We start from the raw sequence: 144,179 nt of genomic DNA, 5'->3' as shown, positions 1-144,179 counted from the left end.
GTGTTTTCATAATATTTTACTATTTAAACAAAAAAAATATGGATGCAAAGGAATTTTCCAGAAGTTATTCGAACTATGCATTTTTAAGATTATTTTTTGGGGCTTTTCCCTTTATTATAGTGACAGTGGATAGACATGAAAGGGGGAGAGAGATGGGGGATGAGGCGCAGCAAAGGGCCGCAGGTCGGATTCGAACCCGGGCCGCTGCAAAGGACTCAGCCTACATGGGGAGCACGCTCTCACTGGGTGAGCTAGAGGTCGCCCCGGTTTTTTAGATTTGAGATATGGTCGTTTTTATGAGCAGAGTGTAAAGGTGTTTTGATAGTTTCATTTGCAATAGAAAATCGTTCCACCGAACCGAAGCCTCGGCTCTCTGCTGCAGAAGAACCAACGCTCGAGCTGTTGTGGTTTTTATTTTAGATCGGTTTATACCGGAACAGGTACACGACGATCTCCCGCGGACCGCCCTTCCTCCAGTGGTGGAATGTAACTAAGTACATTTACTTCAGTACTGTACTGAAGTCCAAATGTTGAGGTACTTTTACTTTACTTGAGTCTTTTCTTTTCATGCCACTTTATCCTTCTACTCAGCTATATTTCAGAGAGAAATATTGGACTTTTTACTCCACTACATTCATCTGCTACAGCTTTAGTAACTAGTTACTTTAGTTACTCCGCTACATTCATCTGTTCCAGCTTTAGTTACTAGTTACTTTAGTTACTCCGCTACATTCATCTGTTCCAGCTTTAGTTACTAGTTACTTTAGTTACTCCACTACATTCATCTGTTCCAGCTTTAGTTACTAGTTACTTTAGTTACTCCGCTACATTCATCTGTTCCAGCTTTAGTTACTAGTTACTTTAGTTACTCCGCTACATTCATCTGTTCCAGCTTTAGTTACTAGTTACTTTAGTTACTCCGCTACATTCATCTGTTACAGCTTTAGTTACTAGATACTTTAGTTACTCCACTACATTCATCGGTTACAGCTTTAGTTACTAGTTACTTTAGTTACTCCGCTACATTCATCGGTTACAGCTTTAGTTACTAGTTACTTTACACATTAAGATCTCTGCACACTAAACACATGTAGTTTATAACATCTGATGTCTGATTCTAAAGTAAACTAGCCGACAATATAACGGACTACAAGTCACGCTGAGATGATGAGACCTTTAACACACAGCTGGTTGGAGCCTTTACTCTTTCTACAATGGGAGGATTCTTACATTTTCCTGATGAGACTTACAGACTTTTACTGAAGTAACATTTCCAATGCAGGACTTTAACTTGTAACGGAGTATTTTTACAGTGTGGTATTAGTACTTTAACTGAAGTAAAGGATCTGAATACTTCTTCCACCACTGGATAGGTTGAATTCCCAGCTATATCCAGTGGTTCTTCTCTTCATCCTGAACTAATGTTTAAAGTCCTGCTGCAGTCCTGGATGAGAGCGTCTGGTCCGCTGTGACAGTCTTAGTGAACTTCTGCTTCTCACACATCTTGATCAGTGATGTTGTAACTTCCTGAATGATGTGGTCTGTTCTGACATGGAGTCAGCATGATGTACAGAACAGACGATAACAATATAACAGGACTTCTTCTGGATAGATTACACACTCTACATATTAATATGATTTACATTAAATGCTGAAGAAAAAAGTGATGCAATTCCTCCATTTTGGCTGACATGATTAGACCATTAAACACACAACTGTTTGGATCCTTTACACCACATGTGTCAAACTCGAGGCCCGAGGGCCAAATCCGGCCCCTCGCAGATTTTGATCCGGCCCGCGTATCAATTTAGGTTCACAATAACTTTTGGGCCGCCTAGTTTTTGTAGCTTTTTCAATGTTTTGGTCGCTTTCTTCCGACGTTTTTGGGGCCTTTTCTGGAGTTTTTTTCAATGTTTTTTTTTCCTTCTCTTTTTTCTTTGATGGCTAAGTTACTTTTTTGGGGCTTTATGTGGACCAAGCTGTAAGTGAGAAGGCTCTATGAGACACGCAATAATCCAGTAAAAGAACCTTGACTTTTTCGATGAAATAAAAGCATGTGAATAAACTAAACTTAGTTTCCAGTGTGGCCCTCTGGGAAATTGAGTTTGACACTTTACACTTTCTAAAACCAGGAGGATTTTTGACTTTTACATTTTTCCTGATGACACTGACATACTTTGACGTTTTTTTAAGTGAAGGATCTGAATGCTTCTTTCGCCACTGCCGTAGCGTTTAACTCCCAAACACACAGCTGTAGGAGTGAACTAACAAAAAGGGAACTCATTGCCCTCATCAAATGAGCCCTGTGCTCGCACTGTTTACAGTAATTAACTCGCTTGTCGCTGTGCATGAGAGCCAGAGTTTTTGGAGCTCATTTCCACTTGGACACGAACTCCCAGGAGTTCACAGAGGAATCCTTGTTTACACGCAACAGCGGGCCTGAGAGGCTGCCGAGTGCTGACTCAGCGCCTGCCAGCTGATCCGCTGCACACTTTATCCTCTAAAAACGCTCGCTGTCCGTGTCCATCAGCAGCTGATCTCTTCCTCCAGAGTCTGCAGGGAGGTTCAGGTGCGGGGATGTCAGCGGAACAACAGGTGTCCGCGGCAGCAGTGCGGTGGTGCCGTTAGCGAGGACCAACGGCGTTTTGGAGACATTGGCCCGCTGTTGTGTCGGGTTAGCGAGGTCAGGGTGTGTTATGAGCGAACCGGCTGACCTTCTACCAAACACGCAGGCTCAGCGTCTGCACGCGAGCAGCCGACTTCACCTCCAACCGGACTTCCCGGGCCCAGTCGGACTAGAAAAGGCGATCCTGCGATTCGCCGCAGGGTTGTGCGGCGGTGGGAGCGTCACTGAAACGGCCCATTTGTGCGACGCCCTGTTGGGTTCTTTAACCCCCCCAACGTAGCACGAGTTGACTTTATGTTTCACAATTACTGTCGTCCGTCAGATCGTTGATAGATCTCGACTAAAGTTGAATCGGTCGCTCTGCTGAGGCAGACCTTGCTCATATGTTTTGGTCTTGTCCTAGACTGCTGGATTACTGGACAGCTAGATTTAAAATGTTGTCTGTGGTACATGTTAAGGATATCAGGCCTAGTTTTGAGATGGCTGTCTTTGGAGTACCTGAACAAGATGTGGTCTTGTCCAAAAAAAATGTCAAGACGCATGTGCTTTTGCATGTCTTCTGGCTCGCAGAAGAATATTACTTGATTGGAAGTCAAGTAAACCACCCTTAGTTTCACTATGGCTTAGTGATGTGATGCTATTTTTTTTTAAAACTGGAGAAAATTAAATATTTTCTTAGAGGTTCCACCAAACGTTTTTATTCTGTATGGACCCCAATGGTTTCTTATTTTGAAAAGAATGCTACTCTTCCCCCAAACTAAAAATAATTAAAAATAATTATTGATCTCAAAAGACCTGTATACATTGGATCGGATGAGGTAATCCGACACATTTGGCTAACAATGTTGTCAATTATTTTCTCACTGTTTGCAACATAAGGACTTTGTTTTTTCTTTTTTTCCTCTTCTCTGTTCAGTGGGTGGGTTGTGGGAAAGTGGAAAAAAACTGTAAAAACTAGGAGTATTGTTAAACTTGCTCTGTATGTGATGCATCACTCTGTTCTTCCTTCAATAAAAATATATAAAAAAAAATATATATATAAAAAAAAGTTGAATCCACACACACAACTTTTTTATAGATGCTTTTGTTGGCATTTTTAGGCCTTTATTGTTGCTAGGACAGCTTAGTCTTAAAGGGGAGCGAGAGGGGAAATGACATGCAGCAAAGGGACGCAGGTTGGAACCCGCGGCGTCGAGGACTGAGCCTTTGCATATGGGCGCGCGCTCTCCCAGGGGAGCTACCCAGGTGCCTCCCCACTAACCCTATTTAAGATGAATGGAAAGCCCTGCGTTTCACGGCCAACGCAGCGTGTGCGAACGCAGCCGCAAATCAGCCGGTCCACCCAAATTGGCAGCATGCAAGCGGAGATTTCCAACATTAGATCATTTTACCTCAAGTCATTTTGACACTCTCGCAGTGTGCATGCAGTTTCTGTTGGCGGTCGACAAAGGCGGACACGTGTGCACGGTCATATTACTGCAAAATGGCTCAGTTTCCTTTTAAGGCTGGGTTGCATATTGCATTTTAGTGCCGACGCCTCAGTATGTTTCAGTACTGTTAAAAAAAAAAAAATCTAAATGTGTAATTTTCTTTTTTTTCTCTCCATTGAACAAAGAGGCCAAAGCTCTCAAATGTTAAGACTTGTCTGAACACACGCAGCCATACAAGAACTTTCGCAACATAAAATAGTCTATATTGGCAACGACAACAAATATTTAGACCATAAGCTATCATCAAAGAATAAAAACTTTTGTGGAAAAGAAAAGTCCAACTTCTCTGGTTCCAGCTTGTGAAATGTGAATATGGTTCTTTTTTCCTTCTCTCCTCTGGGACAGGGAACTGAATATCTTTGAGTTGTGGACAAAACGAGACATTTGAGGAGGTCATCTCGGGCTTTTTGGGAAACACCTACTCCATTCGTCCAGGAATCAACAGATTAAAAACGACAATGAAAACAATCGTTCGTTGCAGCCCTGATGCAGAGCTCAGCCAGACTTCATGAACAGTCTGTAACTTTATGATGCACCTGGGAGAAACCAGACCCTCTATCCAGGTGTGTGATGGAGTGGGTTTATTTGGGGGATGTTGAGAGCTGCTCTGTGCCCATACATGTCCACCTCCACAGGCCCCAGAATGGGAGCTCCAGCTCCAACAGGATCTATTTTTACCTCCTCTGGTTCCCCAGGAGCTTTTGTTTGGCGCGTTCACAGGTTGACTACCATATACTGCCCGATGCCACCCTGCCTGAGGCGGGCCAGCCGGCCTCTGCCTCCCCCCCCCGAAATATTCACACGGCCGGGGAATCTGAGACAAGTCAAGTCAAGTCAGGACGGCGACGGGTGAACCAAACCAAAAGCTGTCTGGAAGTCACTGCAGCGTGTCATGTATCTGTATACAGTGTGTGTGTGTGTGTGTGTGTGTGTCTCAGTACTGCTGTACCAATATCTAAAATGTAAAGACCAATATTTATCTAATGTACGGTATCACAAAATCAAAATAGGCACACATACATAGCTGTCTGGAAGTCACTGCAGCGTGTCATGTATCTGTATACAGTGTGAGTGTGTGTGTGTGTGTGTGTGTGTGTGTGTGTGTGTGTGTGTGTGTGTGTGTGTGTGTGTGTGTGTGTGTGTGTGTGTGTGTGTGTGTCAGTATGTTATGACTGGGATCTTTTTTTGATGTCAGACGGCTCAGGAAACTTGGCTGGACTTTGACCAGCCATTAAAACCAGGCTCAAGTTATACAGTATCTCTCTAATGGACCGGGAGCATGTCGGTTTATTTTCTCTCCGTGCAGAAACTGTCCTCCGCCTTAAGTTTGGGAAAGGCTAGTTGAAAAGCAGATGTTGAGTTTTTTAAGTTTTGCTCACTCTCCCTGAACTGAACAGATTCCATTTGGTTTCGGGGTTTTTTTGCACAAATTTGAGGTGGATTAATCGGTAGATTACTCTATCCAGCTAATTTAAATAGCTCACGTTACTGTATTGTGTGAACAATTAACTTCATGTAATATTGAATGTGGCGTTTTCTTTTGCGGGGTGCAAAAGTTCCACAAGAACAAGTTCTCTCCTATCCCAGAATGCATCTGTGGTGTAGCCAGACCTCACTCCACGGCGCTGTGAAGTTAGGTCTGGCTACGTCAGACCAATTCCGACTGGAACTGCAGATTTCTCTGGTTTTAACACAGCAGGTAAGCACGTGTGCGAGCGCGGCGATATTCTCACCCAGGTAGTTGACCAGGATCCAGTCTTCTTCGTCGTCGTCCTCCTCCTCCTCTTCCTCCCGGCCGTCTCCAGGTCCGCCGCATCGACTCAGCTCCTCCGCGTCGTCCCCGAACAGAGCGCTGGCGAACCTCTGGAACATCCCTGGACGTCCCGCGGGGGCGTGAGGCTGAGGGAGGGGCTGGGGGGAGGCGCGCGGCTCGGGGCGACGGCGGAGAGGCGTGGCACGCACTTTGGTCATCAGCTGCGGGGTTCACGGCTGGGGGAAGGCGTCGGAAAGGTGCTGAAGTGCATCAATGAGGTGTGGTCATGGATCATCTGCGGGACAGCAGACACTGGCTGGACATCGCTCAACGGGTCGCTGTGACGAGTGCAAAAAAAAGGGTACAAAACAAGCCCTGAGAGGACAAAAAGAAAGAGAGAGACTTAATCAATAACGCTAAAAGGTTTGACTTTTAAAACTGGACACATTTACTTTCCAAAAGCTGTTGATAATGTATTTTACAAAAGTACAGTGCTCAGCATAAGTGAATACACCCATGCTCAAGTTGACTAAAAGAGGAATAAAAAAAATAAAAAATAAATCCTCTTTTGGAAATTGATCTTAATGCCTTAATTAAAAAAAAAAAAAAAAATAATGAGGAAAAATCCAACCTTTAAGGACACTTATTTTCTTTTGTGAATGAATAATGTATCGTAAATAAATAAATAAATAAATGTTCTTCCTTAAAATACAGGGGGCATAAGTCAGTCCACCCCTATGTTAAATTCCCATAGAGGCAGGCAGATGTTTATTTTTAAAGACCAGTTATTTCATGGATCCAGGATACTATGCATCCTGATTAAGTTCCCTTGGCCTTTGGAATTAAAATAGCCCCCCACATCATCACATACCCTTCACCATACCTAGAGGTTGGTTTTATGTCGGTTAGCCTAATAGCTGGTTTGATTTGCATTGAGAGATGATTTTATGGAAAGTACCCCATGCCAATCTCTAGGTATGGTGAAGGCTATGTGATGATGTGGGGGGGGGGCTATTTTAATTCCAAAGGCCAAGGGAACTATCAGGATGCATAGTATCCTGGATCCATGAGTAGGGGTGTACTGACTTATGCCCCATGTATTTTAAAAAGGAAGAACATTTATTTATTTACGATACATTATTCATTCACAAAGAAAATTGGTGTCCTTAAAGGTTGGATTCTCCTCATTTTTTTAATTAATGCATTAAGATCAATTTCTAAAAGATGATTTTTGTATTCCTCTTTTTAGTCGACTTTAGCATGGGTGTATTCACTTATGCTGAGCACTGTATGTCTCAAATTTGAGTCTCAAGTCCTGCTTTTTGTGACTTTAAGCGGCATTAACTAAGATGTTGGCCACTTGTGGGCAGCAAAACAAGCTGAAAAATATGAATCTTTTTATGAAACAAGCTGATCTCGACTTTGTTGCGGTTCGCATCCTATCAGCTGCTGGCTGGACCTCTGGGAGTTGATTCTGAAAGCAGTTACGAGATCTCCAAAAAACAAAGTGTGAGTCGAAGCACAGTTCGGATCACAACGTTCTAAAAAGGTTAAGGAGACACGTTTACACTAACAATATTTTCTGACAATCGCTCCTTTCACTTCAATGACATGAGAGTAGAAAGATAAGATAAGAGAAGGGAGGATTGGTTCAAGGTGGGGCCACGCAGATAAATCTTCAGGATGGAAAACAGTGTTGCAGTTTATGATACAAATTAAAACAGATGAGAGAGGCTTTGCTCAGCATTTTTTTTTTTTTTTTAACAGAATAAACACAGATCAACAATCTCACAGATTTGCACCTTATGAAGTCTGTAAAATCCAGCAGTTACAGAGCAACATGATGATTCACAAGGAGCGAATGTGTCCACCTGACAGCTATCTTCGATCAGCAAGCACTCTGGTCTATATTAAACTGCACAAACCTCCCCCATCACAGAGGAACAGGAGTAAAAATAAAATTAAAAAAAACCTCCTTTGTTCCCTGTGCAATAACTCGGCTTATTAGAGATTGCACCCGATACTGGTATTGACACCCAGACCGAACATACATATCGGGTTGTAATCGCTGAGGCAGAATGAATTTCCTGTCAGGCCTGATGGAGGAGAGCAAGCAGCTGCAGTTTGGAGCAGAGAGAGAGAGAGGCCGTCCTGTCTGTGTTTGACTCCACAGTAAATAAAGAGATGTGCTGTGTGCAGACACAGCTGGCTGGCAGCCGCTCCGCTGCTCTCAGTTCACTCTTTCATGGCAGGAACGCGTTAGTGGACAGAATAAGAAGTGATCAGTGTCACTGTCTCCCTGCAGCTGCTGTATAAAAAGGGAAGGAGGCTCCCTTTGGCACAATATCACTGGGTTAAAGCCAAGGGTGCAGTGTCCCCCGGTGGCCTTTCACCCCCCCTCACACAGTGCATTAATAATACCAATTTAGATTAACTTAAAACAATACAAAATAAAAGCTTTTGCTTATTTTTGCAAGAAGACGTTTTAAATACACAGTATACAAAAGTAAGAATGTTCTGATGTCAGCTTGTTACATTTTATTTTTTTCTAGTTTCTTCTCTCTTCTGTGACAGCAAACTGAGTATCTTTTGAGTTGCTGACAAAACGAGACATTTGAGGATGTCTTCTTGGGAAACACTAATCCACATTTTTTAACCACTTTATGACAACTAATCCATTAAATAGAGAAAATTAACGATAGATTAATTGACAATTAAAAAAATCGTTAGTTACAGCCCGAGTAACTCGAAAGGCGCTTATAAGAAATGTTTACAATTTGGGGAATCTCAAAAGTCGGATTATTTCCACCAGCACCTGAACGCACACTATATTCGAAGAGACCTGGCTGTGGTGCGTTTTAACGCTCGCGTCCCAGCTCGTATTTCTCGGTTGCCATTTTCATTACACGTAGAGACTAGAGAGAGAGCGCGAGAGAGCGAGACTTCAGAAAGACACTACACTCTAAAAGGGATATATAAATTGTTTCACTGAAATAACTGATAATACTAAATAAAATAATGCTAGCTCAGAGTCGAAGGTAACAACTAGCTAGCTAGCTAGCTAACTAACTAACAAGTTAAGCCCTAACAACGGTTGCCAAGGAAGGAGTAGCAACAGCAGCAGCAGAGTTCCATGCAGAGCAGAGCGAGCAGAGACGGTTCCATGGCTTCGGCTTTATGGCTTCAACCCATAGACGGTAGCCCGTTACGTCACAGAGGCTTTTCCTCTTCTCCACCCTTTATCTTTCTCTCTAAAGAAATTTGAATTTGAGAGAGCGAGGGCGCTGTTCGTACTGCAGAACAAAAAGTGGAAACCCGCCTCTGTAAACATCGAGATACGGTTTAAACTGAAGGACTGTCACAGCCTCAACAGCAGCAGCAGGCGGATAATCTGCTGCACCTGTTCCTCCTCCACCCTACCAGGACACCTAAATACTAAAATATGAATGTATCATCATAATAATCACCGAACACAAAGGAAAGCTCCTCTGGGTGTGGGTTTATATGCGACTAATGCCGTTAAAGGGGTCACTGAGTCATAGATAGATGTGGCAATTAATGCATCCATTACATCAGCCTATTTAACCATCCAAGGGGAAAAAATACGCTTAACACCCCTTAAGTCTGCAGGATTACACACATTCATTAAGATAAAACCCACATTACACACTTTTTTTTTCTTTTGGAAAACAATAGCTAGCCTATACCTCTTTGTTTTAAGCCGAAACATGACAGTACATTTGAATGTGGTAAATTGGATTATGAGGGATTTTGTCAGTCAGCTATTATAAGTCTATACAATGTCAGTAATACATGTATGTTAAGTCTTTCCTCAAAAGACCATAATTAACTTACAATGCTATAAAACAGGGTTAATAAGCAGTAAACTGAAATATTTTAGGTTTTAGTCATTGTGGTGAGGGCTGCGCAACTGACGTTTATTCCAATGTTGTTTCTTATTTTGTTATTTAATCAATTATTATTTTTTTAACAGGACAACTTTGTGAAAAATGACAATCACAACAAGGTGAAATCTTCAAATGTATCGTTTTTGTTCGACCAACAGTCCAAGAAGCCGACATGAGAAAAAAAAAAAGACGCAAATCCTCACTTGGAAAAACCTCAAAATAGTGCACGTTTGACATTTTTACTTGATATATGACCAATTATCAAATTGGTTATCGATTGATTCTCCTGTCGAGGGACTAAGGAATCATTCGGCTAACTATCGTAGCCCTAATATGATTCACCAAGCTGTCCGAGAGACAAATAAAAACCAAACAGAGTCCAATTTAGGGCAGCAGCCTTGTCTGTCGGACGGTTTTGTTGGTTACAAAAGAGAAGGGGGGGAGGCTGTAACTCTACACCAGCTTGGCAGCTCGGACCGCAGCTTGTTAAACTTTTATCTCCTGTAACATACTGCCAAGTGCGAACATATTTACAGGAATACACAAATAACGTCCTCTAGTTTAGCTAGTCGTGGAAAATCACGGAGTTCTGCAGAGCGAAGAGTAGCGCGAGCTACAGCATTAAACAGGCTAGCATATGAAGCTAACGCTGCAGAGTAAGCCGAATAAAAATGCATCGCAAAAGGTTGAAAAACGCAACGTAACTTCTTCATATTAACTCTGTTTCGTAAAGTAGAAAGTGCCGTTACTGTAATGTGGGTGAAAAAGAGCATTAGCGTGAGAATAAGAGGCACCGGAGTCGTCAACGGTCGCCGAGAAGAAAACAAAGAACTCACCTGCAGGCAGAGAAAACGGTTGTAAACGCCAACGGTTGGTTAAAAAAATCCTTAAAACTGAGGTAGACGCGTTACTTTTCGAAAAATAGAAAAACTGGAGGTTTCTTCGCGGAAGAAATAAAATATAAAAAAAAACGTTAATCTTAAGGACTGCACATCGGGAGTCACAGTGCGGTTTTCTCTTTCTTTTTTCCCTTCAGTCCGTTTCTTCCCGACTGCTCCTTCTTTTGTTGTTGTTATGGAGCTCCAACAGCTGATCGCAGTGACGTCGCCGAGAGCAGCCTATCGGAGGGGCCGGGGCCTACAGCGGCTCGGCCAATCACAAGAGGCGTTACAGGCTGTGACTGCTACCCCCCTCCTCCTTCCCCTGAGAAAGGCATGATTGGGCAAAGCTCTCTCATGTTTGGGAGGAATAACAGGACATAATGTGGGTTTTTTTTTTTTCCTCCCAAAAAATAGACGCATATTACATAAGCAGAACATCCGGGTTGAGCTGAAGGGCTTCCTGTTTTCTGGCCATCCAGCAACTGATGTCAACATTTAGTGGAAAACTTATAAAGTTTGCATAATGGAGTCATAAAATAGAGCAAAAGTGTGTAAAAAAAAAAATGTTGCTTAATGTTTTTTAGATTTTTTTTTTCGTTTAACAGGACAACTTGTGTCCTGAAACCAAGCTGTGCCCTTGCAGCGATTGTTTTACACTTTTAATATGTTATTTTAAATGTTAATAAAAAATGACACAGTGATTACTGGTCATTTTCTCTCCCTGCCGAATAGCACAGGCACACAGAAACACTTTGCGTGATAACACCTAAATGTAGACTAACTGGTGGAAAAACACAGAGAAAGTATTCAGATCTTGTAGTCAAAGATAAGATCGAAGAGATGAAATCCATTTGACTCTGATGGATAAGATAAGATATGATAAGATAAGATATGATACAGCTTTATTAGTCCGGCATTGCCAGCTCTTATCTCCACAGCGCTGTGGAGTAAGGTCTGGCTACACCACAGATGCATTCTGGGATAGGAGAAGAAAGCTTTCTGGGTTGTTTGCATTTCTTTAAACCGATCAGAATCGTCTTGGGCGGCGCTACGCTCCAGACGCAGCAACGGTGGCTCTGCTGAATAGTCTCAGGAAGGAACTTGTTTTGGTGGAACATTTGAAACCTGCAGAAGAAAACTCCTCATCCAATATTAAATGAAGTTAACTGTTGACACAACACAGTAACGTGAGATATTTAAATGAACTGATACATGGTTAAACCTCATTGGCTCTTACCAGTGTATCTCCGTGTGTACTTGGTCCACAGCAATCCCACCAATCAGTCCTAAAACGTCCCAGTTAGAGAGGAAACGCCCTAAATATATTCTTTATAAATCTTTACAAAGAATATGGCTCTGGGAAGATCCAATAGTTTTAACACTTACACAATGGAGAGTGGCCAGACTCTCTGTACAAATGAGTCTGGTAGGACCAGGCTAGTGTACCAGAGTCTGGTAGGACCAGGCTAATGGACCAGGCTAGTGTACCAAAGTCTGGTAGGACCAGGCTAATGGACCAGAGTCTGGTAGGACCAGGCTAATGGACCAGGCTAGTGTACCAAAGTCTGGTAGGACCAGGCTAGTGTACCAGAGTCTGGTAGGACCAGGCTAATGGACCAGGCTAGTGTACCAGAATCTGGTAGGACCAGGCTAATGGACCAGAGTCTGGTAGGACCAGGCTAATGGACCAGGCTAGTGTACCAGAATCTGGTAGGACCAGGCTAATGGACCAGAGTCTGGTAGGACCAGGCTAGTGGACCAGAGTCTGGTAGGACCAGGCTAATGGACCAGGCTAATGGACCAGAGTCTGGTAGGACCAGGCTAGTGTACCAGAATATGGTAGGATCAGGCTAGTGTACCAGAGTCTGGTAGGACCAGGCTAATGGACCAGGCTAGTGTACCAGAATATGGTAGGACCAGGCTAATGGACCAGGCTAATGGACCAGAGTCTGGTAGGACCAGGCTAATGGACCAGAGTCTGGTAGGACCAGGCTAATGGACCAGGCTATTGTACCAGAATCTAGTAGGACCAGGCTAGTGTACCAGAGTCTGGTAGGACCAGGCTAATGGACCAGAGTCTGGTAGGACCAGGCTAATGGACCAGGCTAGTGTACCAGAGTCTGGTAGGACCAGGCTAATGGACCAGAGTCTGGTAGGACCAGGCTAGTGTACCAGAATATGGTAGGACCAGGCTAGTGTACCAGAGTCTGGTAGGACCAGGCTAATGGACCAGGCTAGTGTACCAGAATATGGTAGGACCAGGCTAATGGACCAGGCTAATGGACCAGAGTCTGGTAGGACCAGGCTAGTGTACCAGAATATGGTAGGACCAGGCTAGTGTACCAGAGTCTGGTAGGACCAGGCTAATGGACCAGAGTCTGGTAGGACCAGGCTAATGGACCAGGCTAGTGTACCAGAGTCTGGTAGGACCAGGCTAATGGACCAGGCTAATGAACCAGAGTCTGGTAGGACCAGGCTAATGGACCAGGCTAGTGTACCAGAATATGGTAGGACCAGGCTAATGGACCAGAGTCTGGTAGGACCAGGCTAATGGACCAGGCTAGTGTACCAGAATATGGTAGGACCAGGCTAATGGACCAGAGTCTGGTAGGACCAGGCTAGTGGACCAGAGTCTGGTAGGACCAGGCTAATGGACCAGAATATGGTAGGACCAGGCTAATGGACCAGAGTCTGGTAGGACCAGGCTATTCATTTCCTGCATTCTGGTGATTTTTTTTCTGGAATAATTTGTGCCTTTTCTGCATCAATATATGGTGCAAATGTCATTATTTATGTAAAGGAAATTATAATAATGTTTGTTTTTTTTGGGGGGGGGGGGTTGTCCCCCAAAAATCCCCCTGTAAATTACGCCTATGGGTTTGACCTCCTGTTTAAAGAAACGTCGTCTTGTTTATAGAGGATGAAGCTATGAGCAGATATCTGGGTCAGTGGTGGGTTGAAAAGGCCCCTTCACAATCAAGAGGGTGACTTTAGGGAACTCGGCCTTCAACCCCCATCACTTTACCCCTCCCCCTCCCACTGCCCTCCATTCAGTCCATAATCTGGAGCAAAGGCCATTGACTTCAGACAAAAGGCCTATAGGGAAATGCAGACTGCTGCAGATTTAAATCATGTCGGAGTGAATCTCAAAAAATACAAAAAAATCACAGCTGTCACATTCCATAAACCTCCATAAACAATTCACAGCTGTGTGTCATTACCTCGCACGTTACAATATTGCACTATGATGCTACTTGCACACTGTTTAGTACATATTTAATGTTATACATATTTTATTTTGTTATATATACACTATGTATGTAGGTTGTACATTTTATTCTACACTTGTGTGTGCGTGCGTGCGTGTGTGTGTATATATATATATATATATACATACAGTATAGGCCAAAAGTTTGGACACACCTCATTCAATGTATTTCTTTATTTTCATGACTATTTACATTGTAGATTCTCACTGAAGGCATCAAAACTATGAATGAACACATATGGAATTATGTACTTAACAAAAAAGTGTGAAATAACTGAAAACATGTCTTATATTTTAGATTCTTCAAAGTAGCCACCCTTTGCTTTTGTTGATAACTCTGCAAACCCTTGGTGTTCTCTCAGTGAGCTTCATGAGGTAGTCACCTGAAATGGTTTTACCTTCACAGGTGTGCTTTGTCAGGGTTAATTAGTGGAATTATTTCCCTTATTAATAAAAAAACAAAGGGTGGCTACTTTGAAGAATCTAAAATATAAGACAAAGTATTGTCAAACTAAACGGAGGCTAGCTCGCCCCTCCCCCTCCCTTCCATGCAATAACCCCCCCCCACCCCCAAATCCTTCTTGTCGGTTATTGGCTGGAACGCTGGATCACTGTTTGTTATGTTTGATGGTGCAGGTTGGCCAGCCTGGAAGCTTTTCCTCGCCACTGTTGCACTAAATGCTTGCTCTCGGGGGAACTGTTGGGTCTTTGTAAATTATAGAGTGTGATCTAGACCTACTCTATCTGTAAAGCGTCTTGAGATAACTCTTGTTATGACTTGATACTATAAATAATAAAGGGTAATTTTTTTATGTCTATACTTATCCCTAAAGGAAAGGGAGGGATTTTTAAGTTTAATGTGGACTGTCCCAAAAGTGTGAGTGTGAGCTTAATGTCCCAGATACTTTTGACATCTCACCCTCAGAGACAAACTGGGAATTGAACCCCTAACCCCCCGGCAGTGTGCCCACTCCTGGTGTGTGTGTGTGTCTGTGTGTGTACAGATCTGCTCGTCCTCCCTGAACTGCACAAAGTGTGTATCATTCCCGCTAACAAAACAGAAAAAAACATCCATGTGAAAAGCACACACGGAAGCAGGACACCAGGACAACATGTTACTCTGCATTTTTCCATTCCCACATAACAAGGTCACACCTGCACTGATCTGACACCGCAGCGCTGATAACAAGTCCTTTACGCTCCCTTCCTGTTTTCTTTCCACGCTGTGTGGCATCACAGCCGCTTCACCTCCGCTGTACTCTCACCTGCAGTCTCTCCGTACCTTTTTACGTTGGAATATTACACTAAACTTTACTTCCGGTTATGTACGTGACGCTGAAAGTGACGTAGCTCTGTTTGTTCCATAAAACAAAACTCACCGTTTACTTTTATTTTGATATACCAGGACATGAATCCCGCTCTTCTGGGTGGACGTCCTGTGTTTGTTTGACCCTGTCAGTACCATTGATATTATATAAAATGGACCAACAGAGCCCGTGTCTCTGGACGGAGACCAGTGAAGGTTATTAGAAGCACTTTTCCGGTGATCACTTGCTTTACTGCGCAGCCTCCAACTGACAGAGACAACGCAGATGTGACGTGAACAACGTGTCTGAAAGTGTGAAGTCTTCTGGTAGCTGTGCCGAGAGAAATCTCAATCATTCCCAATCTTACAGAGACAGAGAGCGTAGGTATATGTAAGGAGATAACATAGGCACAGGCTAATTATTGCTAACTAACATGCTAGTTAACATTAGTAATTAAACCTAAACAGCTAATGGAAGTCCAAACTGCCTGTGAGCTTCTCCTGTACTGTAATTCCTCTACTATACGACAGTAAGTCTCGTGGTTATGACCCAATCGTTAGCATATTGTTATAAAAGCGTCTGCTACGGAGCCATAACGTGAGGTACAAGGTAATGGAGCCTTTTATACATTGTCGTGTTTCTTTAGAAATAAACAATGGACAAATAGAGTCTTTAAACGCTTCAGATGTAAAGTTATTCGCTGTCAAAGTGACGTCAAAATGAATGGCATTCAGTGGAATCTCTTTGTAGCATCAAAATGGCGCCATAGGAGGTTCGAGTTCTGAAGCCAAGCTTACTCCCCTTGGTCACTACCCGATGTGAGTCGAGTGCAGATGTGAGTCGAGTGCAGATGTGAGTCAAGTGCAGATGTGAGTCAAGTGCAGATGTGAGTAGCGCATGCGTCACTTTCCTACAAGTAGCCTACACTACTGTCTATGGTTTTGAGCTAACGTTAGCAATCAAACAATCATAGATAGCTAAAACTAGTGCCCTATATTTAGAGCACTAGCAAAAACGTTTTTGAAATGACTGCTAGCTAAGATGCTAACGGCGTTTTGAGCTAGCGTTAGCAATCAAACAATCATAGATAGCTAAAACGTTTTTGAAACGACTGCTAGCTACAAGTTAGCAATCAAACACAACAAAGGCTGTCACTTGAATGGCGTTTTGAGCTAACGTTAGCAATCAAACAATCATAGATAGCTAAAACGTTTTGGAAATGATTTCCATCTTCTGTTATCGTATGTAAAGAGAAAAGTTTATTATTTTACGGATTTCACAAATTTCAGTAAGACACGTTATGCAGTAAACCGTTTAAATCTGAGCATGCGCGACTCACATCGGCACTCAACTCTCATCGGGTAGTGACAGACCCATCCACCCCCTGTCAATACACGATGTGAGTCGCGCAAGTGCAGAACGGCCGCCATCTTTGACAGCTAGCTACGGCAAAGCCACTCGGACGAAGTGCGGAAAATATCTTCACCTAGGAAATTTGTGTTTGTTTCCTCGGGAGTGTTTTAATCCAAACCACCACCTATTTTTCTAAACTTGTCGTTTCGTTGCCCAAACTTAACTGTCGTGGCCGAAAAACGCTGACTCACTTAGTGTAGGGACTCACATCGTGTAAGGACTCACATCGTGTAAGGACTCATATCGTGTAAGGACTCACATCGTGTAAGGACTCACTTAGTGTAAGGACTCACATCGTGTAAGGACTCACATCGTGTAGGGACTCACTTAGTGTAGGGACTCACTTAGTGTAAGGACTCACATCGTGTAAGGACTCACTTAGTGTAAGGACTCACTTAGTGTAAGGACTCACATCGTGGAAGGACTCAGTGTAGGGACTCACATCGTGTAAAGACTCACTTAGTTTAGGGACTCACATTGTGTAAGGATTCACATCGTGTAAAGACTCACTTAGTGTAGGGACTCACATCGTGTAGGGACTCACTTAGTGTAGGGACTCACTTAGTGTAAGGACTCACATCGTGTAAGGACTCACATCGTGTAGGGACTCACTTAGTGTAAGGACTCACATCGTAAGGACTCACATCGTGTAAGGACTCACTTAGTGTACGGACTCACATCATGTAAGGACTCACATCGTGTAAAGACTCACTTAGTGTACGGACTCACATCATGTAAGGACTCACATCATGTAAGGACTCACATCGTGTAAAGTCTCCCTTAGTGTAGGGACTCACATCGTGTAAGGACTCACTTAGTGTAGGGACTCACATCGTGTAAGGACTCACATCGTGTGAAGTCTCACTTAGTGGAGGGACTCACATCGTGTAAGGACTCACTTAGTGTAGGGACTCACTTAGTGTAGGGACTCACATCGTGTAAGGAAGCTTCTCTACGGACTCACATCATGTAAAGACTCACTTAGTGTACGGACTCACATCATGTAAGGACTCACATCGTGTAAAGTCTCACTTAGTGTAGGGACTCACATTGTGTAAGGACTCACATCGTGTAAGGACTCAGTGTAGGTACTCACATCATGTAAGGACTCACATCGTGTAAGGACTCAGTGTAGGTACTCACATTGTGTAAGGACTCATATCGTGTGAAGTCTCACTTAGTGGAGGGACTCACATCGTGTAAGGACTCACATCGTGTAAGGACTCACTTAGTGTAGGGACTCACTTAGTGTAGGGACTCACTTAGTGTAAGGACTCACATTGTGTAAGGACTCACATTGTGTAAGGACTCACTTAGTGTAAGGACTCACATTGTGTAAGGACTCACTTAGTGTACGGACTCACTTAGTGTAAGGACTCACATCGTGTAAAGACTCACATCGTGTAGGGACTCACATCGTGTAAGGACTCACTTAGTGTAGGGACTCACTTAGTGTAGGGACTCACTTAGTGTACGGACTCACATCGTGTAAGGACTCACATTGTGTAAGGACTCACTTAGTGTAGGGACTCACTTAGTGTAGGGACTCACTTAGTGTAAGGACTCACATCGTGTAAAGACTCACTTAGTGTAAGGACTCACATCGTGTAAGGACTCACATCGTGTAAGGACTCACATCGTGTAAGGACTCACATCGTGTAAGGACTCAAATCGTGTATTGACACCCTCCAACCAAGAGCGACAGATTCGCCTAAGGAATGTGTCGCTGATATACTTCGTCACCTTACTTCCTGCTTTTCTCCCGTCACAACTACTACGGCCGCTAGAGGACGCCGCCGCCGCCACAAACGTAAATATGAGTTGTAGTTGCTGCTTGAACAATCGACCTATGTGAGCGTTTTTTTTCAGGGGAGGACAGTCTCGTAATTTTCTGCCTCTCGGGGTCTCGTCAATCCAAACGATGACAAAAGACGCAGATTGGTGACGCGGAGAAGCAGCGTGGGATCATGGGAGTTGCAGTCTTCATTGCAGTCAGCTTCTCCTGGTTAGGATTCCTTCAGTGTTCATCTTTCAGGAGGCTTTTATCACACTGATTAAAACTGGTTTAAACAAAAAAATGCATTAAATGTTTGATTAACGTGTGTTTATTTATAGTGTGTGAGTTCTTTATTTTTAATTTTTTTAAAGCTCTGTAAAGTGTCTTTGAGCGTTCTAAAAAGCGTGATCTAGTTAGTTAGTTTTGGCCTGTCCCATATGGGATTACAAGACACCACCAGCCTATCTTAACAGACATCTTCCGGTCTCTCGCATATACAAATCATGTGGAGAAATACATCAATAACAGAAAACAAAAAAAATATGAAAAAAATAAAAAACAATATAAAAAAAAAACCAAATATGTATATATGTATGTACAAACAAATATCTACAAATCATCTCGGTAAAGAGCTTTTTTCCTCTTCTCCCAGGCTTTCTCAAGATATCTGGCTAATATAGATATAAATTAATATAATATAATATAATGTGGGTCATATCTGCTTCATTAGCTGAAGCAAACAAGGTGTTCAGTACTGTGTGTGTGTGTGTATATGAGTCTGTGTATATGTGTGTGTATGTGCCTGTGTGTGTGAGTGCCTGTGTGTGTGTGTGTGTGTGTGAGAGTCCTATGGACATAATGTCCTGTTTTGCCACCATAACAAGCGATCACTGTTACACATGACATTCATCCGTCACAACAATGCCCAGCCGCCTTCCTCCTGCCGCGTCTTTACATAATCTGGCTAATGTTCACTCTGTGTGGTGGCACGCTGCGTCCTGTGTGAGTGTCGGGTCAACGACCTTGTGTTGTTGTCACTGAACACTTATTGAGTAATATATGTATTCCGGATGTGTTTGTTCTCAATATCAGGCGTCTTTTCAGTGTTACTCTGGGCTCGAAATGGGTCTTAGAAAAGAAGTTTAGCAGCTTTTAATGTAGACTATTTCGGATTAGTGCGTTAGCGTTAACATTTGGGGTTTAGTCATGTTATTGTGCTATTCTTGGTTGTTTTTTTTTAGCTTTTTTTTAAATTATCCATTTATCTATTTTGCACTTTATATCTGTAATCTCACTTTATTTCCGTACAAATCGCTGTCATTTTGGAAATCTGCAAAGTTTACTGCCGCTATTGTGTACAACCTCTTTTTTGGAATAGAAAAGGATGATCAAATAAAAACAAAAAAAAGATTAGTGCGTTAGCATGCTGCAGTAACATTTGCTAAAGAGCGCGGCTGAAATTAACGATTATTTTCATTGTCGATTCATCTGTCGATTAGTTTGTGGATGAATGGATTTGTTTGGTCTCTAAAATGTCAGAAAATGGAGAAAAAGAAAATGGGGATCAGTGTTCCCAAAAAGACGTCCTCAAATGTCTTGTCTTGTTCACAGAAGTGAAAGAGGTACTCAGATCCACAGTGTAGAAAAACTCTGTTACAAGTAAAAGTGCTGCATTCAAACCTTTATTTGAGTGCAAATGTATTGGCATCGAAATGGCGTTTTCTTTTTAACGGAAGGGATCTCTTTTTTGCATGAATTAATCATAGGACTCTTTCTCTCAGATTATCTTTTATTTAAATTGTTTGAATTATAATTTCAGAGCTCGTTACTTTGTCTCCAGTGTCTCTGTCTCCAGTAAACACTCACGGTCTGTTTTCAGTATCTCCTCCAGCTGTTGACTGTTGCCGTGGTGATGAGAAGTGTGTGTGTGTGTTAATCACCGGCCACTTCGTCTCACCGTTCAGGACATAAACATGCAGAGAAGAATGTGGGCCGGCTGGGCGGTGGCGTGCAACACACACACACACACACACACACAGTCACACACACACACACACACACACACACACACACACACACACACACACACACACAAGTCACACACACACACACACACACAGTCACACACACACACACACACACACACACACACACACACACACAGTCACACACACACACACACACACACAGTCACACACACACACACACACAGTCACACACACACACACACACAGTCACACACACACACACACACACACACAGTCACACACACACACACACACACACACACACACACACACACACACACACACACACACACACACACACACACACACACACACACACACACACACACGCAGTCACACACACACACACACAGTCACACACACAGTCACGAATGGGAGCAAATCTGCAGCCGGCTTCAGAAAAATCTGTTGGAAAATCTGAAACTAGAAGAGTGGAGAATATTACAGTTTGTTTAAGTGTAATTTCGGTAATGTTTTTAACATGGACCCTGTATTTCCCATGCATTGGTATCTAACTAAAATCTAAAATCTAGGAAACTGGTCCAGTATGGAGCGAGAACGCTGTAACAGGCAGCCACCAACCTGGCTGTAATGTAACCCTATAGAGCAAAATCAGTTCAAGCTTCAGTTTTGCGGCCACTAAAAGTTCTGTTTTTGCTGCTGACAAGCTCAGATTATTATTCTAAGTGTCTGACAACGTTATGGAAAGGATCCCTACAGAGATAGAGCTTTTAGATAAAGGACTACGCCACCGCTTGTTGAAATAGGGCTTATCACGGTCTCCCCTAGCTGTAGATAGGTGGGCCAATGCATTTTTTGTGCATGCATCGTTTTAGTTGGCAGCTAGTTAGCTTAGCGTAGTGAATGGAATCCTATGTTGCCGGTTAGCATGTTGTGAGTAAAAGTGAGCCAACAAAAGACAAAAAAAACAACCTAATCACTTGCACTGAGACAAAAAATGCGTTGGCCCACCTATCTACAGCCAGGGGAGACCGTGATAAGAACTATTTCAACAAACGGTGGCGTATCTCTTTAAGAAAACAGAAACAGCTCAGAAATCACAATCACCAGACTCCATGTAAATAATCAGGACTTTTAGCGTGTATAGAGCCAGCATATCTCCCCCAGACTCCATGTAAATAATCAGGACTTTTAGCATATATAGAGCCAGCATATCTCCACCAGACTCCATGTAAATAATCAGGACTTTTAGCATGTATAGAGCCAGCATATCTCTACCAGACTCCATGTAAATAATCAGGACTTTTAGCGTGTATAGAGCCAGCATATCTCCACCAGACTCCATGTAAATAATCAGGACTTTTAGCGTGTATAGAGCCAGCATATCTCCACCAGACTCCATGTAAATAATCAGGACTTTTAGCATGTATAGAGCCAGCATATTTCCACCAGACTCCATGTAAATAATCAGGACTTTTAGCGTGTATAGAGCCAGCATATCTCCACCAGACTCCATGTAAATAATCAGGACTTTTAGTGTGTATAGAGCCAGCATATCTCCACCAGACTCCATGTAAATAATCAGGACTTTTAACGTGTATAGAGCCAGCATATCTCCACCAGACTTCATGTAAATAATCAGGACTTTTAACGTGTATAGAGCCAGCATATCTCCACCAGACTCCATGTAAATAATCAGGACTTTTAGCGTGTATAGAGCCAGCATATCTCCACCAGACTTCATGTAAATAATCAGGACTTTTAGCGTGTGTAGAGCCAGCATATCTCCACCAGACTCCATGTAAATAATCAGGACTTTTAGCGTGTATAGAGCCAGCATATCTCCACCAGACTCCATGTAAATAATCAGGACTTTTAGCGTGTATAGAGCCAGCATATCTCCACCAGACTCCATGTAAATAATCAGGACTTTTAGCGTGTATAGAGCCAGTATATCTCCACATGTAAATGGGTGAATTAAGGGTTTATTTCAACCAAACCAGAGTGGTGATTGTTGGAACAGTGGAAAGACGAACCGAGACGGCTTTTTAGCATTTTATTTAGTTTCTGTCGACTTGAATGAAGTGTGTTTTACGATAATAAAATTACTGTTGATTTAAATGGAGTCTGGGGGGTTTGGGGACACCCGATATCTTTAGAGATTATTGAGCCGTTTTCTGTTTTTCTTTTTTTAAATGATCTTGCTCTTTATCTAAAAAGGTCTATCTCTGTAGGGATCCTTTCCATAATGTTGTCAGACACTTAAAATAATAATCTGAGCCGGTCAGCGGCAAAAACAGGACTTTTAGTGGACGCAAACTGAGGTTGCGCAATTGCCCGTTAACATAACATTGCAGCTTGTTTCGTCTCGCTTTACACTGGACCAATTTCAAAAACTGTTGTTCCCATGAGTCACTTAGACAAATAAACATGGAAAACAGGGTCCAGCTTAAAAAAAAAAAAAAAAAAAAAAAAGAAGAAGTTCCCCTTTAATACCCCACGGTGTTGAGGTCACACATGGAGAAAAAACGTTCAGACAAAAAGGTACAAACAGACAGAGGATAACCTGACTTTACAAAACCTGTTTCAGTCGGCTCGGACTGAAATTCAAGCTGCTTCTTTCACCAATGAAGGAACTAAAAGTCTAACCAGGGGATAAATTTAAGGCGTGGTGACACTTTAACAACCGTGACCACAAACACGCGAGCGCGCCCAGTGTGACAGTGATGATCTGATATCAGCTGGGAGGAAACTGCGTTCACGAAAAACCAGACGTGTTCTAGATAAAAACACACACTGAAGTCCGCAGCAAAAAAACGAAAAAAAACTGGAGAGTGACATCCTCCGACTGAGTTGCATCAGCTGAGGCGGGAGGCAGGACAAACGGCAGAGAGCCGGCACGCCATTGGCTCTTTCCCTGTCCTCTCAGTCAGACTGTGTGAACTGCTTCTCAGCTGGCTGCCCTCCAGCCCTCATCTCATAAAGTCAGTTAATAATAGCAGTGAAGTCATAAAACACAGCATGTTTCCTTTCTCCATCAAAATAACTTGGAAATAAAACCGTCTGGTTGCATGTAATATAATCCCCCTCTTTCAATGCAATGGTTTTATATAATAATAATAATAATAATAATAATAATAATAATAATAATAATAATAATAATGATTAAATGAGAACCAAATGTCAGCATATAATGGCGCTTTTTGGCTCTTTTGTTTTCATGTCTTTAGGTGCGACACATGTTGGTATTTTCAGAAGAAGTTTGGCTGATCAGAGATTAATTTGCTTGTAAGTTTCTATGTTAGAAAAAAAAGGCTTGAGGTATCTGAAAAATGGGGGCACAGTTTTTAAGTTTAGCCAAGGTTTCTCAGACCTGTAAAACTGCTGTAAAGTTTGTAATGTAATGCAATGCTGCCAAAAAGTTTGATTGTGTCCAGTTAGATGGATGGATGAGAGGATTCCCTAAATGGCTCCGTCCAAAAGTTTAAAAACACACACCCGATTGTATATCCGCGTTTGGTGAATCGGTCTCCTGTGTAGCAGCAGAGTGGAGGTGACACACTAACTGTCTGTCTGTGTTCAGATCAGCTGAGAGCGCCGGATGCAACTGTAACAGCCTGTAGCAGTGAATGCATCCCGACAGGTTTTAAGTCGCACAGATGTCTGTCTGCGTTTCAAATGTGAAGAAATGACAGCTGACCTGATTCTTTCAAGCTGCGGGGATGATATATGCTCACAAGTCTGACCTGCAGGACGAACCAGGCGGCCGAATGCTTCACTGTGTATGTTTATGTGCCGCCTGTCAGTCAGTGTGCAGGGAAATATGCACGTAGAATCTGATGCATCCTACACACAGGGATGTTGTGAAGCCTGGAGGTTTGTTTTAAAGTGCTCATATTATGCTTTTTGGCTGTCAAGACACGCCCTCATACTCTGCTTCTGACTGGCTAGTAGTCCTTACCTAGGTACTGTCAGGGCACGCCCTCATACTCTGCTTCTGACTGGCTAGTAGTCTTCACCTAGGTACTGTCAGGGCACGCCCTCATACTATGCTTCTGATTGGCTAGTAGTCCTTACCTAGGTACTGTCAGGGCACGCCCTCATACTCTGCTTCTGACTGGCTAGTAGTCCTTACCTAGGTACTGTCAGGGCACGCCCTCATACTCTGCTTCTGACTGGCTAGTAGTCTTCACCTAGGTACTGTCAGGGCACGCCCTCATACTCTGCTTCTGATTGGCTAGTAGTCCTTACCTAGGTACTGTCAGGGCACGCCCTCATACTCTGCTTCTGACTGGCTAGTAGTCCTTACCTAGGTACTGTCAGGGCCGCGCCCTCATATCGGCTTCTGACTGGCTAGTAGTCCTTACCTAGGTACTATCAGGGCACGCCCTCATACTCTGCTTCTGACTGGCTAGTAGTCCTTACCTAGCTACTGTCAGGACACGCTCTCATACTCTGCTTCTGACTGGCTAGTAGTCCTTACCTAGCTACTGTCAGGACACGCTCTCATACTCTGCTTCTGACTGGCTAGTAGTCCTTACCTAGGTACTATCAGGGCACGCCCTCATACTCTGCTTCTGACTGGCTAGTAGTCCTTACCTAGCTACTGTCAGGACACGCCTCATACTCTGCTTCTGACTGGCTAGTAGTCCTTACTCTAGCTACTGTCAGGACACGCTCTCATACTCTGCTTCTGACTGGCTAGTAGTCTTCACCTAGGTACTGTCAGGGCGCAGCCTCATACTCTGCTTCTGATTGGCTAGTAGTCCTTACCTAGGTACTGTCAGGGCCGCCCTCATACTCTGCTTCTGACTGGCTAGTAGTCCTTACCTAGGTACTGTCAGGGCACCCTCATACTCTGCTTCTACTGGCTAGTAGTCTTCACCTAGGTACTGTCAGGGCAGCCCTCATACTCTGCTTCTGATTGGCTAGTAGTCCTTACCTAGGTACTGTCAGGGCACGCCCTCATACTCTGCTTCTGACTGGCTAGTAGTCCTTACCTAGGTACTGTCAGGGCACCCTCATACTCTGCTTCTGACTGGCTAGTAGTCCTTACCTAGGTACTGTCAGGGCGCCCTCATACTCTGCTTCTGACTGGCTAGTAGTCCTTACCTAGGTACTGTCAGGGCACGCGCCCTCAACTCTGCTTCTGACTGGCTAGTAGTCCTTACCTAGGTACTGTCAGGACACGCTCTCATACTCTGCTTCTGACTGGCTAGTAGTCCTTACCTAGCTACTGTCAGGGCACGCCTCTCATACTCTGCTTCTGACTGGCTAGTAGTCCCTACCTAGCTACTGCGTCAGGGCACCCCTCTCTGCTTCCAATTGGCTAGTAGTCCTTACCTAGGTACTGTCAGGGCAGCCCTCATACTCTGCTTCTGACTGGCTAGTAGTCTTACCTAGGTACTGTCAGGGCGCCCTCATACTCTGCTTCGATTGGCTAGTAGTCCTTACCTAGGTACTGTCAGGGCCACCCCTCATACTCTGCTTCTGACTGGCTAGTAGTCCTTACCTAGGTACTGTCGGCAGCGCTCTCCATACTCTGCTTCTGACTGGCTAGTAGTCCTTACCTAGGTACTGTCAGGGCGCACCTCATACTCTGCTTCTGACGGCTACGGTAGTCCTTACCTAGGTACTGTCAGGGACGCATGCCCTCATACTCTGCTTCTGACTGGCTAGTAGTCCTTACCTAGGTACTGTCAGGGCACACTCATACTCTGCTTCTGACTGGCTAGTAGTCCTTACCTAAGGTACTGTCAGGGCAGCCCTCATACTCTGCTTTGATTGGTTAGTAGTCCTTACCTAGCTACTGTCAGGGCAGCCCTCATACTCTGCTTCTGACTGGCTAGTAGTCTTCACCTAGGTACTGTCAGGCACACTCATACTCTGCTTCTAACTGGCTAGTAGTCCTTACCTAGCTACTGTCAGGGCGCCCTCATACTCTGCTTCTGACTGGCTAGTAGTCCTTACCTAGGTACTGTCAGGGCACGCCCTCATACTCCGCTTCTGACTGGCTAGTAGTCCTTACCTAGCTACTGAGCATGTGCGACTCCCAACAAAGATGGAACAGAAGTGAGATGTCTCACTCTGTAGCTAAAACAGAGAGCTCAACACACAGGGTGAAAAGAGGAGCTGCAGCAATGTGCAGTACAACAAAAATATGGTGTTTTTTGAAAATTAAATCATGTAAACCTATTCTGATATAACATCTAAATACAATTATGAACCTGAAAATTAGCATAATATGAGCACTTTAAAGTTTAGTTTCTGTTTTGTTTAAAAACATCCTCCGGATCGAAAACTTATATCTCTTGGACCCCACGGGAAATTATTTCGTAAAAAATATGTACGGTAGTCAACGGGGAGAGACAAATTAAATTAAATTAAAAGTATTGATCCTGTTTGAATTGGGCCAAGAATTACACATAGACGTTTTTCAATTAAAAAGATAATTTTGCAAGTCAAAGGAAGTCAGAGATGCCTTATGTCTTTGAGCTAGAGTCCACTCTTCTTTTGTTTGGACCTTGTTGTATGAAGTTTTTGAAGCCAAAACATTGCTTTATGCATTTCCATGTAATTACATTTCCTATCGACCCATTGGGAAACCACGGACCATGGGAGATTTCAAGTGAAAGTTCAGCTCGCGTTACACGGCATTCGTCGTCGACTGGTCGTGACTGTTTTCCCAAGATGGCGCCCGCCTGTATACGTGAACGGTACTGTCTTTCTAAACTATGTTTTTAATAAACTGTCTGTACACTTACACAGTTCTCAATGCTTCGGTTTACATGTAGGGACCCTCATTATGCTACCGTGGAAGTGTGGTGCTATTTTGAGCCTTGTTAGTGGTGTAGAAATAGAGATTTCTTTTTACCTTATCCGTCCCCGACGACTAGCGTTATAAGCTAATCAGCGGTTTGCGCTAAAACTGGTAACATTCGAATAGCATGAAAACACATCCCAGAGAACGGTCGACTCGCTACCCATGTCTTATTAACCCCTAGGTTCATTTGGCGCCGGATTTGTCCTTTAAAAGGTCCCATGGCATGACAATGTCACTTTATGAGGTTTTTTAACATTAATGTGAGTTCCCCCAGCCTGCCTGTGTTCCCCCAGTGGCTAGAAATGGTGATAGGTGTAAACCGAGCCCTGGGTATCCTGCTCTGCCTTTGAGAAAATGAAAGCTCAGATGGACCAATCAGGAATCTTCTCCTTATGAGGTCATAAGGAGAAATGTTACCTCCCCTTTCTCTGCTTCGCCCGCCCAGAGAACTTGGCCCGCCCATGAGAAAGAGACATCATGGCTTTCAAACGAGCGAAGTGGCAGTTGGTCAAGACCACCCCCCCCCTCCTCAATAGCTACAGACACAGAAATGGCACATCCTAAGGAAAGATCATTGTGGGACTGGCTCTAGTGGCTGTAATTCTGCACCAAGGCTGAATTTCGGGAAACAGACTTCAGATACAGTATTAGGGGACCACTAAGGTCTATATAAAAGAGACTTCAGATACAGTATTAGGGGACCACTAAGGTCTATATAAAAGAGACTTCAGATACAGTATTAGGGGACCACTAAGGTCTATATAAAAGAGACTTCAGATACAGTATTAGGGGACCACTAAGGTCTATATAAAAGAGACTTCAGATACAGTATTAGGGGACCACTAAGGTCTATATAAAAGAGACTTCAGATACAGTATTAGGGGACCACTAAGGTCTATATAAAAGAGACTTCAGATACAGTATTAGGGGACCACTAAGGTCTATATAAAAGAGACTTCAGATACAGTATTAGGGGACCACTAAGGTCTATATAAAAGAGACTTCAGATACAGTATTAGGGGACCACTAAGGTCTGTATAAAAGCATCCAAAGAGCACCATGTCATGGGACCTTTAAGCTGTCGGTGCGACGAGCGTGCAGCCCTAGTGGAGGTCAGAGGTCACGTGAACGCTCCAGTGACCCCATAGTCGACAGAAATGCCTCTAAAAAGGTGCAGTGACCTTCTGGTGAAAGCTCGGCCTCCACGCCGGGTTGACCCTGCACATAAACAGCTATGAAACAAGAGAAGGGTCAACCGATGGATTCTTAACGTTAGTGTTTTCTAGAATCACACAATGTCTTTTGTTTTGTTTCCAGCGTCAAGCATGGTTTGCTAACAACAGCATTGACGTGTTAACATGCTAGTGCTTTTGTTTGCATGTACAATAAAGTATGCTTACATGCTAAACATGTTAACATGCTGCCTGTACGCATGCTGACATGCTAAGTTAGCAACTCTGTCCCCTATAAGCGACGACGCTTTAAGGGTAGAAAAGCAATGGAAGAGAAAACGGTTTTGTTTTCTTAGGTTTTACATTTTAAATTCCCCTAAAAAGTGCCAATGCAGTTTATCAGATTGGATTCCCTCCGAATAGGGTTGGGTATCTTTTGGAGTTTTTTCCAATACCGGTGCTAAAAACAATACTTTTAAAACGGTGCCGGTGCCTAAAAGGTGCCTGAACCGATACTTTTAAAAAGATTTAAAAAAGAAACATTAAAGAACGGCTTGTTTATTGCTAAGGCCATGTGGTCAAAATTAAATGATTGATTAATAATGTAATAACAATAACTTATAACACCAGTAAATTGCTGAAAAAACCACCACTATATGGAAAAAGGGTATTTTACAATAACTCTGAATGCACCACAAGGCTGGCGAGTTTCAAGTGAACGCAACATCTGTGTTTTTTTTCCAACAACGTCCGGTGTTGGAATCCTCTCCAGTGAAATAAAGTCACTATATATATATATATATATATATATATATATATATACATACACACACTATTTACACTGTTTAACGTTAGCTGTCAGCATTGTAACCGTGTTTAATCCAGCTGCTAGCTAACGGTAGGCTAACGTTACCTGCTGCCAAGTGTATTATGTTAACTAGCGTCACGTGCAGCTTCTGTCGTCTCTAACGTCCGTTTCGGAGCATCAGAGAGAAGCGCTGGCGTTACAGTAGCACCGAAATCCACGTTACTATTCGGTCCGGTAGATACCGGTTGTTAAGGCATCGGTGCCGTATAAGCAACGAGTTTCGGTACCCAACCCTACCTCTGAATAAATACAATCTTTAAATTAAGGGGATCTAAGGGTTTGAACAGCAACAGAAGAAATTAAAAATGTTTTCCAGAGTTGCCTACATGGAAACAGACTTATTTTATTTTAAATTTCCCCGATGAGTGGAGTTAGCGAGCTCAGACAGGTGAATACAAAAAAACAATCAGAGATCTTTTCATCTTTTAGTTGTCAAAAGTGAATCCTGATATTCACATGTATTTATTTCAGAGTTTTGGTGACATTCACAAATGACATTATAAAGAATGTTTTTTCAGTGAGCAGTAAAAAAAAAAAAGCTTGATAAGATACGAACAGAGAGTTTCAACTGAGCAAATATACTGTACGTGGCGTCGTTTGGAGAAAATTGTGCTTCTTCGTGCACATTAACTTCGCAGTTATTTTACATTCAGATGGAGCTCAGTGCATTATGACAAAACATCTAAAAATGTCCCCATGTTGATAAGAAACTGCCTGGCCCCCCCCAAAAAAATTAAAAAACACCTTAGTAACAGTTTGTTTTAAAACGTCACGGTGAGAGTTCAAAGTTCATCCGTTTACGTGGCAACAAGTTGAAAATGTCTTCACACCAGGAGCCTGCGTCATGAAGTTCAACTTAGTCGCTGAGCGGAGCTTAAAGGAGACCTATTATCAACCGTTTTAGCTTCATACTTAGTTCGAATAGTCATGACTGCTTTCCCAAGATGGCGCCTGCCTGTATACGTGAACGGTACTTTATAAACTATGTTTTTAATAAACCGTCTGTACGCTTACAAAGTTCTCAATGCTTCGGTTTACATGTAGGGACCCTCATTATGCTACTGTGGAAGTGTGGTGCTATTTTGAGCCTTGTTAGTGGTGTAGAAATAGAGATTTCTTTTTACTTTACGCATGCCCTGACGACTAGCGCTACAAGCTAATTAGCGGTTTGCGCTAAAACTGGTCACATTGGATTAGCATGAAAACATATCCCAGAGAACGGTCGACTTGGTACCCATGTCTTATTAACCCCTAGGTTCATTTGGCGCTGGATTTGTCCTTTAAGCTCAAAGCTGGCTGGATAACTTTGTGATACAGGCCCCTGGATGTAGATCAAAGTTCATGATCAGTTTTCATGGCAGCAAGGTGGAAAGCTTCTCCTACCTGGAGCTGGGATTGAGACATTCCAGAAATAAAGCTTTGACCTCTGTCTTTTTGAGGATTTCCTTTCATCGTCAGATGAGAAGGCGTCGGCTGTAAACACAAACGTGAGCAAAGATCTCACCAGCTGCCAGCGGAGTGAAAAAGGATGTAACAAAACGGTTTGTGCTCGGTCCTATAGCTTCCTTTTTCATTCAGCAGGATCGTCCGGCTGAAATCTGACAAGATTAGAAGATTGAAGTAAGCAAGAGGAATGCTTCGTCTTTGTGCGCTAGCGCGGAGAGCGTCCTCGGCTCTCCCGTCCTTTCGCGACGCGGCTCATGACCTCCCCGATTGCGACGGGGACCAGATTTCATCCTGAGAGTCCGAGTCGTCCATTCCGAACCCGGATTTCCTGGACCGGGCTTCGGCACGCGAATCGGCTCCGTTGATGTCGGCCAGCGGGACGTAGGAGTAGTCTCGGCGCTCGGGGAAGTGAGCGGCGGCCGCGCCGCGACACGCCCGTACGAAGTGGAGCAGCAGGCTGGCTGACAGCAGGGAGGCCAGCGTGGAGGTGATCAGCAGCCAGGAACGCCTGAGGAGAGACGGTAGGGGTCGGACAAAAACACGGAGCAAAGAGTTTAGCTCTCTGAGGTCTGAGGGCATTTTTACATTTCTTTTTAAAAGTGACCTTTTAAGGGTATTTGCATATAACTGATCCCCGTGTGCTCTATATCAAAATGTTCAGAACAAACTCAGCTTTCTGTAAAGTGAGACCCAAATTTGTTCCAGAGCAACGTGTAAAGAGATAATTTGGCCCTCTGCGGCTTCCCAGATCCTCATTTGCTCCTTCCCCTTCTCACCCGATTCCCTTTCTAACCTCTGATTAGCGCGCACACACACACACACACACACACACACACACACACACACACACACACACACACACACACACACACACACACACACACACACACACACACACACACACACACACACCGTCTAGATTGGCTACAACATTGACTACTTACTGATGTGCGTACCATTTCTTTGATGAATACAGATTTTTTTTGTGCTTAAGCACAAACTAAATTTCATTAGTAAGACAGAAATTGGAACATTTTCTACGCATTGTTGATAAATGAGGCCCCTGGAGTTTGTTTCCTGAAAGTCTGCCTAACCCCAGCTTTAAGTTGCTGTGGGGTGCATTTAATAAAGCCGATTAGAAACACAGTGTATATATACTGTATGTATAGAACTGCTGTGCTCTTCTACTTGCCATTTAAGAAATCAGATTACTGCAGAAAGCCGGCTGTAATCTTATTATTACGCACTGTAAGTGCATGTTAACACAGAGCGTCTCACTTACAGATCATGCACTGCATCTCTGAAGCAGAAAACTCACTGTTGAGTGAATCTGAATTCCCATATTCATCATGAAATTAATATTTAATGATGCATATCATTAACATCGCACATTAACAGCATACCTAGTTTTCTTTGTCTGGAAGTAAGAGAGGAGGAGAGAGAGAGAGAGAGAGAGAGAGAGAGAGAGAGAGAGAGAGAGAGAGTTTTCCATTTGCTTATATACACGTTTCAGGAAATACAGACACAAGCTGTTATATATTATGAAAACCATAAACCCAATGCTATTAATCCACCTCAATGCGTTAACATTAGTTTATGCAAATCTTTGGTTATTATTTTCGTACATTTTCCTCATACTGTGAAAAATGTCTCATTCTTTAGTCATTACACAGCTCTTCCTATTTTAAAAACATTAATTTTTTACAGATTTTAATCGTAAATTTCCATTTTATATTTATGATTCTTGACTTCTGCAGTACTTTTTTTTTCTCTCTCTCTAACTGCTTTTATTGTAACGCGACGTCACGCGCCAAAACACCAAGTCAAACAAACTCCTTGTCTGTGGAAACATACTTGGAAATAAACCTGATTCTGAAAAACACAAAACAAATGTGGCCAAAATGACTCAAGCTGTCTCGGTTCATCTTTCCACCGTTCCAACAATCACCACTCTGGTTTGGTTGAAATAAACTCTTAATTCACCCATTTACATGTGGAGATATGCTGGCTCTATACACTCTAAAAGTCCTGATTATTTACATGGAGTCTGGTGGAGATATGCTGGCTCTATACACGCTAAAAGTCCTGATTATTTACATGGAGTCTGGTGGAGATATGCTGGCTCTATACACGCTAAAAGTCCTGATTATTTACTTGGAGTCTGGTGGAGATATGCTGGCTCTATACACTCTAAAAGTCCTGATTATTTACATGGAGTCTGGTGGAGATATGCTGGCTCTATACACGCTAAAAGTCCTGATTATTTACATGGAGTCTGGTGGAGATATGCTGGCTCTATACACGCTAAAAGTCCTGATTATTTACATGGAGTCTGGTGGAGTTTGGTGATGGTGAATTCGGGGCTGTTCCATGTTAAACTAAAAGGATCTTACTCTTTAACTAAAAGCTCTATCTCAGTAGAGATCCTTTCCATAATGTTGTCAGACACTTAGAATAATAATCTGAGTCTGTCAGCGGCAAAAACAGAACTTTTAGTGGACGCTAACTGACTTTGCACAAATGCCCAGAGTAATTACAATGCAGCGGTCTGGCTCAATTCTGAATACATTTTTCAAATGTTGTTCCCATCAGTCATAAAGGCTACGTTCAGACTGCAGGATAAAGTGGACCAAATCAGATTTTTTTTGGGGGGGGTCAAGTGTCAGACTTCTTCAGAAGTAGCGTGAACATTCAGATCTTGCCCAGATCAGATTTTTTCTAATCAGATTTAGACCACTTCCATATGTGGTCCTGAATCAGACCCAGGTCTGATATTTTCAATGCGGCCACAGTGTGAACAACCAAGGCGGATTTGATGCGACTTTCACGTCAATCTACATCAACATTTGTCACAATTATGCGTCTTGAGAGGCGCTGACAGAGATAATCGAAAGTTGCCCTCGACATTCGAAAATGTTTTGAATAAACTGAGTCTCTGTGAAGCTATTCACGAGGCAGTCCCACCACTCCTGGCTTCGCCTCGGCACCCACACAGACCTCTGTAGTGAATTTGGAGCAACGGTAGCCTAGAAATCTAGACGCACCCTAGCGGCAGCAAATGTAATTTGCAGCCAGGGTCAGTCTAGCAACTCTCCGTTGGCTTGCGAGCTGGAAAAACCAAAACTCTGGTCAGGCCAATCACATCGCGTATAGAGTCGGTGGGCGGGGCTTAACATAAGGACGGCAGAGTTGCGACGGTTCCGCGTGAATTCCCCGCTACTTGAAAACAAAGAAGATGGCTGCTGCTGCTGGCGAACAGCGGTGTTTGGAATCGGCTTTGGCCGCGACTCTGGAAGACTTGGAGTTCAGCTTTTCTTTGTGAAAACAACAAAGAACGGCACTGAAGTCATTCTTAAAAAAGGAAGATGTGTTCAGAGTTTAATCTATCAACTAGCGTTGCTCTGGTCGGCTATGAGTGCAGAGGGAATTTGAAAGACAACTGTTTATCCCGCCCCTCGGATTGAGCCCTGCCAATGGGGAGTTGGCAGAGTGGCTTGTCAGGCAACGCAAAAGGGCCAAAATAGCTTATAGCCAAAATAATTATGTTACGGCTGCCATTACACAAACATTTTGAAATAAAAGCCAAAATGCTGACTTCCTCCATGACCTCCCCTAACTGTAGTGCAACAGCGTGCTGCGTCTGTCACTGTTATTGGTCTTTTGCACATGTGGGTCAGTTCGTAACCACAAACAGTTCACACTGGAATCTGATATAGGCCACATTTTAAAAAAGGTCATGTCAAACAAAAGAAATCTGATCTGAGCAAATGATTCCATTTCATGGTTTAGAGGTTTAAAAAAAAAAAAAAAACACGGTCCCCTCCTCCATCTGTGAACACCAGGGTACCTCTTCACAAAGCACTCTCCAGAAACCATAGCAACAGCCCAATTCCTAACTTGCATGTGAAAGCTAAGGAGGCTAATTAATGCGTCCCGTCCTTAGTGTGTCGGCCTTGTTTACATTTAAAAAGAGAGACAAGAAGCCAAATGCAGGTCTGCGCTGCCTCGCTCTGTGTTTTTGCTGTAATTAGTTTAACTGGACTCCATCAATCAGAGCAGACGACTGAAGATGTGATTATTCCTTGTTAACTATCTCACGTCAAACTGTGAAATACAGCACCGCGGTTTGGGATTTCTCATCATCTCGCAAAAACCTCCGCTCAAAATCAGATTCAAAGCATCTGACACACTTTTATAAACGATTTGGTGGCTTTAGCTTTAAGCCACGGTGACAGAAAGCAGACTAACAACGTGTGTTAGAGCCTACATCGACACTAATACGTTTTCATTATTGAGACAAAAACGATCTCTGTCCATACAAGAGTTTTAGCTCGAGTAGCAGAACTAATCTCCGACCATATTAACGTGTCTGACAACACGGCATTCCTGTGGACAAGTGTGTGTGCGTGTGTGTGACATATATAGGGTAATACTAAAACCTAAAAACGTAGTAGTGTAGATGTAGCCTCAGAGGTTGGAAGATAAACCGACCAACATTTGGCTGGCAGATGGAACAATTTTACACCTCAGCTCACAACAGTATTTACATCTTTGCATCTGCCAAGTGTCCATCACATGAAGAAAATACTAAAGACACAAGAAATATACCTTTAAAGCAGTTTCTTTCAGTTCTGTTGTCATTTTCTCGCTCTATAGTTCACAGTCAGCAACACACGCAACAAACTGCGACCCTTTTCTGAAGGTGAAGGTTTATTGAACGGACGTGAAAGATGGACAGCTGAGGTGAAAAGGTCAGAGGTCACGCGACTTGACCTTTGACACTTACTCTGTCAGATGAGGCTGCTCTCGGTGAGCTTCTTTATCTCGTCTCCACGATGTAAACATCTGTTTGGCAAGACAGTGTCCAGCTGTGGAGAGAAGAAGAAGAAGAAGAAGAAGAGTTCAGTCATAGTCTTAAAATGTGCTTTTAGACTTTAAGTCGGACACGTGCCTGTTCTTGTGATTTTGAAAAGTTCGCTGCAATTTCGTTCCAATTTCATTTACACTTTGGGTCATAAATCTTTGACACAATAGAGACGGAGACAAAAACCTCAGAGCTTTAATGCAAGATCAATATTTATATGCAGCACTTTTGAGATATAAACATTTTAAATACAGTATATATGTGCCTTAAACGGGGCTCAGACTACAGGAGTTTTAAATCCTAACCAGCGAGAACTGGAGGTGATTTTAAAACTGTCAATTTTAATATCTGTTAATCCTCCTGTTGTCCTCGGGTCAAACAGGAGGATTGGGTCAAATATGTTTTGACCCATTTTCAAAAAGTTTCTATATCAGAAATTTGGGTTTCTTTTAACCAAATTCTCAAAAAAAAAAAAAGATATTAACGTGGATGGTTCCCTACAACACCTTCACAAGTAAAATAAGTGATCGGTTCACTACTTTCATTGAATTTGGGTGTTTTATTCAATTTTATAGCATTTGGAAAAAAAATTGATAAAAGAACGTTGAAAAAAGCATCAAAAAACGGTCGCAAAAGGTGACAAAAACATTGAGAAAAGCGACAGTAGTGTTGCAAAAACACCAAACATTGGAAAAAAAACACAAGGGTTAATGGGAGTATGCTATCTAACGTTAGCCTCAAGGGCTAAAAGTTTACTGTTGATTGACAAAACTGTCAGCTCGTCTCTCTCGTCAGCTATCCAGTCCCTCCAGAAAAACGCGATTATGTGATCGCATAAATCAAAGCATAATCAGCCAAAGTCCGCATATAAATATGCTGCACTTTCGCCGCATAAATTGCCGATTTCCGCGCAAAATGTGCGGGGCTTGCATGATTTCATAATCCCCGCATTTTTGTTGCAAAAAAGGTCCCATAATATATCTTAGCAGAAAGTTGAAAAATTTTGCGTTTACTTCACACAAGAGCAGCCATTTCCCCCTGTTGCCATGGGAACGTTATGAAGTGACGCAATTACGCGACGTGAACATCATCGAAAAGCAGGGTGTTGGGGGATCACTTTTTTTTCTCTTTATCATCAGTTTTTGCAAGTTCCCGCAATTTCATAGCATTAAATTGCATAAATATCATATATAGCATATTATTCCATCGCATTTTTTAAGAAAACCTGCCGCATAATCAAGGATTTTTGACCACAACAATCGCAAAAAAACATTTTTCTGGAAGGACTGGCTTTTACGTCCGTTTTGGTGAGCCCAGAGGGGAAAACATGGCATTTTAAAAGTAGCTCTACATTTAGCTAGCTAACGGTAGACTACAGAGAACGGGTGATATTTTTACATCTGTTTTGGTGAGCCCAGAGGGGAAAACATGGCATTTTAAAAGTAGCTCTACATTTAGCTAGCTAACGGTAGACTACAGAGAACGGGTGATATTTTTACATCTGTTTTGGTGAGCCCAGAGGGGAAAACATGGCATTTTAAAAGTAGCTCTACATTTAGCTATTTAACGGTAGACTACAGAGAACGGGTGATATTTTTACGTCTGTTTCGGAGCGACAGAGGGAAAATATTTCAGTCGACACTTGAAGTGGAACCGAAACGAGGAACCGAAATTTGCGTTCTGATCCGGTCCGATTCCTACCGGTTGCGTAGGAACCGGTTCCACAGGGTGACGCACGGCCGCCTTACGACGCCAGACGCTAACCACGCATCAGCTCGGGGGAATCACTTTTTTTTCTTTTTTCATGAAACCGCAGTTTTTCCAAGTTCCCGCAATTTCTTCGCATAAAATTGCATAAATATCACATAGCATATTCCATCAAATTTTTTAAGAAAACGTGCCGCATAATCAAGGATTTTTGCCCGCAACAATCACAAAAAAACTCTGCATTTTTCTGGAAGGACTGGCTATTGCAAAAGTAGTGACATGACCAAAACCATGTAGATTTGAACTCTAATCTACTAAACTAAATACTAAACATGCTTAAAATGAACACAGCAGCCTGATGAGTCTGCAAGCAGTTTGGGAAGTTTAAGACTGGATCTGTAACCCGCTCACACGACCAGACGATCTGGGCCAAACATCGGTACCGATAAAGGTCCCAGGCCAGATTTACCCTCCGATGGTCGGAAATAAATTGTAAACTCTCGTAGTCTGGCCGGGCTTTAGAGACCTAAAAGTTTAATAAATATAGCAATAATGAATACCTTTCTGCTTACAGACTTTCTAATAATTTATTTTTTCACTTTACATCCCATTCCATGTGTACTTGTCTTGATATTATGTCTTATTTGTATATTTGTATATTACGTTGACATGTGCCTATATGTATATTGTTGTCTATATTGTACAGTATGTGTCTATGTTACTATTTGTCTACTACATGTCTATTTGTTGAAGATATATTCCTTGTGTATGTAAGTATACTTGGCCAATAAAAGTGATTCTGATGAATCCATATTTTTCGGTAACTTTTCTGGGGTTAAATATTACTTATGCAAGATTATATATATATTATGAGCTTTCCCTTACGCACCCCTAACGACGCAACATATTTATATATAATATACTCGAAACAAAATGAGGAACTGAATCCAATTTAAGTGATCCTGAAATTAGTTTGAGGTGAAGTAATTTAGCCATTTGAGGGTTTGAAATACTAAATTAAGCAAACAAAATAATTAGTACACAAAAGAGTAATTTTAAGACAACAACAACTGATTTAACCCTTGTGTTGTCTTCCCGTCAACCTTGAAAAAAAACACACATTTTTCGACTTTTTTGTTTGTTTTTGCTTTTTCCAACGTTTGAAATTGTTACATTTTTCTTCTACACATTTTCAGCTCTTATTTCTACGTCCCATATTTTCTGATATAAAACAAAAATTGAAAACAGTTCAATTTGACCCGAAGTCAACACAAGGTTAAAGAAATAGTTTGACATTTTGGGAAGTGTGTGTCATGTCTGGAAGTACGTAGAGGGAGCTGGGAGGCGTTTAGTCGACATGTTAACTCTTGTGTTTTTCTGGGTCGAAATTTCAACACTTAGTTGTCCTTTTTCTACACTTTTCGACGTTTTTGTCGATTTCATTCAAATTTTATTGTCACAAGTTTTTGTCACCTTTGGTTATGTTTTTGATCGTTTTTTTTTGTTACTTTTTCCAATGTTTTGGGTCACTTTTTTGTAATTTTTTTTAAACAAGTTTTTGTCAACCTTTGGTGATGTTTTTGATCGGTTTTTTTTTTGTTACTTTTTCCAAATTTTTGGGTCACTTTTTTGTCATTTTTTTTTAACAAGTTTTTGTCAACCTTTGGTGATGTTTTTGATTGTTTGTTTTTTTTTGTTACTTTTTACAAATTTGTGGGTCATTTTTTCAGCGTTTTGAAAAGAAATGTTTTTGTCGATTTGTTTTCCTGCGTTTTTGAAGCTTTTTCCAACATTTGTCAACATTTGTCAACGATCTTTTGCCATAGTTCTGATATGGAAAGTTTTTGTTAACGGGAAGTTTGTTGGATTTGTTTTGCATGGTGCACTGTGCGTATCGACACTCTGAGTCTCTTTGTTGAATATAGAACAGAAAGGGATGAACAGTAGATGAGTAACATTTCCAGTCCTCCCAGCTGAGTCGATACAGTGGACAGACGCCAACAAAGAAGGAACTGTTTTTCCTTCTGCTCTGTGCAAACAATCAAACATTTGCTAAAACGTGAACACACGCGCACTTCCAACACTTTCTAAGACACACACACCGGCTGATACACACACGTTTGCAGGGCTGTCCTTAATTTAAGAAATTCTTAGATGACTAAACACTCATACTTTGTCGATTAGTTGATGTAAAACTCAGATCTGTAAAAGTGAGTTTCTCCACAAAGAATCACGCAAAAGCAGCACTTTAAATCTTGTGTTTATCAGAGATGTGGTCAATAGTTTCTTAGAAATGAGTCGTTCAGCATGACAAAGCATAAAACATGACTAATGGACTAAAGAAATCTTAGTCGACTGAGACCAAAAGCGCCGATTAGCTGACTGACGGACTAATCGACTAAGAGGGGGCAGCCCTACAAGTTAGAAACTATATTTAGCTCTCTGTGTTTTTATTCTAAGATGCTGTAACGGTAAGTCATCCACCCAACAAGTACATGATTGGAGGTTGATGGGAAAGCCTGTAGCGGACAATAACGTATTGAAATATCCAATATCAGATCAGTGCATCTATGGAAGGGAAGAGGAAGAGGAAGCAGTTGAGATACTGGAGGTATATAAAACACACCTTTCACTCAGCTGGATGAATGAATGAAGACAAAATATAGAGCTGCGTGTGTGCGTGTGCGTGTGTGTGTGCGTGTGCGTGTGTGCGTGTGTGTGTGTGTGTGTGTGTACCTCTGTGTAAGGTGTAGTTGGTCTCTCCTGGCAGCGTGGCGTTGCAGCTTCCTGTCTGCGGGTCACATGGACACTGGTCGTCACAGCGACACTCCTGAGCGCAGGACGGCCCGAAGAAACCCAGAGGACACGCTGACACAGAGACGCACATTGAAACGTGTGAGAAGGAAGTGAAGCGATATTTTATTTTTTATTTTATAACTGAATAAAATCCCCCAAAAAAATCTTCACAACCCTGGGAATGAATAACAAACATTTTTTTTCAATGAGGTCATTCAAACATAAACTCGTTTGGATAAAGGCCCGTTTGGTGGCGTAGCTGCTGATGTCATAGCACGACGCGGTTCTACCTTGTTCACAGGCGTCGCCGCGGAAACCAGGGGGGCAGGCGCAGCGTCCGTGGACGGGGTCGCAGGAACCGCCGTTAAAACAGGCACAGGTGTGATTGCAGCCGTCACCATAGAAACCCGGGAGGCACTCTGCAAGTAAGAGGGAGACATCGATGAGCGCTCACTCGTATCCTGGCTAGGATGAGGTGGTCCAGGAGCATCTGGGTTATCGGATGGTTTCCCCGTTCCCTCGGCGTTGAAATGACTCGCCACAAAAGGGCGATCCTGCGACTGAAAGCGGCCCATTCGTGCGACGTCCCGCTGGGTCCGTCAGATCTTTTTTTTTTTTTAGATCTCGACATTTCCGAGGCGCACTTGAAGGCAGCTTCTCTTTCTTTTCTCTCTTTCTCTCCTTCTCTCCGGGAAAATGAAGCTGCGTCTCTGAGACGGAGGGACTGAGGAAACGAAACAAAGTCTCGGGGCAGTTCGGAGCTTGCGTTTGGCGTTTTAAAACTTGTCTTGTGGCAGATAGATAGAGGAAGTGATGTTTCCTGTTTCCTGTTTGGGACTCTCAGCCCGCTTCAAAAACACACTGGCAGGTCTGATCGCCGGTTACATGACTGGCCGATGAGTGACACTGGGTTGCTACAGAAGTTATATCGGTCTGTGGCCGGGTTAGCTCAGTTGGTAGAGCAGGCGCACACGTACAGCGGCCGCGGGTTCGACTCCGGCCTGCGGACCTTTGCTGCATGTCTTCATCTGTCGTTCCCCCCTCTCTCTCCCCTGTCATGTCTTCATCTGTCGTTCCCCCCTCTCTCTCCCCTGTCATGTCTTCATCTGTCGTTCCCCCCTCTCTCTCCCCTGTCATGTCTTCATCTGTCGTTCCCCCCTCTCTCTCCCCTGTCATGTCTTCATCTGTCGTTCCCCCTCTCTCTCTCCCCCTGTCATGTCTTCATCTGTCGTTCCCCCTCTCTCTCCCCTGTCATGTCTTCATCTGTCGTTCCCCCTCTCTCCCCCTGTCATGTCTTCATCTGTCGTTCCCCCCTCTCTCTCCCCTGTCATGTCTTCATCTGTCGTTCCCCCCTCTCTCTCCCTGTCATGTCTTCATCTGTCATTCCCCCTCTCTCTCCCCTGTCATGTCTTCATCTTCGGTTTCCCCCTCTCTCTCCCCTGTCATGTCTTCATCTGTCGTTCCCCCCTCTCTCTCTCCCCTGTCATGTCTTCATCTGTCGTTCCCCCCCTCTCTCCCCTGTCTGTCTTCATCTGTCGTTCCCCCTCTCTCTCCCCTGTCATGTCTTCATCTGTCGTTCCCCCTCTCTCTCCCCCTGTCATGTCTTCATCTGTCGTTCCCCCCCTCTCTCTCCCCTGTCATGTCTTCATCTGTCGTTCCCCCCTCTCTCCCCTGTCATGTCTTCGTCTGTCGTTCCCCCCTCTCTCTCCCCTGTCATGTCTTCGTCTGTCGTTCCCCCCTCTCTCTCCCCTGTCATGTCTTCGTTGTCGTTCCCCCCTCTCTCCCCTGTCGTTCCCCCCTCTCTCTCCCCTGTCATGTCTTCATCTGTCGTTCCCCCCTCTCTCTCCCCTGTCATGTCTTCATCTGTCCTGTGGAAATAAAGGCCTAAAAATTCCCTAAAAGGTCTAAACTTTCAGCCTAAATGAACTAGGTGTGTGTGTGATTACCTTGGCTGCAGTTCTTTCCTCTCCATCCAGCATCACAGACACAACCGCCTGCAACACAAAAAGACGTGCAGATACACAATGAATCAACCTGACCCTGATAACATGACTAGAATCAACACCTTGCGGTTGTTTGCCTCCGCCAAACCGTCGTGTCTGTCCAGACTTGTAATTTACAGTCGTATGAAAAAATTAGGACACCCATGCTAAAGTTGACTAAAAAGATGAATAAAAAATAATGAATGCCTTAATTAAAAAAAATAGGAAAAATCCAACCTTTAAGGACACCAATTTTATTTGTGATTAAATAATGTATCGTAAATAAATAAATGTTCTTCCTTAAAATACAGGGGGCATAAGTCAGTCCACCCCTATGTTAAATTCCCATAGAGGCAGACAGATGTTTATTTTTAAAGGCCAGTTATTTCATGGATCCAGGATACTATGCATCCTGATAAAGTTCCCTTGGCCTATGGAATTAAAATACCCCCCCCCCCCACATCATCACATACCCTTCACCATACCTAGAGACTGGCATGGTTTTATTTCAGTTAGCCTCATAGCTGATTTTATGGAAAGTACCCCATGCCAATCTCTAGGTATGGTGAAGGGTATGTGATGAAGGCATTAAGATCAATTTGCAAAATATGATTTTTTTTTTTTATTCCTCTTTTTAGTCAACTTTAGCATGGGTGTCCTAATTTTGTCACATGACTGTATATGTAGTGAAGACTTTGAAGCAAATTAATATGAGATATTAAGTGCATCTTTTGGCGCAACACGGATGCTTGGCACACATCCTTAACCTGGCAGCACAGAAGAGCTAAACAATCACCACAGTTTTAAGATCAGTGTCACCAAATCAGCATCCGACCAAATGTCTTCTTCCCTTCTGTTCCTGAGTTACGGCGTTGACTGATGGCCAGGAAAGCGTTTTGGGATAAAAAATTGCCATTGCTTCATCATTTTATCCTAATAAGACATTCATTTGGGCGAAATGTTGTCATAATTAGCATATACATTCTGGAGTTATAGCCAAAAATTGCATTTAGTGAGGTCTAATCAGTCCATCCTCGACTCCAAGTGGACTTTCGTGCCAATTTTGAAGAAATTCCCTCCAGGGGGTCCTAAAATATAGCGTATAGAGTAGGATGGATGTATGGACAACCCAAAAACATATTGCCTCCGGCCCACGACCGTCCCATAAAACAATAACCCTGGTTTTCATCTACATGTACACTTACCGGCAGTGCAGACACCGTGAGGGCCGCAGGCCGGCGCCTGACACACCAGAGAGTCACATTCTTCACCCTGCCAGCCCTGATGACAGCGACAGCGTCCGTCCACACAGTCCCCGTGGTCGTTGCAGTCTGCCGGCTGGCAGCGCCGCTGGTGAACGCACAAGACGGTGGAGACGGGCCGAGCACAGCGCCACCTGTCGTCAGTAACGCTGGTAGGGGGAAGACGAGCGGTGGAGAGCATCAGGCGACAGAGCCAGAGCACCTGAGCTCCAAAAATCTATTAGATCTTTCTCTTAAATCGCATCAGTCATTGATTGATTGATTACGTGCAAATAAAATTCCTTATTTAACTTAATTATTCCTTATTCCGAAAAAGACAACATCCCTCTAAGCTGTTTACATGGCTAATGAAAGTGAATATTCCACTAAAAGGATTTTTTTTTCATTGTTCCAATGGTGGAGTGTGAACACATCTTCTAGAAAAGGTTGGCTCATATCCAAAAACCTGTTGATATCCAAGTCTCTGATAATGTTTAACTATAGCTGCGTTTCTCCTTCTTTTCCTTTGGCCGTGCATCTCGCTATACAGCCCTGCAAACTGACGGCTGGTTGGTTTGTGTAGAGTAACCATAGCAACGCACAGAGCTGACCATAAGCCGTAAACAGGCAAGAGGCTGATTGAGACACAGATTCTGAATGTGCTGTATACATGTCCAAAGAATGCTTCTAAAACCTGAATAATACCGACATATCCCACATCTTAATCGGGAATGCTTAATTTGGAAAAAGGCCAAACGGAATATGCTGTTTAAATGACCTGTATTACATTCAGAATGTCGTCATATTCGGAATAATAGTGGAATATAAGTGTGAATGTGACTGTACTCATTGTAACATTTCATGGTAGAGAATAAGAAGGCCTCGTATAAAGCACAGAGTGGAAGGGTTAATTGGCTAACCAGTGATCAGAGGGGTAGCTGGCCAATGAGCCGCCAGTCACATAGGTGGAAGACCCGCCTCCGTCCAGATTGATGGCATTGATGACCCCGTAGCTCTTCAGAGACTCAGCCACCTCCCACAGATTCATACTGAACAGACACGCAAAGTAACGAGACATGAAGTGCAGACTGAAATGGAAAAGCTGGCGACAAACAAGTGTGTTCAGAAATATGTTAAGTACTGCTAGTTCTTGGACAGACAAAAAGATACAAATAAAAACAAAGCTCTCTGCACTTTGGATTTCTTTATCACTGCAGTTATTGCTGTTGCAGGGCTCGACATTAAGGCTTGTCCGCTTGTCCGGGACAAGTGGATTTTTTGTAGGACAAGTGGAAGAGAAATTTACTTGCCCCACTGGACAAGTTAAAACTCAAACAAAACAAAATGCCATGTTAGTTCACGTTATGTGCCACTCATTTCGTCAATGTTACAGAATTGAAACAAATACATATTTTACACCACAATCCCGCGGCAGGGCGTCGGGGCGCGGCGAACGTTAGACCCAGCCCGCTGTTCAGCGCATTCTCAACGAAGCAGCATGAAAGCGCGAGCTAGCCGGTGTTAGTTTGCTAACTCCACCTTAACGTTACCTCCCGCCACATTGTTCACAGAAAACAAGCTGAAAACAGAAGTCACTCGTGGCGATAGCAATGAGCTTTGTGTGGATGAAGCATTATATACGTTATTTGTCACCATTACGTTTCCGTTATGTTACAGATTTTACTTTACCGATTTGAAACAAATACATTAACTAACGTTAGACCCAGCAGCAGCGGGAGAGAGAGCGGACCGCTGACGTTAGACCCAGCCCACTGTTCAGCTCCTTCTCTGTAAGCGATACAGCATGAAAGCACCGCGGAACCAACAAGCTAACGTTAGTATGCTAACTACGCTTTAACGTTACCCCGTCCCCACATCGTTCACAGAAAACGAGCCGAATAAAGCTGTCACTCGTGGCGATAGAAGTGTGCTTTGTGCGGATGAAGCATGAAGTTAATTTGACTCTTGACGGCTGGCTCTCTGCCTCGTAACGTTACTAGCTGCTCCGCTACTTGTTTGTAGCGGATTAAATATCAGGTAATAATCAACTGTAAAGTAGCTACACATTTTTAAAGGATCCCTTGGTAAGTGAAATTGTAGAAAGAAAAAAAAAACACGTTGACACCAACATTTAGTGGCAAAATCCATTGTTATGTCTACAAAATTATTTTAGATATAGTATAAGTTCAAGTCACCACTACCTCTGGTCAAAATATTGAATTAGTATCTCAATATATTGACTCAGTATCTCAGAATATAAACAAAGAATATCAAAGCAATGAGAAACTATAAAATATTGACTTAATCTCAATATATTGGCTTAGTATCGTAATATATTGACTTAGTAACTCAACATATTGGTTCAGTATCTCAATATATTGACTTAGTAACTCAGAATATTGACTAAGAATCTCAAAGCAATGAGAACATTCAAAATATTGACTTACAATCTCAATATATTGACTCAATATCTCAAAATATCTCAATATATTGACATAGTAACTTAGAATATTGACTAGGAATCTGAAAGTAATGAGAAACTTTAAAATATTCACTTAGAATCTCAATATATTAACTTCTGCACACCGGCGTGCAACATATTACTTTGTATTATGAGTCTGGAGATCCTTTTTTCTTGTTGAAGGGGAAATCTATTGTTGGGACACATTTGTTTCTACTGTTTAAACTGAATTGTATTAATGTTGATAGGGTTTGGATGCTTTCAATGGTTTCTTCAAATTCTGCATTAGCAAAACACAATTTTTTTTTATAAAATGATGAATCTTTACCCGGACAAGTGACTTTTGTTCATGGACAAGTGAAACGTAAATGTACTTGTCCGAAGGACAAGTGCCTCAAAAAGTTAATGTCAAGCCCTGACTGTTGCTGTTCGTAACAAACAGTCACCGCCGGTCGGACTGACTGCTAGTTTGGGTGTTGTCACTTTCTTTAGTCTGCGGCCCCTCCGAGCTAACGTTAATCAAAGTGTTGACATATGAAAGCGTCAAACATGCATATTAGATGAAGGAGATGAGAGTATATCCAGCTGTTCCTTCATCCCCGTTTGCTCAGCGCCGTTTAATCGAATGTACGGGATGCAGGAGTTCTCTACCCAGAAGATAATGTAAACTTACATTGGGATCGGGTCTAAACAGGGCTCGTTAGGGGTAATACAGCTTCGAAGAAGTGGCTCGGCAGAGTAAATGTGTTGTGTGATCCTTGAATAGATAGCAAGAGTGAGGCAGAGATGATGGACCGATGCTGAAGGAGAAACAGCAAAAGATGGAGGAGGCCAGAGAGGATAGAGCATAAAAACAACCAGTGTTTCCTCTATGCTGATTTTATAGTGGCGGCCCACCATGGCAAAATTTCTGCCGCCACGGTATCAGAAACAGGGCAGACGCACAATGTAGTCGCGGTTGCTTTTTTAAAATGATCCTGCCGACATAATGCACTGCCGCTCACACTGCAATTTAACGACAAGTAGAACTAGTCAGAGGTTATTGGGTCCAGTTTAACTCCACATACTGTTGTCTTGATGGAGTTTATTGTCAAAACGTTCGCTTTCTTCCTCGTCGACTATTGAAACAAAAAGCTCCACCGAAAGCGTCACCGCTTGTCAGTTCTGTCAGCTCATCGTCCTGATATCACACATCTGGAAACATTCAAACGGTAATAATTGGAAAAAGTCTATAGATGTAGTCATTTGGGTTTTGGTTTCCCTATGAAGAATTTCTTGTAAAATTCATTTTGTAGACCTGTTGGAGATGTTGAGCACCCTATATAGTTCCTCAAAAAAATAAAAAATACAGTTCAATCACAACTGAAAATATGCCTCATTGTGTGTGAATAGAGGTGAATAAATGTATTGGTTTGTGTTTAGGGATGGGCGATAGAGACTATATGCAATATAAACCTCTGACTCAAGATACTTAGACGTCGTTCTTCCCCGATGAACATACGGCCGCGCGTATGTGTGTGTGTGTGTGTATACAAGTGTGCTCATATGCATTACATTAGGCTGCAGGTAAGAAACTTTGTTTGAAATATGTTTTTATTTAAAGTATCTGCGCATCTTTGCCTAATACTGAAAGTATTTTCAGTACAGTGTCTGTTCCTTAACTAAAAAGATTCCAGTATTTCCTGTTCTCTGCATCTTGGGTGGCAATTAAGAACCAAGGACTTAAACTAAGTGTAGGGCCTTTTAGAATGGTCTGCACTAAAGGAAAGAAACCCAAGTTGGGGGTTGTTGTAGTTTGGACAGACCTGCCCCCACTGCTAAAAAAGAATCCTAAAGGAAACACTGATAAAGCATCAAAACAACCTGATTGTAACAGTGATAAATGGGGTGCAGGGAAAGGCATTTTAACCTCCGATAGGGTCCGTTAGTGAGAGCAACTAATACACTAACAGGCTCGAGTCGCCTCAACCCGCTAAGATCTCTCCACCGATCGAGTGTATTGATCCGCCTCTCCCTTTCACTCTCTGTGCAGCAGACCTGCAGGAGATTAATGTGTTTGTCTTTAACGACCTGGCCTCGAGAAGCACAATGAGCTCGACATGTCTGAACATGTCTGCCGCTGACCTCGGTATATCTCCACTCGATATCTCCTCCACCCGCTCAATAAAACATGTTAAAGTCAGCTCGGGCCGATCGACGACCTCCTGCTCAAGGACTTCTCCGCCTCTTCTGAGAAACGGCAGCGCGTACTCTTGGCTTTCAGCCCTTCCCATTCATTTTAAGGCTGCAATGAACGATTATTTTCATTGTCGATTCATCGGTCGATTATTTTCTGGATGTTGAGTTGTTCGGTCTATAAAAAGGTGAAAACTGTGGATAATTGTTTCCCAAAAAGCCCAACATGATGTCCTCAAATGTCTCGTTTTGTCCCCAACTCAAAGATATTCAGTTTACTGTCACAGAGGAGAGAAGACACTAGAACAATATTCACATTTAACAAGCTGACGTCAGAGATTTTTTTTCCACATGAAAAAGGACTCAAGCCGATTATCTAAATAGTTGGCGATTAATTTAAAAGTTGACAATCGATTCATCTTTGCAGCTCTACTCTCTGCACAAGACGAACCAATGCCTGGGCTGCTTTTCCTTTTGCAACAAAGAATGACTTTGGATTGGTTGGATGGAAGTCTGAAGGTTTAAATACAACGAAGACTTCTCTCTGGTCGACAACAAGTCAATCTAATGTAAGAAGTGACTTCTTTTCTTACTCAAACCGATTATAATCGATTATCAAAGTAGTTGCCGATTAATTTAACAGTTGACAACTAATCCAATTACCTTTGCAGCTCTACATTATTCATAAACCTTATTGACTAGCTTACAGCTTTCTGCTGAGGCCGAGTGGGCGTTTCCGTTTTGAAAAACACGGAAAAGAACGCAGATGATGGCCTTTAATAAAACACGGTTTGTAGGAAAACGTTTTATTGCTCTCACAGCCTGTTTTAATGTTCCTTCTGCAGTGATAAAGTGAACGGAGCTCGCTTTTTTGTCTCTTTTTGTCTCTATGTATGGCTCAGGCACGCAAAATCAAACCCTGCACATTTAAGACCTACTTCGGGGCACTTTGTGTTGACTGAAAGGCCTGTGAGTCACTTTATGTTAATGGGAGAAATTATCATATGTTTTCTCTCATCCACATCTGTGTCGGCTCTCTCTTTCCTGCCCAGAGGGAGACTGACTCTTTCATCGACTTACTGGGTGGTAAATACCCCAAACACAATATTACTTCCATTTTGTTTATTTCACTGGGTAGATGTTTAGAAGAGAACTTTTCTTACCCCCTGACTCCAGTCTGCCCATCGATGTGAAACAGGATCAGTTTGCCCTCGGCGTCGTGGCCCACCGCCGTCCTGGCCGACACCACGTCCACAAAAGTGCGGAATTTCCCTGTGAAAGTACAACAAAACAAGCTGGAATTAACAGGCTTTAAAACTTCACAATAGAAACCGAAGGTTAGTCTGAGGGTTAGCACTGTTGGGAGTATCAGCTGAACATACCACGGGCTGACAAATCACAGTTTAAACCTCTTCAATCTGACCACTGAGGAGACTGCAGAGGGCCCAAAGAAACACGCAACAACTCAATATTTAGAGCCACATTGCACCGTTGGGCTCCGACGTTGATCGAGGGTCACGGGCGCTTTTCTCGACTGTAATGGTGCGTTCATTTTGTCCACCGAAGTCGATCTACGAGTCGTTTTCCGGAGTTACGAACCGGAAGTTGCAAAAAGAACGCCACCGAGGTCGTATATATACGACTCGTCAAGTCGTCTGAACTCAGAGGACCCCGAGCTCACTTTCAAAGATGGCTACGTCGTGCATCACACGTAGTAAACATTGTGGTTTTCTACAATTTTAAGCACTTTTGTCGTTGTTGTAACCAAATGAAGAAGTCGTACACATAGCGCTGTATACTGCTACCTATAGGCATGTCTCTACAGTCTTATTAGGAGTTAAACATGGCACTGTATACTGCTACCTATAGGCATGTCTCTACAGTCTTATTAGGAGTTAAACATGGCACTGTATACTGCTACCTATAGACATGTCTCTACAGTCTTATTAGGAGTTATACATGGCGCTGTATACTGCTACCTATAGACATGTCTCTACAGTCTTATTAGGAGTTAAACATAGCGCTGTATACTGCTACCTATAGACATGTCTCTACAGTCTTATTAGGAGTTATACATGGCGCTGTATACTGCTACCTATAGACATGTCTCTACAGTCTTATTAGGAGTTAAACATAGCGCTGTATACTGCTACCTATAGGCATGTCTCTACAGTCTTATTAGGAGTTATACATAGTGCTGTATACTGCTACCTATAGGCATGTCTCTACAGTCTTATTAGGAGTTAAACATAGCGCTGTATACTGCTACCTATAGACATGTCTCTACAGTCTTATTAGGAGTTAAACATAGTGCTGTATACTGCTACCTAGAGGCATGTCTCTACAGTCTTATTAGGAGTTAAACACAGCTGTATACTGCTACCTATAGACATGTCTCTACAGTCTTATTAGGAGTTAAACATAGCGCTGTATACTGCTACCTATAGACATGTCTCTACAGTCTTATTAGGAGTTAAACATAGCGCTGTATACTGCTACCTATAGGCATGTCTCTACAGTCTTATTAGGAGTTAAACATAGCGCTGTATACTGCTACCTATAGGCATGTCTCTACAGTCTTATTAGGAGTTAAACACAGCCTGTATACTGCTACCTATAGACATGTCTCTACAGTCTTATTAGGAGTTAAACATAGCGCTGTATACTGCTACCTATAGACATGTCTCTACAGTCTTATTAGGGAGTTAAACATAGCGCTGTATAGTGCTACCTATAGGCATGTCTCTACAGTCTTATTAGGAGTTAAACATAGCTGTATAGTGCTACCTATAGGCATGTCTCTACAGTCTTATTAGGAGTTAAACATAGCGCTGTATACTGCTACCTATAGGCATGTCTCTACAGTCTTATTAGGAGTTAAACATAGCGCTATACTGCTACCTATAGGCATGTCTCTACAGTCTTATTAGGAGTTAAACATAGCGGTGATACTGCTACCTATAGGCATGTCTCTACAGTCTTATTAGGAGTTAAACATAGCGCTGTATACCGCTACCTATAGGCATGTCTCTACAGTCTTATTAGGAGTTAAACATGGCGCTGTATAGTGCTACCTATAGGCATGTCTCTACAGTCTTATTAGGAGTTAAACATAGCGCTGTATACTGCTACCTATAGGCATGTCTCTACAGTCTTATTAGGAGTTAAACATAGCGCTGTATAGTGCTACCTATAGACATGTCTCTACAGTCTTATTAGGAGTTAAACATAGCTGTATACTGCTACCTATAGACATGTCTCTACAGTCTTATTAGGAGTTAAACATGGCTGTATAGTGCTACCTATAGGCATGTCTCTACAGTCTTATTAGGAGTTAAACATAGCGCTGTATACTGCTACCTATAGGCATGTCTCTACAGTCTTATTAGGAGTTAAACATGGCTGTATACTGCTACCTATAGACATGTCTCTACAGTCTTATTAGGAGTTAAACATAGCGCTGTATACTGCTACCTATAGACATGTCTCTACAGTCTTATTAGGAGTTAAACATAGCGCTGTATACTGCTACCTATAGGCATGTCTCTACAGTCTTATTAGGTACAGTCTTATTATTAATAACCTATAGTTATTAATTTAGCGCCAGCGTATCGATTCTCGCATCACACGAAGGAGGACAACGGTATGTTGCCCTATCGATATTTTGTCCCACGCCTACTTAAAACAGTGAGGAAGGAAATATAACAGGCGATTCCAACAGGAGTGTACATCTAGTATAGAATATTATACTACATAAGCAATGTTTAGTTTTTTTTAACATTTAATTTTCAGGGGATCTTGTCTTTCCTGCTGCTAATGCTAATTTGAAGGAGTACTCGTTTTACATGTGTTCAAATAAAGAGACAATATAGAGACAATAAATGGGAAAGCGGGTGGGACATAATCAAAAAGTGCTTCCCCAAACAAAGAAGCAACAAATTAAAAACAGAAAATAAAAAAGGAAAAAAAATTGTTATGGACACATATATACATTTTTCTTCATTGAAATAAATGTCTTAATTTAGACCGTGATATAATGTTGTTGACCGACTGTCTTTAGTGGGCGGATGTCTTAAACCGCGGCCATGAGTCCATAAAGTTGATAAGTTGCAGCATTATGTAAACGATGATAGATCAGTTCTTGGAAAACTTGTTTTGTCTGTAACAATAAAGGCGTGTGCTGCTCTAAAGGTTGATGTGAACTTTGGTTTCACTCTTGTTCCTGTTAATCAAACATGGCAGCGTCGGGTCACAGACGAGTGTCTGTGTTATGCAAACATGGCGCATTAAGTTATTAAGTTACACTTGATAAGTGCTGAGCTGAAGCTGATCCAGTTGCTGTGCTGAGGTCTGGTTAACTGATCCTGGACAGGGGGAGAGAAGGATTGGGGAGTTATTGTAACTCTGTGTGTTGAACTGAAGTTCAGGGGAAACCTTGATTATCTGTGGGAAGATATTGTTCCATAAACCAGGCTTTATTGACAGTCTGTGTCTGTCGCTTTTGGCAACTTATGCCCTGAAACCAAGGGCGTAACTTTGGGATCAACATTGGGAGGGGGGGGAGGTGTGGGGGTGGGGGTTGAGATCTCCAACTATCTAGAGAGGTCCAGGGACATGTCTGCATGTATTGAAAAAACAAAAAGAGGCAAAAAAAAAAAAAAAAGGTGACAAAATTGTCCCAAAAAAAATTATTGCAAAAGGCGTAAACAATTCAGAAAAAACGTTTAAAAAAAACCTTGCAAAAGGCGACAAAAACGGCAAAAAAATTGTCCAAAAAACACTTAAACAAAACAACAAAAACGTTAAAAAAAAATACACAAAATACACAAAATTCGGAAAAAAAATCTGATTATTGGGGGGTCTGTAAATCCCCATCCCCGTAAAAAAACGGCTCAGTTTGACTCAATCTTAACCCCAGCTTTAGTTCTTTTGTCTGATTAATTCTTCCCTTCGTTTCAATACGTAGATTATTGGGGATTGTGCAATAGGTTAGTCGCGCAATACGTAGGCTAGTCGGTTGGGCGCTATGTCATTTGTCCAATATGGAAATTGTGCGATATGTAGGCTATTGGGGTGGGGCAATATGTCAGCTGTGCAATATTGTATTTCTATAATATCGTACTGTGCGAGGGCTGTGTCCCACTTTTTACGGAGACTACAGCCGATGGGTTGTTTAATGGGAAGTGCCAATGAAAGGAGTAGTTAATATGCTTATTATATGTATATGGGAGCATGTTCGTATTGCAAGAGAGTATGTGTTGAGATGTATTTATTTATTTATTTTTATTTTTTGTATTGTGCGTTGTCTTTGTGATGCTGCAGAATGGACAAAGTCCAAAACAAATTTCCCTTTGGGGACAATAAAGTATATCTTATCTTAAAGATGGTCGACTTCTGTCGGGTTTGATTGGCCAGAAACTTTGCGGACTCTTCCAGACTACAAACCGTGCTGGCCGACAGGAAGCGGTTTAGTTGTGAATGTGAACGTACAGTACCGTACCCGTCTCCTGCGTCTTGTCGCACTCGGCCTTCAGGCTTTGGTTGATGTAGACCTCGCCCTTCCTCAACAGCCACACCACGCCGCTGACCAGCTGGACGAACGGGTTGGACTGGTCCAGCACGTCCTCCTGGGACAGATACCTGGAGGGACGGAGGGGAGACAGGACGGCAGGATGGTATCGTCACCATTTGATGAAGATTTTATAACCGTGACATTCAGTAATAGGCTAGCACTGTGGCTCTATGGACGGAGATATCAGTCTGTCCAGTGTTTTCTTTTAGGAATCTTTTCAGCAGTGGGGGCAGGTCTGCCCGAAAAACATCGCTGCAAAGCAAACAAATGTATTTATTCGCCTCTACTCACACACAATGAGGCATATTTTCAGTTGTGATTGAACTGTATTTTTTGAGGAACTATATAGGGCGCTCAACATCTCCAACAGGTCTACTAAATTCATTTTACAAGAAATTCTTCATAGGGAAACCATGTGTGATATCAGGACGATGAGCTGACAGAACTGACAAGTTGAACGTTGCCCGATTAGAACGGACCCACCGCGGTGACGCTTTCGGTGGAGCTGTTCGTTTTAATAGTCGACGAGGAAGAAAGCGAACGTTTTGACAATAAACTCCATCAAGACAACAGTATGTGGAGTTAAACTGGATCCAATAACCTCTGAATAGTTCTACTTGTCGTTAAATTGCAGTGTGAGCGGCAGTGCATTATGTCGGCAGGATCATTTAAAAAAGCAACCGTGACTACATTGTGCGTCTGCCCTGTTTCTGATACCGTGGCGGCAGAAATTTTTGCCATGGCGTGCCGCCACTATAAAATCAGCATAGAGGGAACACTGCTGTCGGTCCAGAACTTTGGTCCAGACTGAAATATCTCAACAACTATCGGATGGATCGTGGGGATGTAACGATGCATCCTGAATCAGTTAAAAATGTATATAAATGTGTGAAGATCACAACCGGTTGAGATCCAATCCAATCCACCTTTATTTATAAAGCACTTTAAAAACAACACTGTTGACCAAAGTGCTGAACACAGTCTATGAATAAACAATAACATACAACAGAGGCACAACACAATATTAATAAAACAATAAAAAATAAATACAGCAATACAAAACTCAAAGTCAACCCTCAAACTGAGTTAAAAGCCAAAGAAAATAAATGAGTTTTAAGACAAGATTTAAAAACAGCAAGAGACTCAGTCAATCTGATGCGCAAAGGCAAGATAAAAAAAAATTAATCGCGATGCAATTTTTAAACGTCGTAGAGCGTAATCCACTGTAGATTTCACTTGTTTGACTTCAGACGTCACTACACCTTCTTAGTAGATTTATTTTGAAGAGATTTATTTCTCCTCCATTTATTTAGTTATTTTGATTTGGGATTTGTTTTAAAAATCTTTTATATCATTTTTGTTATTTGAGATAAAATACAATTTGAGTTGCACTTTTAATAAGAGCACAGTTTATATAAATAAAAGGAATATATATATATATATATATATATATATTTTTTTTTTTATATATATATATATATTTTTTTTTTTTTTAAATGCTGAGAAAATCGTAAATTGTCGAATGGTAAGTTGGGTGTATCATGACATCCCTAATGGATTGCCATGAGATTTAGTGCAGACACTTGTTTTCCCCTTAGGCAGTTAAACGATAAAAAAAAAATAATAATTAAACATTAAAGAGCAGTTAAAAATTATAAAAACAAAAACCAACAGGCAGGACCATATTTCTTTACCTATCTTATCTCATCCCCCACGGGCCCCGCAGGAACTTGTGACTTTGTACTCTCGTTACCTTTAACAAGAGTGGAAGTACTTCTCTTTACCTACAATACAGCCGTCGCTATAAGGCTTAGTTTAATCAGGGCAAACTTTGCAAAATCCTAAACAGATCCGACTGTTTTCCTTTTAGATTTTATCATAAAATCTATGTCACAGCCGCGTTGGAGAAATTCTCCGAAATATGTCCGTTATCTGTTCAAAAACACCACTAGATAAAAGACGAGAATCAAATCAACAGCGCAGTATAAGAAGTTAACAATTATTTAAAGAAAGGCAGCTGAGGGTTGCGGCGTGTTAAGAAGGATGAATGGTTATAACTTTGGTGATCTTCTGACTTTTTTTTTTATCTATCTTCATGATCAGGTCCAAACTTCACTTTGACACCCTCTGTCCATAGACCGTCGACTATTTAAACAGCATAAAAATAGCAACAAAGAGAGCTGCACTGCATGAACAGGGAACTCCTCCCTCCTCTCTCCCCCCTTTACTCAGCAGACGAAAACTCTCCAATTTCGTTAAAAAAATTACTCCTTCAGTTAGTTCACACCAGCAGTACACCGCAGCTCTGGGTCTATTATTTTGACAACTTTGAGCCAAATCCAGTTGTTCAAACTGATGCGTTGGCAGCTGCAGGAAGCCACAGGTGCAGTTACACAACTCGGAGCGCTCGCTGTGACCTCTCTGGTTATTTTTACTCCTATAATGTTACCTCCACTCAGGCTGAGGAATCACCTTACCTTACATGACCGAACCTTAAATTAGCAGCTGGGTCAAGCAGCCCAAAGGGTTTCTTTTTTTTTTTGGTTCATCCAAAACAAGTGACAATGAATTGTTAGTTAGAGCTATAGTGCGGAGATTCTGCCGCCCCCATGAGGATTTCTAAGTAATGACGACAACACTGTCGGCGTGTCCACATGATACAAGCCTTATCTGATCTCGCACCCCTCCTCCACCCAGCTGCTAGTAGCCAAGGAGGACACAGGGGATTAAAAAAAAACTTGACGGACTCTTCAGAAGAGGTCATTATCTTCACTCGAGTTTCTGCGCGCGAAAGTCGCCGGACGCCACAACCTTCTGAACATAGCCATACTGAGAAACACAGAGAGAGTTGTGTGGAGCTGATGGTCTTAATTAGCTTTGTAGCAACTCATTTGGCAATGGCTTGAATGTAACGGGCGTTTATTAATATCAAAAAGTTACGCACTAAAGCTTTAAAAGTACATCAAAAAGGATATACAGTACAAAATATACTTCAAAATATCAAACATATCTCATTTTTTAAAACATTGTTTAAGATTCAACATCCCATTTATAATAATCTACATCACCTACTTTCCAAAATGTATTAAGTTAAGGGAAAAAGATAAGCACCTAGTGATGTGCGTACAAATGCCCCTCTTTCAACTCCGAAATCTGATTTCTAACAGATTTATTTCCACAAATGTATACAAATAGGAGTATGTTTAGTTTAGTTAATGTAGGTCATTTGTAACTTAACTTTGTAACATTCAATACACTTGTAATAAACAATAAATGAACAGAACATTAAGGCTTTTTCTTGCAGTAAAACACAAATCAAAACATAAAAAGATATTAAAAGATATACAAGAAACAAAAGAGGACCGAAAAGATGTAGGCTGAAGCCTGAGCTTATTAAACCTACCCTTTAAAATGTATTAATTTTATTAGGACAATGCACATGAATCAATATTTCTGTAAATGCGCCAGTGTTAGCAAGACGGCTAATATCCAACATGAACTATTTTCATTCATAATCAAAGATGTGTGCACGCAGATCCAGATCCGAAGAGTGCAGGTCCTGAGCCAAAGGTAAGCAAATCATGAAGCTCAACAGTAAACACACACACTGCAGGCAAGGCTCCAACGTCCACTTATTATCATATACAAATTAATTCATATCTGATCTGTGTCGCTTTTACCAGGAAGTGAAAACAAAGCACAACTGTTATGGTTGCATAACACGTTGGCATTTTGTGGATGAAGCAATATTTTCTTTACTAAACTAGACTAGGGAAATTATTTAGTTGCAGTTGTTCACAGTCACATTCAAGGTAAAATAAGAGTAAGAAAAGAGCAAGTCAATAAGTGTATACAGTAAATAACATATCTACAATAAGACATAAATAAAAATGTTAAAGTGCTCATATTATGCTCATTTTCAGGTTCATAATTGTATTCAGAGGTTGTACCAGAATAGGTTTAATTTTCAAAAAACACCACTGCACTGCACTGCACATTGCTGCAGATCCTATTTTCACCCTGTGTGTTGAGCTCTCTGTTTTAGCTACAGAGTGAGACATCTCACTTCTGTAACATCTTTGATGGGAGTCGCACATGCGCAGTAACTAGGTAAGGACTACTAGCCAGTCAGAAGCAGAGTATGAGGGCGTGCCCTGACAGTACCTAGGTAAGGACTACTAGCCAGTCAGAAGCAGAGTATGAGGGCGTGCCCTGACAGTACCTAGGTAAGGACTACTAGCCAGTCAGAAGCAGAGTATGAGGGCGTGCCCTGACAGTACCTAGGTAAGGACTACTAGCCAGTCAGAAGCAGAGTATGAGGGGCGCCCTGACAGTACCTAGGTAAGGACTACTAGCCAGTCAGAAGCAGAGCATGAGGGCGGCCCCTGACAGTACCTAGGTAAGGACTACTAGCCAGTCAGAAGCAGAGTATGAGGGCGTGCCCTGACAGTACCTAGGTAAGGACTACTAGCCAGTCAGAAGCAGAGTATGAGGGCGTGCCCTGACAGTACCTAGGTAAGGACTACTAGCCAGTCAGAAGCAGAGTATGAGGGCGTGCCCTGACAGTAGCTAGGTAAGGACTACTAGCCAGTCAGAAGCAGAGTATGAGGGCGTGCCCTGACAGTACTGGACTACAGTAGAGATGTTTGGGGGGGCTTTTGGGCTTTTTCACTTCATAAACCTATAATGTACACAAAAAAAGATATAGAACACAATAAAGGAAAGGGGGAAAAAGCCCAAAAGCATAATGTGAGCACTTTAAGTATTTACAGACATAAATAAAAACGTTAAGTAGAAGTAAGTGAGATTAGGTTAAAAAGATGGTTTCAATGGATTACTATTGCAGGAATTATTGTACATAACTGTACAAGAACACTGCGATGTACAGACAGGTGCAGGACAACAAATGACAGGTTGTATCAAGTTTTCGGTTTGGTGTGTGTGTGTGTGTGTGTGTGTGTGTGTGTGTGTGTGTGTGTGTGTGTGTGTGTGTGTGTGTGTGTGTGTGTGTGTGTGTGGTGTATACATGTTGATTTTATCTGAGCTTCACTTTCTCTGGGTGTTTGACTGTTGCATCATGCAGGAATTCTAGACCGAGTTCACTGACCTCAGGCATCAAACAAACAGGTTAAATTTACTTTTTCATGGTTTACAGGGACAATGTGTCAGCATGTGTGTTTGTTTTGCGTTGGTGTGCAGGTGTTGACCTTGCTGTGGCATTATACATATCCAGTTCTATCCCTGTGGAGGATTCAAGGAATTACTTATTTCTCAAGATATTTCTCAAAATCTGCCTTTTTTTGTTATTTAAAGATGTTTTGGGGGGCATTTTAGGACTGTATTTATATAGGACAGCTTAGACTTGAAAAGGGAGAGAGAGAGAGAGAGAGAAGGGGATGACATACAGTAAAGGGCTGCAGGTCGGAGTCTAACCTGTGGCTGCTGCGTCGAGGAGTGACCAGGTGAGCTACCCAGGCGCCCAGCTGGCTTTTTTTAAATGTTGGGTGAATGTTTAGTGAGCAGTATTTCAGCACAAGCTTCATTTTGTGTTAATCAGTTCATCTGAAAGCAGGTAAACGTTTGGACTGGTGCAACAGTGAGTCATGTTGACATGAACACATCATCCGGGGGATTTTTTTTTCTTTTTTTTCCAGCGGTTCATTGAACAGAACTAGACGTTATAAGTTACTGGTCCGTGCAAAACAGGAAGTCACTGATTTGCAAATGTGGTTTTTACTTCAGACAAAAAGGACGGCAGCGCAGTCAAACGCGAGGAGACGATGATGGTTCAGAAAACGTGAGATCAGGTGCAGAGAGGCGGTGAGACGGAACTGGAAGGAGCTTGCGGTTATGCAAAATGTTTAAAGATGGGCGACGATAACGCTCCTGAGGAACATAGGCCGCTGGTGTGCCGACTGTCGTAATCTGGCAGCTTCTGCTCAGTGAAGAAATCTTGCTGTATTTCCAGGATTTCCTTTGTGCCTAATATGTGTAAACTAGCTTTTTGAAAGAAAAAAAAAAAAGCTTTTTAAAAGTCAACTTTGAGATTTATTGTATTTCCAATAATAAATTTCCATTTACCGGGCACGTCTACGGTGCGTTCCGACACGATGCAGCACTACCAGAAGTGTGCGAGAAGCGGCTCTCAGCTACAAACAGGCACCAGGTCTCAGTGGTGTAGTACTCGAGATCAGTCTTGGTCTTCAGACCGGTCTCAAGACCACTTTTTGAAGGTTTCGTCTCGGAATCAATCGCATTTTTTTTTTTACTCGGTCCTGTCTCGGATAAAGAGGACTCAGGATTTTATTTCAAGACCACAACTGCAGGGATATCACTAAATTGACTGTGCATTGTCTGATTTGGTGTGTCAACATTCTTACTGTGATCGGATGTAAAATGTCCTGCTTCAAATGCAACCAATAACTTGACTCATTTCTAATTTGAAATGTGTTACTGTTAACCCCCCTCTCCCCGCCCCCCCCTTAAAGGCCTCTTTACAGTCGTCGTTCCCAACCTGTCGCGCGACAATGTGACATCAAAATGACTCGCTGCTTGGGCGGAGCGATTTGCTCGCAGCACCTGAGAAGCCCCGTGGTGAGGAGCAGAGAGCTCGCCTGGAGTTCGCTCAGAGTTGGAGTAATAATCACTCCGCCCAAGTAGCAGAAGAAGCAGTGCTTCGCCTTTCTGAGAATATAGTTCCCAGTATGTATACGGTTAGAAGACGGCTGTGTGTCATGTGACCTGGTTATGTGTACACCCTGTGTCTATACAAATCACAACATGTAAACAGAAACATGTTGGCGTTATTTTGTCACTTATTGGGAGCAGTAGGCTAGATGGAGCCGGTTACCTCCAGGATCTGTGCTAAGCTAGGCTAGTTGGAGCCGGTTACCTCCAGGATCTTTGCTAAGCTAGATTAGATGGAGACGGTTACCTCCAGGATCTGTGCTAAGCTAGGCTAGATGGAGCCGGTTACCTCCAGGATCTGTGCTAAGCTAGGCTAGTTGGAGCCGGTTACCTCCAGGATCTGTGCTAAGCTAGATTAGATGGAGACGGTTACCTCCAGGATCTGTGCTAAGCTAGGCTAGATGGAGCCGGTTACCTCCAGGATCTGTGCTAAGTTAGGCTAGATGGAGCCGGTTACCTCCAGGATCTGGGCTAAGCTAGGCTAGATGGAGCTGGTTACCTCCAGGATCTGTGCTAAGCTAGGCTAGATGGAGCCGGTTACCTGCAGGATCTGTGCTAAGCTAGGCTAGATGGAGCCGGTTACCTCCAGGATCTGTGCTAAGCTAGGCTAGATGGAGCCGGTTACCTCCAGGATCTGTGCTAAGCTAGGCTAGATGGAGCCGGTTACCTCCAAGATCTGTGCTAAGCTAGGCTAGATGGAGCCGCTTACCTCCAGCATCTGTGCTAAGCTAGGCTAGCGGTGGGGGCATCAGAGTTACGACACACACGGAGATGAGAAGGGTATGTAACCGGTCCCGTCAGACCCCGCCTACCAAGAGCCTGGGTCTGTCCCAGGTTTCTTCCCAAGAGGGAGTTTTTCCTCGCCACTGTCTCTCTGCTTGCTCTTGAGGGACTTACTGTAATTGTTGGAATTGTTGGGGCTTTGTTAATCATAGAGTGTGGTCTAGACCTACTCAATCTGTAAAGTGTCTCGAGATAACTCGTGTTATGATTTGATACTATAAATAAAATGTAATTGAATTGAATTTTCTAACTCGGGGGGGATACGGTGAATAAGACAAAGTCCCAATAAGTCTGTGTGTTCCTTTAAACTTCGGGACCGTGATTGGAGTTGGAGTCCAATCATTTGTGCTTAAAAAAAAAAAAAGAAAGAAATCACTGTCAGAGTTTTGTCACAGTGTCACAGTTGGGTGCCTTACCCGAACACCAGGGTGCCGTCCTTCCTGATGCCGAACTGGGCGTTCTGCACCCCGCCGCTGTCCTGCACCACCCTGCCGTCGCTCACCACGTTGCCCAGACAGCGGCCTGTCGACGTGTTGAAGAAGCCGGCGTTCTGGGCGTACAGACACCCGGCAGCCTCGGCCGTTTCCTCCACCGAGGCCCTCTGTTTCATCCCGCAGCCGCCCGGCCCGCCCGGCTCCAACACCGACACCGTCCTCAGAGGGTCCTGGACCGCCGTTATGTGACCTGGGAACAAACGACACGGAAAGATGCTTCAGGGACAGAAAGCCAAAACTAACTAGAGCTGCAACGATTAGTCGATCTGCAGAAAAATCCCCCCCCCCCCAAAAAAACAATCAATCAACAAAAAAATAATTAGCCATTTGAGTCAGTTATCGAGCTTACTGTATACTGTATCTGAAGTCTCTTTTATATAGACCTTAGTGGTCCCCTAATACTGTATCTGAAGTCTCTTTTATATAGACCTTAGTGGTCCCCTAATACTGTATCTGAAGTCTCTTTTATATAGACCTTAGTGGTCCCCTAATACTGTATCTGAAGTCTCTTATATAGATAGCCTTAGTGGTCTCCTAATACTGTATCTGAAGTCTCTTTTATATAGACCTTAGTGGTCCCCTAATACTGTATCTGAAGTCTCTTTTATATAGACCTTAGTGGTCCCCTAATACTGTATCTGAAGTCTCTTTTATATGACCTTAGTGGTCCCCTAATACTGTATCTGAAGTCTCTTTTATATAGACCTTAGTGGTCTCCTAATACTGTATCTGAAGTCTCTTTTATATAGACCTTAGTGGTCCCCTAATACTGTATCTGAAGTCTCTTTTTATATAGACCTTAGTGGTCCCCTAATACTGTATCTGAAGTCTCTTTTATATAGACCTTAGTGGTCTCCCTAATACTGTATCTGAAGTCTCTTTTATATAGACCTTGGTGGTCCCCTAATACTGTATCTGAAGTCTCTTTTATATAGACCTTAGTGGTCCCCTAATACTGTATCTGAAGTCTCTTTTATATAGACTTTAGTGGTCCCCTAATACTGTATCTGAAGTCTCTTTTATATAGACCTTAGTGGTCCCCTAATACTGTATCTGAAGTCTCTTTTATATAGACCTTAGTGGTCCCCTAATACTGTATCTGAAGTCTCTTTTATATAGACCTTAGTGGTCCCCTAATACTGTATCTGAAGTCTCTTTATATAGACCTTAGTGGTCCCCTAATACTGTATCTGAAGTCTCTTTTATATAGGCCTTAGTGGTCCCCTAATACTGTATCTGAAGTCTCTTTTATATAGACCTTAGTGGTCCCCTAATACTGTATCTGAAGTCTCTTTTATATAGACCTTAGTGGTCCCCTAATACTGTATCTGAAGTCTCTTTCCCGAAATTCAGCCTTGGTGTAGAATTACAGCCACTAGAGACAGTCCCACAATGAGCTTTCCTTAGGATGTGCCATTTCTGTGTCTGGAATCTTGCTCCTTATGACCTCATAAGGAGAAGATTCCTGATTGGTCCATCTGTGCTTTCATTTTCTCAAAGGCAGAGCAGGATACCCAGGGCTCGGTTTACACCTATCACCATTTCTAGCCACTGGGGGTTATCGATGCTTTTTCTCTGTATATCTGAATGTCCTTTGGCTTTTTGGACTGTTGGTCGGACAAAAAAAAGACGTCAAAAGATGTCACCTCGACTCAATTTGGTGACATTTTAATAGAACAAACGACAAACCACGGAACAACCAATACAGATACTAGTTGGTTATCTCTTTTTGAAAACAACAAAAGTGCAAAGGTGTTTCGGACTGATAAAAACAAGACATTTAAAAGACATCACCTTGGACTTTGAGAAACTGGGATGGACATTTTTACCTATTTTCTGACATTTTATGGCCTAAACGATTAAAATAATCGGCAGATTAATCGACAATAAAAAATAATCGTTAGTTGCAGCCCTAAAACAAAGAAATCGGAACTAGAGTATAAAGCGACACCACTATTACATCAGCTTATTCTGAGTTACTGTTGTATACTATAAAAACAGTGGTGTAGTCTACGTGATACGCAGAAACTATTAAAGCTCCAGGATTTCCTTATACCCTCTTAAAAACGCCCAATGACACGCAACGACATACTTTCCATTATATTTCTGAGATATTTAGAATAGGGCTGTGTATTGGCAAGAATCTGGCGATATGATACGTATCACGATACATGGGTCACGGTTCAATATACTGCAATATATTGCGATACTGTGCGTAAGGCGATATATTGGAATTTTTTTAAAGTATCATTTTAGAAAAAATAATATTTAAAAAAAGAAGAAGTTTACTTTAGGTAAACAATTCAGTACACAGAAAACCAGTTTGGGATTGTGGTTCCCAGGTTCTTAGTGAGCTAATGTTGATATGCTAAAGTAGGCCAAAGTTCAGCCATAGCTACGTTGTTAGCTTCTAGCAAAAAGTCAGGCCCTGGTAGGCACTGTTAGGCACTGCTAGGAACTACTAGACACTGTTAGGCCCTGGTAGGCACTGTTAGACACTGTTAGACACTGCTAGGCACTGCTAAACACTGCTAGGCACTGTTAGGCACTGTTAGGCACTGCTAGGCACTGTTAGGCACTGCTAGGCACTGTTAGGCAAGGACACTAGTGGTGTGTCTCAGCACAGCCATCTAGCGGTAGGGGGTTTAAACACAACATAAATGTGAACCACTGTCTTACACAAAAAAATTGTTATTGCCTTTTTGAAAATCGATACAGTATTGCAAAATAAAAATCGATTTTTTCTTACACCCCTAATTTTGAACTGTCATCTGTGTTTTTCTTCTTCACATACGCTAAATAAGAGGTATTTCCACCGTAAATTGGTCAATAAAAGTTACCCGTATGCAGGAAATGAAGTCTTTGACGCTCAAAATAACCCTGGGGGAGGACAGCCAGACCCCCCCCACCCCCAAAAGGCAGATTCTGGTCCATATATATAGGTCAATATATTTATATACAGTACAGTATACCCACTACAATACGTTAGACTACACCACTGTTTAAAATGTATTGTCTTCTGCAGACGATGCACCATACTTCTTGTAAACACTTTCAATGTCAGTTTAATGTCAGGCAGTGAATAAATCAACAGAGGGATCAATAAATCAGGAGGTCCATCAAACACAAATCAGCTCCAGGTTCCACACAGAGATCCCATCAGCGGGAGCTAGCTGCACTTGATCAGTAAGTCGTGACTCCGTCACTGACCGTAAACCATTCTGGAGCTCCCCGGCACGTCTGACACAAACACCGTGGACTCGGCCACCGGCAGGCGGCTGTGATGGCTGGGGGGCTGGCTCTCGTAGGTGCTGTTGCCATGGACGACGGGCTGACAGTCTCTGACATGGCGGTGAGAATGGGAGGGGCCGTGGCCGTGGGCGTAGGGCTGCAGGATGTCATCGCCCACAGAGACTCTACGAGGAGACACGATCAAGTAAAACAGGTTTATAAAATTTAAAAAAATATTTTTTTAAACATTAAGAAAGAAACTTGCATATGTTTAGTGTATGAATTAGGGTTTGTAGGGCTGCAACTAACTGTTATTTCCATTTGCGATCAATCCGTTGATTATTTTCTGGATTAATGGATTAGTTGTTTTGGTCTCTAAAATGTCAGAAAACGGTGAAAAATGTGGATCAGTGTTTCCCAAAAAGTCCCAAGACGACGTCCTCAAATGTCTCATTTTGTCCACAACTCAAAATATATTCAGTTTACTGTCCCAGAGGAGAGAAGACACTAGAACAATATTCACATTTAAGAAAGCTGACATCAGAGAAGTTTACTTTTTTTTCCTTTATAAAAAATGACTCATACTGGTTATAAAAATAGTTGGCCAACAATAGTTGACAATTAATCGATGAATCAGCAGCTCTACACAGTTTTACACACACACACACACACACACACACACACACACACACACACACACACACACACACACACACACACACACACACACACACACACACACACACACACACACACACACACACACACACACACACACACACACACACACACACACACACACACACAGTAAAAGTCTCTTTTATATAGGCCTTAGTGGTCCCCTAATACTGTATCTGAAGTCTCTTTTATATAGACCTTAGTGGTCCCCTAATACTGTATCTGAAGTCTCTTTTATATAGACCTTAGTGGTCCCCTAATACTGTATCTGAAGTCTCTTTTATATAGACCTTAGTGGTCCCCTAATACTGTATCTGAAGTCTCTTTTATATATAGACCTTAGTGGTCCCCTAATACGCATCTGAAGTCTCTTTTATATACCTTAGTGGTCCCCTAATACTGTATCTGAAGTCTCTTTTATATAGACCTTAGTGGTCCCCTAATACTGTATCTGAAGTCTCTTTTATATAGACCTTAGTGGTCCCCTAATACTGTATCTGAAGTCTCTTTCCCGAAATTCAGCCTTGGTGCAGAATTACAGCCACTAGAGCCAGTCCCACAATGAGCTTTCCTTAGGATGTGCCATTTCTGTGTCTGTGTCTGGAATCTTGCTCCTTATGACCTCATAAGGAGAAGATTCCTGATTGGTCCATCTGAGCTTTCATTTTCTCAAAGGCAGAGCAGGATACCCAGGGCTCGGTTTACACCTATCACCATTTCTAGCCACTGGGGGACCCTAGGCAGGCTGGGGGAACTCACATTAATGTTAAAAAACCTCATAAAGTGAAATGTTCATGCCATGGGACCTTTAAATAACTTTACTGGGTATTGTTCCACCAAAACAAGTTCCTTCCTGAGACTATTCTGCAGAGCTTAGCGCCGCCCAAGACGATTGTGATTGGTTTAAAGAAATGTAAACAACTCTCCTATCCCAGAATGCATCTGACTTTCCTCCCCAGCACTGTGGAGATATCTGGCAACGCAAGACTAATTTACCATTTACTGAGAACAGATAAACACACAAACAAGGTCAGGCTGACGAGTCATCTGTTTTGCAACTGCAACGACCACATGAAGTACTGTGTGTAGCATGACATGGAGGCTTTACAGCACAATGTCACACATGGGGTTACACATAACATCACTTATTCCCACTTTATCACATTTGTGTTTTGTTTTTTTAATCTTGATTAATTTCAGATTACATTGACAGTTGTGTAGACTGTTTTCACCTTTGGTAATTTTGTTCCTTATGCAGGTCAATGTGAGTCCTTTTTTGCATAATTTGCCAATAATTTGCCAAATGATGTCATGAGGTTACTAGGGGTGGGAATCACCAGAGGCCTCACGATACAATATCATCCCGATACTTATGTCACGATACAATATTTTTGCAATTTTAAACATATTGCAATATTCTGCGATATATTGCAATGTATTACCTCTCCTCCAACTTCAAATTCTTCCCAATTTCAAATGATGTCCCCAAAGGAAAATTTTGTTTGTTTGTTCATCTCACTTCAATTTTATTGCTGCAAAATCAGATTGTCAAGCAGACAGACTGACCAACACATATATCATAAAAGATCGATACTTGGCGTCTGTGTATCGATACAGTATTGCCACGAAAAATATTGCGATACTATGCTGTATCGATTTTTTCCCCCACCCCTAGAGGTTACATGTATTGATTTCGTATCAGTTTGTGTCCTAGTGCAGGCTCTTTTTATTTTCTCTTTGTACTAAAGTTGATGTTCTAGATTATGTTTACTTTATTGCAGTTTAAATTCTTTATTGTCACATCAACAACAGTGATATGAGAATGATCGTCCTAGTGCAGCAAGTAAACACATATATACATATAAATATTCTGGGAGCTCTATAGCAGGGGTCTCCAACCTTTCTTTAAAACAACACAAGTGGCCAAGAGCTACTTGCATCACATTGCTTACATTTATTTAAATAACATACATAAGCTGAATGAAGCTCGTGCTGGGCAATACAACGATATCATAATCGATATCGCGATATGACACTAGATATCGTCTTAGATTTTGGATATCGTAATATCGTGATATGGCATTAGTGTTGTCTTTTCCTGGTTTTAAAAGCTGCATTACAGTAAAGTGATGTACTTTTATGAACTTACCAGACTGTTCTAGCTGTTCTATTATTCGCCTTTACCCACTTAGTCATTATATCCACATTACTGATGATTATTTATCAAAAATCTCATTGTGTAAATATTTTGTGAAAGCACCAGTAGTCAACCCTACAATATCGTTGCGGTATAAATATCGAGGTATTTGGTCTATTTTCTCCATATCGCCCAGCCCTAAATGAAGCTACTGTTTGCTGAAACTCCAATACCCACAGCTTATGAAAAGTCGTAACTTTACGTCAAGGTTCATGACTATTTTACACTTCTTTTAGCCCACATAGTTATAGCTTCATCACTAAAAATTATCCCATCAGGATCCAAGGAAAAATTCACCACTTTACACTTCTTTGGCCCACCTCTCGTGGGCATTTTGTGTCAAAGTTTGTCCACCTAATGGCGAGCTACTGGAAACCTGTTTCCTGTTTAGGAAAAGAACATTGGAGAAGGCTTTGTTACAAATTTAAAATAAACTGTTGAGAAATGCCACACGCGGGACATGATCCCGGCTCTCCTGGGTGAAAGTCCTGTGTTGTACCCATCCACGGACCTCCGTCCTTTCATACTACTCGCTGCGGCGATAATCCACACGTAATGTAGGTCAATGGCGGCCGTACGGCGTTGATAAACACGCTAAAAAGCGATTATGCGTCTTGATAGCATACGAATTGGCGTGTCACACATATGCCACTTTATGAGATCAGTCTGGACATGGTGCCTCTGTTGTTAGACTTAATGTAAATGTGATTTAATAAAAGCATAATAATTGTTATGATAGTGGAGGCGTATGGGATTATTTTTGAGCCTTTAATTCCAAGCAACAGACAAAAATCACTACCTCAAGTAAAAAAAAAAAAAAAAGGTGATCTCTAAAGTAAAACTACAAAACATTTGTGTAGTCGTAAACTACTTTTTATACATTTTATTCGTTTGATAATATGTCCTTTTGTTGTCAGTGGAGTTGCTCTCTCCAACACGTTCGCAGTAGAGCTGTAAAGATTAATCGATTAGTTTTAGTAACTTTTAAATTAATCGCCAACTATTGTGCTAATCGACAGAAGTAAAAATTCTTTGCTTCCAGCTGTGTTAAATGTGAATATTGTTCTAGTCTCTTCTCTCCTCTGGGACAGTAAACTGAATATCTTTGAGTTGGGGACAAAACGAGACATTTGAGGGAGTCGTCTTGGAACTTTTTTGGGAAACACTGATCCACATTTTTCACCATTTTCTGAAATAACATAGACCGAACAACTAATCGATTAATCGAGAAAATAAGCAACAGCTTAATCGACTACGAAAATAATCGTAAGCTGCAGCCCTAGTTTGCAGTGAAGGCAAACATGATGGAGAGACACAATGGAGAGCAAAAGACTGATCATTGAGAAAGACGCAGAGGGAACTGTTCACAAAAGGACATATTATCAAACGAATACCAATAGTTCACGACTACACAAATGTAGTTTTAAGTTTTAATAGGACAATTTTTTTGCTTGAGTTAGTGATTTTTGTTTTGATACTTAAAAAGGCACAAAAGTAATCCCACAGAGGTGGGTTTTGTTGCTGTGATGTATCATCCAGCAGTGCCATCTTGTGGCCAAAGTGTCCGACCGCAGCAACATTAACACAAACTCTGTTTCCTTGAAGAATGAAACCTAAACGTGATGACAAAACTTATCTTGTGACTAAAAGTTATCTCCCGTTACAATAATAACGACACGGTACAAACTACATGTACTGAACGCTATCAATTAGACAGAAGTAATCAAGCTAGCCACAGTTATGTGTTATTATGTGTTGTTCCTGCTGTTGTCTTCTGGTCAAAACGTTTCAAAAATGTGGGTTTCTTTCAACCAAATTTAACGTGGATGGTTCCCTACGACGCTCTTCACAAGTAAAGTAAATGATCAGTTCAATACGTTTACTGAATTTGGGTGTTTTATTCAATGATATAGCATTTGGAGAAAAAAATTGATAAAAGAACGTTGAAAAAAAGTGACGAAAATGTCGAAAAAAGCTTCTTAAAAAAGGTGTGGGGGGCGGGAACACAAAACATGAAAAATAAAAATTAAAGTGACAAAAAAACAAACATCGGAAGTAGTGACAAATCAATTTGGATAAAAGTGACAAAAGTGTCGAAAAAAAGACCAAAACGTTGAAAACGCCGCCCCCCAAAAAAACATTTTAATTTTAAATAAGGTGCATAGTCGGCGGGAAGACAACACAAGGGTTAAATAAGTATTTTATCGCTGGAAAGTTTATTTTTATTTTAATAAAACTGGGCTGTCCATGCAGGTGAATGGCGCAACATGTTTTTAATTGATTGACATTCTTGGGCGGAAGATAATTGACAGTTGGGTGCTGTGTGAATGATGAACGTAAGAGTTAAAATGATGAAATATGGCTCCTTTTTCATTATATCACGACTGTTTTAATCCAATCAGCTTTATATTATTAAATCACTGGATAACTGATCACTTTCTTAATGTGTTACTTCCACCCCACATACTGTAACTATGTATTCATTGTCGTTACTTCCACCCCTCATGACTAAAGGCCTCGGTGTGTTTAGGGTTAGTCTGTCAAACTTGTGAACTTTGTACTCAACAACTCTGATAACAATTTAAAAGTTTGCTAAAGACAAATTGTTGCCCAACAGCTGTTAAGATATGTTAGCGTGCATTTAGTTTGTTTATGAAGGGTTATCAGGTTAACTATTTTTTAAACAAAAATATATATTTGTATACAGCTAACTCCACTGTCACTTACGAGGAAATGAAACAAGTTTGGACAGACTTCCCTAAAGCTAAATCTTTTAGGCTGGGATAACAGCTAGCAGGCTAACATTAGCAGCTAGCTAAAACAGGAACCGGCGGTCTTACCGAGTGTTTTTGGTCTCGGACAGCCGGACGCAGAGCCACAGCAGCAGCCACACAAACGGGCATTTGACCGACACTTCTGCCATATGAGGAAAACTAGCCTGCCAAACTCTCCTCTCCTCCTGCTGGTTCCTACATTATCCAGCTAGCGCTCAACATCTTAGTAAACGAACCAAAACACACTGTTAACGTAACTTCCGGTTATTTTACAAAATAAAAGCCGCATGCGTTGATAATTCAATTTAAAACTTAATTTCTGACCATAGACTCCATACAAAAATATATATACATATTTTAAATATGTATTATTATTTTCATTATTTAATTTTCTGACTTACTATTGTGGAGTTCAGACCTGTGTGAGTTGTCAGTAGAATATTTTCTACTCTTATTTTGGCGGCAGTTTAGTTCAATTTCCGGTAACGTTGTGAGTCACCTGCTATTTTACTTTGCGAGTTTAACATAATATCTTCCACATATATATATGGTCGTTGTTATTTTATGCGATAGTTTCCAGGCGTGTGTACGTCAATATATGATTTACAACTCATCTGCTGACATTTCGGCAGCTCTTATAATCAAAAAGAAGCGGAATTAAAAGCCCGGCGGTGCCGGGGGAATGTTTTTAACGTGACACAAGGTTTATAAGGGGTGAAAGCTGAAGGGGAACATGGCAGCTGGCATCAGTGCTATACATGGGTTATTAAGCAGTAAAACCTCGCTGTATCCCGCTCTTCACAAACAGATTTCACCCAGCTGTGTTCGTATTAAAAGAGCGGCTGGTATACAGAGTGTGAGAGCGGCAACCAGCGCGACAGCAGACTCACAAATCAATGAAAAGTACTGCCTGGATCTGGTGAGGTAGGTCTGGCTGCACTAAACTGCTAACAACACAAGCTAGCTAAAGTTGAGTTAATCTACACTAACGGAGCAGATACAACAGCATCATTTACGGCTGGACACGTCCTGATAAGTACCGCCTTCTAGTTTAAAGAGATAATAGCATTCCTTCAAAGAAATAACCTATACATTATAGAGTAAAACTTGTAAGCAGAGAACTCCACGCCGGACTCCATTCAAATTATGTGGTATAAATGTAGACAACGCAATAATTCATAACACTAATAACATATTTTGAAAACTTCATATGTTCCTTTTAAATATTTTGTGTACAATGTTCATTTCGGCTCCATTCAGCTGATCAAGAAGCATGCATTTAAGTGTATATTTTTCGATTTCTTAATTAATTTAAAATTAGCCTAAGTTACCCATTCTTTTCAGTCAGTGTTCAATCAGAATAGACAAAAAAACATTTACCTAGCTTCACAAGCTGGTGTTATCATTCTTGAAAATCATCATTATTAAATTTGTTTCCCTGCTCTTTAAATTTGTTTTTGAAAAGAAAAACGTTGATTGTATGTGTAAACCTATACATATAAGAATATCTACTTTGGAAATGTGTTTTTAAAAAAAACAGCTGTTCTGCAAATACAGCTGTAAAAAAACAACTTTTGGCTAAGCGATTGGGGTGATGATTGATCAAAAATTTCATGTCTTGGTTTTCAAAAAAATATATAATAATAATAATATGTTTTTTTCTTTGATAAATATTGTATAGGCCTTTTTCACGGCAGACATGTTGACATGTCATAGTAGAAAAAAAGGAGTATTCAAAACCATTAATGATGGCTGCATTCCACTTAGGAGAGGTCCTGGTATTAAACCATTACTGATGGCTGCATTCCACTTAGGAGAGACCCTGGTATTAAACCATTACTGATGGCTGCATTCCACTTAGGAGAGACCCTGGTATTAAACCATTACTGATGGCTGCATTCCACTTAGGAGAGACCCTGGTATTAAACCATTACTGATGGCTGCATTCTACCAATTTAGGGAGACCCTGGTATTAAACCATTACTGATGGCTGCATTCCACTTAGGAGACCCCTGGTATTAAACCATTAATGATGGCTGCATTCCACTTAGGAGAGGTCCTGGTTATTATTAAACCATTACTGATGGCTGCATTCCACTTAGGAGAGGCCCTGGTATTAAACCATTAATGATGGCTGCATTCCACTTAGGAGAGGTCCTGGTATTAAACCATTAATGATAGCTGCATTCCCATTAGGAGAGACCCTTGTATTAAACCATTAATGATGGCTGCATTCCACTTAGGAGAGGTCCTGGTATTAAACCATTAATGATGGCTGCATTCCACTTAGGAGAGGTCCTGGTATTAAACCATTAATGATAGCTGCATTCCCATTAGAGAGAAACCCTGGTATTAAACCATTAATGATGGCTGCATTCCACTTAGGAGAGACCCTGGTATTAAACCATTAATGATGGCTGCATTCCACTTAGGAGAGGCCCTGGTATTAAACCATTACTGATGGCTGCATTCCACTTAGGAGAGGTCCTGGTATTAAACCATTACTGATGGCTGCATTCCACTTAGGAGAGGTCCTGGTATTAAACCATTACTGATGGCTGCATTCCACTTAGGAGAGGTCCTGGTATTGTGCATGCTGACTCACTGAAATATCTTACTGGGACACTTGATGGAACTGAGCCATCGTTAAGGTTATCAATTTCAGCTGGGCTTTTCCTACTATGACAAGTCAACATGTCTGCTGTGGAAAAGCTCCATTGGCCCACTTACTTTTGTGCCTCTGGCTCTGAACAACATTATGGTGAAAGTAAAAGCTCTACTCTACTCCACGTTCTCCTCCTCAGGTCCAGAGACTATGACGGCTTCGTGTCCTCCCTCCTCCTGCCAGAGGAGGCGCGGCGCTCCTCTTTGGCTCTGAGAGCCTTTAATGTGGAGCTGGCACAGGCAGGTAGTCCTACAGAGGAAGGATCACTGATTTTAAAAACTGCTGCTATACTTGTACTTAGAGCTGGGCAATATATCGATATTGTTTCGATATCGTGATATGAGACTTGATATCGTCTTAGAGTTTGGATATTGTAATATGACATAAGTGTCTTTTCCTGGTTGTAAAGGCTGCATTACAGTAAAGTGATGTCATTTTCTGAAATTACCAGACTGTTGTAACTGTTCTATTATTTGCCTTTACCCACTTAGTCATTACATCCACATTAATTCAATTCAATTTTATTTATAGTATCAAATCATAACAAAAGTTATCTCGAGACACTTTACAGATAGAGTAGGTCTAGACCACACTCTATAATTTACAAAACCCCAACAATTACAGTAATTCCATTACTGATGATTATTTATCAAAAATCTCATTGTGTAACTATTTTGTGAAAGCCCCGATAGTCAACACTACAATATCGTTGCGGTATCGATATCGAGGTATTTGGTCGAAAAAATATGGTGATATTTGATTTTCTCCACATTGCCCAGCCCTACTTGTACTACTACTACTGTTACTGCTGCGGTTGTATTACTGTCACTGTCACCTTTTTTTAAACTAGCTTGTCAAACCGTTGCCTTTTTATATATTTGCTTCTCCACAAGGTGAAGGACTCTGTTTCCCAGAAGACCATTGGTTTGATGCGAATGCAGTTCTGGAAGACGGCCATAGAAGAAATCTACAGAGACGAGCCTCCGAACCAGCCGGTCAGCGCCGAGCTGTGGCGGGTAAATATCATCCTGCAGAGAGCAGAACATCCAGTCACAATACATGTTTGGCTTCAAATGTATAAAAGTAACTGTGTGCACATCCCACCTTCTGGCAGGTGCAGGACAAATGAAAATACTTAAAACGAAAAGAATGTAATGTCCGCAACACTGCTTTAAACTCCCAAATTTAATATAAAATGCAACGTTTCGACCCAACTGGGTCTTCTTCGAACAACAAAATGGCTCACACATTTGATGTGTGAGCCCTACATATATCCCTTCATCAAATGTGTTCACCATTTGCCTGAAGAAGACCCAGTTGGGTCGAAACGTTGCGTTTTTATATTAAATATGGGAGCTTAAAGCAGTGTTGCGGACATTACATTCTTTTGGCTTCAAATGTAACCTGGGAGGAACGGAGGAGAGAATTTAGGCAGGCAGTACAGTTAAACGCCATGTGTTATTGTGCAGTGCCGTCCCAGCTCTCTGAAGTTCCTGTCTCCCTGAAGGTGTGCTGTATTTAAACTCGTGCTGGAGGTGTGTACGCATTGTCAGACCTTCCTCCACAGCGCTGCGGAGGAGGGTCTGGCTAGTCCACACAGCATTCCGGGATGGGAGAAAAACGTGCTCTGGTTTATTAAACCAATCAAAATCTTCTTGGGCGGAGCTAAGCATCGGACGGAGCCACGGTGCCTCTGCAAAATAGCCTCTGGAAGGAACTTGTTTTGGTGGAACTTGTGCAAAGCAAAGGGTGGCTACTTTGAGGAATCTAAAATATAAGACATGTTTTCAGTTATTTCACACTTTGTTGTTAAGTACATAATTCCATATGTGTACATTCATAGTTTTGATGCCTTCAGTGAGAATCTACAATGTAAATAGTCATGAAAATAAAAAGGAAACGCATTGAATGAGAAGGTGTGTCCAAACTTTTGGCCTGTACTGTAAATCTCATTTCCGTTTTAAATGTCCCATTCTTTTTCTGTCTTTGACCAGCTTCACAGTTAACTGAGGGGACATCAAATAGACTAACCGCTGCAGTGAAGTGTTAATTCAGCTGGTTAACAGTCTGGATGATGTCTTGCAGGCGGTGAGGAAACATTACCTGACCAAGAGATGGCTGCTGAGGATCATAACGGAGAGAGTAAGACCCAACTCCTCACGTTTACATGATCCCTAGTTATCCTGATGAGAGCAAATCCGCCCCTTTGCATGTATATATTTAAAGTTTTTATGTTATTTCAGGGTAGGCCTGCACGATTCGGGGAAAAATCTGAATCACGTTTTTTTTTTTAGCTTAGAATTGAAATCACGATTCTCTGTCACGATTTTTTCCATTCCACATTGCGCATCCCCACAAGCCTGTAAACATAGAGGCTTCAATGAATAAAGAAAATAAAGTACATACTGGCCATTTAAGTACAGTAGGCTACCAAAAATAGTGATCTATTACACATTTAACTAAATATGGCCCTGATACAGGCTCTATCTGTTCTCCTTGAACATGTCTTTTCATAATTAAAACATATCAATGTCAAATGCTTTCAATAAATTAATTGAAGGAGAGAAAAAAAAAGTCCTTTTTAAAAATTAAATCGTGAATCGAGATCGCGAATTTATAACGATTTATTGTGCAGGCCTATTTCAGGCTTAATGAGAAACTTTTCTCCTAAAATATTTTCCGTCTTTTCTGCAATTTTGGGACTTGATTGTTTCGCTGGATGTCTTCACCCTTTTGGTTGAACTATTCAGTTTATAGACATATGTGGCCATCCCAAGTAGGGCTGTGCAATTAATCGAAATGTAATCGTGATTATGATTTCGGCTCGCCATGATCACAAAAACAGAATAATCGAGAAAAACAATTATTTAGCTCATTACGTTTGGCAAGTAAACTCTTATTTTCTCTTTTCTGAATGAAAAAATAGTTTAAATAGGACAAGTATTGAAGCAAAGTTGTGTGTTGTTTTTTTTTTACTGTTGATTTATTGAACTTTTTCCACAGTTTTTTTTTTTTTTTTTAAGTTCAATGATTACAACATCTTTCCAGAAGTCAACAAGTAATCGTGTTAAATTATCATGATTTCAATATTGACTGAAATAATCGGGATTATATATTTTTTTCCATAATCGAGCGGCCCTAATCCCAAGCGGACAATGTCGTGTTTTAAACCACTGCTTTCTAACTAGTTACCATTTAGGTCACCAGCTCATCCAAACCGTGTGTTTCACCAGGAGAAGGATCTGGATGACCGAGCCTACAGAAACCTGCAGGAGCTGGAGAAGTATGCAGAGAACACACAGTCATCTTTAATATACCTGCTGCTGGAGTGTTTAGGTAAGGATTTTTCATTAAAAAAAAAGCAATTTCCCCATACATTTTGTGTCTCTTTGTGGGTTTTTGTGTCTCATTTTGGTACGTTTTGTTTCCTTTGGGGTTGTTTTGGGTCTCTGTGGTCATTTGGCGTCTCTTTGTAGTCTGTTTGTGTCCCTTTTGTGGTAGTTTTGCGTCTCTTTTATACATCGTTTTGGCCCATTATTATTACCATATCTTTGTCTTAAACGTTGGAAAAGCTAGAGCAGATAATACATAACACTCAGAAAGTTTAAAGACTACAATCTGCAGTCAATAAATCTGAGAAAAGTCTTTCAGTTACATTCATTCGGCTTAGGTGCTGCCCAAAACTGCTCGGCTGCTGCACCTAAACCTTACACTGGCAGTCTCGCATAGCCAGCTCTATCTCCACAGCGCTGTGGAGGAAGGTCTGGCTACACCATAGATGCATTCTGGGATAGGAGAAAAAAAAAACCCCGCTCTGGGTTGTTTGCATTTCTTCAAACCAATCAGAATCGTCTTGTATGTGGCGCCCATTGAGCAGCTCCACTGGAGCGGTTGGAGGTTAAGGGTCTTGCTCAAGGGCACCTCAGTGGTGGTGATGAGGGAGGGGACAAGCGCTGCTCTTTCACTTTCCCCACCCAGATTTTATCCTGTAGGTTTGGGTCACAAGCTTGCGTCTCTAACCTGTAGGCCACCACTGCCCCAAGTTTTGGTGGAACATTTGCGCCCCGCAAAAGAAAACGCCACATCCAATATTAAATGAAGTTAACTGTTGACACAACACAGTAACGTGAGATATTTAAATGAGCTGATACATGGTTAAATCTCATTGGCTCTCACCAGTGTATCTCCGTGTGGACTTCATCCACAGCAATCCCACCAATCAGTCCCAAAACCTCCCAGTTAGAGAGGAAACACCCTAAACATGTTCTTTATAAATCTTTACAATCATTCCCCGAAAGAACCGAGCAGACCTGCCTTGTTGCACCATCCAAACTTTGTTCAAAATGTGCCACTTTCAGCGTGTAGCGCGCTAGCTCAAAAGTTGTTGTTGTTTCCCCGAAGCGAAGGGAGTTTGAAAACGGCAACACACGGAGAGCAGACAGTGAGGGACATCACGCTCCGGATGTCAGGCAGTTATCCTGGAGATGTGATTCTGTTGACCTACAGACTATGTTTGCGCCCCTCCTACTGATAGGTAGGTAGGTAGGTTAGTTAGTAGGTTTTGGTCTTCAGTGGTGAGAACTGATGAGGACAGGTTACAAACCAGGCTCCAACAGGAGAATTTGGATAGTTGAAGTGCCTGTTATGTGTTCATTTTTGTATTTATTTTTTTTTAGGGTTGAAAAACGTCCATGCAGACCACGCAGCGAGTCACATCGGTAAAGCTCAGGGAATCGTGACGTGTCTGAGAGCGACTCCTTATCACAGCAGCCGACGGAAAGTCTACCTACCCATGGACATCTGCATGCTGGTGAGTCGGCGCTTCGCCCTGATAGCAACTCTTGTTTGAAACTGTTCAGCACTGAAGGCAAGGCAATTTTATTTGTATAGCACATTTCCGCAGGGGTGCAACTCAATGTGCTTTACATAAAACATTAGCTAGAAGTTCAATACAAAATTAGAAATAGTTGATACAGAATTAAAACCATCCATACAAAAAAAACAATTAAAAATAGATTGAAAACAAAAATAAAAGAATAAAATTCCCAATACAGTGCAGTACAAAGAATTAAACATAAGCAGTATCAAAAAGCAAGGTCTTCAGCCTTGTTTTAAAAGAACTGAGCGTGGGTGCCGATCTACAGTTTACCGGAAGTTCATTCCAGGAGAAATTGACCAAAAAGATCCCAATATCTCAGGAGGCACAGGCCTTCAGTGTAGAGCCCGACCGATAAAGGATTTTTAAGGCCGATATCGATACAAATATTTGGTGATTTAAAGAGATACGCCACCGTTTGTTGAAATAGTTCTTATCACGGTCTCCCCTGGCTGTAGATAGGTGGGCCAATACATTTTTTGTCTCAGTGCAAGTAATTAGGTTGTTTTTTTTTTGTCTTTTGTTGGCTCACTTTTACTCACAACATGCTAACCGGCAACATAGGATTCCATTCACTACGCTAAGCTAACTAGCGGTGGCGCTGCCGGTGTTGCACCGGACTAAAACGATGCATGCACAAAAAATGCGTTGGCCCACCTATCTACAGCTAGGGGAGACCGTGATAAGCCCTATTTCAACAAATGGTGGCGTATCCCTTTAAAAATCCGATCTATCGGCCGATATATATTTAAAAAAAAAAAGAATCCAGAAACGTGTAACAAAACATAAACAGATTTCCCCAACATTAGTTATTTGTAGTTATTTATGAGTCCTCACTAAAATAATATAACACAGTTTAAAAATTAACTTGTTTGGTTTATTGTCACAACAGAACATCAAAATATATTAAAGTTCTGATAAATAAAATGTATAAAAATACAAATTTAAGATGTGAAACTTAAAGTCCTTTGAACAACCCCCAAAACAAAAAAAAATCTGTGTTGCCAATAGGGAGGTTGTAGAGCGCCCTCTGGTGGACTATGCAACACCAACACTCAGAACATGGTTGAAGGGGGTTTCGTCCATTTTTTCATTATAAATGCCGATACCGATAGTTTGTAAAGTGCCTAATATCGGCGGGGAACTCTCCACTCTCCATTGACTTGTATTGCGTGAAGGTTTCCTCCTCATTAATTTTGACTGCTAGCAAACAGAAAAATGCCTAAAAGCTGCCGTGTGGTGACATTTATGGTGCGTTCTATTATTTATCCGTGTCGGAGTTCCGACTAGGAAAACAGACGTTGCCTAGCAACAAGCACCATTGGCAGTGATGCCAGTAATGCGTTGATTAGTAACGCGTTACTCTAATCTGAGCACTTTTTTCAGTAACGAGTAATCTAACGCGTTACTATTTCCAAACCAGTAATCAGATTAAAGTTACTTATCCAAGTCACTGTGCGTTACTATATTTGTCATTTTCCTTAGTAAAAATATATATTTTTGAAGTCACGTATGCGACAAGTCACGTTTTCAGCATGAGGACAGGTCATGTGTACCATGCAGCGACACAAACGTAAACAACAATGGAGGGAGGAGAGAGATGGAAATACAGTCACTATTTTGAGTTTGTGTTTGCTAAAGACGGCAATATTAAGGTTGGTTGTACACTCTGTGCTGGTGGCGACAAAGTGCTATCTAGCTACAAAAACACTACGTCAAATGTGAAGAAACATTTGGTGTAGCAGCGCTGCAGTCAAACTCACAGAGCAAGTCGCAGCAGGTGGTGCGAAGCAGAGAGGAGGTCCCCCCCCACCACCCAAACAACCAAAGCTGGACTTCTGCAAAACCAGTAAGTGGGGGAGAGTTGAAGAAGTTGGCCGGGCAGTATGTTGTAGAGGAAATGCTGCCCTTAAACACGGTTGACTCTCTTTCGTGCCATAATAAACCAGATCCCTACTACTGGCAATGCTGAGCTGCCTCACAGTAAACCGGTTGTCATCTTTATGTTGAGGCTGTGGGGGGGTTGTCGGCAGTTGCTGAATGTAACTAATAAAGTAACTTGTAATCTAACTTTGTTACTTTTAAAATCAAGTAATCTGTAAAGTAACTAAGTTACTTTTTCAAAGTAACTAAGCAACACTGGCCCTGTGTGACTTGTAGTATGAATTGTTGTCATTGTTTTTGGACCGCTTTGGCTGTTTAAATGAAGACTTTAATCACTCGTATTACTGCAATACCTTACTGCGTCCGTTTCTCTGCCTGTTGGTATGGGAATCGGTCTTGTTGTTGTGAGTGCAATATTGAACGAAGCCTTGTTTGCTAACGTGGCTAGCGTTACTACTCGGCCAGTGCTACCATAGCAACAGCTTTCCGGGTGGTGTCCATGTTTTTTTCTCCGACTCGGACGTGCAAAACATACCAGAACGCTTGAAGTGTGGAAATGACGTCCTATCCGAGGTCCGAGTCGGTTCGTTGAGAATAATAGAACGCACCATTACTACCGACATTTGTGAAGAACCCATCACTTAAGTTTATAAGCTGTCGTCCCGCTTTTTAGGAAGACAAAAGTGGATACAGACGGGAGGAATCGGCAGAGAGAACGGAAGACCGTGGGATCCTGACACTAAGCTAACGTTATGTCCGACGTTACGCTAGGGCTGGGCGACATGGAGAAAATCAATTATCGCGATATTTTTCACCAAATACCTCTATCGATAACGCAACGATATTGTAGTGTTGACTAATGGTGCTTTCACAAAATAGTTACACAATGAGATTTTTGAGAAATAATCATCAGTAATGTGGATATTAGAGGTGTTGAAATGAATCAAATAATCGATGCATCGAATCGTGGACGTGGACGATGCCGCATCGATAATCGGCCGGCTCATAATCGATGATTTCTGTTATTAGAGCACTGCAGGATGTTTTGTTTTTGAAGCTTGAAAAGCTATGAATTAAATATCCTGCATGGTTTTCATAGAAACATGTATTTGACGCATCGTGATGCATCGAGATATCGAATTGAATCGCTGACATGATAATCGTAATCAAATCGGGAGACAAGTGAAGATTCACACCTCTAGTGGATGTAATGACTAAGTGGGTAAAGGCAAATAATAAAACAGCTGGAACAGTCTGGTAAGTTCAGAAAATGACGTCACTTTACTGTAATGCAGCCTTTAAAACCAGGAAACGGCAACACGTATGCCATATTACGATATCTAAGACGATATCTAGTATAGTATCGATATAATATCGATATATTGCCCAGCTCTATGTTTTAGCTTAACTTACAGACCTATAGTTGGCCTATAACTGACATTTAGATATTTGACTTGGTAATCGTGCTTGCTGCAAACGTAACGTGTTCCCATTCTTCCTGCTGCTTCCTCACGTCTGTATCCACTTTTGTCTGTAAAACCAGGAAAAGACAACACTTATACCATACAGTACAGGCTAAAAGTTTGGACACACCTTCTCATTCAATGCATTTCCTTTATTTTCATGACTATTTACATTGTAGATTCTCACTGAAGGCATCAAAACTATGAATGAACACATATGGAATTATGTACTTAACAAAAAAGTGTGAAATAACTGAAAACATGTCTTATATTTTAGATTCTTCAAAGTAGCCACCCTTTGCTTTTTTTGATAACTCTGCAAACCCTTGGTGTTGTCTCAATGAGCTTCATGAGGTAGTCACCTGAAATGGTTTTACCTTCACAGGTGTGCTTTGTCAGGTTTAATTAGTGGAAGTTTTTCCCTTATTAATAAAAAAGCAAAGGGTGGCTACTTTGAAGAATCTAAAATATAAGACATGTTTTCAGTTATTTCACACTTTTTTGTTAAGTACATAATTCCATATGTGTTCATTCATAGTTTCGATGCCTTCAGTGAGAATCTACAATGGAAATAGTCATGAGAATAAAAAGGAAACGCATTGAATGAGAAGGTGTGTCCAAACTTTTGGCCTGTACTGTATATGCCATCCAAAAATCTAAGACAATATCTAGGCTCATATATCCATATCGGTATTACATTGATATATTGCCCACCACTAGCTACTAGAGCTGTAATGGGGCCTTAAAAGTTAGGCCCAACGAGGCCCGACAAAGATCTTCAGCTCTACTAGCTCCTACACCATCTGTCCCACATAGAGAACAACCAACTGCTGCTGTTAGAGGATCTGAGGTGGGGAGAAGGTTTATACTGTGCAGAGAGATTTGGGCTGCAGCATGAAGCACGCAGGCCCTGCCCGTAAAATCTTCAGATGGAGGGTGATGCTTTTGACCCGAGGCCTAACTGAGCGCGCTCACCTCACGTCCCCTTCACTCTGCTGCCTGAAGAGGGCGCTGTCGATACACAGGAGCTGCTCTGCACTCATACATACTGTGTATAGTTCCTTCTCTCCTCTGTGACAGTTAACTGAATATCTTTGAGTTGGGGACAAAACGAGACATTTGGGGACGTCAGCTTGGGCTTTTTGGGATATGCTGATCCACAGTTTTCCCATTTTTTTTTTTTTTTTCCTGACATTTTAGAGACCAAACAACTGATCCATTCATCCAGAAAATAATCGACAGGTTAATCAACAGTGAAAATGATCGTTGCAGCCCTATTTATGTGTGAGCTGAAATGATTGGATTAGTTCATTAGTTGATTAACGTTTACATAAAAAATGTTTTTTAGCAAAAAAGCCAAATATTTTCACGTTCGAGCTTCTCCAATGTGAAGATTAGCTGCGTTTCTAGTTTTTTTTTTTTTTTTAATCTTTTTTTTCAAACTGAATCTCTTCAGAGTTTAGAATGACAACTTAAAGAAAGCTGAAGGAAACGGACAAAGAAAGACATGCATCTGAAGCTACGTTCTGCGGCACCGGAGCCATCTCGGAAGTGGAACGTCGCGGATATAGACTACACAAAGACAGACATAAGTACAGATAAATAGAGGAAGAAATATATATATATATATATATATATATATATATATATATATATATATATATATATATATATATATATATATATATATATAATGACAGGTATATAAAACTAAAGTAAGAACAGAAGAAAACAAATTTAAACTACACAAAAGCACATGGGAGCCAAACATTGCATATTAAAGCGACAGTGGTACGACTGATGGCAGCAGAGTCAGCACATCAGACTGATTACCTAGTGTTGTAGTGAAGTTTTCAAAGTAGATCGAATAGTTCAGGGGTCTTCAACGTTTTTTTAAGCCAAGGACCCCTTAACTGAAAGAGAGACGGATCAGGGACCCCGCCCTACTACATATATTGTATAAAATGAAGTTGCATATTAATCTGTTCCTACAATAACTTTAAGGGCCGCCTAAAGCATTTACAGATACCTTTTTTGTGTATAATACTAAGCTATTCAAATAGCCTAATAATTGTTGGCATGATTTTATAAATCATGTTTTAATGTTAACCCTTAAATGTGAAACAAATGTGAAACAGTCAATCCTTTGGGATGAACAGTATCTGTGGATGGCTACCTTAGTGACTACATTACCTATAGGCTGGTAAGTCTACCATTAGTGGGGATCTATATTTGCTAATAATATGTTGGAATCATGTTAAGACTTTAACATTTTTGAAAACAATGCTTTAAAAAAACTTAAATTTACTTGTAGATTGGATTGTAAGCCGATGGTTTAAAAGTCTGGTGGGTAAGTTGGCTCGGAGGTAGAGTAGTAAGTGTGTTGTTTTTTTGTTTTTTTTTTACTGGTAGTAATTTAGAAAGTTTCTTTGTGTTCCTGATGTGTCACTCAACTCTTTTCCCCTCTCCTAAAATACTACCTGCGTCATTCTTTCCGTCTTTCCGTTGACCCCTCGGGCAGTTTCTCGGGTTCAAAATGTTCTCGGAACAGATATTGGCTCGTTATATTTGTCCCCAGAAAGAGATGAGGTCAAATAACTTTGCGTCAGAGCCTCAATTCAGTCTACAGTCTGCAGGTGTTAAGTAAAGAATATGTGCTTATTGTCATCATTGATTAATCTGTCGATTATTTTCTGGATGAATGGATAATAAAATATCAGAAAATGTGAAAAATGTGTTTCCCAAAGTCCCAAGATGATGTCCTCAAATGTCTCGTTTTGACCACAACTCAAAGATATTCAGTTTACTGTCACAGAGGAGAGAAGACACTAGAACAATATTCACATTTAACAAACCGATTATCAAAATAGTTGGCGATTAATTGAGCGATTGACAACTAATAGCTCCCTCTCTGCATGCTCTAAATATTTGAGTGAATAAATGTAGTTCCATGAGATGAAAGGCCTTGCAAAGAAATTATTATTATTGGTAGTATTATTCATTCTGCTTGTCATTCTTTAAGATGTCAACATCAGTGGACTGAGATGTTCCATCTGGTTGGCGTTGGTAAATTAAATTAAGAATCCAATCAAATACATAAGAAGCTGGGTCCAGACTAGTTCAATGATCGGCAGTCAGATTATTATTATTATTATTATTATTATGAGGGGGGGGGGGCATCAATCCAGGAGTGGGCTTGTGAGAGGACTAGAGGGTAGGGCTGCATGATATATCGACTCAATATCGTTATCGCGATATCACGTTGCGCAATATTATATTGAAAGTGTCTCGATAAGTATGCAATATTTAGTTTATTTTGTGGAGCGCTGCGTCCCGTCCGTTGGCTGTGTGGCTTAGTTGGGTTTGATGTAGAGCTTGAATCGCTGTAATGGTCACGTCTCATTGGCCAGTTACCGTGCCACGTGCACATGTTAGTGCACTATATACTGTCCAACCAGTCAAACATGTCCTGTTCTCTTTATATATTATATACTGTCCAACCAGTCAAACAAGTCCTGTTCTCTTTATATATTATATACTGTCCAACCAGTCAAACAAGTCCTGTTCTCTTTATATATTATATACTGTCCAACCAGTCAAACATGTCCTGTTCTCTTTATATATTATATACTGTCCAACCAGTCAAACATGTCCTGTTCTCTTTATATATTATATACTGTCCAACCAGTCAAACAAGTCCTGTTCTCTTTATATATTATATACTGTCCAACCAGTCAAACAAGTCCTGTTCTCTTTATATATTATATACTGTCCAACCAGTCAAACATGTCCTGTTCTCTTTATATATTATATACTGTCCAACCAGTCAAACATGTCCTGTTCTCTTTATATATTATATACTGTCCAACCAGTAGAACATGTCCTGTTCTCTTTATATATTATATACTGTCCAACCAGTCAAACATGTCCTGTTCTCTTTATATATTATATACTGTCCAACCAGTCAAACAAGTCCTGTTCTCTTTATATATTATATACTGTCCAACCAGTCAAACAAGTCCTGTTCTCTTTATATATTATATACTGTCCAACCAGTCAAACATGTCCTGTTCTCTTTATATATTATATACTGTCCAACCAGTAGAACATGTCCTGTTCTCTTTATATATTATATACTGTCCAACCAGTAGAACATGTCCTGTTCTCTTTATATATTATATACTGTCCAACCAGTAGAACAAGTCCTGTTCTCTTTATATATCATATACTGTCCAACCAGTCAAACAAGTCCTGTTCTCTTTATATATTATATACTGTCCAACCAGTCAAACATGTCCTGTTCTCTTTATATATTATATACTGTCCAACCAGTCAAACAAGTCCTGTTCTCTTTATATATTATATACTGTCCAACCAGTCAAACAAGTCCTGTTCTCTTTATATATTATATACTGTCCAACCAGTCAAACAAGTCCTGTTCTCTTTATATATTATATACTGTCCAACCAGTCAAACAAGTCCTGTTCTCTTTATATATTATATACTGTCCAACCAGTCAAACATGTCCTGTTCTCTTTATATATTATATACTGTCCAAACAGTCAAACATGTCCTGTTCTCTTTATATATTATATACTGTCCAACCAGTCAAACAAGTCCTGTTCTCTTTATATATTATATACTGTCCAACCAGTCAAACATGTCCTGTTCTCTTTATATATTGTATACTGTCCAACCAGTAGAACATGTCCTGTTCTCTTTATATATTATATACTGTCCAACCAGTAGAACATGTCCTGTTCTCTTTATATATTATATACTGTCCAACCAGTCAAACATGTCCTGTTCTCTTTATATATTATATACTGTCCAAACAGTCAAACATGTCCTGTTCTCTTTATATATTATATACTGTCCAACCAGTCAAACAAGTCCTGTTCTCTTTATATATTATATACTGTCCAACCAGTCAAACATGTCCTGTTCTCTTTATATATTATATACTGTCCAACCAGTCAAACAAGTCCTGTTCTCTTTATATATTATATACTGTCCAACCAGTAGAACATGTCCTGTTCTCTTTATATATTATATACTGTCCAACCAGTAGAACATGTCCTGTTCTCTTTATATATTATATACTGTCCAACCAGTAGAACATGTCCTGTTCTCTTTATATATCATATACTGTCCAACCAGTCAAACAAGTCCTGTTCTCTTTATATATTATATACTGTCCAACCAGTCAAACATGTCCTGTTCTCTTTATATATTATATACTGTCCAACCAGTAGAACATGTCCTGTTCTCTTTATATATTATATACTGTCCAACCAGTAGAACATGTCCTGTTCTCTTTATATATCATATACTGTCCAACCAGTCAAACAAGTCCTGTTCTCTTTATATATTATATACTGTCCAACCAGTCAAACATGTCCTGTTCTGTAGACATGGTCCTTATTTATATATTAATGTTGGACCAGTCCAATATGACATATGTCAGTTGTAATAAACCTTGTGTTGTAAGAAAACTTGCTTAATTTTTTATTAATCTATTTTCATGCATTTTCCCGTAACTTTTGTAATTTTACATGTGTACATGTACAACAATATTGAAATTAATATCACATATCACATTTTGTCAATATCGTGCAACCCTACTAGAGGAGTGGCGTTTGAAACAATGTCGTATAAACGGTTCGCCAGATTGGATGTCTAGACTAGAAAATGGGGAGAGTAGCTGAACTTTCTGGAGGGCTCCTAAGAAGCTTTGTGCTGGGGAGAGACGTGTACGATAGGCTCATGGCGTTGTCATTAATACATATGTTTATTCGGCTTATTGTCTACTGTATTTTCTTACTGTTTTGTTGAATGGTCTTGAATATTTTAGTTACTGTGTCATCTTTTCTTGATTTGATTTTTTTTTTCTTTTTTTGGTTGGTGATGACGGAAGTTGTATGTTTTGTATGTTAAAAGATGTTAATCAGAAGAAGAAGAAAAAAGATCTGAAATCTGAAGTTTCCTTCGGGATAATGAAGTTGAAGAATCATTAGGACATTTTTCAAAGAAAAAAGGGATATCTACCTCTTCAAATTCTTGATATTGGCACGTAAAAAGGCGATCGTGAGGAACTGGCTGAAATGTGACCCTCTAAGCCCGGGATAGTGGCTGGGGAAATATACTTATACCTGCAAACTAGTCGCTTTTCAGCAAAAACCTACGGGACCGAATAGCAACGCGGATTTCGGTGCCTTGTTTAGGTGCCACTTAAATGCCTGCGCTTCTCTCTGATGCTCCGAAAACGGACGTTAGAGGGAACTGAAACATCGCCGCACGGGACGCTAGTTTACACTACACTCGACAGCAGGTAACGTTAGCCTACCGTTAGCTAGCAGCAGGTAACGTTAGCCTACCGTTAGCTAGTTAACACTACACTCGACCGCAGGTAACATTAGCCTACCGTTAGCTAGTTAACACTTCACTCGACCGCAGGTAACGTTAGCATATCGTTAGCTAGTTAACGCTACACTCGACCGCAGGTAACGTTAGCCTACCGTTAGCTAGTTAACACTTCACTCGACCGCAGGTAACGTTAGCATACCGTTAGCTAGTTAACACTTCACTCGACCGCAGGTAACGTTAGCATACCGTTAGCTAGTTAACACTTCACTCGACCGCAGGTAACATTAGCCTACCGTTAGCTAGTTAACACTTCACTCGACCGCAGGTAACGTTAGCATATCGTTAGCTAGTTAACGCTACACTCGACCGCAGGTAACGTTAGCCTACCGTTAGCTAGTTAACACTTCACTCGACCGCAGGTAACGTTAGCATACCGTTAGCTAGTTAACATTTCACTGACCGCAGGTAACGTTAGCATACCGTTAGCTAGTTAACACTTCACTCGACCGCAGGTAACGTTAGCATACCGTTAGCTAGTTAAAGCTACACTCGACTGCAGGTAACGTTAGCCTACCGTTAGCTAGCAGCTGGAGTAAACACGGTTAAAATGCTGATAGCTAAACGGTGTAAAAGTGTGTCTGTATTTCACTGGAGAGGATTCTAACACCAGACTCGTGCTGCATTCAAAGTAATTGTAAAATACCCTTTTCCCATCCAGTGGTTGTTTTGTAGTTAATAGGAATTTACTGGTGAAATAAGTTATTGTTATTACATTTTTAATAAAATATGTAATTTTGACCCTGTGGCCTTAGCAATACACAAGCCGTTCTTTACAGAGATGTGTCACCTTTTTCAGCCCTTCGGAGTTTGCAGGTATGAATACTCCATGGAAAGACTAAAAGAAGAATGATAAGATTTGAGTCTGTTAAAAAGGATCAAAGTCCAGTGCTGAAATCTTCCCCCTGCAGTGTGTGTGTGTGTGTGCTGTATGTCGGTGCAGGGGTGTACCCTGGAAGCACCGTGTCGCACTACATCGCCCCCAAAAGTTTCCACTTAATCAGCAGATTAAAGAGAAGCCTCAGCTCGCATGCGAAGCGGAGCTAAATATGGATACTGCTGCACTGAAGAGATATTAACCCACGAAAACAAACGCGTGTAATATTTGTTTCTGTGTTCCTGCAGCACGGAGCGTCTCAGGAGGACTTCATCCGTGGCAGCCGGGAGCAGAACGTCCGCGACGTGGTGTACGACATCGCCAGTCAGGCTCACGTACACCTGCAGCACGTACGTAACCTGACATGACAAGACTCGACACACAAGCGCTGTTGAAGCTCCACATCTCCAGCAGATGTTTAAACTCGGCTGTAGGGATTTGCTCTCTTTCAGACCCAAATCCCATTTAACAGGGTTTCAAATCAAAGGCCTTTAAAAGTCTAAACCCTTGTGTTGTCCTGCCGGGTGAAAACTGCAAACACCCCTTAAACCAGCTTATTACCACAAGTTTTACAATTATTTTTTTTCAAAATTCATGGTCAATAAACCTCATTCATATAGCCTGACCAGTAGGGCTGTAACGATGCACTCCGAGCCGGTTGAAAATCGATGAAAATATGTGACGATTCGTGTCGGTTGAGATGTTAAAAGAATCGCGATACACGTTTTAAACAGCAGGGGGCGCTGAAGCAGTAGCCTATATTCTGACCTCGCTTTACAGGCGCTATAGCAGCGAACAAGCTGTAGCTTTTAACAGAAGCAAAAATGGCGGCGGCAAGTGTAGATGACGTTGATATTGAGGATGCCCCAAACTCCTTCAAATCGGACGAGTGCGAGAGCCAAAGAGATCACAAGGTGTATCGGCGTTTTCATGGCAAAAGATATGAGGCCGTTTTCTGTCGTAGAAAATGAAGGATTTAAGCTACTCGTCAACAAATTGGAGCCCAAATACACCATCCCATCACGCCCCCACTTTAGCCAGACTGTCATGCCAGTGCTTTACAGGGAAACAAAATCTAAGGTAATTGAGACCCTCAGAAAAGCATATAGCTTATATTTTTTTGGGGGGGGGGAATTTGGTTAAACGAAACCCATATTTTTTTGTGTAAAAACTTTGAAAAACGGGTCAAGTTTGACCCTGAGAACAACAGGAGGGTTAAATTCACTAAAGTATTGTGTTTTAGGTCTTTAATCATTTTAAACAAGTCTTCGTTTTCCTACCTCGATGCAGCACTACCTCTAATGCTATTTATTCATTTATTTATTTATTCATTTATTTTGTGGTGTTGTAGTTCTTTCTTTCACTAGTCCAACTATAATTTTGCTGTATTACGACTATAAATGAGACCAACATGCAACTTATATTGCAGCCGATCAGCTTTCGCGTCATTGGCGGGAGTCTCTTTGGGATTGTACCACAGACGTAACACAGATTTTATTCTTCAGCTTTGGGGAAGTGCAAGTATAACAATACTTGGCTTTAGTCGACTTAAATAAATAAATGTCTTGAATTTCATTCATAATGGTCTTTAAAAGGTCTTAAACGTCTTCAATTTGACTTGGTGAACATGCAGAAACTCAGAGTTAAAGACCTTGTAGTAGCCTAAATGCAGTTAACTGATAAATGATTTTAATTTATGTGTTAAATGGTAATTTTCATTGTTCATTTATTTTGAGGAAATTGGGGGGTAATATTTTTGGGTAATATTTACAATAATGCATAAATAAATGCAAATGTTTGTGGATAATTTAGAGTGCATTTATATTACATTGGTGATATTTTGGAAATATTGCAAATTGGAGCCCAAATACACCATCCCATCACGCCCCCACTTTAGCCAGACTGTCATGCCAGCGCTTTACAGGGAAACAAAATCTAAGGTAATTGAGACCCTCAGAAAAGCATATAGTGTATCAATTACAACCGACGGCTGGACCTCCAGGGCTACCCAGAGTTATCTTACGGCCACAGCCCATGTGATAACCAGTGAGTGGGAGATGGTTAATTTTGTTCTCCAAACTCGCCCATTGTTTCGAAACACACACCGGAGCTAATCTTGCTGAAGTTTTAAAATCAGCTGTGAGCGAATGGGGGCTTCAAAAGGCCAACCATGGAATTGCTGTGGTCACGGACAACGCGAGGAATATGGATGTTGCTGTCAGAGAGGCTGGGCTGGCCCCCCATGTCAGGTGATTTGCCCACACTTTGAACTTAGCCAGCTAAGCGGGTTTGAGTGTGCCCCGCGTGAGTCGTTTGTTGGGCAGAGTGAGGCGTATTCCTGCCTCCTTTCACCGAAGCTCCACAGCTGCGCTCGCAGCCAAACGGATGCTACTGGAGCTTCCACCGCATAAGTTAATCATCGATGCCGCTACGCGCTGGAACAGCAGTCTGGATATGATCGAACGCTATCTCGAACAGCAAGCGGCTGTGACGGCAACTCTCCCGAGCAACGACGTTCGACGAAATGTCCGTGACATCGATACTTTGGATGGCTCAGACATCCCTGATGCGGAGGACATTGTGAAGCTTCTAAAACCACTCAAAACGGCCACCACTGTGCTGTGTGACGGAAAAAAAACCCCACTGTGTCTCTCATTGTGCCCTTAAAGCATATGATCGAGCATAACATGGCATCCAACAAAGAAGGTTCCCCCACTGTGAGCAACATAAAGAGAGCTATACTGAACAACCTTTACAACAGATACACTTACAGAGTACAACCACCTGCTGGAGTGCACCGCATTAGACCCCAGGTAATCTATTGTATTTATTTTACTCTTTCTCTAAATTGTATTTATTTTACTCTTTCTCTAAATTGATTTTTTTTAAATAATTTGTTTATTATTATGGCATATTTTTCTAAATGTGTTTCCAAATGTGTTTGTGTAAACTCTGAGTAATGATACAAATAAATTATAACAAATTATATTAAAATCTTGTTTTTATAACAATGTGAAACCCCTGTCAATGTTGTACTTAGATTTTACTTAGTCTTTTTATTTCTGCTATTCCTCTGTGCAGGATGAGGGCAAAGAAGGTGCCAGTGGTCACTCCCCTGCAGCAGAGCAGCCTCTTGACCAGACAGACAGAGCAGGAGCAGAGCTGAAACAACCTCCTTCCAAGAAAACAGCATTGGAAGATCTCCTTGGAGGGACTTTTGATGAACCAGTTGCACAGCACATCAGTCCGATTGATGCAGAAATGATTAAGTACAGAGCTGAAACATCCATTTCCCTCAATAGCTGTCCACTCAAGGGGTGGAAAGAGAATGCTAGGCTATACCCACTGCTATCCAGTATAGCAAAAGCATATCTCTCCACACCAGCCACCTCTGTCCCTAGTGAAAGGGCTTTTTCATCAGCAGGGGACATTGTGAATGTGCAGAGGGGTGGTTGACGTGAACTCAAATCCAAAGTGGAAAAAAATATATTTCTAAAATGTATGTCAAATGCCATATAATTATATTGCTTAATATGTGAATATCTCAAAACTGAATGTGTCCCTTTCTAATTCCTTTTTTATTTTGCATTTTATTAACTTTTTTGTGTGGTAGTCCCAAATATTGTCCACCGGTGTGACACCATTTTTAATGTTAATATTTAATTCAGAGATTGTGTGACAGATAAGACAAATATGCACAATCCTTATCAATTTGTCCTAATTATATTCCCACATCAAAAATAACCAATAAAAATTCACAATCATGTTATTATCCTACTATAAGATGTACACATAGGGACTTTACCATTACGTCTGGATTATATTCATTATAATTAGTATAAAACCTAATGAATCTTCATTCCATCCTTATATGTGCATAGTGATGATATCATTATTATACTATTCAACACTTTTTACATTAATTTGTGCATTAAAATGCCTTTTCCACTTATAATTCAGTTTGTCACACCACAGGACATTCCGTCACACCATCGGACAACACAAAGTACCGGTACACCCTTGTTTTGTACAAAGTCACATTTATTATTTCTTGTTCAAATTAATTTAAAAAATCATTAAAATAAAGTTACAACTTCAAGTTCAAATGTTTTTTGTACAATAAAGTAAGAAGAAAGAAGAAGAAACCAACATTCCCATAAAAAAGACTTGGGAGCCATCGTAACATTTAGCAACATGACATGAACGTGTAAACAAAATTGACCTGGCTTATTACTTTTCTTGTTCAAATTTAATTAAATAGCCATAGGGCCTAATTGTCACTTTTCATAACCATACATGGAATGGACCTAAAAAACAAACTACTGTTTGGGTAAAATTTATTAAACAACCCATTCATAAAACAGCAAAACATCCTGTGGTTCTTAAAAATAATTCATAGTTTGTTATAATTTATTATTTTCTTTTTCCTTGTTGCTGGTGACACAGACTTCACACTGTGCTGAACAATTTTGCCGCATGCTTTCTTCTGATATCTGTGGGGAAAATTATGAAACCAACCATGACTATTGTGATATGATGAAGCATTAATCACGTCATGAAACTTTTCAATTCTTATGCTAAAATAACTTTTGGTAGCTTGTCAAAATTACTTTCTGCATCTCTCTCTCAGGATGTTCTCTCTCCTCTGAGGATCTTTATTCAGCCTCTCCCTATACTTCCTGGTCCTTTCCTTGCTTGTCATCTCAGCCTCACGTTCAATGTGGATCTGAAACTAGCCTTAACAAAACAGAGTAGGAAGGTTTGACTTGTGGTGTCCTACAATTCTGAGAGTAACAGAAAAAGGAAAAACTTGAAAAAAGAAAATGCAAACATCACTACTACAATTAGCTACTAAAGGTTGGGAGGGAAGTTAGGAAGGGGATAGGAAGCAGGGAGGTTGGGAGGCGGGAGGAAGTTAGGAGCGAGGGATTTAAGAAAGGAGGGAAGTTGGAAGGGGGGAGATTGATAGGGAGGGAGGTTGGGAGGTGAGATAGAGGGAGGTTAGGAGGGGGAGGGTTAGGAGGGAGAGTGATGGTTTTGTACCCCCGTGATAGCCTACATCCACTGGTGTGACAGCCATTTCCACCAGTGTGACGCTGATTTCATGTCACACTATAGGACAGTGCTGTCACACCAGTGGACGCGTTCCAAGATCAAGGTCAGTTGCGGCGCATAGCTATATGAGCGACAGTCTTCAATCCTGACTAACAGTGTTAAGGTTTACATTATTTTCAATAGTCAATCAATATAAATTGATGAAAATTTTCAGATCAATACTTAAATGACGTCACACCAAAGGACTGCATAATGGATCCCATTTCCAACAGTGCACAGAAATAGCAATATTATGAAAATATTTGAGACAGAACTCACCTTGTTTGCAATCCATGTGCTCCAGTGAGGTCTACTGTACTTCCTGGATGAAGAAGGGCCCCTCTCAGTAATAGGGTGCCCAAATTAATGCCCGTTTTATATCTACAGAATAGCGTCACACCAGGTGGACACCAGTTTTGCGGACAAAATGTAAAGTGTCATAATTATTCTAAATGGGGACCTTAAGACTTATAACCTTTAGTTTCATTAAGTTAACACTACTATAACATCTATTCAAGTACTTTAATGTATTTAGACTTATGTTTCATTTAATTCAAGTAGTTTTAAGATAAGCAACGCTACCCCGGACAGTCACGCCAGTGGACAAATGTCATGTTTAAAACAAAATATTTACATATTTGAATTATAATGCTCATTAATTACAGATGTATTAGTTCTGGAAGATTAAACTGTATATAAAAACAGATATTTTAATGAAATATTATAAATTTTTATTTATATTTGTCACCATGAACACAAAAATGGAGCGTCACGTCAACCACCCACAGATCTCAGCTTCTGCCAGAAAATGTGGATATGCTGATATTTCTTAAAAAAAACATGTAAAAAAAAAAAAAAAAAGATTCTAAGCTAGGAAAGAGCACCGGCAAAGCCTTAGTTTGTTTATATGAAAAGATTTATTTTATTTGTATTATTTATTTTATTTGGGATTTGTTTTAATATTTCAATTTAGTTTTGTTATTTGACAAAGATATTTCAGTTTCAGAAAGAAATGTGCAGCATTTTGTCTGAGTGAGAATAAAATAATAAAAGGAAACTTTATCATTTATCTTTCTTAAATCTCGTTTTGTACAAAAAAATCGTGATTTAAAATCGTATCGTGAAACCAGTATCGTGAATCGTATCGCATCGCAAGTTCAGTGAATCGTTACGTGCCTACTGACCAGCCAGACCGTATCCGGTCGGCAAAACTCCGAAAACATCTTCCTTTTTTAAGAATGACTTCAGTGCCGTTCTTTGTTCTTTTCTCAAAGAAAAGCTGAACTCCAAGTCTTCCAGAAGACCGCTGTTCCCAGCAACAACCATAAGCCCCGCCCACCGACTCTATACACGATGTGATTGGCCCGGCCAGAGTTTGGTTTTTCCAGCTCGCAAGCCATCGGAGAGTTGCTAGACGACCCTGGCTGCAAATTACATTTGCTGCCGCTAGGGTGCATCTAGATTTTCTAGGCTATCATTTATATGATTTGTATGCCAATTTTTGAGTTAAAAAGCAGAAATTATGAAATATTTTTACAATTAAGTTCCGAGGTTGTGAGTCTGTAAAATATAATCGAAGAATTCAATGATATTGCGAAGAATGTTGTATTGAACCAACAATGTTGTTTTTTTTTTTTGGGGGGGGGGGATTTGGTTAAACGAAACCCATATTTTTTGGTGTAAAAACTTTGAAAAACGGGTCAAGTTTGACCCTGAGAACAACGGGAGGGTTAAATTCACTAAAGTATTGTGTTTTAGGTCTTTAATCATTTTAAACAAGTCTTTGTTTTCCTACCTCGATGCAGCACTACCTCTAATGCTATTTATTCATTTATTTATTTATTCATTTATTTTGTGGTGTTGTAGTTCTTTCTTTCACTAGTCCAACTATAATTTTGCTGTATTACGACTATAAATGAGACCAACATACAACTTATATTGCAGCTGATCAGCATTCGCGTCATTGGCGGGAGTCTCTTTGGGATTGTACCACAGACGTAACACAGATTTTATTCTTCAGCTTTGGGGAAGTGCAAGTATAACAATACTTGGCTTTAGTCGACTTAAATAAATAAATGTCTTAAATTTCATTCATAATGGTCTTTAAAAGGTCTTAAACGTCTTCAATTTGACTTGGTGAACATGCAGAAACTCAGAGTTAAAGACCTTGTAGTAGCCTAAATGCAGTTAACTGATAAATGATTTTAATTTATGTGTTAAATGGTAATTTTCATTGTTCATTTATTTTGAGGAAATTGGGGGTAATATTTTTGGGTAATATTTACAATAATGCATAAATAAATGCAAGTGTTTGTGGATAATTTAGAGTGCATTTATATTACATTGGTGATATTTTGGAAATATTGCATTGTTACTTTTAACCGTATACACCTTTTTAATTGCATAGAACACTCTCGCGAGAGTCGTGAGGTAAAGTAAAAAAAGGAGTTATCGGAGTGATCAGGCAAGGATAGAGTGGAGCCTCACAGTTTTTTGACCTTCTTTTTTCTATTTTCCCTTTTTGCCGTTAATAATCACATTTATTTTTCGTACTATTGCTGTACTGATGTTTATGTTGCTAACCGAGTAAACGGATATGTTTTCTCTACGAGTGGTTCCGTGGATTTATTGATGTGGATTCGGACAAAGGGAGTGGACAAAGCGTCAAACTAGGGCTTTACTCACTGGAAACCTGCAGACCAAACCATAAATGTGTTAGTGTGACTGGTGGAATTCTATTCAATTCAATTGTATTTATAGTATCAAATCATAACAAGAGTTATCTCAAGACACTTTACAGATAGAGTAGGTCTAGACCACACTCTATAATTTACAAAGACCCAACAGTTCTAGTAATTCCCCCAAGAGCAAGCATTTAGTGCGACAGTGGTGAGGAAAATCTTCCTTTTAGGGAGAAACCTAGGACAGACCCAGGCTCTTGGTAGGCGGTGTCTGACGGTGCCGGTTGGGGGTGTGATGACCAGTGGCGATAATAGTCATTAAAGATAATGGATCAGTGACTAGAAATAGTAGTTGTAGTAGTTCACGGTGTAGCAGGGTACTGCAGGGTGTTACAGGGCGTAGCAGGGCACAACAGAGCACAGCAGGGCACGGAGCAGGACCACGGCGACAGCTACAACCATGATTTAGGTGGCACCCTAATCCAAGGAAAACTGCTGGGCGAAAAAACATAAGGACTCTGCGTTGTGTATAATTATTTCACCAGGATCTGTTATTTCACCAGGATCTGTGTTAAGTGTACTATAAGTCTGTGCTACCAACATTGCCATCTTGAGTTCAGCTTGCTTCACATTTTCTGCCTCTTTCGTGATGAAGGATGAAATCGCCTGTGTGCCCTTATGTGCTTCTTCTGCGCGATGGCGCCGCTGTGTTTTAATGTGCTGGGTGATGTCATTTTCCCCGCTGTGCGCTACATTAAAATCAATGCGAGACACCTTACAGAAAGCGTGGAGGTTGTCGATATGACTAGAGGTAAGATGCATGTAAATTGTTGCGCCCAACATGTTGAAATTTACAGCTATATTTCGATTTCTTTGCAGGAACAACACCTTCACCTGCCTTCTTTATCGGCTCACTTTAGGGTCTGAACTTTCCGTGACGCTTGCGCAGAGATCAACTGCGCAACTGGGTTCTAGGTTGCCAGGTTGAGGCGACAAACAGGTTGAAAATTGTATATGGTGTGTATTGTGTGAATAGGATGCGTGTCATACAAGATCTGGCAACTGGTCAACATTAAACAAACATATTGGTCTGATGATTTATAAAGGAGTTTGGGCCATGCAAATTACGGGAGTTTCCCGGGAGAAATAACAAACCGGGAGGGGTCTGGGAAATGGGGCTAAAAAACGGGAGAAACCCGGGAAAAACGGGAATGTTGGCAGCTATGATGAGGATGTTGAAATCAAGATGTAGAAAGGTTGGGACAGACATTGTAAAAGTGTGGGGAACAAAAATATATACAAGAAATAAATGACACTCCCCTCTCCCAAACAGTAATACAAAAAGGGGAGAGGGAAAGGGGAAACAAGGTATTTATAGTCCCAGGACCACCGAAGAAGAAATAAAGGAGGGGCTCTGAACTCTAACATATAGCCTGTATACCTTTCACCAGATACATTTGGTGGTTTTTTGTTGCTTTTTGTGTAGTTTCAGTAGTTTTTTTTTTTTTTCTGTTTTTGTCGCTTTCTTGATATTTCTGTTCCTTTGTTGCCGCTTCGTTTGACACTTTTTTTCGACATTTTTGTCACTTTGACGTTTTTCCAACAGTATATAACATTATTTTTTATGAAAGCATTTCATTTGACTTAAAAAAGCAGAAATATGCTACAATATTGTATAAAACACCCCAAATTTCTACGTCACTAGCCGAAACGAGCTGACTAACCGCAACCATTAGCATGCTAGCGCTAGCATGCTAACGCTAGCATGCTACCTCGTTCTCAATGGCAAAGCACTGCTACAACACACACTAGTTCACCATAATCTACAAAAAAACTACTTCCATGTGCGCCCTGGTTTAGAAGAAGTCTCCCAGCTGATCCTGCCTTGTAACTGACCGAAGTTGGAGAAACAGCCTTTCTTTTACTGTCTATGGAGCTAGCTGACATGATCTACGATCTGAGCTACTGCGATAGTACAGAAGAAAAGAGGTCTCAGTCTGTAGCTAAAACAGAGACCTGAACACAGGGTGAAAAGAGGAGCTGCAGCAGTGAGAGAGAGCTGTGCAGTACAACAAAAATATGGTGTTTTTTGAAAATTAAACCATGTAAACCTATTCTGGTACAACCTTAAAATACAGTTTTGAACCTGAAAATGAGCATTATATGGGCGCTTTAGGGTTAGGTGCCTTGAAGTCGACGTTGGGGGCTTACAACACCACTGAGCAAACATGGTGTGCCATTTATTTATTTTTTTGTTATTGTTATAAAACTCCGCAACAGCTGATGCAGTGGTTTCCAGCTCGCACCTACAGTGTGCTGCTTGGGTAATTGAAAACATCTTCAGTGTTTTTAGCGCTAGCTTTCTAATGCAGCCCTGATGAGTTTGGAACTAATTGGTTTGGAAATGTATTAGCCTCCACTCACACGCCTCATTGATTTCTCTACTTTCTCAGGCTGTGTTTCATTAAGCTGCTGCCCAAACATTCCTCAGCATTTCGGTTTGGATTTGAACCTTGTTTATACCAATTAAGAATGTCCCTAACTGTTGAAGCACATGCGGTTATTCGGAGTGTCAACAATGAGGATATTAATGAGTATGTTCCCCCTCCTGAATGCTCTTTTTATTGTGTTTATTGTTTACTGTCTCCTAACCCGGCTGGGAGCCAATCAGAAACGTGCGCCGCTAATTGAATTAAAAAGAACAAGAGGGGAGGTTTAAACAGAAGCTATGCCAGTCATTCAGACATTTAATGGTGTGTGTGTGTGTGTGTGTGTGTGTGTGTGTGTGTGTGTGTGTGTGTGTGTGTGTGTGTGTGTGTGTGTGTGTGTGTGTGTGTGTGTGTGTGTGTGTGTGTGTGTGTGTGTGTACACATTTAAATCCATAATGATACATGCAGTGCAAACAGCACAATTAAAAGAAAGTCCAAGAGACCCAATTAGAATGTGTTTTATAAGAAAAAAAGTTCATATTAGATGTTTGTGGTCTCTCAGTGGTCTGTCTTCACTTCAGTCTTTCTTTTAAAGGTGAAAGTGCTTTCAAAATAATACTCACAAAGGAAAAATGGATGAGTTTATTGATCTTTTGGGAAAGCCATTAGAGGAACAGAAATGCTGGACGCGTGTGACTGTGGCCGAATTGTCTGATGGTGCAACAGGTTTTTTTTAGAGCTAGTAACGAAACGTGCAACTTCTCTTCAAGTACTGCCTATGATTGCAATTTCACAAGCTGGGTCTTTGTCTATATGTTGAGATGCTCTCCTAAAGCTGACGCATCTTTCAGCGTGGACGGAGAAAACGATGACATGATTATTTTGCACATCGCATTTTGCAAGTATTTTGTCTTTTGTTCTGAATGACACATGCACTTTCGCCCCTCCCAAAGGCTAAGGCTACATTTACATCGCTACGTTTTGGTTTTTAAGCGAGGTTTTGAGCCAAAAGTGATCTCCGTGCAAAGACGTGTTTTAAGCTCCAGTAGAAGAACTAATCTCAGTTTAAACTAACGCACACAAACCAAAATATCTCATCATTCTTGTACAGGCTACTGGACACAAACGGGAGGCAGCCACAGACAGTAAAAAGAAATGTGCCAACAGATCCTGTGTCTCTGGACGGAGACCAGTGAAGGATATTAGTCTCTTTCCCGGTGCTGGCTGAGCGTTACTGAGCAAACGTCCAACTGAGTAACGGTAGATGTGAGCCAACTTTTTAAGGGGGGATAAAATAAAAATTTTTTTTTAAAAAGGGTTTTTTTTTTTTTAAAAAAAAAAAAAAAAAATTTAATTTAGATGTAAAAGTTATTAGCTGTCAAAGTGACATCACAATGAATGGCAGTCAATGGGATGCTAACGGTGGGTGATGGCTTGTTAGCATCAAAATGGTGCCATAGGAGCTACGCTTTGTAGAGGCTGGCTCACCCCCTTGGAGGCAGCGTGTACACTCCGCCCTTTGCTGGTAGTTACCATGGTAACGTTAGTAGCTTAGTCTCCGAGAACGAGACGTCCTGACCCAATCAGGCGGCGAAACGTTGGCGTCAGTGTCGGTGTTGCCAAAGGTCTCCGTTTTCAGCCGTTGAGACTGCAACACAACCCTGCGGATTCCAAACCAAAACGGGTCAGAAGGTTTAAAGAAATGCCAATAAACCAGAGCACGTTTTTCTTCCATCCAGGGATGCTGCGTGGACTAGCCAGACCTTCCTCCGCAGCGCTGTGGATAGTGGACGTAGCCTAAACTCACTCAGCCAACAGCCAGCGAGGTCCGGTTTGTCGTATCTGGTTTTAAATAACCATGATTTTAATATTGACCAAAAATATTGTGATTTATGATTTGTTCCATAATCGAGCCGCGCTGCGATGATTGCTCGGACACAGTTGGGAGCCGTTTGGCAGTACGGTTAGGAAGACGGCTTTCTGTCTGTGATCACACATTTAAATGTCAATATAATCTAGGGCTGCACAATTAATCTCAATTTTATCAAAATCGCAATATGGACTAGTGAAACATCCAAATCGCAGGGATGGCGCAATATTTGTTAAAGGCAAAAATATGTGTCAAACCGTTCTAAAATAAAGTATTGTGGAGCTGCAGAGACGTCCCGGCCTACAAATCCTATCCTACGGACTAAAGAAAAAAATCTTCGTTTGGTACAGATCCTCGCAAAAATCACACCATAATGATTTTAATTTTTTTTTAAGATTTAATGTTAGCCAATGAAAATGAGAATAATGATAAAAACGTGATCATTCCCTTCAATATCGTGAATCACATCGCAATCGCAATATCAGTCAAAATAATCGCAATTAGATAAAAAGGACCACTACCGGGAAGTAACAGAATAATATAAAGAATAATGGACTCGCCCTTTTAATAAATATCAATTTAAAAACATTTAGAAACGTAAAAAAGGGCTGTCTTTCACCTCTTCTTGTGCTGTTTGTACAGAATACAACTTTCTTGTTGCTGTTCTTTCTCAGAGACAGGGAAATCCTCCCACACGGCCGCCATTTCCTATCACTTTGTGTGTGTGTGTGTGTGTGTGTGTGTGTGTGTGTGTGTGTGTGTGTGTGTGTGTGTGTGTGTGTGTGTGTGTGTGTGTGTGTGTGTGTGTGTGTGTGTGTGTGTGTGTGTGTGTGTGAACAAACCTGCTGTTACTGAGTCGTGTCCAGCCAGCTGCGCCTTCTCCCAATCAGCAGCTGGCAGTGGCAGCCTAATGTCTGAGCCTGACCGCAAATAACCAACACCACAATAAGCCCAGCGCCAAATGGATGTTACACAACACATAAACATCGGCCGCTGCCTAATTTGCCGAAAGGCTGATGGACAGATGTCAGCCGGTGAACGTGATGCGTGTGTGAGAGATCAGAGGGAAAATTTGGGGGATTTATTGAAAGTATAGCCCCTTAAGATGTAGCATCTTACAAACGCGTACACAAATTCATAAAACACATACAAACAGAACAGCGTTATCAGTCGGTCATTCAACAAAGCTCACCTGGTAGAGCGCGCGCCCGTATATAGAGGTTTACTACTCGACGCAGCGGCCGAGGGTTCGAGTCCCACCTGCGTCCCCTTTGCTGCATGCCATTCCCCCCTCTTCCTCCCCTTTTATGTCTCGAGCTGTCCTATTAAAAACAAAGGCCTAAGATGCCCAAAAAATTATCTTTAAAAAAAAAAAAAAAAAAAAAGGACCAAAGTGCTGAACAGAAGAATAAATAAGACCTAAAATACATAACTCACACAAGGTATAAAAAACTAATTAAACTAATTTAAGAGACATTAAACATGAGAAAAAATAACATTAAAACAATAAAAGGTGACACTTTACTTGAAGGTATCTACATGAGACTGAACACAGACACTGTCATGACAATGTTATGACACGTTCATGACAGTGTCATGTCACTCTTATGTAGATAACTCCAAGTAAAGTGTTACCCAATAAGATTTAAGATGTCACGAGTCAGGGGTCAAAGGCCAAGGAGGAGAGGTTTTAAGAAGAGAATTAAAAGACAGACAGGGAAGAGGCCCGTCCAATGAGCAGAGGAAGATTATTCCAGTGTTGGGTAACAAACGCAGAGCTCAAATACACCGACAGCTCGCTCCCCCCCTCTCTCACTCACACCCCCGACGAAGCTGCAGCCGTCTGAGTCCGACACGCACGTAAGCAACCCAACATTTAGCCAGCGCCAAATTAGTAAACTGAATGTCCTTTTGTTTGCCGATTTGGCGGATATGTCGGGACACATCCAAGACGAGCACGACGCGAGGACACGGCAGACAAAAAAAAAGAAGGAAAATTTGATTTAATTGAAAAGGATAGCCCCTTGAGATGTAGCATCTCATCTTCGAGTGGGACAAACAGAACAGCGTTGCGTAACAGAAACACACACACACAACACACACACACACCAAAAACATGCAGATGGCTTGCTCACCCTCTCTCTCCCCCCACATTCCCAGCTGTTACACAAGAACACAAGAAAATGAGATACAAAAACCTGTATTATTAATTAATTCCATCAGAATAAAGAGGAATTGAAGCAGTTTGTCTTCAGCACAAATCAACAGAAGATTGAAGGTACAGTAACTGGATCGGATAATTGGATCTCTCTCTCTCTCTCTCTCTCTCTCTCTCTCTCTCTCCTTATCTACTCTTTATCCGGTGAATACGGCTCAAATCAGCGTTGCAGATTGAACATGTAGCTGGACTTGAACGGCCTTCTTTTGACTGAAAGTTCTGCCAAACAACAACTTGTTCTGCTCACCAGATCCATGTCCACTTTCTCACAGCCTACTGCTCACCAGATCCATGTCCACTTTCTCACAGCCACTTTCTCACAGCCTACTGCTCACCAGATCCATGTCCACTTTCTCACAGCCTGCTGCATTGAACGCTCCACCTACGTAAACACCTTCCCGTAATCAACAGCGCCGTCATTACGGCGACCAGCGTAGCGCAAGCGTAGGGTTCGGTTCGGTGGAAAAAATTCTAAGGTTCGGCAGAAACCGAACTCCGTCAAAAAGAAGTCACGTCCTGAGATCGATAATGTCGTCAGACACTTGTAGTAACAATCTGAGCCTGTCAGGGGCAACAAAAAAAAGAACAATTGCCCCATTAGGTTACATTGTAGCTCTGGTTGCGCCGGCTCGTCACTGCGATCTCGCTCGATACTGGACCAAATTAACAGATTTTTGGTCACGCGTCAGTCTATTTAGACACAAATGCATGCGGAAATGGGGTCCAGGTTTAAAAAAAAGCAGTAGTTACCCTTTAAGTGCAGTTATGGCCGTTTGAATAAATAATGAAAGTTTAACCAGTCGAAAGGCAGCAGAGTAAGCAGACTCACTGTCCTTCTACTCAACAAACGTTAGACTTTTCTGACCCGACAGGACAAAGAAGAAGAGATTGAACCGTTTTCCTGTGGCTCCAGTGTTTCAGTGTAGATGAGAAATCGCTAGAAAACCACCTGAAAATTCATCAACTGTTGCTCATTTTCACGTTGTGTGGTCCTTCGGGTCCTGGTGACCCGAAGGACCACACAAGCAGCACCTTAGTGCTTGTTTGTACAGCATTTTGGTCAGCTTAAACTGTGTTTTAAATGTGCTCTAGAAACAAACTTACTTTACAAGAGACAGGGTTTAGAGAGCAATTCTCAACAAAATAAACGGAAGTACATAACCCTTGTGTGGTCCTTCGGGTCCCGGTGACCCGAAGGACCACACAAGGGTTAAGAAGTCTGCCAGCTCAGTGCGCATGCAGTCTGAGAACCGAGCAGCTTTAACATACAGGTTTTCTTTTTTCCAGTTTGTTTGATTTGTGTCTGTTCTGCTCTCTCTTTCAGGCGCGGTCGTTTAGCAACAACGTCCCGGCAGCGGCCAATCTGGCCTTCCTCCAGACGGTGAGTCTTAAAACTTTAAATAAGATAACCGAACGTGACACGCTCCGGGACAAACTGGGGCTACATTTACACTGCTACGTTATGAGCCCAAAGCCACCTCCTGTGTTTTTAGCTCCAGTAGAAGAATTCATATAAGGTTTAAACTAACACGCCCGAACCGCATTTCTCATCAACATTCTCATATACTGTAGCCTGGCTGACACCAGACCCTTCTCAGTTGTAACTGAGAAGGGTCTGGTGAACGTTCATTTGCAGTCCATTTCCAAAGGGGCGTCACCAACGAACGACTTCCGGTTCTTCCGCTGCGGAAACCCAAACCTGCGCGCGTTAAATTTGATCGGATTCGAAGCGAAACTTTTCCAAACGATTCCAATAAAAACAAGATTCCACTGAAATCACCCCTTTTAAACCGATTCCAAGTTGGAACCTGTTCTCAATGTCCAATCCTAATGTTTATTCAAATAAAAGTCTCTACACGCACACAAACACACACACACACACGCACAAAGAGACACACACACACACACACACACAAAGAGACACACACACACACACGCGCACAAAGAGACACACACACACACACACGCACAAAGAGACACACACAAACACACACACAAAGAAAACACACACACACACACACGCACAAAGAGACACACACACACACACACACAAAGAGACACACACGCACAAAGAGACACACACAGACACACACACAAAGAGACACACACACAGAGACGTACACACACAGAAACACACACACAGAAACATACACAAAGAGACATACACAAAGAGACACACACACACACACACACACGCACAAAGAGACACACACGCACACACAGAGACACACACAGACACACACACAAAGAGACACACACACAGAGACATACACACACAGAAACACAGGCACACAGAAACATATACACACACACAGAGACGCACACACACACACACACAGAGAGAGACACACACAGTGACACGCGCACACACACAGAGACACACACAAAGAGGCACACACAGAGACACACACGTGCGTGCGCCCACACACACACACACAGAGACACACACACACAGAAACACACGCACAGAAACACACGCACAGAAACACACACACACAGAAACATACACACACACAGAAACGCACACACACAAACACACACACAAAGAGACACACACACACACACAGAAACGCACACACAGGGACCCACGCGCACACACACACAAACACACACCCAAAGAGACACATGTACACACGCACACACACAGAAGCACACACACACACACACAGACACACACACACACACCCCCAGCCTTTATCTCTTCTTATCCGGAGCCTGTGAGGAGAGCAGAGGATTTTAGAGGGAGCCCAGAGCTCCTATTTCGCTCCGCTACCGCTCACACCGTGACTTCAAAGCTCGCCCGAGCCCGTCTCGGTGCTAACCGCAGCACAGTTCGTGCAGATAAACGGCGCCCGAACCTCCTCCTCTTTTCGCTGGCGGGGCTCCAGGCGTGAAGGAAGGGAGGGCGCCGTTCATCTGATAAATACAACGCGGCGCTTTCAGGAAGCGAGAGAACGGGAGTTAAGTGCGCAGCGATATTGAGCGGGAGCGGCTTTGATGGTGGGGAGCTCGCATGCTCTGTTCTTATCACAAGTTAAATAGATTTCTCACACATCCCTTCATGACAAAAATCAACGCTCTGTCTCTGTTTGATTTATAGTTACGGAGAATAACGTACGAAAACACACATCACCAAACTCTAATCTATATTTATTGTGTGTTTCTGAAATGTCCTCCAGATATTCAGATAACCACACCTTTTAAAGGGTCATACCCAGGGTTGATTTTCAACCTGGACTCCCCTGCGTTGGTGTCTCAGGGACCGATGTGAACAAAGATCTTTGAAACTGGTCCAGTACGGAGCGAGAACGCTGTAACCGGGCCGCAATGTAACCCTACAGGACAAAGGGTCATCGTCAGTTTTTTCGTCCACTAAAAGTTCACAGCACTCCCAAGCCTGACTACTCAAACACCAACAGATTATTATGGGAAGGGTCCCCACAGAATTAGACCTTTTGTTAGAGTAAGGTCCTTTTTGTTTAATCTGAAACAGCTCTGCCAGACCCACCAGACTCCATGTAAATAATCAGGACTTTTAGCGTGTATAGAGCCAGCATATTTCCACCAGACTCCATGTAAATAATCAGGACTTTTAGCGTGTATAGAGCTAGCATATTTCCACCAGACTCCATGTAAATAATCAGGACTTTTAGCGTGTATAGAGCCAGCATATCTCCACCAGACTCCATGTAAATAATCAGGACTTTTAGCGTGTATAGAGCCAGCATATCTCCACCAGACTCCATGTAAATAATCAGGACTTTTAGCGTGTATAGAGCCAGCATATCTCCACATGTAAATGCGTGAATTAAGAGTTTATTTCAACCAAACCAGAGTGATGATTGTTGGAACAGTGGAAAGACGAACGAAGACGGCTTTTGATGGTTTTATTTAGTTTCTGTCGACTTTGAAGCAAGTGTGTTTTACGATGGTAAAAGTCCTGATTATTTACATGGAGTCTGGTGGAGTTTGGTGATGGTGATTTCGGGGCTGTTTCATGTTAAACTAAAAAGATCTTACTCCTTAACAGAAAGGTCTCTCTCTGTAGGGATCCTTTCCATAATGTTGTCAGATACGGAGCCCCCCTGGTCCCACTTTGTCAAAAAAAATTAATTATAACTATCTCGTGGCCACGAGATAATTCTTCTTCATATTTTATATCCTATATTTATACTTTTTACATGTATATATGTCACAAAGTGGAGCCAGGCAGCCAGAGTTTTCTTATGTTGTGTATATAGTGTGGTGTTTCGGTGTTTTATTTTGTATTATGAATGGCTAAGACACAAGGAGGAAAAAGGAGCGGATAGAGAGCGAAAAGAAACGTTGGGGACGGAGCACAGATAGACAGCGGAGCCGCTCTTCCTCCTTGTGTCTCAGCCATTCATTATCAAAATGTGGAGCTTCGTTCCGTGTTCCCATCCAGCATCTCCTGATGAGATCGGCCTCAGGTGCGCTGGGAGGAGTCTTCCGTTTTGTGCCAGGCAAACCAAAACACCACACTATATACACAATAAAACACCCGAAACACCACACTATATACAACATAAGAAAACTCTGGCTGCCTGGCTTCACTTGGTGACATATATAAATGTAAAAAGTATAAATATTGGCTATAAAATATGAAGAAGAATTATAAAGGACTATGGATATGCAGCCTACAAGATTTACATTACTGTATTAACAGAATTGTGATGAACAGTACTAGTAAATAAATAGAAGAACTGCAGCAAACTATATTGCACACTGAATATTAAAACAAAAAAGAATATTGCACAGAATGTGAAGTATTGCACTACACTACATCTCTACACTATCTTGAGGCCTCAAGATACTATCTTGTGGCCTCGAGATAGTATCTTGAGGCCACAAGATAGTATCTTGAGGCCACGAGATATATCCTGAGGCCACGAAATAGTATCTTGAGGCCACGAGATACTATCTTGAGGCCACGAAATAGTATCTTGAGGCCACGAGAGGGTCAACAAAAGGGACAAAAATGTCTAAAAGGTGACGAAAAATGTCATAAAACAGTGATAAAAATTGTAAAAGGACTTTCTTTTTCCCTCCCCACTTCTCCCTCCGTCCTATCCTTTCCTTTTCTTTCTTTCCATCTCCATTCCTTTTCTTTCTACCTCCTTCTTCCTACTTCCCTCCTCTCTCCTTCTCTGTCTATCTCCTCCTCCTTCTCTCCATTCCACCTTCTCCATTTTTCTTCCCTTCCTTCATCTCCTCATCTCATCCTCTCCTCTTTTCTCTCTCTGTATTCCTCCTCTCTCTCTCCTCTCTCTTTATATATATATATATGCCTATATATATGTATATGCCTCTCTTATATATATATCTCTCTCTTTCTCTCCTCTCCTGTATATATTCTCTGTTTTGCTCCTCTCTCTCCTCTGTATTTATATCTTATATTTTTTTTTTTTTTTTTTTTTTTTTTTTTTTCTCCCTCTCTTTCCTCCTTCTCTCTCCTGTGTGTCTGTGTTCTTTTCTCTCCTGTGTGTGTGGTTGTGTGTCTCTCTCCTCCTCTTTGTTGTCTGTGTGTGTGTGTGTTGTGTGTGTGTTGTGTGTGTGTGTGTGTGTGTGTGTGTCTCTCTCTCTGTTTTTTTTTTTTTGTGTGCTGTGTGTTTGTTCTGTCTCTTTGTGTGTGTGTGTGTGTGTGTGTCTTGTGTGTGTGTGTGTGTGTGTGTTGTGTTGTGTTTGTGTGTGTTTGTGTGTTGTGTTGTTTGTGTGTGTTTTTCTCTTTTGGTGTGTGTGTGTGTGTGTATGTGTATGTTTTATATGTGTGTGTGTATATATGTGTGTATGTGTATATGTGTGTATATGTTGTATATATATGTATATATATGTATGTATATATACATATATATGTGTATATATATATATATATGTGTGTGTATATATATGTGTATATATATATATGTGTATATATATATATGTATATATATATATGTGTATGTATATGTATGTATGTATATATATATATATAATGTGTGTGTATATATGTATACTTATATGCAGACTTTTTACATCTACTCCTTACATTTTCACGCAATTATCTGTACTTTCTACTCCTTACATTTTTTAAATTGCCTCTTTACTCCTATTTCATTCCGGCTTGTCTTCGTTCAAAAACACACACACACAAAAAAACCCTATCCAGATAAATCGCTCCATCCGGAGAGAGTGAATGTGATTGTGGATGGATGAGAAGTATAAACACATACCATTCCGACACCCTATTGGTTTGTACGCGATCCATCGCACCTGCAAAGACCCGGTGCTAATACGGCACCGGTGTGCCAGTACTTTGAATACATGCACGGCTGTTATGTAATGGAAAAATGCCATTTTTTATTTTTTTTTACCTTGAATCTGACTGTGAGCGATCAATAAAGTACTCTCATTGTGATTCTGATTATTAATGTTTGCAGTTGTAGGTGTCCTGTCAACCGTTTCACGGACGTCTCTCGTCATCTTGCGCACTACTTTGCACTATTACTTTTTGCACTTTACATCCCACTCCATGTGTACTTGCCTTGATATTACGTCTTATTTGTATATTTGTATTTTTGTATATTACGTTGACATGTGCCTATATGTATAGTCTCTATAGTCTAGTCTCTATTCTACAGTATGTGTCTATGTTACTATTTGTCTACTACATGTCAATTTTGTTGAATGTATAGAGAGTTAACAGCTACCGAAGTCAAATTCCTTGTGTATGTGAGTATACTTGGCCAATAAATGTGATTTCTGATGATAGAAAATGTTTCTCCGCGGTGTTGTGGGCTGCAGGTGGTGTTGGAGGACTACCTGCACCGAGTGAGGCGGGCAGATTTTGACGTTTTCCACCCGAGTCTGAAGAACCGAAACCCCCTGGTCCCCATCCAGCTGTACATCCGCTCCTGGAGGAAGAGCTACTGACTTCCTCTTCGCCCAGAGACTTCTCCTCTCTGGGGGATTCTGCCCGGAAAAACCGCACTGTGGTGGCTCCACAAACACCCCCCCCCAGACCTGTTTTTGAGGCACGGTGCTGCAACTGAAGTCTGCCTCCTTTTTTTTCATTTAAAAAATAAACCAACCCGAACCACAGCAGAGACACCGACCACCATTTTGTCACCCTCTGGCTCACACGCCAGCTTTGGTCCTTAAAGGGAGACGAGCAGTTCCTAAACAATTATTTTTTTCCATCCCAATTTTATAAAACAAAAATAAATTACAACATTACAGCACAAATCTTCATCATTTATTTTTTAGCTCCTACTCCTGTGTGGGAGCGTGCCTATGTTCCCACATTTCCTTTTTCATAAATTTGTATGAGATTTTATCCCCCTTTCTCCCAATTTGGTAGCCAATTACACCCAACCTATTATCCATTAGCAATGGACTACAGATGGAATGTAACCCTAACATAGGGCCTAATTTTAAGAAAAATCTTAGAACTGTAGGACCATTGGGCTGTGGGAACATAGGGCTGTGGGACCATTGGGCTGTGGGACCATTGGGGTGTGGGAACATAGGGCTGTGGGACCATTGGGCTGTGGGATCATAGGGCTGTGGGATCATAGGGCTGTGGGAACATAGGGCTGTGGGATCATTGGGCTTTGGGAACATTGGGCTGTGGGACCATAGGGCTGTGGGACCATAGGGCTGTGGGACCATTGGGCTGTGGGACCATAGGGCTGTGGGACCATTGGGCTGTGGGACCATTGGGCTGTGGGAACATAGGGCTGTGGGACCATAGGGCTGTGGGACCATTGGGCTGTGGGACCATTGGGCTGTGGGAACATAGGGCTGTGGGACCATAGGGCTGTGGGACCATTGGGCTGTGGGACCATTGGGCTGTGGGAACATAGGGCTGTGGGACCATAGGGCTGTGGGACCATAGGGCTGTGGGACCATAGGGCTGTGGGACCATTGGGCTGTGGGAACATAGGGCTGTGGGAACATAGGGCTGTGGGAACATAGGGCTGTGGGACCATTGGGCTGTGGGACCATTGGGCTGTGGGACCATAGGGCTGTGGGAACATAGGGCTGTGGGACCATAGGGCTGTGGGATCATTGGGCTGTGGGACCATAGGGCTGTGGGACCATTGGGCTGTGGGACCATTGGGCTGTGGGACCATTGGGCTGTGGGATCATAGGGCTGTGGGACCATTGGGCTGTGGGACCATTGGGCTGTGGGACCATAGGGCTGTGGGAACATAGGGCTGTGGGAACATAGGGCTGTGGGACCATAGGGCTGTGGGAACATAGGGCTGTGGGACCATAGGGCTGTGGGACCATTGGGCTGTGGGACCATTGGGCTGTGGGACCATAGGGCTGGGGACCATTTGGCTGTGGGACCATAGGGCTGGGGGACCATTTGGCTGACCCCCTCTGGGTAACGCAGAGTTTTTTCTGCCGGCCTCTACAACAGTTGAGGTCAGACAGCAAACATTACTAGATCTTGGTGGAAGCGTGCTGCGTGCTTATTGGCTCCCTGACACTGATGACATTTACTCCTTTAGGTATTGAAATTGGGTATTGAGTGACGAGGTATTTAATTTTCGAATACTCGATACTAGCGGTGTTAATCCTCATTTCCACAGCGTGCGTAACAGCTGCAGACCGGCTCCGCTGCGTGTCCGCTGCGTGCTCCGCTGTCCGTCAGTACCCATCGGGTCCGGATTTGTTGCGCAACGGCTGCGGCCATGACTGACAGCTGTAGTCACGAGGACCCAACGAGATCTCGCGAATTCACGTAGAATAGAACCACAAAACCCACCACCAGTTAGTTTCCATCCAGAGGAGTAGAGGGGAAACTGCTCTGTGCCGTCTTTTCATGGTGTAGTGCAGGGAAATACGATCCGCCCTGAGCACGGTGTATTTTATTTTGAAAATTAACCGGATATTTATTTTGTTTCTGTGCTCGACTTCCTGTCCCGCACTATCTGCCGTGTGCTGAATCGCTGCGGAGCTCTCCGGCGTCCGTCAAAAGTAGAAGCTCTGCGTATATCTGCTCCGGAGGGCTGCGGACTGACTGAGCTGGGACGCAGACGTTCTGCAGTCAGTGGAAGTACACACACTGACTTTAATGGAAACCTGATGACTCCGGAGACGTTCCGGAGACGTTCCGGAGACGTTGCGGAGACGTTCCGCATCCAGTGGAAATTGCCGTTTAATCTTCTGGTCTCACGAGTCGATTCAATATCGCAGTGCGTCACCTCCTCAGTATTATATATTGCTACACATGGTTTTCATCAACAAATTCAAGCAGTCAGATATAAATGAACTCCCCTATTTTATTGTATCTGCTTCAAAAAAAAGACACTTCCTGAACATAGTGGAGTCTAAACACAGCAGAAGGGGTCAGCAGCATGTTACCACATTTCTAAGATTTTATTTTTCACTGAAAATTAGGCCCTATGTTCCCACATTTCTAAGATTTTCCTTAAAATTAGGCCCTATGTTCCCACATTTCTAAGATTTTCCTTAAAATTAGGCCCTATGTTCCCACATTTCTAAGATTTTTCTTAAAATTAGGCCCTATGTTCCCACATTTCTAAGATTTTTCTTAAAATTAGGCCCTATGTTCCCACATTTCTAAGATTTTCCTTAAAATTAGGCCCTATGTTCCCACATTTCTAAGATTTTTCTTAAAATTAGGCCCTATGTTCCCACATTTCTAAGATTTTCCTTAAAATTAGGCCCTATGTTCCCACATTTCTAAGATTTTTCTTAAAATTATGCCCTATGTTCCCACATTTCTAAGATTTTTCTTAAAATTATGCCCTATGTTCCCACATTTCTAAGATTTTCCTTAAAATTAGGCCCTATGTTCCCACATTTCTAAGATTTTTCTTAAAATTAGGCCCTATGTTCCCACATTTCTAAGATTTTCCTTAAAATTAGGCCCTATGTTCCCACATTTCTAAGATTTTCCTTAAAATTAGGCCCTATGTTCCCACATTTCTAAGATTTTTCTTAAAATTAGGCCCTATGTTCCCACATTTCTAAGATTTTCCTTAAAATTAGGCCCTATGTTCCCACATTTCTAAGATTTTTCTTAAAATTAGGCCCTATGTTCCCACATTTCTATGACATTTTTAAAATTAGGTCTTGTGTTCCTACATTTCCCTTCAATTTAAGCCCCATCATCCCACAACATTTTTTAGGGTTAGGGGGATAAAATCTGATACAAATTTATGAAAAAGGAAATGTGGGAACATAGGGCCTAATTTTGAAAATAATCTTAGAAATGTAGCAACATAGGCACACAAAAGGCAAAAACAAAACCCCGGAAAATCAACGAGACATCAGGCAGTAATCGATTATGGTCGGTGACTACATCGATGCAATGATTCATTTAATTTTCCGATACTTCAGAGGCCATTTGGTTTGGTGACTATAAAGTATTGAATTCGGCGCCCAGCCCTAGAGACGAGCGCTGCCACCAGAATTCACGTTCACCTCGAAACTTAGACTTTGAAGACTGGGTGCTGGATCCTAAAAGTGGAAAGTAATATATAAAGGTAATTTGTACATCACTCCAGTTAATACTTTTTATTGCCACACGGACATTTCGGGCATGACGCATTCTTCAACGTGTTTGACAGGCAATCTCCTGCCGGAAATATCCACCTGGCAATAAACCGTATTAATTGGGTCGATGTCCAAATTACCGTTTTATACACCATATGTTTTATGCACGCTTAAAGAGAGAATCCCGGTTTATTAGAGCTTATTTTTGTAGTTTCAGCCATCATTTCTATCTGTAATAATAATGTAACTTCCAAGATCATTCCTGAAAGCTGGAAACACGGTGACATCAGGTCTTAAAACCCTATTTTGGAAGAGAAAGACTATCAGAAAAATTATAACAAAAACTGTCAGCTGTAAACACTTGTTCAAACTGTAAAATGCTTTTATTTTGAAGAGAAACTTCTCTCTCTTATTTCTAAGAGTCAAAAGTGAATTGTCAGCTTTCACAATAAAAGCCTACAGTACCATTGCCTTCACATGAATCCACATTTATTATGAAGACAGCTGTTGTTTGTATCAACCGTAGCTTTATTTGTATGCTCCTGCTGTGATAAGACGCCGGTAAGTATTGAGAAATGGACGACAGACAGATGCTTTTATTACTCCAAGTTAGTTGGTGAAACCCCCAGTCCCAGTGAGGAATTAAAACCAAGGGGGTAAGCGAGCCTCCACAAAGCGTACCTCCTATGGCACCATTTTGACATTCCATTCATTTTGATGTAAATTTTTTGACGTCACTTTGACATTGAATAACTTTACATCTGAAGCGTTTAAAGACTCTATTTGTCCGTTGTTTATTTCTAAAGAAACACGACAATGTATAAAAGGCTCCATTATCTTGTACCTCACGTTGTGGCTCCGTAGCAGACGCTTTTGTAAAAATAGACTAACGATTGGGTCATAAACACACGACTTACTGTCGCACAGTAGAGGAATTACCGTATAGGACAGGAGAAGCTCACAGGCAGTTTGGACTTACATTAGCTGTTTAGGTTTAATTACTAATGTTAACTAGCATGTTAGTGATCAGTAATTAGCCTGTGTCTATGTTATCTCCTTACATATACCTACGCTCTCCGTCTCTGTAAGATTGGGAATGATTGAGATTTCTCTCGGCACAGCTACCAGAAGACTTCACACTTTCAGACAGGTTGCTCACGTCACATCTACGTCTTCAAGCTCAGTTGGAGGCTGCTCAGTAACGCTCAGCCAGCACCGGGAAAGTGACTTCTAACATCCTTCACTGGTCTCTGTGGAAATCTACTGCGTTGCTTTGTCCATTCATTTTACTGTCTATGATTAAAACTTCAAATTTCATTTTCAGTTTCCCCTCCAAATAAAGTGTTTTAGATCAGTGGTTCTTAAACTTTTTTAACATCGAGGACCCTTAGTCTGACACAAATTAGACCACGGAGCCCCATTTGATAAGATTTAGTCCCGGTTCTGATTGGATTTTTTTGCTTTTAGATGCTTTAAAGAAAATGCATGAAACCCAGGACCTAGTCTGGGTGGACGGCAATTCATTTCCAGGATAATCCAAATGTTACAGCGACGCGTGTTGCTGCTGTCTAACTCCCTTCGTTTCGGGAAACAGTGAACTTCGAGCTAGCAATCTTCCCTCTGAAAATGTCAAGTTTTGAACAAAGTTTGGACGGTGCAACAAGACAAGCCTGCTCGGTTCTTCCTGGGAATGATTGTAAATATTTGCAAAGAACATATTTAGGGTGTTTCCTCTCTAACTGTGACGTTTTGGGAGCGATTGGTGGGATTGCTGTGGACGAAGTACACACGGAGATACACTGGTAAGAGCCAATGAGGTTTAACCATGTATCAGCTCATTTAAATACCTCACATTACTGTATTGTGTCAACAGTTAACTTCATTTAATATTGTATGTGGCGTTTTTGTTTTGCGGGGTGCAAATGTTCCACCAAAACAAGTTCCTCCCCGAGACTATTTAGCAGAGCCACCGTCGCTGCGTCCGGAGCTTAGTGTCGCCCAAGACTATTTTGATTGGTTTAAAGAAATACAAACCCAGAGCGTTTTTTTTTTCTTTTATCCCAGAATTCATCTGTGGTGTAGCCAGACCTTACTCCACAGCGCTGTGGAGATAGCTTCGGCAGTGTCAGACCATCCAAACCACCATCTTTTTCTAAACTTAACTATGTAGGTTTGGTGCCTAAACCTACCTGTGACTCTTTCACAACGTTAAAGACCTGTTCAAAATCCTTTACGTTCAAAACTGCGACCGTTTCGTTCCCTGGTTTAGATATGAGGAAGGAAAACGCTCCCGTGTGACGTATTCGAGGGCAGGAACAAACGAACCATATCCGTGTATGGTGTGGAGCGCTATGCTCTCTCATGGCCGCCCTAAAATGTACAATTTGTTAATGATTTCAAAATACTTTGCACATCTACAACATGAGACAGGCGCGTCGGAGGGGGACAAGCAGGTCCAAAGTTGCAAAGAAAACAACTGCACACTGTCTAACTTGCAAAAAAATAATACATTTTATAGTAGGCAACGTTTTGGTACTTGACCATCTTCAGGCAAAAATGCTGTGTGCAGGAGTTTTCTTTGCAGTGTGAACTTGCTCATAAAATGATTTATATAATAATGTATTAATCCCACAATGGAAATTACAATGTTTTACACACACGCTCAGTACCTGCACAAATGGAGATATGTCAGAGTGAGGGGGGAGGCTGCCCATGGAAAGGCACCCCGAGCAGTTGAGGGTTCGGTGCCTTGCTCGAGAGCACCTTGGCAGTGCCCAGGAGGTGAACTGGCACCTTGAACCAGCAACCCTCCGGTTCCCAAGCCAACTCCTTACTGACTGAGTCACTGCTACCCTCAATAATAATAATAAGAAGAATAAGAATACATGTATTTAATGTAGCACCTTTGACAGACAAAGTCACTAAGTGCAGTAATGGGCTTCCCAGCAGGACGCCACAGGCCGTGCAGCTGCTTCTTCTTCAGAGTACCTTTTTATATCCACCAGAGACCGGTACGACGATCACGTCCTTATCTCGCTAATGGAAGCCAATGAGCACAATACGGCAAGAGTGATCTTTCTCAAACATGACTCAACCTTCAGATTCTTCCCACTGACGAACCATGAAAAAAAAAAGCATAAAAGCTCCAGTCGTTCTCATGCATTGGTTTCTCTGTGCAGCGGTGTCAGACATTAGTGGCCAGTGTGCCTTTAATGTTTACTAATGCATGCTGTCATTGTCAACAGCAGCGCCCGTGTTGTGTGTGTGTGTGTGTGTGTGTGTGTGTGTGTGTGTGTGTGTGTGTGTGCGTGCGTGTGCGTCTCTGCAGAGGCGAGTGACTCATCGGTGGGACGGAGGTGAGAGCAGTAACCTGTACGTGAGCTGTTTACACAACTGTCAGCTATTCTTATTCATGGTGGCAACAATGGTTAGCGCTGTGGCCTCACAGCAAGAAGGTCCTGGTTTCTACTCCAGGTCGTTCGGGGGCCTTTCGGTGTGGAGTTTGTATGTTCTCCCCATGTTTGCCCCACCATCGAAAAAACATGCACTAGGTCCCCCAGTCAGTGCCCTTGATCAAAGCACTGGCTAAGATCTGAAGTTGGCGCTGTAAATGGCTGCCCACTGCTCCCTTGGAGGGATGGGTTAAGTGCAGAGAATGAATTTCCCTTCATGTATGTGAATGGGACAATAAAATACCTTTACCCTTTACCTTTTATTCTGGCTGTTTGCATGCTTGTTTACCGACCGCAGGAATAAACAGCAAGCGAGTACCGAACTAATTTGATTCAATCAACCGGTGAGCTGTGACAGCATGCAGGGGAAGAGTTTTTAGGGGGTGGGGGGGAGTGAGCCACAGTTGAGAGCATCCTCGATTGCTTTTGTTTAGTTGTTTCAGGTTTGTTTTTGAATCTGTTCCAATCGGTCCTGGGTAAACTCTGAACAGAGCCTCTCATGTGTTTTAATTGGTATCCTGACGTCCTATTCTAAACTAGAGCCGCAAAGATGAATCTATTAATCGATTGGTTGTCAACAATTAATGGAACGGCCAACTATTTTGATAACCGATCAAAGGTTTGAGTCGTTTTTTTTAAGACAAAAATGTAAAAATTCTTTGATTCCAGCTGGTTGACTATTAATAAAATCCTGCCTTTTATTCAAATCTAGATAACGGCTGGTTGCTGCCACTTTTATGTCTGTACTTGACTGCGGTGATGTTTTTTTTTTACATGCATGCTCCGCCTCAAAGTTTACATGCAATGGACACGGTATACCATGGAGTTCCAGAAGTTTAAAGAGGTAGCCAAACATAATGACTCAACAGCTCATTGATTAGCTAAAAGCAGCGCTGTAGTCAAATAAATCGATATAAAGCATGAGTCCCGGCTGCGTGTCAGTCGGCTCTTCTGTTTCGGAATCGCAACAAACGATGAAAATGTTTGATGAAATCAGCTTTAAAGTTACTTTAAAAAAAAAAAAAAAAAGCAAAGGTGAAGAGTTGTCTCCACTGGCTGTAATTACTCGTGACGGGGCAGATATGGTCTAATTAACAGTCTCAGTTCTCGCCACAGTTTGAAGCTGGGGCGTCTGCGAGTGTAAACACAGAGGCTCTCTGGGTCCCAGGTGCTAATTGCAGGTCTCTGACAGTTTATTAAGGCCTAACGAGGCAGCTGTCCCGTCACGGTAGACCGCCTGAAAGCTCATCAGACAGGAGGCCGTGTATATCTCTGACCCCTGTAGGAGTCACCTGTCTGCACAGTTTCTTTTTAACAACGTTTCATTCGTACATAAGAAACATTTTTATTCGTTGATTTAGCCTAGGCCACCCAGGTTAAAACAGCCAGCAATGGTAATAGGGTACACAATTTCACCCCATGCTGTTTTAGTACTCGCTCGAGCTGAACATCTTTGCCCGAACCCAACTAATTTCTATAATTGTACGCGGGCTCGGGCCGGGCTCGGGCTTGCACTCCGGGTTGCGCGGTAAATGAGCGGTCAGGTGATGCGTTTCGGAGGTGAAACGGAGGTTGGCCTTTGGCGATTACGTTTTGGTTGCACCGGCAAAAAAAGCAAAGTCTGAGATGTGGAAAACCTTTTGAACATGTGCATAATGAGAATAATGAGCTTATTTATAGTGCTGAGATGTTACAGAGGACTTATTTCTTTGTTCCAACTTCCAAGTGGCCCGTAGCCTCCGTTAGTCATGAATAAACGATGTTAAAACATGTATAAATGACTCATTCTTAACAAAAGGCAAAAGAGCTGCGTGCGTGCGCACATTTGAATAATGTCGGGCTGTGAGCGGATTCAGGCTTTTAAAAAGCTGTCAATCAAACTGTACTTTTCGGGCTCGGGCCTTGATGGGCCGAACTTTTAAGGCCCGATTACAACTCTAGTACACACATTAGTTTATTGTGCAGTCAACTACACACCCCAAACAATTCAGGCATCAAAACAAACACATTTTGGTTAATTCACAATCTACGTTTATTCCCTTTTAGCTTTACATGGTTTAAATGGAGTGCACTCTTTTCGACATTGTAAGGTTTTCTGTTATATTAATCATTATTTTCTGTCTTTTGTTACCATGCTGGTCGTGAGGTCCTTTGCGGTGTCAGTAGCACAAGGCTTCAACATGAAATGTATATCTTATATAAGGTATATCATTACAGGTTGGCCACATTGTATGTGCGGGCGTTCCAACACTACGACTCCACTATACTCAATGAATCTGGCTACACCAGGCAGATAGCAGCGCGTAGAGGTGCGTATGCTCTGCTGAGATCTGCTCTACAAGCATAAAAATAGGACATTCTTCCATTTATATTTTTTTACACGAGGTGTGTGCGGCCCTTTTACACAGAAGTGGATCATAAAGTGTCTATAATGTCTTTTAAATCAAACTACCGATATACAGGAAACACCTAAATGACCGTGAATGAGTGTCTCCATTACCTTGTATCTCACGTTATGGCTCCGTAGCAGACAGTTTTATAAAAATAGGCTAACGATTGTGTCATAACCACGCAATTTACTGTCGCACAGTAGAGGAATTAACGTATAGTACAAGAGAAGCTCGCAGGCAGTTTGGACTTACATTATAAGTTTAATTACTAACGTTAACTAGCATGTTAGTGATCAGTAATTAGCCTGTGCCTATGTTATCTCCTTACATATACCTACGCTCTCCGTCTCTGTAAGATTGGGAATGATTGAGATTTCTCTCGGCACAGCTACCAGAAGACTTCACACTTTCAGACAGGTTGCTCACGTCACATCTACGTTGTCTCTGTCAGTTGGAGGCTGCTCAGTAACGCTCAGCCAGCACTGGAAAAGTGCTTCTAATATCCTTCACTGGTCTCAGTGTGTCTATACTGTCTATGGTTTCCGACTGCGTCCCAGCTCCGGCGGTCCGCAGCCCTCCGGAGCAGATAGACAGAGCTTCTAGTTTTGCCGGACGCCAGAGAGCTCCGCAGCGATTCAGCACACGGCAGATAGTGCGGGACAGGAAGTCGAGCACAGAAGCAAAATAAATATCCGGTTTAATTTTAAAAATAAAATCCACCGTGCTCAGGGCGGATCATATTTCCCTGCACTACACCATGAAAACACGGCACAGAGCCGTTTCCCCTCTACTCCTCTGGATGGAAACTAACTGTTGTTGGTTTTTGTGGTTCCATTCTACGTGAATTCGAGAGATCTCGTTGGGTCCTCGTGACTACAGCTGTCAGTCATGGCCGCAGCCGTTCCGCGACAAATCCGGACCTGGTGGGTATTGAAGTGACGGTGGAGCACGGAGCTGACACGCAGCAGAGCCGGTCTGCAGTTGGTGGAATTTCAGGGTTAAAGTGTTAAAATGGGCTATAAAATAATTCTGCTGTGACTTTATATTTCTGTGTGCGGGACGTTAATTGGCGCCTTTGGGCCCCATGTGGGTATGTGACCCTCAGCCAATAACAGTGTGCCGTATAAAGTTTAAAAAAAACCCCGTAAAAGTCTAACTCACACACACACACACACACAAAGAAACAGACAGGATGAAGCTCTGCATTCATTTATAATCCGGCAATGTGGCAGCTTCCCGCGGAGTTTTCTGCTTTAAAAAATAACTGCTGTGAAACAATTAGAAAATAGTCTTTTATTCCTCTGATTACTGCTTTGTCCCATGCCTCCTTTCTTCGACCACTGCTGCACTGCAATATTCTACCCTTTCAAAAACACTGGTGTTATTTTTATCCTTCAGATGCTCAACAAAGGACATGATGATTGGTCCTCCAGTCCATCTCCGTCGTTTCTCAGCCTCCGGGATGTTTTTCAGCCTCAGCTTGAAACAAAATTGACGTGGAACGTGACTTTCTTTAAGGGCTCAGTGTAGGAAACACACACACACAGACATTATGAGTACAATGATGTTTTCGTGCAGCAGGAAACTTCAAACTTTCTCTCCATAGGTTGTATCAAGCCGGTCCAAAGAGAATATGTTCCTTATTTGATGTTGCCTGCCTGCATGAACATCATCCTTATTATATTTTGGGATTGGATTCTTTTGATTGATTGATAGTCTCTCCCTTTGTGAGTGACTCTCTGTCTGTGCCAAGCTACTGAATTAGGGACCGAAAATGACATCAAAGCTCTCCGTAAAACATTTTCCTCTGCAGTCTCAATAAGACCGAAGAGAAAAAGGAAATGGGAGAACAAAGAAGCGAGCAACAACTCCTAACTCTTATCAGAACATCTCGGTGTTTTGATGAAATTTGCGTTTATAATAATTCAACGCGGTCTCACGGCAGTTCGTGAAATGGTCACGTCCTTTTTTAATCTATTGATTCGTGTACACGGACACGTTTATCTCTTTTTTTCTCCGTGGCTCTCAGCACGTAATGGGAAGCATCTATACGGAGGTTGGGTTTAGGAAAAGAAGAACGGGGAAATGAAGCGCCACACGCGAGCCCCGATCCCCGCGGATTTTCGGCTTTTCATACTACTCGCTAGCGTAGTCGTGCTGCGATCACGAAAAGATGCTTCCCATCGAAATGCATTAGATTACAATTCGTGCTCAACACCACGAAAAAAAAACTACATAAACGTGTCCGTGGACACGAATCATTAGATTATATAACGTGACCATTTCACGAACTGATTTGTGGTAAAAGTTTTATCATTGATTTAGATTCAGACGTGATTAAAACCGAGAGGAACCAAACTTACTTTCTAGCTATAGTATAGATCAGTGTTTCTCAAATGGGGGCACGTGTACCCCTAGGGGTACTTTGGAAGACTGCAGGGGGTACGTGAGATATTTAACAAAATGTTTAATAGTTACAAGGCTGTTGTCCAGAACATTGTTCGTCTTTATGTAGACTTTTTTTCCTACCAAAAATGTGACATTTGTGTTGCCTTCTTTGGACCTATTCTTGCCTTCCTTCCTTCTACAGTTTCTCTAGAAGAAGTTTCTCACTTTATTCAAAGTTATGTCCCTTTTTTTGAAGTTTTTGATACTATTTTCGACCTATTCTGGCCTTAGGCTACTTCCTTCCTTCTTTCTACCATCTTTTTTCGCAAGGCTGTTGTTTAGTAAATCTATCTCTGACAGTGTAGCGCTGTACAGTTCCTCTTTATATAGACCTCTTTTCTACCAAAAATGATTAGCACTGGTCAGGGGGTACTTGGCTTAATGAAACAATTCAAAAGGGCTACATTAATGAAAAAAGTTTAAGAACCACTTGTATATAGATGACTAAACTCCCTCTGTTACCACAGTTACCGTGACAGCCAAACAGGATCTTTTCCGCCAGGATTAGTCATGCTGAAGCCAGACGTCACTCTGTCTTTCCCCGTCCACTTCTAATTCATATAAAAAGCTAAACTATGTATAAAAATATGTAAAGAAAATAAAAAAAGGGGTCTGGAGTGCTCAGGAGTTCAAACAAATCATGAAGGTGCTCTTTGAAAAAGGGAACACAAAAGTTGAAAACATAAGAAAGGTCCAAAGCACTCATCTTGCAAAAAGCCTTCAAAGCTGTTTGTGCCGCTACACTTTTTGCACAGCTCTGTTTTTAATGTACTAACAATTTCAATATGAAATTCCCATCTGAAGAAATGCTTTTTAAATTTTCGCGAGAAGAATGCCTTGGACCTTTCTTCCTTTTATGTAAACATGAATGTTGCACCTTTAGTGCAGGTACATAGGACAAAAACAAGGACTTGAAGTAAGAGGAAAGCCCACACAGTGCTCTTGCTGCAGCATCACTATTTATTACATTTATTAAGAAAACTAAAGTTCCGGTCCCTCTGGACCTTCGTCAAGAGTATTTCTTTTCATGTAAAACAAATCATTTGAGTTTGTTACAGCTCAGAGGTTTCATTTTGTTTTTCAACCGAGAGCAGTCAGACGATTTATCCAAATTATCTAAACCAGTGGTTCTCAAAGTGGGGCCCTTGGGGCCGAATTTCCAGCAGAAATGGGAATGATTTTTTTCGCCACAACTCCATCCTTAAGTAACGCAATGGATAAGAATGTATGACAAGTTTGAAGGGCTGCCCGCTCTTACCTAGCCTGGATAAACCCTGACGAACTTCCGGCAATTTTGAGATTTGCTCTGCAGGTCAGTCTGGCCAAGAGCCCATTCAAGCCCATTTCCATTTTTTCCAAATCGAGGCACCAATCACAACCGCTGACGGTGACGCTGACGATAGCGACGGCAAGCATCTTTTTGTTTACATTCAACATGGTGGCCACCCTATACGCAGCGGCCCGTTGATGCCGCTGTCACTGCTACGTCACCCGGATCGTTGGTCTGATTGGTTGAAGGACTATCCAATTGCGCCCAGAGGCATTTGAGCGGCATCCGTTGGTGACGCCCCTTTGGAAATTGCTGGAAATTAAGCTTGACCAGACCCAGTCTCAGTTACAACTGAGAAGGGTCTGGTGTCAACCAGGCTAGCTCTTACCCTGATTTTCCACTAAGCGCGTCTGTGCTGCGTTCCGGTTTTGTTCCGTCCTCCATCAAGCGCCTTACGTCACCGGGAGCGTTTCAGAAGCAGAGCGTCTTGCTGCCCGACTCGCACATTTTATTGTCTCAACAAGTACTTTACAGAACAATCACGTGTTTATTAACCTAGTATCTACCTTCCACTCCAAGCACTCCTGTTATTATGAATATGAATACGAAAAACATTTTTTCTTCGGTTTCACCAATAATACAAGAGAGAATAAAACAGTACATAGCCAAGACGGCAAAACGGACAAAACAGACAATACATTTCATAAAAAGTGATTTTACAAAGGTTACATTTACAAAAGTAAAAAAGTAAATAAATAAATATAGCCTACTAAAATGTTTGCTGTGCATAAAACGTGCAACCTGGAATACCGCAATTCATCTGCTTGTACGGCAGTACAGAAAATCGGCAAACTTACCCTTAAGCTACTAGCTAACGCTAACGCGGTAGCTACCAAGCTTGGTCGGCAGAACACTGAACAAGACATTTTTAGGCGACCAAAATGCTCCAGTTAACTTTGCTGAAGTGAAAACATACAGTGAGAAGGTAAAGGTTTAAGAAGAAACACCCAAAAACAAGTTGAGGTCTATCTTAACGTCCACAGTGCAATTTTTATTCAATGGAGTTAGTTAAGGACTGACGAACTACAACATCTCAGGGATAAATGTAATTTAACGAGCTGAAAAGGTATTTTTTTAGTTAGACATTTTGTGTTTTGTTCTCATCTTGTCTCTTCTTAAAAGCTATTATCCCAAATTGGAACAAATTAAATCCTCGTTCAGGCTTTGTTTGTTACGGTTTGTCATGTTCCGGCCGATAAGTAGCTCACAAAAAGCAAACATTTTAATTGGACACTCTGAAACACTCACCTGATAGTTAAGCGGGGATTTCAAGGATTTAGCTGACGCACACGTCAACATAATTGGTTAGATAAGGTTCTGCTTAGATCTGCAGCTTCTCTGACACTCACAATTATTTTCATAACTCACCACTCGAGAACACTGTGAAGCTTCAACACAAGTATACATAAAGCTGAATGCAGGTTATTTTAGATATTCATAGTCTGGTCTTCAAACAGAGCAGACACATTAACACCACAAACAAGGCTGACGAAAAAAAACGTGATATTTATGTTTTCATTTTTAAAATCACTCATGAATTCACACGTGAAATGTATGTTTGATGGTGTCTCTTATTTTTAAACGTGAGGTGTCTTGGATCCTTCAGTCTGTGTTTACTTGTTGGGTGGTATTTAGTAAGAAGTATTTTAACATAATCAACAAGTCCTCCAAACCATACAAGGATATAAGTTGTTTATTCCTACCCGCAGAAGCGTTTCCGTCCTCATATATTAACCAGAGAAAGCTTGCGGTTTTAATAACGTTAACACTGGAAACAATTGCAGTTTGCTTAGGTTTAGGCACAAAAAATACTTAGTTAAGTTTAGAATCTCACCGTTTACTTTCATTTTTAAACTGGGGTGAAAGTCCTGTTTGCCTGCTCCCGTCATAATTACTACGGCAACTAGAGGGCGCTGTCACTATAAACTTAATTATAAGTTGTAATTGCTGCTTGAACAAACGACTTATGTCGGCGGGTTTTTGGGGGAGGACAGTCTCTAAATAATAAATGGCTCCAGGTCATTTACTTGTCAGTGACTAGTTGACAGTTCTCTAATCATCGTGTACTACTATCTTTCGGACTTAGGAGAAGGCGAAACAAGGTGAGTGGTTGCATTTATTAATCCAATTTATTTTGTTAAATAGTTATAAAGAAATGAGTTGCTGTTACGTTTTTAAACACTGGATAGTTTAGCGCAGCTTGTTAAAGCGCAACTCTCGCCAAAATGCAACCTAGGGTCTTTTTGTGAATGTACCCGAGTCAAACTTTCGTTTAAAAGCATATTTAGGACGGAAGCACCACTTTTAAGATTTACCGTATTCTCCTTTTTTTGTGTGGTGGTAAGGCAAGGCAAGGCAATTTTATTTGTATAGCACATTTCAGCAGGGGTGCAACTCAATGTGCTTTACATAAAACATTAAAACATAGTTAGAAGTTCAATACAAAATTAAAAATAGTTAATACAGAATTAAAACAATTCATAAAAAAAATTAAAATTAAAAACAGATTAAATACAAAAATAAAAGACTAAAAATTCCCAATACAGCGCAGTACAAAGAATTAAACATAAGCAGTATCAAAAAGAAACGTCTTCAGCCTTGTTTTAAAAGAGCTGAGCGTGGGTGCTGATCTACAGTTCACCGGAAGTTCATTCCAGATGCGTGGTGCATAGAAACTGAATGCTGCTTCCCCCTTTTTTGTTTTGATTCTGGGGATAGCAAGCAAACCTGTCCCTGATGATCTTAGAGGCCTCTGCGGTTCATAGTTCACAAGTAGATCCGATAGGTAATTTGGCCCTAAACCATTTAGCGACTTATAAACCAGAAGAAGAATTTTGAAGTCTATTCTTTGGGGTATAGGAAGCCAATGTAGAGACTTTAAAATTGGAGTGATATGATCCACTTTCCTTGTGTTATTGAGGACTCGAGCAGCTGCATTTTGAATCAGCTGTAGCTGTCTGACTGATTTTTTAGAAAGACCTGTAAGAACACCGTTACAGTAGTCTAGTCTACTGAAAATAAAAGCATGGACAAGCTTTTCTAAGTCCTGTTGACACATAAGTCCTTTTACCCTTGATATATTTTTAAGGTGGTAAAAGGCTGACTTTGTTATCGTCTTAACGTGACTGTTAAAATTCAGGTCAAAGTCCATGATTACACTGAGATTTCTGGCTTTGTCGGTTGTTTTTAACATTATAGTTTGAAGCTGGGCGCTGGTTCTTAGTGGTTCCTCTTTGGCTCCAAAAATGATCACCTCAGTTTTTCCTTCATTTAATTTTAGAAAGTTGTGGCACATCCAATCATTAATTTGTTCAATGCACCTAGCCAGTTTTTATATTGGACTATAGTCTCCAGGCGACAGCGTTATATAAATTTGTGTGTCATCAGCATAACTATGATAACTTATGCTATTGTTTTTCATTATCTGGGCCAGTGGGAGCATATAGATATTAAACAGAAGAGGCCCCAGGACAGAGCCCTGTGGAACTCCACACGTCATGTCTTTGTGCTCAGAAACATAATTCCCTATGGATACAAAGTATTTTCTATTCTTTAAATAGGATTGGAACCACTTTAATACCGAGCCGGAGAGGCCAACCCAGTTTTCTAATCGATCCAAAAGTATATTGTGGTCAACTGTGTCGAATGCAGCACTAAGATCAAGTAATACTAGGACTGTTGTTTTACCACCATCCGAGTTCAAGTGGATATCATTAAAGACTTTGACAAGAGCCGTCTCAGTGCTGTGGTGAGGTCGAAATCCTGATTGGAAGGCATCCAAAATATTGTTTAGAGATAGAAAACGATTTAATTGTTGGAAAACAGCTTTTTGAGTCCTTACCCCAAGTGAAGGAGTTCAAGTACCTTGGGGTTTTGTTCGCGAGTGAGGGGACAATGGAGCGGGAGATTGGTCGGAGAATCGGCGCAGCGGGTGCGGTATTACATTCCATCTATCGCACCGTTGTGACGAAAAGAGAGCTGAGCCAGAAGGCAAAGCTCTCGATCTACCGGTCAGTTTTCGTTCCTACCCTCACCTATGGTCATGAGGGCTGGGTCATGACCGAAAGAACGAGATCCAGGGTACAAGCGGCCGAAATGGGTTTCCTCAGGAGGGTGGCTGGCGTCTCCCTTAGAGTAGAGTAGAGCCGCTGCTCCTTTGCGTCGAAAGGAGCCAGTTGAGGTGGTTCGGGCATCTGGTAAGGATGCCCCCTGGGCGCCTCCCTAGGGAGGTGTTCCAGGCACGTCCAGCTGGGAGGAGGCCTCGGGGAAGACCCAGGACTAGGTGGAGGGATTATATCTCCAACCTGGCCTGGGAACACCTCGGGATCCCCCAGTCGGAGCTGGTTAATGTTGCTCGGGAAAAGGAAGTTTGGGGTCCCTTGCTGGAGCTGCTCCCCCCGCGACCCGATACCGGATAAGCGGACGAAGATGGATGGATGGATGGATGGAAAACAGCTTTTTCAATAATTTTGCTTAAAAATGGAAGGTTCGAAATTGGCCTGTAATTATCCACTAGTGATGTGTCTAAGTTGTTCTTTTTTAAGATTGGCTTGATGACTGCAGTTTTCAGGACCTGTGGGAAGATACCCGAGAAAAAATACGTGTTTACAATCTGCAGGAGATCAAAAGCCAGACAATTAGAAACATTTTTGAAGAAGTCCGCCGGTAGAATATCCAGACAACAGGAGGAGGTTTTTAGATGTTGTATAATGTCCTCTAGGTTTTTACAGGTAATCATTAGAAATTGTGTCATATTGGGATTTGTTTTGTCTGGACATTGTGACAACATATACCCTGTATTTAATTGCGATGCACTGACTGTTTGCCTAATTTTTTGATTTTTTTTCTTTGAAGAAAATTGCAAAATCATTGCAACCCTTGGTAGATGAGAGTTCAGATGCTACTGACACTGGCGTGTTTGTTAACCTATCAACAATAGCAAACAAGGCACGTGAATTATTATTGTTTTTAGCAATGATATCAGAGAAGTAGGACCGCCTTGCATTCCTCAATTCCATATTATAAGTACGTAGTATCTCTTTATAAATGTCATAGTGGACCTGGAGATTGTTTTTTCGCCACCTGCGTTCAGCTTTTCGACACTCTCTTTTTTTAGATCTCACATGTCTAACATTTCTCCATGGAGATTTTTTTTTGGTCAGGAGAACCTTGACCTTAGTAAGAGCAATGGCGTTAATAACATTAGTAATTCTACAGTTGAAGTTATTGACAAGCCCAGTTACTGTGGCTCCAGAAGGGGCAGATATGGAAGAAAAAAGTTGAATAAATTTTTCACTGGTGCTTTCAGTGATGTATCATTTTCCAATTGCCTTAGTTTCAACACTTTTTTGCACCGAGATAGAACTGTTAAAAAAAATACATGAATGGTCAGAAAGAGCAACATCATTCACCATAACCTTGGAAATGTTCAGACCTTTCGAGATAATTAAGTCCAGGATGTGACCCTTATTGTGCGTAGGCTCTGTTACATGTTGAGTCAGCCCATAATTGTCAATGATACAACACAGCTCTTTTGTTCCTTTATCCTGAGGGTTGTCAACATGGATGTTGAAATCACCAGCAATGATTACACGATCAAAGTCAACACAGATTATTGACAGTAGTTCAGGAAAGTCATCGAAAAAGGCAGCATAATACTTAGGTGGCCTGTAAATAATTATAAATATAGCTCTTGCTGCGGAGCTTAGCTTAAGAGCCACATATTCAAAGGAAGCAAAATTTCCAACAGATATTTGTGAACATAGGAATAGGTCTTTGAACAAAATAGTAACTCCACCTCCTCTTTTGCCAACTCTATTCTCACTCATGAAACCAAAGCCAGGGGGAGCTGACTCGATAAGAACTGCAGCACCGCTACTCTGCTCCAGCCAGATTTCAGTTAAAAACATAAAATCCAGATTGTGTTTAATAATAAAATCATTGATTAGAAATGATTTTCCTGCTAAAGATCTGACATTTAATAGAGCTATTGTTAGTGTGTTAAAGGACTTATCTGCCTCATTTATGGGGGCAGGCTGCAGCAAACGGGGAATGGATACCAAGTTGGCTATGTTTGCAGTTGAGTGATTTTTAACACTCTGCTGACTCACCAGTATGTGTGGTCTATTATTGGTAATGACTGAAATGATATGGTTGGTCTATGCAGAGTTATCTGTAGAGGAGAAGGAGGTTATTAGAGAGTGCGTCTGGGAAGTGTATTTGGGCATGCGCTTACGAGATGCAAACCGTCAATCATAACTCTGTGTCTGCAGGGCATGCCGTATGTTGTCAAATAGCATCTGGCTGCCGCGTGCATTGGGATGAATCCCATCCCTGCTAAACAGGGAGTCACGTTCCCAAAACAGATTAAAATTGTCGATGAAACCTATGTTGTGACGGTTGCAGGTATTCTGAAGCCAGGTGTTAAGGTCTAGAAGTCTGCTGAAAAGTTCTATTCCACAGCCTAGAGAGGGAAGTGGGCCCGAAATAAAAACCGGCATCTCAGTGCTCTTTAAAGTATCTATAAGAGTGTTAAAATCTTTCCTTGTGCGCTCACTTTCACCGTAGGACATGTCATTGTGTCCACAGTGGACCACGATACGTTTGATGGACGTTGGGAGTGAAGGTATCAGGTCCACAGTTTTAGCCAAGATGTCTGCAACCTGGGCTCCTGGAAAGCAGTGTGTGACAGCATTAAAAAAAACGTATGCGTCTGGTGATGGAGTCGCCAATAATTAATGTGGTTGGGAAGAAGAGCGGACGAGGAGTGGGGGATTGTGGATGGGCAGTGTCAGGAAGTACCTCACCCGCATCCCGTAGAAGATCCTGACGTGTGGCAGCAGCCCCTTCCCGCGACAACAGCCGCCAGAAGCAGGCCGTTTGGCAGCAGTCCTCCCCTGTGATGGTTGCTGGAGAGCCGGCTGCGCACCGGGGCGAGCTCCGGGACCATCGGAGCCATGGGGAACCACGGCAATTGCTACCGGGAGGGTCAGGCCGCGACAGGTCGCCGCAGGCACTTCACCAACCCTGGTCACCGAGCATGAGTCGGGGCAGCCAGCCAGGTCGGCATCCAGCTCCGACAAAGCACCAAAGCGGTTGGAAAGGCTGAGGGCAGGAGGCGAAGCAGCCCCATCCTTGGCTCTCCTCCGGCCGTTGACCACGTTAGTCCAGGACGGCCTGACGGTCGGCGTTGAGCAGGAGGACGGATGTGGGCAGGTGGACCGATCCCAGGGCACCGTATCCTGGAGGGCGGCAGATAGCGTTGCAATCCGCATTGACTGATCATGGGCCACATTAAAACAGGCGGTCAGCAGGGCGTCTTTAGTCTTTAACTCCTCGAACATCCGACGGACATCTTCCTTAAGGTCAGCTATTTCCTTATTGGTGTTCCTGAACAGCGATGTTACTTTGCGGGGCAGTGGGGAATCATCAGGAGGTGTGGATGTAGCCATGGCTATAGCACTAGCTTAGCAATGTTTAGCTCTGCTTAGCTAATGTAGTATTGAAAAATTTTCTTCCACATTATTTACAGATCAAATCCACAATAAAAACCCAGCTGGTGAACGTCACAGAAAGGCAGCACAGCTTCACGCCTACCACACATCAAAGCGTTTTACTAAAGAGTAAAAACTTTAAGCTAAAATTCTAAATGTTTGTAAGCTCGTACAGCTCTACTACTGGGTGTAGAGGATTCCAACACCGGGACGTCCAACAGTCTGCTGCTAAAGCTATCAAACAACTTCAGCCCCGATCGCACCGAGCCCACCGAACTACAGAGGAGCAACTAACGGAGCAGGGTTGTCAACATGGATGTTGAAATCACCAGCAATGATTACACAATCAAAGTCAACACAGATTATTGACAGTAGTTCAGGAAAGTCATCACAAAAGGCAGCCCAATACTACTATACTATATACTATAAATATAGCTCTTGCTGCGGCGCTTAGATTAAGAGCCACATATTCAAAGGAAGCAAAATTTCCAACAGATATTTGTGCGCATAGCAATAGGTCTTTGAACAAAATAGCAACTCCACCTCCTCTTTTGCCAACTCTATTCTCACTAGTATCGTCCGGAAACATAACAGCTACAGTGAATTGTTCAAAACCTTTCTTTTTTGTAAACTCTGGGTACACAAACAATGTTGCCAATGCTTTTGTGTAGAGCAAAGTGTAGAGCCCCTGGTGATACTTCGAGCAAAGTTTCATGTTGTGTCGAGCCTTCTTAGTGTTTTAAAAATAGCTATTTTGCGGCTAGTATAAAAGTGCCCCTACCACTCCCATTCAAAAGGCCATTTGACCGAAGAACGAGAATACGGTAAATCTTATAAGTGACACTTCCGTCCTAAATATGCTTTAAACGAAAGTTTGACTTGGGTACATTCACAAAAAGACCCTAGGTCATACCTGCCAACATTTGGTTTCCAAAATCTGGGATATTTCTGCGGGGGCATGGTGGCCTGAACGGGGGGGGACTACCAACATTGCCATCTTGAGTTCAGCTTGCTTCACGTTTTCTGCCTCTGTCTGTCCTTTCATGATGAAGGATGAAATAGCCCGTGTGCCCTTATGAGCTTCTTCTGCGCGATGGTGCCGCTGTGTTTTAATGTGCTGGGTGATGTCATTTTCCCCGCTGTGCGCTACATTAAAATCAATGCGACACACCTTACAAACAGCGTGGAGGTTGTCGATATGACTATAGGTAAGATGCGTGTAAATTGTTGCGCCCAACATGTTGAAATTCACAGCTATATTCGATTTCTTTGCAGGAACACCACCTTCTCCTGCCTTCTTTATCGGCTCGCTTTAGGGTCTGAACTTTCCGTGAAGCTTGCGCAGAGATCATCTGCGCAACTGGGTTCTAGGTTGCCAGGTTGAGGGTTCTAGGTTGCCAGGTTGAGTCGACAAACGGGTTGAAAATTGTATATGGTGTGTGGATTGTGTGAATAGGATGCGTTTCATACAAGATCTGGCAACTGGTCAACATTAAACAAACATATTGGTCCGATTATTTATAAAGGAGTTTGGGCCATGCTGCAAATTACGGGAGTTTCCCGGGAGAAATAACAAACCGGGAGGGGTCTGGGAGATAGGGCTAAAAAACAGGAGAAACGCGGGAAAAACTGGAGTGTTTGCAGCTATGCTCTAGGTTGCATTTTGGCGAGAGTTACGCTTTAATGCAAGTGGTGGAGGTGAACCTAACTTTACATTAAGTGTTTAACTTTACCGATAGCTAGCTAGTCCTACTTTTTACTTTCATGAAGAAGAAACACAAGCAGTTATATGGTCTTTTCTAACATTCACCCATCACAGAAGTGCATTCATTGCGCCTGGTAAAAACTTTGCATGGCAGCAGTGGAGTTTTACAAGTAACGTTACATTTTGTTTGCATTGTGTGTCGAGTGACAGTAATTAGCTGTGGCCGCGCAGAATTGTTACTTTGCTGCTTTAACACGATCATTAGGGTATGATATGTTCTGTAAAGCAACGTTATTCACGGACACTTTCAGCATTATTTCTATTCAGCTCCAATTTAACCTGCCAGCAGGAGGAAGGTTAATGTAAAGGTGTGGACACACTAGTCCGAAAATCAGCAGTTGGACAGTCTGGCGAGGTCAGTGACTCAAATCTGTTCGGTGTGTCCCGTGCCGTCATCAGTCTGGGGGGCTGTCGGCGTTCATTTTGGCCGACCTGACGTGTTCAATCGGCGGCAGGGCAGTCGGGACTCACCCGGAAATGACGAGCGCAATGAGGTGACTAGAGTCTCTCAAAATCTGACGAAAATCTTTTAAACTGACCTTTGTTGAGTTGAAATGAAGACAGATTCAGCAACTGCACGGCCTATTTCTCTCTTAAAATGTTTTCAGAAACATGTCTCGGTGAACTATTTTAGTACGATATGAGATCGTATTCTGACCGGCCGCCATGACAGTCTGGCTTTGAATTTCCGGAGAAAACAAACCCATGTGACGCGTTCGTCCAATCAGCTGCCGATTTTCATTTCTTGGGCAACATTACAGACTAGCGCCGCCTGCTGCTATGGAGACATATTACGTTTCTCAAGTCGTGTGTCCCGAGGCAGTTTTTTGGACCTCGGGGACGCGACTGATCGTTTCCACTGGCTTTTCTGCCGAGGGTCGGCCGTCTGGTTGGTGTGTAAGCACCTTAACGTAAACGTTAGCCTACTGGCGCCATCTTGTTTGTTTATCTCGTTGGCCTATGTTAACGTAATTCCATGTAAAGTTGGGGAACTGTGGGATTTGCAGTGAAATTATGAGCCGATATGCTCCGACGTTACCATAACGTTTTGGTGTAGTTTATTACTATAATGTCTCGTTCTGTGAGCAGAGATGCTGCTGTTAAACAATGGAGCAGGTAACATTAAAGATAACATTAATCGAGTTGACTCAGACATTATTCTAAGAGTGCAATAAAACAAAACTGGAACAAACTTCCAGTTCATGTCAGTTAATTTATGCACTATACACTCGTTATTCCTTTAGGTATTTATCCCATTGATGCAGTATTTGTTAATAGCTCTGACTAGTATTTATTGTTGCTCATAGATCTTTTTTTTTTTTTACTGATGCTTGTATGTTGTTCCTCAAATGTAATTCACTTTGTATAAAAGCACCTGCCAAATGAGGAAATGTATTTTCTGTGTTTCAGGTGCAGATGGTCCATTCATTTCATTTAGGCTGTGGATGAATTGGAGAAACAATAGTAAGTCATTACAAAGACAGACATGGACGTGGAAGATGGGGCTTGAGCTGCATTTATCCAAACTGTCTGACAGTTCTCCCATCGACAGTAAACTCCAATCGCATGTGGATTTTGCAAAACATATAAAGGACCACAAAAAAAGATAAAATCCAGTTGCTAAAATACGCTGTGAACTTTGTACTTTTTCAGTCAATATTTTTCTTCATCTGAAGAGACATTTGAGAAAGCGAGAGACTGTGAATTGCCCATTTGTGGCATGCTCTTTTAAGTCTAGGGTTTTCTCAACTTTTACTGCCCATTAAAGTCGGTCTCATCATGCTGCTACATTTGTCGATTTCAGACCTGACCTTGTTGTGAAAATGTCATGGCCAAACATTCTTTCTTTAAAAAGGTTGTGCGTATTGCCAACAATTTCAAAATCATTCAGCTTACCCTGGCTTCAAGACATGCCAAGCCTTTTCAAGCCTGAGACTGAGACTGCAAAGGTGTTTGATGTGTGCCTGGATGTCTTAAACACTGCTGTCAGACAAGCTTTCTGGAATAGATTTGGTGATGTTGGCACAGTTGGACTGACTCCTAACATCTTTCTGAATGGAACAAAATATTCAAAGGGAATTATTCTGTCTGCAGGGAGCACAAGTGGACTACCAGACTTTGGAAGGATTTTGGAAATATGCATTGTATTGGCTAATCATGTTTGCTTCATTATTGAACCTTTTACAACGTACTATATGGAGCATCTGCAGAATTACCATCTTGTGAAGAAAAAATCCTCCTGGATGTCAGTTGGTGAAACCAGATGATCTCGATGACTACATTCCACTGGTGTCATACTTCATTCAGGGCTGCCTTTTGGTCACTCCAAAGACATTCTTGCTGAAATAAATCTGCTGTAAGTAATTATACACTCTTATTAAGGCTGTGCAATTTGGAAAAACGTCTATTCTATTGTCCATCGTTTTGACTGATGTTGCTGTGGTGTAATCGGTAGCGATGGTGCAATGCTGTGTGGAGAGGAATCCGCCGACACTGTTTCTTGATTATAAAGGTTTATTTACATCGAAGAAATCAGCATCAATTTACAAGCCCTGCAGAGCTCGGAGAGGACCTGTTTTCCCAATTCTCCAGTCGTCACTCTGACTTTCTTTGTTTGAACCAGGCCCGGATTGGCTAATCGGGAGCACCGGGAGAATTCCCGGTGGGCCGGTCTGGTTGTTTGGTTGTGAGGGCCGGTGTTCAGGTATGGCACTGGGTTGAAATCATAGTTGAATATTATGGTGCTGTCCCTATGCTGCCTGCACTCACAGCCCACTTTTTGTATTTACAGTATTTATTTGTTCTCGCAGCCCACCGTTCTCTTCATTCATGCAGCCCTCTCGCAGAGTGCAGCCTGGTTAATGATGACCTATTGATTTATGTTCGGAGTCGTCCGACGGCAGCACCTTGCTAAAAAATAAATAAAAAATACGTCAGCGTACACTGGTGCTTGCCACCGCGAGCAATAAATTAATTAAAAAGTAGAGCTCTAGAAAGTGACGCGAACAGATGAACTTTTTCTATTTTTAGCAAAACGCCAAATGAAGACGTTGAGACGGGTAAGCTGAGTTAGTTAGGAGAAGTGCCTGCAAACCAGCATTTATGTTTATGAATCAAACTTGTTCTTGTAGCTCCGCAGCAGCAGCTAGTAGGCCTACTAGTCCAGTTTGCTGCTAACAGTGACAATGAAGAGCCAGTAAGGTTACCAAGCAGCAGCTATATGAGCCCACAACTCCAGTTTGGGCAGCTAGGGTTGATCATTGACTGAATATTATAAGAATTAATAAGAGTGTGGTGAGCCAGTAGTGTGCATTAGTGATAGCTGCTGTCAGTGTGGATGGCACATCTACTGTAAGCTGTTGTATCACAGTGTGTGAACAAGCAAACATGATCAGATTAGCTACAATATAATCACTTTTTATGCCCAAATATTACTTGTGACCCATTATGAAAGTTGTATGAAATATTCAAAGGAAAAAATAGATGTATCTTGTTCTTTATTTAATCTTTGATTACTTATTTGCACAGAAACAGATTCTGATATTGTTCAACATCATTGGGTTGTTGTTAAGATGTTAACTTTTCTAATAAATCTACATTGTGAAGCAACACTTGGTGATATTTTACAAAATACACCGAATTACAAGGATGTAGAGGATAGGGCGCTATTGCAGACCTATATACTAAGGTTTTGATTACATTTTTTTAATATAGTCATTCGTGAAGTAAAGTGGGCCGGTCTAAGGCATGAAAATCCAGGGCTGAAAATGAGTCCCAATCCGGCCCTGGTTTGAACATGGTATATATTCTATAATGTGTGTAACATAGATGGGGGAGGAAACAATACTTTGACCAATGGCTACAAGCCAACTGGCTCTATCTCGGAAGGCCATTGATAACGCATCCCAGATGTTTCCAGAGAGGTGTCTTCTGAAAGTAAAGTTCATACGAGGTCTCCTGTCGAATTTTAGATACCAGTCCTAAATGATAAAGCTCAAATACATGTTATATAGAATGATCAGATAAAATAGGATGAAAATACACCTCATTGCAATTAAGATGAATTGGGTTAGAGGGAATGATCATTTTTATATTTTTCATTGAAAAACAGAAATGAATCTTGATGGTGATATGATCTTTGCAAGGAACTGTAACACTGCTTTTTGTGGAACAATGGCTCTACATGGTGTGTGGATTTGGAGTTGGAACCACAGTGATTTTGATCTGAATGGATTTGCTGAAATAAATTGCACTCAAAATTTCAGGAAAATAAAAGCTACGTTTAACTACATTAAATACATTAGATTTAGGACAACAGGAAAGTGGCCAAATCGAAAAGATCAAGTTCTATGTACTGTTCAGTGACATATATTATCATGTTTGATATAACATTAATATATAATATGCGTATGATGCTGTCTGGCTTAAAACCTTTTTTTTGGGGGGGGGGGGAGAGTTTAAGGGCAGATTTGTCTGATTGGGGACTGATATGAATAGTTTAGAGTAAACAATACACTTACAACTACATATTTTTCTCCCTTTTCAGGTATAACTGGTCTACAATGCTGCTGCGGATCATCGTATCAGAAAATGACATCAGACGTCTTTCAGTTGAACAGCCTGAAGTTTAAGCTTGGAAACTATCATCATAAGTTAAGTGCAGCAGGATGCCCCGAGGTGGTAATAAACAAAAGAGAAGCAGGGGGTTCAAAAGGAAAGTCAAAGAAGGGTGAGGTCCACTACTGTCCAGATCCACCTGAAGGGCAGGGTGCTGAAAACATGGAGAAGAAGCGCAAGATGATGGTGGCTGAAATGTTGAAAAGATACCTGATGGTTGCTACATTTTTCTAGTGCAGAAAAGAGATAATTGGAGATCAGCCACTCATCACAGAACTAATTTCCAGATGGCCAGCTCTGCTCCATGACAGACAGGTAATCAGGCTGAGATTTTATGTCAGATACTGTACGGTTTTCTATTCAGAAATATGTTAGACTAATATTTTTGATCTGTGTCCTCAGATTAGGGCAGAGTTCAAGAGAATTGTCACCACAGACCGTGTCGAAACATTTCTCGATGGACTTGATGGCCTGGTCCCAAGACTGCAGCAACCAAGTCTGGAAAGAAGCAATTACTCAAGGACATTTTGGACTGCTTTCAGAAAGATGTAAGTGGAGGAGCAGATGACCATAAAATTAGACACAAATGAGAGGTGGAGGACTGCTGCTTTGCTTGGTCTGCCGCACTACATATCAGGGGAAGATCCATCAACTGTCATCAGGATGTGTAATGTATGAGACCATAATTATTTTCTCTAATGCAAAACTGTGGATGTCTATATGAGTGATTATTCTATTGTGCTACTGTTCTACCCCCAGGGTAGGTTTACAAGACAAAAATACTTAGAAAACCAATGATTGGAATGGGTCGAGTTAGGTTTTAGTACATGTGGAGTGGGAGGAATATGTCTCAGTAATGGCATTTTAATTTAAAAAAACAAAAAAAAACAGTGTTTTTTCAGGTGCACATTTTTAGGACCCTCGTTTTAGCTTGTCAAAGTGTCAGTCGCTAGGTAACTATGTTATATAAATGCGTTGACTAGAAATGTGGACCTAGGACTTTGATCTCTGACTTTGGCTCCTGAAAATGCAGCCTCCGGGGCTGCAGTCTATGTACTTGTAGACAAAAACATTCACACACTACCTCTGCTTTTCAAGGCTCATGGAGAGACTCTGCATGAAGCCATGAAGGGGGTGCAACTTGGCCTGCTGATAGGCTATGAAGATGCAGAGCGGGAATCCTTTCCACGGGAGGCTTCAACATCACAGTTGTAGTTGGGGAGACAGTTGCAAGCATCTGCCAGAGTACATGGGCTAAGAAACAGAATCCTGAGGTACAGATTGTAACACCTGTCTTTGTTTTCTCAAGTTTCTCATATAGAAAGGGTTTCTGTCAAAATGCATTGTTTTTTTTTAAACACTTTCAACATTTAGCACTGTTCTGTAAAAAACCCAGGATTTAAAACATCATCATTTTGGACAATGGAAGTCAAAATAAAAAAATAAAAACCAACTGATCTTCGATTTATTTTATTGGACTCAACTGTTCAGCATTGTGATGTTAAAAGGGGAGAACTTACGGCACCATAAACCATCCTCAGTATTTTCTATATTTTCAATCGAATAGGACTTTAAGAGGAGTTTTGTGCATTGTGCACGGAAGGGTACCAGCAATTTTGTCCATGTCTGTATGTAATTTTGAATCTTGGCCGTATTTTGCCACATTTGAGAACTACAGATAATAATTTCACCAAGTATCCCTTTTAAGATAAATATTTTTATGTGTATTTGAAGAAGGCTTTAATGGAGGTTTAAATAAATGTTTTTGAATAGCTTAAGTTTATTTAGTGTGATCTTTTAGGAAACTGGTGAATTTGCTATTAGTTGAGATACGGGATGAAAAATTAAAAACATTAGTCTGCTTAATTTGAAAGTATAAGTTTAATTGCTACCTTTAAAAAAAATGAGTACACCTAACTTGAAAAGACATTTGGTATGAATACAGTAGTTGAAAGTGTGTAGAATTGTATTTTTGCTTGACAAGAGGAAGCAAGTTTCCTTGAGTGGACAATGTAATATTGATAGTTGTTTTAACTCACAGTATCAAGCTCAAACAATAAATAATCATTAATATTATAATATTCTATTACTTAACTTCGTGAGTTGAAATAAAACTATTCTTAACATTGGGTTTATTCACATTTTTAAGGCAGCAGTTGAACTTAAATTTTTAAGTAGATTGATAATTTTGTTATTAATTAACTTATAAATGTTATAAATTAATTTTAGATTATTTTGTAATAATTTTTACAGTGTAGGTCTAGGCACGTCATGTGTTATTCCCCCTCTCTCTCTCCTTTCATGCCTTCAGCTGTCGGATAAAAATAAAGCCCTAAAATGCCCCCAAAAGAAATCTTTAAAAAAATAAAAAATCAGACGTTACTTTACTTCTGGTTAGGCACGTGATGCAGAATGTGACGTAGCTCCGTTTGTATCGTAAAGTAAAAAGAAAATCTGGTCTCCTGTGAAAGTGTACCCCAACAACACCCAACTGCCTCCTTACGTAAAATTTGGCACTTTACTTAAACAAGCGACTTACTGTATGTGGGCGTTTTTCTCATTTGTTGTTGTGGCTAACAAACTTCGAAACAAAAAGGCGGCATGTCTGTTTTTTAAGGATTATTTCCTTAATAAGAACTTCTTAGTCTCGCAATGCCAGACCTTCCTCCACAGACCTTCCTTCCTGGAACGTGTGTACATTCAAAAGTTGTTTTTAGTCGTGTGACAGAAAACTCATATTGGACAGATAGTCTAGCTAGCTGTCTGGATTTACCCTGCAGAGATCTGAGGAGCAGTTAACCATAGTCCTCACAAATCCACCGGAGGTTAGAACGCCAACACAAAGACAGAGGAAGGGGACGGACATCCGGCCGAACCTCCTGCGGCACCAGAACAATCCCGTAAATGAAACATTGTCGATATAGACTAATGAGAACTTAACAATTTCTCACTCTTCTGGGTGTATCAGAGCAATAACCTGAAAGCACTCAAAAATAATGGATAAAATGAAAGGTTTTTGTAGAGGCTGCTTTTCATTCTGAATGAGGACAAAGTCTTAGTCCTTAAAGAAATTGGCACGGGCAAAAGAAAACAAAACAAATTTGATTTTGGCCTCACTATATAAATCTGATCCTGTTTGAGAATTTGCAAGAAGATACGGGGGAAAAAATAAACATTTTTAAAATCAAACCACGTTCAGACACAGATTGCATGAAAAGTGATGGAGACCACAAAAACAAACACACACACACACACACACACACACACACACACACACACACACACACCAAGAGGAAACATTAAACCCGATGAGACGATGAAAAACACTTCACTAATAAATTGAGTCTGATCTGTTGCCACGGAGACCCACCTCTCCATTCAATCTTGCCATCCACAGACCTCGACTTATTTACCTCCATTAGTTTTAGCGGCCAGTAAATCAAATCCCTCCTGAGAGACTTCTAAACACAACACACCCTCACAGTCAATCCCTGAACGCCTCATGTATCCATTATGTCTAGATTTGTAATTGAATCTGACTGAGGAAACTGAATGAGAGGAGCTGCCATTAATGATAAGAGAGTGAGTCCAAAGCAACGTATGCCTTCATGGCGCTGCTGCTGGACGTGACAGAAACATGAGATGAGCCAATAATATTAAGTTAGGGTTATAGTCTGGATCGACAACAATTAATTTACTGGATAACTGCCGGAAAACAACTCTGTTAGTTTCGGGAAACAGCAAACTTTTAGCTGGCAAGCTAAAACTGGACAACCAAGGAAGGAATTAATTTGAGATGTGGGGGCGAAAATTCAGAGGTCTGGAATCTATCGGGAGGCTCGGATTAGAATTAAAAACACTACCTTTGTCAACGGTGTTTTATACTTTCACTCCTTTGCTTCAATCTTCAGTCTGAGAAAACAACATTTTTTTATGTATATATTAACAGAATTGTCTCCTCTTTTAATCTCACAACTAAATGTTGTCGTACTTTAATTTATTTAACTTTGATTCTTAAAATGAAAAAGATGCTGCTACAATCTTCGGACATTCTGCGAGTTTACGATTCCGTTAAAAAGAAAGGTTTTTGGAACAAATTGCCTGAAAACATAAAAGCCTGTGTGTGATTTTGTCCGCTCCGTGTTTGTCCTTGGGCACTTACAACTTACCTTAAGGTGAGTCATGATGGTTTCCATTAAGTTCATAGACAACAAAGGTTTTTTTTCACTATGCAGCTGATTCCAGGAGCAAAATATGGACTGATGACTGCAGTTGATTATGTGTATCAGGTGTAAAATAGTCTCTAATTCGCTGAGCTTTTATCTGAAACATGAAGAGTACCTGAAATCACCGTCCCTTTGAGTACAGTCTGTAGTTACAAGTACTAATCATTCATTTCATCCTGATGCCCTTATTTAGCGTCTTTCTAAGAGAATGACCATCGCTTTTCTTTGTAAAATAATTATAACGTGACTTTGTCATATATCTACTGTAAAAAGATGGATCAAAATAAAGTCTCTTATCTAATAGTTTAGTCTTGAATTAGCTGCAGCCCTGAGCCTTTGGCTATGGTTAATAAACCATAAAAGGGTCATGCATATGCATTTGCAAAACAGCCAATAGGAACAACCTGAAATGACCTGTGATTGGCCAAAGTCTCTCGTCGTGGGCCAGATTTACTTAAGCCTGTAAACATTGCCAAGGAACGGGGCAAAAGTCTAATTTTTTTCAGTGTATTATGGAATTTTTCCCGAACCACGCTAAAAATAAAAGTGCCTACCCCAGCTTTCATATAAAGCTACAGCCGGTTAGCTTAGCTTAGCATACAGACTTGAAACATCTAGCCTGACTCCAGGGTTATATCGCTGCCAGTTGTTTTGGCTCTTGTCAGAGCTTTATTTGTGTTTTTTTTTTAGAACAAATGCGGAAAAAACCCTGTTTCCAAACTACCCGTGTATGTGGGGACTAGGCCTTACATTCAAAGTCAATTTTAGCTGTGAATTTAAAAAAACTAGCCATGAGGAAACTGCAGTTGATATTGCTCCAAAAGTACAAATACAACTTTGTCCTGAATGCTTAACATCTGCATATTTTCCTCCTGTTTTGACCCACTTTCACAATTTATGAAGCCATGCGGAAAATATTGCAGCAACAACAACAGCTCTCACGTTATCTAACTTATTTAAAAATATCTCAGTGGCTGATGTGATTATCGGTCACAGAGCAGCTTTGAACGTATTATTTTTACTGTGATCTGACCACCTGAAGTGGCTCCAGTCTTGCTCTTCACCGTGACGACAAAGTCTTGTTTATGTGGTAAACTAGATAGATTAAGATAATGACACAACTAAATTCATAGAGCGACCTACTCTGAAAGTGCATCCGTTCCTTTCGGCATCAAGTCTGTATTTATATATTTACATGTTCTCCAGACGGCTTGAACACATCTGATATGAACAGGTTTATAAATAAAAAATGGTTCGCTTTGAACAAAAGTTTGAGTCATTTGGCTTCAGAAACTCTTTCCTGATGTATGAGGTTCCTAACTGATGCTGATTGCACCACAGTTTCTTTCAGAGGCTGAATCACTCACTGCTCAATACTGCCGCTCGGATAAAGATCGCTTTTGGCGAGAGCAATGATTTTGTTTCTCAAAAAAAACTGAAACCTGGGGACAGTGGAGAGACAGAAACATGCAGCTTCTTATTGAATCCTAAATGAGTTTGTTCAATGATTTATAAATGGAAGAAATGGCTTTAAGCCAAATGGCTTTATTATTGAATTTTACTTTTAACTTTCAAATCAGATTAACTTTAACAGATAAAGTCTCCTGGGAAACATAATTAGAGAATTTCCGTCCCTACACATTGGTCATGGCACATTAATGTAAATCCATGTGGAGCTTTTGCATTAAATGTAAACTGATAAAGAGCAAACTTCTACCTTTTTTTAGGAAACAAACTGGAGAGTTGTTCAAGCTCAACTTTTGCTGCGGCATGACGTGAACTGGCAAGGCGTCCTTCCCCCGAAAACCAACAGATGGGTTAAACAAACAGGACTGTCACCTGGGAGAGTGGGACTGAGTCCCGTTTGAAAATAAAAGTAAACAGTTTTCTTTTTTTACACACGTCACGTTAACCCTAGTCTATATCCTCGACGTTCCACTTCCGGGATTGCTCCGGTGCCGCAGCAAATGTGCCGGATGCATGTATTTTCCGTTACCTTCCGGTTTCTTTGTGTTGGCGTTCTAACCTCCGGTGGATTTGTGAGGACTACGGTTAACTGCTCCTCAGATCTCTGCAGGGTAAATCCAGACAGCTAGCTAGACTATCTGTCCAATCTGAGTTTTTTGTTGCACAACTAAAACTACTTTTGAACGTCCACACTGTCCAGGAAGGAACAGACATGTTGCCTTTTTGTTCAAGATTTGTTAGCCACACCAACAAACGAGAAAAACGCCCACATAGGTCGTTTGTTTAAGCAGCAATTACGTTTATAGTGGCGCCGCTCTCTGGTGCCCGTAGTAGTTATGACGTGAGCAAAGCAGGAAGTAAAGTGACGAAGTATAAGAGCGCCAAATTTTACGTAAGGAGACAGTTGGGGTGTTGGGGTACACTTTCACAGGAGACCAGGTTTTTTTTAAATTTACGATACAAACGGAGCTACATCACGTTCTGCATAACGTGCCTAACCAGAAGTAAAGTAACGTCTGATTTTATATATTAGGCCTTTATTTTTATCGGACAGCTGAAGACATGAAAGGAGAGAGAGAGGGGAAATGACATGCAGCTAATCTTTTTCTATATATGTAATTTTAGCGCCGCTCATGACGATTCTGATTGGTTTAAAGAAATGCCATTAAACCAGAGCATGTTTTCCTCCCTTCCCAGAATGCTGTGTGGAGTAGCCACAGACTTTGATGGTTTGATAGCGATACTGGAGCCACATATTAAAAAGAAGACCACAAATTTCCGCAAACCAATTGATCCTGAACAGGCTGGCAGTATGGTAAAGTGTCAAAGCACCTCAAAATACTTGCTGCGGATGCGAAAACAACGCAGAAAATTAAACCCAATCTAAATTTGTTCATGACAGACAAGGGTTTCGGTGGCAGCGTGTAAACGTGATTGACACAACATGGGGATCGTATTTATTTTTTCAAATTTGCGAAAATATCGGACTCAGTGTGCAACGACCTTTAGAGCTTCAAGTCCCGTTTAAAGTAAATGGTGAAGTTTTTTCAGAGATGGGAAGTAACAAAGTACAAATACTTCGTTACTGTACTCATGTAGATTTTTCTGATTTTTTTACT

At 41.5% G+C, this 144,179-nt stretch overlaps 3 protein-coding genes across 6 annotated transcripts in view; 1 reads left to right on the top strand and 2 right to left on the bottom strand.

Moving 5' to 3' along the window:
• Positions 1-10,842, bottom strand: part of tp53inp1 (tumor protein p53 inducible nuclear protein 1) — a 19,677-nt gene extending 8,835 nt beyond the window's left edge. Inside the window, exons 1-2 of the mRNA XM_039804889.1 lie at positions 10,614-10,842; positions 5,850-6,244 (exon numbers count right to left, since the gene is read on the bottom strand). Coding sequence (XP_039660823.1) covers positions 5,850-6,087 — 238 coding nt within the window. The 5' untranslated portion in view covers positions 6,088-6,244; positions 10,614-10,842. The remainder of the gene's footprint in view (positions 1-5,849; positions 6,245-10,613) is intronic.
• Positions 10,843-29,697: 18,855 nt separating this feature from the next.
• Positions 29,698-70,607, bottom strand: nagpa (N-acetylglucosamine-1-phosphodiester alpha-N-acetylglucosaminidase). 2 transcript variants are annotated; one of them, XM_039804887.1, is made up of 12 exons: positions 70,429-70,607; positions 64,693-64,898; positions 61,405-61,672; positions 53,447-53,586; positions 49,110-49,218; positions 44,231-44,359; positions 43,275-43,480; positions 42,034-42,081; positions 40,378-40,506; positions 40,028-40,159; positions 35,507-35,588; positions 29,698-31,228 (listed from the first exon to the last, which is right to left on the bottom strand). In XM_039804887.1, the coding sequence occupies exons 1-12, from the start codon at positions 70,509-70,511 to the stop codon at positions 30,973-30,975; spliced, it is 1,788 nt and encodes a 595-aa protein (XP_039660821.1). In that variant the 5' UTR covers positions 70,512-70,607; the 3' UTR covers positions 29,698-30,972. The 2 variants fall into 2 exon arrangements, with proteins under 2 accessions (XP_039660821.1, XP_039660822.1); XM_039804888.1 differs by lacking the exon at positions 40,378-40,506.
• A 269-nt stretch (positions 70,608-70,876) lies between these two features.
• On the top strand, positions 70,877-109,853 carry ndufaf6 (NADH:ubiquinone oxidoreductase complex assembly factor 6). 3 transcript variants are annotated; one of them, XM_039807233.1, is made up of 9 exons: positions 70,877-71,286; positions 73,167-73,266; positions 73,921-74,043; positions 75,113-75,169; positions 76,261-76,363; positions 77,704-77,837; positions 88,799-88,900; positions 104,167-104,223; positions 109,644-109,853. In XM_039807233.1, exons 1-9 carry the CDS (start codon positions 71,096-71,098, stop codon positions 109,770-109,772), a joined length of 996 nt encoding a protein of 331 aa, XP_039663167.1. In that variant the 5' UTR covers positions 70,877-71,095; the 3' UTR covers positions 109,773-109,853. The 3 variants fall into 3 exon arrangements, with proteins under 3 accessions (XP_039663167.1, XP_039663168.1, XP_039663169.1); XM_039807235.1 differs by having other exon boundaries at positions 71,153-71,286; positions 73,167-73,270; XM_039807234.1 differs by lacking the exon at positions 88,799-88,900 and having other exon boundaries at positions 70,878-71,286.
• Positions 109,854-144,179: the final 34,326 nt, after the last annotated feature.

The sequence above is a fragment of the Perca fluviatilis genome, chromosome 7 (genome assembly GCF_010015445.1).
Source record: "Perca fluviatilis chromosome 7, GENO_Pfluv_1.0, whole genome shotgun sequence".
Classification (NCBI taxonomy): Eukaryota; Metazoa; Chordata; class Actinopteri; order Perciformes; family Percidae; genus Perca; species Perca fluviatilis.
This window is presented reverse-complemented; position numbering and strand designations above follow the sequence as displayed.

Coding starts and splice junctions, on each gene's coding strand:
- nagpa (XM_039804887.1), bottom strand. CDS start 70,511: ATGGCAGAAGTGTCGGTCAAATGCCCGTTTGTGTGGCTGCTGCTGTGG. Junction 49,219..53,446: donor CGACAAGACGCAGGAGACGG/GTACGGTACTGT, acceptor GTACTTTCACAG/GGAAATTCCGCACTTTTGTG. Junction 43,481..44,230: donor AGCTACCCCTCTGATCACTG/GTTAGCCAATTA, acceptor TCCCCCTACCAG/CGTTACTGACGACAGGTGGC.
- ndufaf6 (XM_039807233.1), top strand. CDS start 71,096: ATGGCAGCTGGCATCAGTGCTATACATGGGTTATTAAGCAGTAAAACC. Junction 74,044..75,112: donor TCAGCGCCGAGCTGTGGCGG/GTAAATATCATC, acceptor GATGTCTTGCAG/GCGGTGAGGAAACATTACCT. Junction 77,838..88,798: donor CCATGGACATCTGCATGCTG/GTGAGTCGGCGC, acceptor GTGTTCCTGCAG/CACGGAGCGTCTCAGGAGGA.